At 39.4% G+C, this 144,179-nt stretch overlaps 4 protein-coding genes and 2 pseudogenes across 4 annotated transcripts in view; 2 read left to right on the plus strand and 4 right to left on the minus strand.

The window, feature by feature from the left end:
• Window positions 1-20,904: 20,904 nt before the first annotated feature.
• Window positions 20,905-24,360, minus strand: LOC132014539 (large ribosomal subunit protein eL42-like; annotated as a pseudogene).
• A 3,976-nt stretch (window positions 24,361-28,336) lies between these two features.
• On the minus strand, window positions 28,337-75,614 carry PLAG1 (PLAG1 zinc finger). Its single transcript, XM_059392856.1, has 4 exons — window positions 75,416-75,614; window positions 34,052-34,150; window positions 30,530-30,888; window positions 28,337-30,004 (listed from the first exon to the last, which is right to left on the minus strand). The coding sequence occupies exons 3-4, from the start codon at window positions 30,769-30,771 to the stop codon at window positions 28,747-28,749; spliced, it is 1,500 nt and encodes a 499-aa protein (XP_059248839.1). The 5' UTR covers window positions 30,772-30,888; window positions 34,052-34,150; window positions 75,416-75,614; the 3' UTR covers window positions 28,337-28,746.
• A 412-nt stretch (window positions 75,615-76,026) lies between these two features.
• CHCHD7 (coiled-coil-helix-coiled-coil-helix domain containing 7) lies at window positions 76,027-81,681 on the plus strand. Its single transcript, XM_059392857.1, has 4 exons — window positions 76,027-76,136; window positions 79,156-79,225; window positions 80,684-80,782; window positions 81,543-81,681. Exons 2-4 carry the CDS (start codon window positions 79,172-79,174, stop codon window positions 81,645-81,647), a joined length of 258 nt encoding a protein of 85 aa, XP_059248840.1. The 5' UTR covers window positions 76,027-76,136; window positions 79,156-79,171; the 3' UTR covers window positions 81,648-81,681.
• Window positions 81,682-108,875: 27,194 nt separating this feature from the next.
• On the minus strand, window positions 108,876-109,432 carry LOC132013113 (homeobox expressed in ES cells 1-like; annotated as a pseudogene).
• Window positions 109,433-121,034: 11,602 nt separating this feature from the next.
• Window positions 121,035-121,211, plus strand: LOC132013114 (ATP synthase subunit ATP5MJ, mitochondrial-like). Its single transcript, XM_059392858.1, has one exon. The coding sequence runs from the start codon at window positions 121,035-121,037 to the stop codon at window positions 121,209-121,211; it is 177 nt and encodes a 58-aa protein (XP_059248841.1).
• Window positions 121,212-131,573: 10,362 nt separating this feature from the next.
• SDR16C5 (short chain dehydrogenase/reductase family 16C member 5) overlaps window positions 131,574-144,179 on the minus strand; it is a 15,405-nt gene continuing 2,799 nt past the window's right edge. The window contains exons 2-7 of the mRNA XM_059392859.1: window positions 144,162-144,179; window positions 139,390-139,521; window positions 137,029-137,128; window positions 134,896-135,040; window positions 134,124-134,249; window positions 131,574-131,882 (exon numbers count right to left, since the gene is read on the minus strand). The exon at window positions 144,162-144,179 is cut by the window's right edge and continues 329 nt beyond it. Of these exons, the coding sequence (XP_059248842.1) occupies window positions 131,789-131,882; window positions 134,124-134,249; window positions 134,896-135,040; window positions 137,029-137,128; window positions 139,390-139,521; window positions 144,162-144,179 (615 nt within the window). The 3' untranslated portion in view covers window positions 131,574-131,788. The remainder of the gene's footprint in view (window positions 131,883-134,123; window positions 134,250-134,895; window positions 135,041-137,028; window positions 137,129-139,389; window positions 139,522-144,161) is intronic.

A 144,179-nucleotide genomic window follows, 5' to 3' on the forward strand; every position in this document is an offset into this window, starting at 1 on the left:
TGTTGCCAGTCACCCCAGTAACCCCTCTGTATGCCCCATCATAACCCTCTCTATCTAAAAGTAACCACTACCCTGACTTTTATAGTAATCACTTCTCTCTGTGTGTGTGTGTGTGTGTTTAATGGTTTTTATCACCCAGTGTCCATCCCTAGACACTATGGTTAATATCACACCTTATTTTTACTATGCTATGTATTTTAAGGTCTTTAATCTGCAGATTTCCTCTCTATCCCATTTTTTTTTCTTTACAAATTATCTGATGAAGCCTGTGACCCATTTTATCTGTAGACTTTCCCTGGTCTGGATTTTGCTGATTACATACTGATGGTACAGTTCAACATATTTTTTGTGCTCCAATTATTTCAAATTGACATTGATAGAATATTCCACTTAACAACAACAGCATACACATTCTCTTCAAGTGTCTGTGGAATATATCAAGGATACCAAATCCAGAAAATAAACTTCAACAAATGTAAAAAAATTTGAAACCAAACAGAGTATGTTCTCTGATCATAATATAATTAAACTAGAAAATTATAACAAAAAGATAACAGTAAAACCTCCAAGCACTTGGCAATCAAATTACACACTTGAAAATAATCCCTGTTTCAAAGGCAAAAGTCTCAAAGGGAATTAAAAAAACAAACAAGGATTGAACTGATATGCATACAGCATATTCAAAATTTGTGAGACACAGCTAACACAGTGCTAAGAAGGAATTTGTAACACTAAATGCTCACATTATAAAATAAGAAAAACCTCAGATCAATGGTCTACATCTTCCCCTCAAGAAGTTAGAAAAAGAAGAGCAAAATAAACCCAAAAGAAGCTTAAGAAATAAATAAAAGAGATAGGAAACATTGAAATTATAAGCAAAAAGGTAATATTGAAATCAACAGACAAAATCAAGCTCTCTGAGATCAAAAAGATTGACAAACTACAAGAAAGATTGACATATAAAAAAGAAGATACAGCTTATCAAGATTGAAACAAGGAATATTACTACAGATCCTACAAACATAAAAAAACATAATAAGACATACTACGAACAATCATGTATGTATAAATTTGGCAAATTAAATGAATAGACCAATTCCTCAAAAAAAAAATTACCATAATTTCACCCAATATGAAATGCATAATTTGCATTGCTCTGTAAGTATTAAGGAAATTGAATTCTTAATTTAAGGACTTTCCAAAAAGAAATCTTGAGTCACAGATGGCTTCTTTGGAGAATTCTCCTAAAGGTTTAATGAATAATTAGCACTAAAATCTGCATAATCTATACCAGAAAATACAAGAGGAGGGAACATTTTCCAATTCATTTATGAAGTCAGTATTACTTTGATACCAAAATCAAAGACAGTACAAGAAAAGCAAACTAAAGACCAATATTCCTCATGGACATCGATGCAAAAATCCTTAACAAAATATTAACAAGTAGAATTCAGCAACATATAAAATAATTGTACACCATGACCAAGTGATGTTTATTCAAGGAATGCAAGGCTAGTTCAATATTTGAAAGTTGAGCAATGTCATCCATCATATCAACAGGCTGAATAAGAAGTCAAATCAGCACATTAATTGATGCAGAAAAAATGGAAATATTCAAGATTTATTCATAATAAAACTCCTTACAAGTTAGGAATAGAGGGTAACTTCCTCAACTTAATAAAGTGCATTTACAAAAATCTACACTTAACAGTATACTTAATGGTGAAAGGCTGAATGTATTTCTCTTAAGATTGAGAACAAGGCAAGGAGGTCTGTTCTTCTACTCATATTAAAAAAATGCTGAAAGTTCCAGCCAGAATAATAAGGCAAGAAAAGAAAAGGAAAAGTCATAGAGATTAAAAAGAAATAAAATTGTTCCTATTTGCTGATATCATGTTTATTATCTATGCAAAAAAATCTCAAAAACTATAAAAACCTCCTAGAATTAGTGAGTTCAGCAAGTTTATAGGATACAAAATAAACATGTAAAAAACAATTGTATTTTTAGATACTAGCAATGAACACATGCACACCAAAATTAAAAATACAATCCCATTTACAGTCACTCAAAAAAAAAAAAGAGCAATATCTACATGTAAATCTAAAAAAACATGTACAAGATTTGTTTGTTGGAAAGTATAAAGCATTGACAAAAGAAATCAAGGTAATGCCAAGTGACAAGTATTTTTCCAGTACAACCGAAACCTTGACTCAGAGGTTTTGATATGACACATGCTCCTTTTCTGGACCTTTTTTAGGTAGGTTGCAAATTCAGTTTGGATTTCTTCATTAGTTGAAAGAATATTTAGGATGGTATTTCTTTCTTTCTTTCTTTCTTTCTTTCTTTTTTTTTTTTAAAGATTTTATTTATTTATTTGACAGAGATCACAAGTGGGAAGAGAGGCAGGCAGAGAGAGAGGAGGAAGCAGGCTCCCTGATCCCAGAACCCTGGGATCATGACCTGAGCCGAAGGCAGAGGCTTTAATCCACTGAGCCACCCAGGCGCCCCAGAATGATATTTCTTAGTTTTCAAGTAGTTATAGGTTTTCTAAAGTCATAATTTTATTATTTATTTCTAACTTTATTAAGAGTCTGTGCTCCTAACATTAATACTTTTAAAAATGTATTTATTTTTTTCTTTTTGAAAAAATGCATGAAAGATTTTGTGATACCTGGACATAAATACATGTGTGTATGTGTTCCTTTTTCAAATGATAAAGTTTCATTTAATATACACATCAAGTTTGATTATATTATTTGATGACTTTTCTTATTTTTGTCTTTTATTCTGAGAGAATTATTACTCTCATTATTTTAAAAGATTTTTATTTATTTATTTAACAGAGAGAGAGTACAAGCAGGGGGAGCAGCAAGCAGAGGGAGAGGGAGAAACAGACTCCCCACTGAGCAGCGACCCCCCCCCCCCCAAGGCAGGACTCAATCCCAGGCCCCTGAGATCATGACCTGAGCTGAAGGTAGCCACTTAACTGACTGAGACACCCAGGCACCCTATTACTCTCATTTTAATATAATTTTTAGAATGAAGCTCTTGCATTTCTAATTGCCATTTAGATATTTAGCTGCCATTTTTTTTTGAGCAACACCTTTATAACTACTATTATCTTGTTCTTAAAATTATATGTTATTACTGTATGTCCTTGTTTTTCCTTTCTGAAGATTTTAATGTTAAATCTATGTGTTCTGATAAAAATGATGCCACTTGTGATGACTTTTTTGCTTGTACTTAATATCAGGTTCTCATCCCAGTTTTTCTTTTTCCCAAGAGTTACAGCTCTAATCTGTAAAATGAAGATGATAAAACATGCCCTACTTTTGTGAGAAGGAAGGAAGGTAATGTTGTGGGAGTGTTTATAAACCATAAAGAACACCAGATATATGGGGTATCCTTTCCCCTACTGGTGGGCCTACTAATCCACCTAATTTGTTGTTGTCTGACTTTGAATGTACATTACTGGGAGGATCGGATCTGCTTTATCATTCATCATCTATCTATTTCTAGACCTACCCGCTTGTCATTTTATCTGTCCATCCTGATTATCTTTCTAACCAATTTAATCATTAAGCAGTGGGCTATACCACTCAATTGCCAATTTTCATTCCAGACACCAGGAAGAATATTTTTATCATTATTATTATTATGGAACCCATGAATAAAAAATACATGGACTTAATTTGTATTTTCCTACTATTAATGTCTAAAAACAGGTACAGAGGTTAAAAATAAAAAAACAAAAACCAGCTACTGTGAAACACCAAATAAAGAATACTCAGGTAGAGGATTAAATGTGGGAAATTACAATAAATTTACAAGCAGTCACATGATGAAACACTTTTGAGCACAACTTCCATTGGCACCCCCCTGCCTTCGAAAATGAGTAAATTACAGACTCAAAATTTGTCCTTTCTTTCTTGCTGTGTTTCTATCTTGTCGAGAGCCACTTCTTGCTACATCATCAGCCTAGGTCCTTCTTAGTTTCCTGTATCCTCCTGGATATTAATAAGGGAAAATCCTGGGGTGCCTGGATGGCACAGTTAGTTAAGCATCAGACTCTGATTTCAGCTCAGGTCATGATCTCCGGATCATGGGATTGAGCCCATGTTAAGCTCCACACTCAGCAGGGAATCTGCCTGAGATTCTTTCTCCACTTCCTCTGCTTCTCCCCCACTCCCTTCTGTAAAATAAATCAGTCTTAAAAAAAAAAGGGGAAAATCCGTTTATTTCTAATCCTGCCTTATCCCTTGGTTTTAAGTGTGTTTGTTTGTTTCTTTCTTTCTTTCTTTCTTAAGATTTTATTTATTTATTTGGCAGAGAGAGAGGGAACACAAGCAGAGGGAGTGGGCAAGGGAGAAGCAGGCTCCTGCAGAGCCTGCAGCACGGGGCTCAATTCCAGGAGCCTGGACTCATGACCTGAGCTGAAGGCAGACGTTTAACAACTGCACCACCCAGGCTCTCCTCAAGTGTGTTTCTTGTAAACAACATATATGTTTTAAAAGTTCCTTTGTGACAGTGTATGTATTCCTCATTTTTATAGGTTTTATGAACTTAAGATTAATTTCCTTCTTTTTCACTTATTAATTTTTCATTTCCATTAACTAGCTCCATTTAGCCAGTCCTTTCCCAATACTCAGAATCAAACTCCCATTTCACCATCGTTCTATGACAAGAAACTTTAGCTGTTTCTCTTAGGTTTTAATAGAAAATATATTCTTTTTTAAGAAGTCTTTTGTTTAGTAACTCATATAATTCACATTTAATGTCATAACTGGATAATGTAATTTTTCCAACTTATTTTAATATCAGCTATTTATCTCCCTTTTCTTTTTTCCCTTCCTTACTCTTACTTTATCAAGTTTCTCCCTCACTAATTTCAAAAGCTATTTTCCTTTCCAGTGCTCCTAACAGTTACCACCCTGATCTTGAAATCACGATCAAAATGTTTTCTCATTATAACAATAGAGCAAAATAATACATGTTACCCTAAGATACTTTCCTAACCCCCTCCCACCAACAAAACCTGTAGATGCCTTTCCAGTGCCTTCTCTCCCTGACTAACTTCTGGCCATGCTGAAACAGTTTAAAATATCTAGGCATGGGCTAAAATTATTCTTCCTTTTCAAGAATACTAACCTAACATATTATGAACTCTCAGTGATATTCTCATCACCCATAATAGGATCTTTTGCTCACCATGTTTTTCTCTGCTCCTTGTCTCATGCTCTGGTTTGAATTTAGAGTTAGAGGGCTTTTTCAAGTGTTTTCCTCAGATAGGTTACATGGCTTTTGTATTTTCTGAATCCTTGCACATTGGAACAAGGCTAGAGAATGTGCCAACCTAGTGAGGGAAGTGTCGGCATCTTCAGAAAGTGCCTTTCTGGCTGTTCCTTCTAAGCCAGAAATTCTAGTACAAGATGCTGCAGTTGAAATGGGCTCCCCAATGTCAATAATGGTAGGTTATCAAGGTCACAGCTGGTTATTTCCAATAACTCATGGCAGGGTAGAGAGAGTAATCAGAAATATTTGTCCCACAGATACATTGGGCTGTGTTAATTATTTATGTAGTTCTTAAGTATTAACTAGATGAGCCAAATAAGGCCTTCGTTGAATTTCTTTAACAACTAGGGTCTTCATGTGATGAACAAGTTCCTGACTTGAACCACCCAATGGCAAATGATCCAATTCCCAGACCCAGCTCTCCTTAAAGGAACAGTAAGGGAACCACCAGTCCCTCTGGGGCAATGATGTCATTGTTTGATGCACTCCGTCTGCCACAAACACATAATGATGATGGATAACACTATAGGAGAATAGATATGGTCTGGCTCAAAGACAAAATAAAGGTCTCTAGAAACCATACACAGTAAAGAAACACAAAGCGGTGAGTGGCGCTGAAACCACATGTTGTTTGGGTCTTGGATTCAGAGATTAGCAGTGTCTGTAAGCCATTTGAATCCCAGGTAAATTGGGGATGGACCTGAAAATTTAATACTTAGATTGGGGGATAAAAGTCAGGATCCTGCTTGAAGTCAGGAGCTAGAGGGGAGGTAACTCCTCCTCCATAAAGGCTGCTGCCTTGTAGGGCTATGGGTTTATGGAACTTGGGAGCCTAGAGGGATGGGCAAACACAACCATCTTTGGGACCAGGAACCAGATCATGTTCAAGAGATGAACCTGTGATGTTGCCAATTAAGCATCATGTGACAGTAGCTCAATAAGACTATATAAGAACTATTGTGGACCAGGGGTCAGATGGAAGGGAACTTAGATGGAGACAACTATAAAACTAGCAGTGGGGGTTAAAAAAGGGGGGGAAGTAGAGAAAAATGAACAAACCTCAAATATCTCACTCAAAATGAGACTGTTAGTCAAATCACAAAACACATGAAGAAATCGAATATGGAGAAAGAAATGATATTATTTTTATGGAACAATCTAGCAAAAACTTTAAATGTACTGGATGATCGGTAGTCAACATTTCCAGTTATTTCTTGCATCCTTAAATGTAGTGATTGAAAACAATAGCAGCAACGATGTATCTGTTTTCTTCATGAGTCTGCAATTGGGCCAGCTTGTGGTTGGAAAACTGAGGAATGGTCCCATCTAGAGGTCTACTCACTTTCATGTCAGGTATCTGGGTTGGGAACAAACGAGTGGGACTGGAACATCTGGCACTCTCTGTGCTCCAGTGTCATCCTGTGGTTTTTATGCAGGGCAACTTCTAGGCAGCTGGATTTCTACAAGCCAGCTCAGAACACCCAAGGTGTGTGTCCTAAGAGGGGGACTGAATCAAGGGAAGACTATATTTTTATGCCCTAGCCTTATAGATCTTCCAGCAACATTTATGCTGCGTTCTTAGTGACTCACTAATTGACTTAGTGAGTCACTAAGGTCATTACGGTTCAAATGAAGGGGAATTAGATCTCATCTTTTTTTTTTTTTTTTTTTTTTAGATCTCATCTTTTTGACAAAAGGAATGTCAAAGATTTTGTGGGCTTGTTTTAAATCTGCCACAGTCAACTCACTGGCCTCAGTTTATTTACTTTTTCCCCATGTGCAAATTGTATATCATCTTCCCAAATTCCCTAAAAGGTTTATCTGTTATAGAAGAGACTCAGGTTTGAGGTCTAGAGTCTTGTTTTCTAAATCTGGCTCAGGTGTGGTGGAGGCTTCTTGGGGATGGTGGCTCCAATGCTGCTCCTGACTCAGCACCTCAAGTACAGCTTCTATCAGTCTGAGATCTGGGAACTAAACACCCCACATATAATGGTGGGACAGGTATAGAATAACTGCTGCATGAGAAACTAATTCTCATTCGTAACAAGAAACAGTATGGAGCACACAGGACTCACTGTACAGTTTTGAAGCCCAGCTAGGCACATGTGCCTTGACTAGACTCAGCCCACCATGTGGCATGATTCACCATAGCTCTGGGTCGTGATTCTGCCTTCTGAATTGTACTTCCTTTTCCATAAACAGAGCCATATTGGCAGCCGAGGAATTTTGGCAGCCTGCTTCTTGCCCAAAGAGTCTCGAGAGTAAAAGTGTCTCTTCATTTTGTTCTCTGTTCCTTTCAGTCCATGTTGATACAGTTCTTCTAAAAACTTTTTTTTTTTATTAATGAATCAACTTTTAGAAATCCACCCCCAGAAATCTCATTGATGGGGCTTCAAATGAAGCTGCTGAGAGACAACAGACTCAATTCTTAGAAGTCCTACAATTTAATGGAGAGGATCTGTGAGACACATTTAAGATCCTTCTTCCTTTTGCACTACCCTCATACCCTTTCATTCCATGCTGATACAATTCTTTTAAAAACATTATGGATTTCCTGGGAATCAATCTACAAAACTCAGTCCATTAAAAATATTACATTCACAAGTGTCATTGAGTTGGCTTCCACTTGGGCTGCTGAGAGAAAACACTGAAGATTCTTAGAAACCCTATGGTTTAATGCAGAGGTTCTTTGGGGGCACACCCTCAAGATCCTTAGATGGCATTTAGTCTGGTTAAGTGTTTTTTCAGAGGCACTGTTGTCGATCTTTCTGAGGTATTAACAAGGGACTTGGAGTCCTACTTTGGATTTGATTCTCTCTCATTTTGTGGTAATTTGTTACAGCAACCATAGAAAACTAATCCAGTTATCCAGCGTCTTTAGTTTTTCTTAATCTGAAACAGTTTCTTGGTCTTTCTTGGCTTTGACATTTTGGGGGGGTATTTTGTTGAACATCCCTCAGGTTTGTCTGATATTTCCCCATGACTAACTTCAAGTTATAAAATTGTGGCAGGAATATCAGTGAAGGAAAATGCTCTTGTGTTCTTCTCATGTAGTCTATTGATTTGTCCCATTACTGATGAGCTTAAATTTGATCAATTACAGACTGTTGACTTGTTACATTACTAATGAGGTTAACTCTGATCAGTTGTTGAAATTGGTGTATACTTGATTTCTCTATTGTGAAAATATTCTTTTTTGTAATTAATAAGTATTTTGTGGAAAGATTTTAAACCTGTATAAATAAGCTGCTTCTCATCAATACTTAGCTTACTAGTTTATACCTGTTGATGTTTCTCTTGTGAAGTACTTATCACTATGGTAGTTGCCAGTTAATAGTTTTTGAATTTCATCATTCTTTTTCTCCAGTTATTAGGTAGAATCCCACTTCTCTACTTATTTATATTTATTTATTTAATTTTTACCATCATGACCTTTTATGTTCTCTTATTCCATGGGTTCCAAACTGTTACTCTCTGTGTGTTTATTTATTTACTTTTGCTCCAATTTTCCCAAATTAAACCAGTGGGTGCCACTTCAGGGTGGCTCCTAGGTCATTTTCATATGTTCCATATTATCCTTTGACCCTTTCCTTACTTTATGGTACAAGATGTTCTAGGACTATCTTGTAGTTTCCTTGCTTCAAGTCCTAGAAGCAGGCCAAAGAGCTTTGGACTGGTTAGTGGAGCATGGTACTTAGATACCAAGATCTGGTTATTAGTATGCTCACTGCTTCTAAACCTTCTCAGAGGCAGAGTTAGGAAATACATGTATGTGTGTGTGTGTGTATTTATATGCACATATATGTCTTTATATTACTCATGTACATGCACAATGCTGTTTTATGTCTTTTAGGAACAATATATACCCCTGAGAATATTAATTAAGGGATTAAAAATTATTTTCTGTTCCTCATTACCTTTGTTTTACCTGAGTTTTCTTTTTTTCTTTCCTTTTTTTTCCTTTTTATTTTCATTCATTCTTTCTTTTCTTTTCTTTTTTTTTGCCATTTTGGTCACTGTGTCTTCCATGTGGGGAGTTGCCTGAAATGTCCAATGGTCACTGACTGTCATGCCATATTTAAGAGTCATTCACAAGGGATTTCTTGTTTTCTATAATGATGAAATACTTCTTTCAGACCAACCTTTCTATGAAAACAACTATAGATATTGGAGAAAAGTATAAAAATATCTTCTTAGAAGCAACATAAATGGGAATACACATAGATACAACTGTTTTGGAGAGGAATTTACAGAATCAACAAAACTACACATGCACTTACATTTGGCCCATCAGCCCAGATTCTAGAATTTACTTTGACAGATATACCTCGACAACACGAAAATGTATATGAACAAGTCATTAACTTCATGATTATTTGTAATTGTAAAATATGGGAAACAATCTAAGTGCCCACATATAGGAGAGAGGTTAAATAAGCTACAGCACATCCGCACAAATACTATGTAGTAAAATAAGTAATAAGGGTGATTTCTATCAACTGATAGGGAGTGATATCCCGGATATATTGTTCATTGAAAAAGCAAAATGCAGATCAGTATATATCTATAATATACCATTTATGCGAAGAAAGGGAGATAGGGAAATATACATGTGTCTGTTTATTCATGAAAAAAAAGAGAGAGAGAGAAGGAAAAGAAACTTAGGGATAATAGACCAGAGACTAATGAGACTGTTTTCTAAGGCTAATGGGTGGAAATTGGGTGGAAAGCATGAGGGCACTGGAATAGAAGTGATGACAAAGGGGCATTTCTTTGATTTACTTTTTAATATGTTCTGAATTTTAGAACTATGTTAATGTTTCACATACTTAAAGAAAATATTAACAAGGGTGGGAAATAATAAAAAAATAGAACACAGAAAAAAGTGAACTTAAATATATTCTAAATGAACAACATGACCACACTGAAAGGGCACGAGGGATAACTTTGAACACAGTATTTTGAATATATGCCCACAGGCTAAAGACCACAAGAACTGTAAACAAATATTGTGCTCTAGTTAGTAAGTGTGGGTGAGCAATTATGAAACTATATGTATTCCAGAACTGGATAAGTAAATATATTGTGGATAATGAGAGCCTGGTTTCTCACTGTTGGAGAAAGCAGTTAATACATGAAAAATGCTAGACTGAATTCTGAGTTGCTGGGTTGAAATTTTTGGATGCATAACTGTAAGCTGATGGAAAATATCTATCTGTCTATCTACACACACACACACACACACACACAACACACACACACACACTTTCTCATATATCCAGAGGAAAGAAAACTTTAGGCCACTATCTCTCATGAACACAGACACAGAAATCCCTAATAAAATATTAGCAAATCAAATCCAGCAATATATAAAAAAGGATACCACCTCACAGTCAAGTATGGTTCATCCTAGGAATACAAGGCTGGTTTAACATTCAAGATCAATCACTATAACTCCCCATATTACTATACTAAATAAGTAAAAACATCATCTTATCAGTAAATGCAAAACAGGCATTCAACATAGCATCTATTCATGATTTTAAAAAAAATCATACAAACTGGAAATAGACACAGCTTCCTTAACCTAATAAAAGGTCTTCATGAAAACCCTACAACTAACATTATATTTGATGATGAGAGACTGAATGCTTTCTCCCTAAGATATAGAACAAGGCAAAGATGTTCTCAATTACTGCTTCTATTCAATACCATACTGGAAATCCTAGTTTGTACAAGAAAAAGAAAAGACACAGTGACTGGAAAGCAAGAAATAAAACTGTCTTTATTCAAGATGATTGTAGAAAATCCCCCCAAATCTACACACACACACACACACACACACACACACAAAATCCCCTGGAACTAATAAGTGAGTTTAGCAAGGTCACAGGAAAAAAAGTTAAAGTTTCGTGTATACTTATACATCACCAATGACTAACTGGATTTTGAAATTTTTAAAAATACCATTTATAATAATAGAAAAAAAGTAGTGACAAAAAATGTGCAGAATTTGTATGCAGAAAACTACAAAGTAGCAATAAAAAAAAAAACCCAAAAGATGATCTTGATGATTAGATCTATACCCTGGTTCATACATTATAAGACTCAGTATTTGAAAGATGTCTATTCCTGTTAATTTGATTTATATATTCAGTATAATCATAATCAAAATCCAAACAAGTTCTTTAGTAGATATTAATAAGCCAATTCTAAAATGTACACAATCTACACAATGTATACGAAAACAAAAGGAATAGCCAAGATAACACTGTAAAGGAAAAATACACTTGGAAGACTCACATTTCCTGATTTTGAGACTTTTAATGGAATTATAACACTATGATGCTGGTAAAAAGAGAACGGCACAGGTCAACAGAACAGAACAGAGAGGCCAGAAATAACCAAGTAATGCTGGTATAATTGGATGTCCATATGCCAAACAAAATAAAAGAGAAGAAAAGGATCTCGTACATACCTCACATCTTATACAAAAATTAAATAGAAATGGACCATAGACCTCCATGTAAAACATAACAATACACAACTTTTAAAAGAAATCTAGGAGAAAAATCTTCATGATGCAACAATCCACAAAGGAACAAATACATAATCTGGATTTTATAGAGGTTGAAAACTTTCTCTCTTTCAAAGACACACTTAAAATGATTAAAAGACAGTCACAGACTGAGAGAAAATATATGCAAAATACCTATCTGATAAAGGATTTCTATCCAAAATATAAATAGAACACTTAGGATTCAATAATAAGAAAATAATGAGTCTAGTAAAAACCAAAAGGTCTGGTTTAAAAATGGGCAAAGGCTCTGAACAGATATTTTATTAAAAATGATAGATGCCAATAAGCATATGGAAATGTTCCCAACATCGTTATCATTGGGAAATGCAAATCAAAACAACCATAAGATTCTAGTTAAAATCCAAACATCCTATAATACCAAAACACTGGGAAGATATGAGAAAACAGGACCTCTCATTCATTATTGAAGGAAATGAAAAATATGCTACAGCCATTTTGGAAGATGGTATAAAACTTTGTTACTATGTTAATCCTATACTTATCATATGATCTAGCAATCATAGAATATTTGCTATCCAGGCAGCTTACCCAGAAAAAAAAAAAAACACTTTATGTTGTAGGCAAAGGCCATACACAATAAACCAAGGAAACACACATAAAATTGAGGAAACTTTTCTAGGGTTTAACAGATTTCATAGATTCTTCACATGTAGTATTATAAACCAAGGCAAATAAAATTCACTTTCCAAGTTTATTACATTCCTAAGGGCAACTAGAACACTGCAGTCTTACTGACTTGATAAACCAGTCACAGAGTTTGAAGGGAAAACAGTAGCTGGAAAGGTGAAAGGGGGAGAATCCCAGAAAGAGTGGCATTGAGCAAAAGGCAGATTCTGTGTATAAACTGGTCAGGATTCCTAACCCTTGAAATAGCCATCTATTTACTGGGCAGACTCCAAACAGTCCCCACTTAAGCTAAAAGAAACTTTGTATCAGTTGCAGCCCACCATAGAGGAGCCAAATCTCAAACAAACCCAATACTCTTCAGAGAAACATACCAAAATCACAAAACTACTAGAAATACAAAGAAAAAAAAAAAACATGTGAGCCATACATAAGAAAAAAAAATGATTCCCGGAGGCTGACCCTAAGAAGGAGTCATGACTAGAATTAGCAGGAAAGACACTAAAATCGGTGTTGAAAGGAATAAGAGTAAATAGACACCTTAAACAAACAAGAAATCTCCACAGAAAAAGAGAAATTAGAGAAAAGAACCAAATGAAAATTATAGAACTTAAAAATACACTATTGGAACAAACCATTTCATTAGATGGTCATATAGAGCTACAGAAAATAATAAATGCTAAACTAGGTTGCAAAATACCAGGATATTATGCTGGGGGTTGTGCAGGTAGGGAGGTAAAAGGATCCTTTCTTGAGGGCTAGGATACAACAGGTGAGTAGGGAAGAATTAGTGTGTTGTGGGGTTTGTTTCAGGGAAGGAACATAGTTGGTATTTTTGTCTACAGATAAAAGGAGAGTTGTGTGTGACAGACTAATAAAGCAGGGAAAATAGGACACTAATGATTAATGGGATGAAAACATACCAAGGAAGATCAAAATTAACAAGAGGAAGAAGTGAAATATATAACAGCTCTATCAAACTCACAAAAATAAGGTAGAAGAAAAAGACAAATAGTCCTAAAATGATATAAATGATGATAACATAATATTATAATATTATACATTACAATGTACAATGTTTGTGATGATATCATAATATTATATAATATTATATATACTAAGTATAGAATAAGATAGAAGGGAATAAAATAAAACAGTCCAAAATATGAAGAACCAGACAAAGACTGAACCAGACAAAGACGGTTAGATTAAGCGAAAAATTAAGAGCCAACTGTGAAGCTGTTGCACACACACACACAAAATGAAAGCAGACAAAAAAAGTTTGACATCCCAAATGAACTGTGATGGTTTTTGATGGATCAGCTTGGTGGGGTAGAGGATGGAAGGGAGGATGGCAGACTTAAGGGACTTTCAGTGGAGATGAAAACATCATGAGAGAACCAAAGCAAGCAAGCCCAAACCTGAGGGAAATGCATGATTCTGTGGCAAGTCCAACTACCAGAACTCATCCAAGAATGCCTGGAGGATTTGAAGTGAGCAGTCGTCCCAGTGAAGATAAGAAGGTCAGTTGTAACTGATCAAGCAAGGCTTAGAGTTCTCCAAAACTATCAGCAAATGTTTTAAATTCCGAACACTAAAGCCATTGCAGGAGAAAGCAATGCCTGTCGTTATTATTATTGAATATCTTCTCAGAGGTTTTGGTAAATATGATCAGACGAGAACATGAAATGACTGGCATGAACATAGAAAATATATAAAAGTATCTTTTCTGTTGATGGTATGAATGTACACTTTAGGAAGTCCCAGAGAACAGTGGAGGGAAAAAAAACCCAACCAGTTAGAATAATTGTGCAAATATGGTTAAGTAGAGATGAAATAAATATTAAAATAAACCAACTACTTTTTAGTGTTCTAGTTGTTAAAATCTAGATGTGAAATGGGAAGACAAATTTTAAATTACATAGGAAAAATTTTAACAAGACAGACTGAGGGCCAACATTAAAAGCCTATTATATTAAAAGACATTAAACAAAATCTTAAAAAATGGAGATGTCTCCCATGTTCTGGATGTCTAATTTTCAATTAGAATCAACAGGTTGTGGTGCATAAACAATGAATTTTAGAGCACTGAAAAAAATTAAATTAAATTTTAAAAATGTTTAAAAAAGAATCAACAGGTTTTTTTTCATAATTGAAAAAAATTCTTAAACTTCTTATATTGAACACATGCCTATGAGGATAGTTAAGAGAAACAGGAAGGGTGACTGGGTGGTTAAGTTGGTTAAGTATCTGCCTTTGGCTCAGGTCATGATCCTGGGGATCGAGCCCTGGGTGGGGCTTCCTGTTCAGAGGGGAGCCTGCTTTTCCTTCTCTGTCTGTCTCTCTCACAGCTTGTTCTCTTTCTCTCTTTCTCTTAAATAAACTTTTTTTTTTTTAAAAAAAAGAACAATAGAGGGGAGATTTGCCATATTAGTTATCAGAACTTATGCTAAAGTCACCTTAAGCAAGTAGTCTTGGTGTACTAATGGACAAATAAATCAGTGGAATGGAGAATCTACACTTAGATCCCAATTTATATGAGAAATCAATATCTGACAAGTGTGGAAGTTCAGATGAGGACCGGCCAGTCAATGGTGATACCAGCACAGCCATCTCCTCTTCTGTGAGATAGTAAAATTATACCAGCATCTTATCCATGATATAAAAACAAACAGATTGAAATGTAAATATAAAAATCAAATCAGTAAAAAATCTTATAAGAAAATCTGGGAAGTAAGGGTGATACAGATACTCTTCAATCCAGTTATTCTATTCCTTAGAACCTATCCTGTATACTAAAGCCTGGAAAGCTAAAGCCACAGAAGAAAATTTAGTCATGTCTGACAATATAAAAATTTAAAACTTTAAAAATGGTATCTATGACATCATTTGGTACCAAAGGCATGAAAAAACAATATTGCTGGAAAAAGCTTATAATGCAGATGGAAAAATGATAATTTCTCTATTATACAAAGCAAACTTATGGATTGACCAACAACAAACATCTTGTGAAAATGAGCAAAGGATCTATGGATAGCAAGAGCAGAGGCAAAAACCCAAATGAATGAAAAGACGTTCAAATTTACTAGTAAGCCAGGGAAATGTAAATTAAAGTAACAATTAAAATATCTCTTTACTCCCATCAGACAGGAGAAACCGTAAGGAAACCTAATGCCTGTTACTTACTGGTTGGGAAAGAGAGCGATGGCGTTTTTAGGTATTGCTGTAGGAACACGAAGTGTTATAGCAACTGAAAAATAAAATGTTTTTGGAAAGCAATCTGGCAACATCCTTTAAAATTAAGATTTCAAATACTCTTCAACCCCTTCTGAGAGTTTGTCCATGGATCAATTAATAAGGAAATGTGATCATGAATGTTTACTAAAGCATGGTTCTTAAGTCTTCAAGACGAGGAAACAAAAAGATTGCCCATCATTCGCATTCTTATAAAATACCTAAGCAAATTCATTTAAATATATTGGTAAGCAATGCTTAATGTTAATGTATTAGATACAATTAATAAGTTTTGATGAGTTGCATTAGTAATGTTTGTTTGGAAAATTTTGTTAATTATACTTACAAAATTTTTTTTTTAAAGATTTTATTCATCCATTTGACAGACAGACACCACAAGTAGGCAGAGAGGCAGGCAGAGAGAGAGGAGGAAGCAGGCTCCCCGCCAACCAGAGAGCCCGATACGGGGCTCGATCCCAGAACCCCGAGACCACGACCCGAGCCGAAGGCAGAGGCCCAACCCATGAGCCACCAGGTGCCCCTATACTTACAAATTTTATAGCTAGGTGAGAACTTGCACCAATGCACCAATGCATTCCTCTTATGCCCCCAAATTCCTTGGGATATTACCAGATCCTAATAATGAAGAAAGTGACATTATGGTAGTAACATCCATCTGGAAAAATAAGCACATATAAACAGCAACTTAGAGAAGAATAAACACATATAAAAATGCTCACCTTCATCCAACAGTTAGAAAAAAGTAAACACACGTAAATTGGTGTTACTGTTTTGGAGAGCACTCTGGCAATATTTATCAGAATTTAAGAAGTTTGGGAGAACTCAAAATTCTGCAATGCCTGTTGAAATAGCCTACTGTGGGAGGGGTGGGGATGCATTGTTTGTTTTTAGTGATTCAATACGTGATCAATTTTGAAGTCCAATAAAAGTTTCAAAAATACACATTTGACATTCACAGGTTCCTAATTCCCTGACGTGCATGCTGCCTCCTTCCTTGAGGGTACCTCTGCCACTGTCCCTCCACACACGCTGCCTTGTTTGCTCCTGACATTGACATCCTGGGCTTGCTGGCCATGCTGGACGCATTAGTGGTGCACTTGCACCAAACAATTCAGGAGTTTGGAAGCTGGAACCCCATCAAGATCGTGTGCTTCAGGTTGGGTGGGCACCAGGGAAGGAGGGGTATGGAGCAGTGGGGTAGTCCAGGTCATCCCCCAGTATTCGTTCATCACGAGTGTTATCTCTTCTTCGCAATCACAGTGTCTCCTTTTCAAACATTCAAAGTGGGTATGCATACTCTGAAGCAGCATTGGTAGGGTGTTGGGGAACACTGAAGTATGCCTTGGTTGACACAACTGTCCACTTTTGAGACCCAGGACCACATACTGGATGCAAACAAAGAGGTAGTTTCTTAACAGGATCTGGAGTGTATTTGGGGAGCATTGTGACCAGGAGCAGGGAACCCTGGCTTTCACTCCTTGGGAACTAACTCCAATGAATGTGGGCTCCATGGGAATAGAACTTGGTCTTGTCCAATACTGTAGTCCCAGCACATGGAGCTTGGTGCATAGTAGATGCTTAATCAACATTTGAATGGATTCTGTTCGTCAGGAATCAAACTTGGGCAGGAGGTGCTGGCCATACTTAAAGCAAATCCAGTCCCCCCAAACTGAATTATTGTATGGGGTTCCAACCCTGAGATTTATTAAATTTTGATGCCCAAGGGGTAGTCATCATTGGTCCTTCTTCTTCCTAATAGTGATAATTTGGGAGTCTCTTTATGTTTCTTCATAAAGTTGAGTTTCTCCAGTATTCTTTTTGTGCTAAATTGCTTCCGTCCAAACTAGATTGCTCCAAATCTCACTCCATGTTATATGGTTTCATGTGGAAGTCTCCAGAGTTTTCATGTGTGATCACACCTTGGTATGTAAGCCCTAGCCACACACCCAGGTGAGGACATCTGCATTACAGTTGAATTTCTCTTTCAAAATGCTTACTCACTAGCAAATGATCATAACTTTAAATTTAACCAAATCATTATCATTATTGTTCACCACTTAAGTATCTTCTACTTTCTTGAGATGTCCATGTTGATTCCATTATTGCTTCTCTGGGTTATTTGCAGCTTTTTTTTTTTTTTTTAAATAACAATTGAGTAATTTACTTTCTAAATGCTTATGTGCATTTATGTGTCTGTTTGACAACTCATTTGGTTTTGCTGGCTTCTATCACTATTTCGGGTAAGTATGATGTCAGTTCTGATTTTCTTTCAAATTGTAGGTTATCTGGGACCAATATTTTTTGTTTTTGTTTTTCATTTATTCTCATAATTCCCCATATTTTCAGTAAGATTGTGGCTTGATCAAAGCCTCCTAGCGTTTCTAAAATATTGTTCCATATATTTTGTTGTTAGTTTGGTGTGAAAATACTCAGTCCAATTTTCTTGACTTGGTGAAACAGACCTTTTTTGGTAATCTTCTCCAGCACATGTTGATCTCACGTGTTGGATCTTCTTTCAGCTTGGTGCCAGTGGGTGGGTGGGTGGGATTCTCATCATATTTTTGGAGTACTGTCTCCCCAATACTCAATCCTCACCTTTCTCTCTCCTGGATGCCTGGATATTGGCTCTCCTGAAACTATAGTGGTTAAGGGGGCAGGCCCTGGGGTCAAATAACCTGGTTTAAACCTACCACTTCAGGTTACCAGCTCTCTGAGCCTTCGCTTCCTCATGTAAAATGAAGATAGTAAAAAGTACTGACAAGGGCAGCAGAGACACGTTTTCATTATCTTCCCAGAATTTGAATTTTAAAGGCAAAGCATGAGACTTTTAAGAGATTTCTGCTTGTAGCCTTGCACGTGGTAGTGGCGTATCTCCCAGCCAGGGCTGGCTCGGCTGGGGGAAAGTCAGCCACCTGAAATGAAAGCAGGAGGAGCTCTGGGCTGTGTGAGGAGACCCCCGGGCCCTGCCTGGTCTAGCTGCATGGCCCCAGGACTAGTCTATAAAGGCGAGGGGAGAACTTCCAAGGTCTGCTTTAGTTTGGGAGTTTGCTTTTTTTTTTTTTTTTTTTAAGGACAAATTGATTTTCACTATGTAGAGTAAGCAAACAAATGGGTTCCCCTTCAGTGGCTTCTTAGTCAGTGGTCTAATTGCGGAGGAGAAAGGGCAGATTAAAGTTTAGATAAGATCAAGGGAAATTTCAAAGGGAGAATTTCTGTTACGAGAACTTGATGAAATAAGATCTAAGAACCCTATCCACTGATACCTGTTAACTAGTCCCACTCCAGAAATTTTAAATAGAGCTAAAGACTCCATGGTCTGAGATTTTGAAGTCCAAATTGATAAGAATTAGAGCTCTCACAGGTTCTTAGTTTTGGTCCATCGTAGGGAAAGCATTTAGAGTGGTTTACTTCTGAAGAAATCATACGTTCTTATGGAATTTGCTTATTTTGGTGCAAAAGGGCAGAATAAAATAGAAGTTTTGACACAATCTTTGGTGTATCAGATAAACTTTTCTATAGAACAAAGGTAATCCAAGTGATAAAATTATTACTTGCAAAACTTTCTTTTAATGGTAAGATGGTTGATGATTGATTACACTTCAGCCAATAAATATGTGTTATTTGCTTGCCAGGTGCAGGGAACTGTGTGAACAGGGTTTTGCCCTCAAGTACTTACAAGAGTTAAAAATATACACATCCTTGAGAAGATCTCAAATGCTGTAATAAATATTCAGAGGGAAAGTAAGTTACCTTTCAGTGGGTGAGACAAGAAAAGGTATGGAATGGAAGAGCCATCATTTAAAAAGCGGGTGGAAGATGGTGAGATTTTGCTAAATGGATTCATAAGCAGGACCATAGAAAGGAAGCATTGCAGGGGCAAGTGTAGGCAAAGGGATAGATAAGCACAGGGAACAGTGAGTTAACGTCACATGAAAATCAGAGAAAGAGGAAGAGGAGGCAATGGGCAAACTGCTAAGAATAGATGAGAATTTTCAGGGTCCTTCAAATCATCGACGAGTACTGACTTCACACTCTCTTTATCAAGGTACAGTTTAGAAGCAAATATGGAAATAGCATATGAAAGAATTTACAACAGAAGATACAATAGTAGGTAGCACTTTACTCCTGCAAAAGGTAATTGAGTTTTGAAAATTGGATGAACTGAACTCATCTGTCCGAAGTCTTTAAAAAATATGGTCTTTGAGACCTTTAAAAGGGTGTGTATCTGTGACAGCCACTGAGCACCACAGATTCTGGGGTGGGAAAAACTGACATACCTTGAAATCTTAAATAGGGCATGGCTTGGGCTATTAACCTACTTGCACAATGAGAGTTCCCAGGGCATGAAAATCTGGTTACGGGAGCCTTCTTAGAAATGTCATCAGGGGTGTGTGAATGATAATAACAGATCAATTATGTATTTTTAGAAGCAGGACAGTTTACCAACATCATGCCTATAAGACTACCAAATGCACTAACAACACTTTGAAAGGTCTTCCCCATCCCCACCCCATAAAAAGATTAAAGTTCTCTAATAACAAATAGAATAAACCAAAAGTTAAATCTTTGCAACAATTCTAATATCATAAAATACAAAATTCTGCAGCTTATGTGAGGATCCATTATACTTCTGACTCTCATCCCCTCAGAACCCCAAGCCTTATTATAAGGGGTATTATAAATCGACTATCTATTTTCAAAAAAGATGCAATTTACATTTCCACGTGTGCATGTGTAATAAATACTGGTCTACGTTTCAAGTATGCTTCTACTGAGTAAAGGAAGGTTAGTCTGTTCTCATTTTTAAAAAAGATTTTATTTACTTATTTGACAGAGAGATACAGAGCGAGAAAGGGAACTCAGCACTGCGAGTGGGAAAGGAAAAAGCAGGTTTCCCGCTGAGCAAGGAGCCCAATGCAGGACTCAACCCCACAACCCTGGGATCATGACCTGAGCCAAAGGCAGACGCTTAGCAGCTGAGCCACCCAGGCACCTTCTGTTCTCATTTTTAAAAAACTTGTTCATTAGGAGAAAACCCTTCATCATCTGCAATAATGGAAGCCATTATTATTATTTTTTTTTATTGATGCCAGTACTTTATTTCCATCTTAAAAGACCAACTGCAACCAAATGAAGTGAACATAACCTCAAGATTTTACTGTCTTCATAATATAAAAATATGAAGTTTAGAACTGGATCACCTGGCCCTTTCTCTTCTTATCTCCTCCCAGTTCAAATGTTTGCATCTCTTAATAGCCAGCATTCTCTTAGATCTGCAATTGGGCTCAACACATTCAAGCCTCAGCACAATCTTCTTTGTAGTTTTAGCCTTTTTCCGGAAAATAGGCTTCGTCTGCCCACCATAGCCACTCTGCTTCCTATCATAACGCCGCTTTCCCTGGGCATAAAGAGAATCTTTTCCTTTCTTGTACTGTGTCACTTTATGGGGTTGGTGCTTGCCACACTTCTTGCAGAAAGTCCGGCGGGTTTTAGGACGTTCACCATGTTTGCGAGAGCACAAAGGAGAAAAGGAGATTCTGAGGACTCATTTATACACACAATCTCCACTAAGCACTGAGCTCGTGTGTATGTGTGTGTGTGTGTGTGTGTTTCTTTTCTAAAGCAGTCAGAATCTGGGAATATGTTCTCTGGCATAACAGCATTATCAGAGAAAATATTTCTACCAGCACAACTAAAGAATGAAAGTTGAATCTGGTCATATGAAACCAGTTTCTCCAGAGAAAACAATCAGATGTGTGTATAAATATATAAATGAATGAATGTGTGTGTGCATGTATATTATATGTGTGTGTGTGTGTGTGTATAAAAGAAATTAGCTAATGTAATCATGGAGGTTGACCAAGTCCAAAATCTGTCAGACAGGCCGGCAGGCTGGAGATCCAGAGAAGAGTTGATTTTGCATTCTGAGTTCAAAGACAGTCTGGGGGCAGACGTCCCTCTTGCTGGGGAACCCAAGTCTTTTCTTCTTAAGGCCTTCAACTGATTGCGTAAGACCCACCTGCACTATGGAGGGTAGTGTTCTGAAGATTTCTTTATTTATTTGGGAGGTGGGTAGGGGCAGAGGGCAAGAATCTTCAAACAGATCCCCCACTGAGCCTAGAGCCCCACCCTCGGCTCAATATCATGACCCGAGATCATGATCTGAGCCGAAACCAAGAGTCGGACACTTATCCGACTGAGCCATCCAGGCACCCCATAAAGTCAATAGATTACAAATGTTAAGCACGTCTAAAAAGAACACCTCCGCAGCAACATTTTGTCTGGGTACCCCAGCCTAGCCAAGTTGACGCACAAAATTAACCATCACACTAGCCAAGAGTCAAACATCTTCAGAGTAGAAAAATTTATTATTGACCTCTGTGTTGAATAGAATGCAGGTGAAGTCAAGACATTCTGGGTTTTATCGTTTGTTTTAGTTAGGCTGAAACTCCCAATATTTGACCATTTTTGATCTGCAAAAAAGGATAACTGGGTATGGCTCAATATGGTATTTAGGCTTTCCAGCAGTTGCAGTGACGCTGCCATTATCACTTAGATGCCTGATCAGAAAACCTTTTTTATAAAGCTGATTTCTTTGTAATACCCCTAGGACTTAGCACAAAGTGATGCCTTTTGCTGAAGAAATGCCTGATTAAGGAAGAGTGACAGCCAAAGTCAAGCTATGTATAGTCAGACTTGAAATTCCATCTTCCCTCAATGTAAACCATTGGTATGAACTTCTTAAGAGTGACACAAATGAAAAATGTGCAAACTACTTTTCAAATTACTTTTCCATAGGGAGATTATGCCTTAAGTGAATTAATCCTAAATGTACTTTTTCAAAGTATTTTAACTAAGAAAAGCATCATGTTTTGATAACTAGTCCTTGAAATATTTCAAATGCATGAATTTAAATAAAAATGTATTTAGTGTTAAGAATTAACAAAGCCATGCTTTTTGATTTTCCGGAAGCAAGCTGGTGAAAAGAGGGACTGCTGACACTGCAAATTGCTCTTCAGTCTTTTTCTCTCTGAAAGTGGGAGAGCCTTGAAACAGGAAAGCCAAAGGTAAAGAGGGAATTTTTCTATCCCTCTGAAAGAGGCTATCAGATACATAAAACATGTTTTCTACAGCTGATTCCTGCTCAGATTATTAACTGAATCGTCAGATAATGTAGCTCTCTGCATTCCTGTTTCACTGATGAGCCTTAGAAGTGGTGTGTGTGCTTTGGTCCAGAGAGCTGCCAAGGGAGGGTTTTCAGCAACATTTTAGACAAAGAGCCCAAAGGAAACCTCCAAAAGGATAATTGATAGTACCAGCAGACAGCAGGTGTTAAAGGAATGCATAATGCCAATCTTTTCTCACAAGAACAAGAGACCTTATTGATTTATACATTCTAATTCCTTTTGTGGAGTTCTTTTTTGGATGCTCATCTGGATTACACTTTTGACTTTTTTTATTTAGTTTCTATCCTTCCTTTAAAGTACATAAGTTTTAAAATAAAACAAAGACACCCTGGAATTTTACATTTCGTTTCAACAACAAAGTATTGTCCTCGAGTCAGCTATTAGAATTGTATATTTACCCAATGAGAAGATATTTAAAATTCAAAGTGAAAAGAAAAAGTTATACCCAATAGAAATGTATCATCTATTAAAATTTCAGGAAGATCTACATTATCTAAAGCCATTCTATAATTTTATTCATATATTTTGTGGAGTTCACATATCTTTTTCTTACAGCAAACATAACACTGTAGGCCACAAGAAGCTGCAGTACTATTGTTTCGTTAGCAGCAAATTAATATTTTATATCTGGGTAACTGGACAATAAATAGCCTGCTTCTTTGGATGTGGATGTTGAAAATGTAGAATCACTGCAGCTTCAGAATGTGATTGCTATTTTACAGAGCTTATACACACACAAAAAATACGATCTTTGTCTATATTTTATACAAATACAACAGTAGTTTGTGAATACATTTTAAGTACATGATATACATGATAAGCCACTTGATCTCCCAATATCACAGAAGAGCGATTTAAAATGCAATAAAAATATACAAAATTCAGCCTGGAATGCAGATTTTTCTTTTCTATTTTGACTCAAAACTTTATCATTCAAACGTTTTTTAGAGTACTAGTCCAAACACTTTTTCGTCAGCTAAAAATACAATTTCAGCAGTCCAGCTTATGTTCAGGCATGATGCAATCCATTTCCTAATGGATTCCCAGTTTTTGTTAAATTCAACGGGCTGTTAGTAACATATAGCATGTTCTTCACTCCACACCATATTACAAAGCCCACTTTTCATTCTGAGTTAGAGTCACCTTGTGGACAAAAGCTGGGTTTGTTCTGATAACATTTGCACGTCCAAGATTTCCTTTTGCAAGTGCACGTGAATACATTGTGGTGGGTGGTGTTAAAAGTCTGTTAATGACAGATTAAGTCACAGTATAAAAATATATTGTACACCTTTACGCCTAATGGAGTCCTTTTTTTCCTATGGCTAAAAAAATACGACTGAACAAGACAGAGACGTTTGTAGCACCATGAAGAGTTGTATCCCAAGTTACATTAGCAGCATGATCCAACATAATATTGAAGGAGTGTTTCTGAGAAGATAAACATTCATTCTGGTTCATCTGTACCACTGAAGCTTATACAAGGAAGTGTTTCAAACATTAGCAATAGTTCCGTCATTTCTAGAGCAAGATAAACTTATCAAAAGACACTGCCTTTCCATCCTCAAAGGGTTGGTAACGGAGAAGGGCCTAAGGGTGATGATCTGTGTGTGCCTTTACCAACGCAGGTGTTACCAGTTTATGTGATCCAAAAGGCACTCCGTATGGGTTTCTAGCACAGAACTACACAAGGCGACTTTCATGGATCTATGGAATCACAACAGACTATCTGTGCTGTAGACACGGCTGCTGACACAGTGTGAGAACAAATAAGACAAGGTCAACTTAGGCACTATTTGGCAGAGATAACAGTCCGCTATTGCTAATGAGGAATACTCGACATTTAAAAGACCTCCTCCAATGTCACATGGATCTCAGTAGGCTAGAAGCAACTTGGGTGAACTGGTATTTTTTAATTTACAAACTGGGAAGACAGTGTGTTTTGAAACACGTAAACCTTGTAAAAAAATAAACCATTGTAAAACCTTATGAAAAGACACACACTGATTCTGTGCAATATAGCAAATTGGTAAGAAAACACTGTAAAAATGTACCTGTTTAAAATACATCTACCATTTTTGAACACAAAGCATTATATATCAAAGGCCTACATATATATCATCTAATGGCACTTGAAACAAATTATAATAAGTCTTAAAATAAAAGGCATAACCTATAAGAAAGTTTCTGTAAAGGTTTAGATTCGTTTTGAAAGTGCTATATCTTGTAATATGTGTAGTATAGAGGTTGACCAAGCTCTATTTTTTAAAAAAATATTGGCCTATATATGTGTATTGCTTACTAGATGAATGATCCTGAAATATGTACTCTTTAACATTCATTATTAGCTTAATAAAGCAATCAGCTCTGGCTCATGTTTCAGTCAGTATATGGTTTTTAAAAACCGCTACTGTCCAAATTAACACAATATATCACTATATTCCACAAATGACTAAGAATAATAAAGCACAAGCAACAAATAGGCAAAAATACATAGCTTGGAAAAAACACTAAGTGAAATTAAAAAGTCGCACAAAGAGTGGTGTGTGATCAGCCAGGACAACTTAAGTTTCTGAAAACTGTACTTGGTAATAGCTTTTAAAATGTGAGTTTTAACAGTGACCAGTAACTATAAAGATGATATTTGCATACATCAGCGGATAATATTGCTTACAGTGCTGAGACCCTTCCACACTCATGCTTCTGTGTCTGGTGATTGGATTCGTACACACGTGTGGAAGTTCAAACTGAATGAGGTTCAATATCTTGTCTGAGGTCCAAATTCTAAACTGAAATATTTTTACTTAATGATAATCCCCCTTTTTTTTTTTTAAGCAAGTGAAGGCACTATTAGAAATTTCAAAGATGATGATTCTGGCCATGGGGAGAATGAAAACAGCATTGGCAGTAATTATTTTTAATCACATCCAGTTGATGTAAAAACAAATGTCAATTTTTTTTTCTAGAAAAAAAAGAGCCAGTTCTGAGTTATATCCTTGTTAAATCACTGCGCAATTAAAATAAATGAATCTGCCTCATGTTTAACAGAAATAATCTCAGAAAGGGTTTAGTGACCAGTATAGTCAATGTGAAAAACACAAGCTGAATTCCCTCTTCCTCGCATGTGTCTCAAGTCTATGAGGTGGCAACAGGCAAAGAGGTGTTCACATGAAAATTAAGACTACAATGTTCGCCCTGGTGCTCTAAAAGACATGCCTCCATGTATTTGAATTCCATGCAGGGCGAGAATTAGGTTAAAAATATACATATATATATATGGCGCCATTCCCCATTTCCAAAATGTCTTACTGAATAAATCCTGGTACTCCCTTTTTTAGTTGTTTATTAGCAGTGAAATACAGCCTGCTAAGGCCAACGTCTCAGGTCATTAATTTGACTTTTCCTTAAGCAAATTTTAGACAAAGTAGTGCTTCCACACTTGTATTTGTGACTTCTGTGTAAAAGTACATTTTCTATTTATTTGTGCTCTGTCACCAATTTCCTTTTTTTTAAAATGGTGATTAAAGCAATATTGAACACTAATCATTCAACTAATGATTTAAGTAAGCAATCTGTTTCATAGAAACTAAAGGAAGCAGTAATAAAGCAGAGCTAAAAGTCTACTTTCAGAGCAAATATTCTCCTAATCAAAAGCTTAGGAGCAGTTTGAAAAATTTTAAATGTATTTCCTTATTAAAACATATATAATTTTAATGCCTTTGGAACACACTTTTTTTAATAAAATGTATTTTTTATAATAAAATTTAAATACATAAGTATAAAAACTACTGCTCCTAGAATTAAAAAAAAAAATAGGAGCATGATAAAATATCAGGAGCCAAAGCTCCCTTAAGAGAGCAACTCTGATTCTATGAAGTGCGATATGTGTGTGTGTGTGTGTGTGTGTATAATATATATAGTGAAACCCCCATTTACATTATTACAATTTACATTTATCCACAAATTATACTACTCCCAAATATTTTAAATAATGTATTATATTCAGTAATCTGCACTCATTTTTAGAAATTCTTGGTAAACATCACAATCTGCAGTGATAATTGGCCCTACAAATGAAAAAAGAAGCTTCTGTATAGGGCTAATGAGTGCTCAAATATTTTTTCTTTTTTTTTTTTTTCCTTTTTTTTAAGAGATATATACTCTTTTATAAACCTTCCCCTTCCTACCCACCCCAAAAGACAGGGTCCCCAAATAAGTGCTTAATAGATATGTTTCGTAGGCTGATGTCCCAACCAATATTTAGAAAAGTATAATTTGACCTTCAAAAAGGTTATGGTGGTTGTCTAATATGAGGAAAGCCCACAATAACTACTTTATTCAGTGAACACAATATTCTTAATTGTTACTTTCACATTACCTAAGACAGTGCTTATTCTGCTTTAGTTTTCTCCCCCCTCTAGAAATTTAACGGATTCGCAGCTCTCCCCCAATTTCGCAGAGACGTGTAAAAGTAGGGTTTTACTGTATATATTTTTAGTTGCTTAAAACTTTGTGGTCATTCCTCCAATAGCTTTCTAATGCATTTAATTTTAAAGTCTCCATCTGAAAATAGCAAGGAAAGATAAATCAACACTGAATAAGAAAGATACCATGGGGGGTAGGGCTGTTTTGTTTTCTTCTTTTGGCTCTTATGGGAAAGAAAACTGTATTAAATTCAGCAAGAATTGATGTGAGCAATATGCTTTTCCTTTACTCCTCAAGAGTCTAGTTTCCAACCCTGGCAACAAGGGACAGGGTCCCTAGACAAGTTCCCAAGAACCAAGGGCTTCACATCTATCTTCGTAGGAGACTATCACACCACAGAAGAAGAGACAGTCTACTCTGGGATAAACACCCCTGACATCTGTGGTTCCACAATGGCTTTCGAATCTGAACTGTGGACTGACAACTAAAACAGAATTGCTGGCTGCACCTGACCCACCCTTTGGCCATGAAAGGCAGAAATGATTAAAGAGATCTAGCCATACACTGACTCTGAAGACTCGGATGCTCTAACACAATGAGCACTATTAAACTGGAAAGAGTGACTTTGCAATGTGGCAAAACATCCTGCATACAAGTTTAAGGCCAACTAAGAAGTAACATGGAATGCGTGTCACCTCACCAGGAGTCTCTTTTTTGCTATAAATACTGGTGCTTTGTGTTTAGGTTTTGTTTTCCTCATATGTGCATAATATAGACAGCAAATATTTGAGCCAGACAACAGCAAAGTCTTCAAAATATACTGACCTGAAATTCTGGTATATCTAAGAAACATCTATTATCTCCCCAGACTGGATTCTGAATTCATCTGAAAACATTTGCTTATGAATCCATTTAGAGAGCAGTAAAAATGTAAAAACTCTCAGGTTATTCATATACATTTTAGAAAATGTACATTCTGTTGCAAACTTCTTTAATGAGACAAATGTCAAAAGCTAGAGCCACTGTTATTGAACAGAACTGAAAATTTTAAGATCTCAAAGCAATTTGAATGTGGGACTCGTAAGACTTTACTGCTAATAATGGCTTTCCTAGAGGAAAAAGCATCTTAAAATATGACAATTGGCAGTGAGTGTGGACAAAATACCCAGGTAAACATAACTGAACGCAAATGGTTCCAAAGCTCATTTATAAAGCTTGTTTCTATTGCATACTGGCTTAATGAAAATTGGTACTGTACAAGAGCAGAAGTTTTTATGCGGTTTTAAAGTAGGCACTAAAATAAAAATGGTCCTCTAAGGCAGGGCTACACATAGGTTTCTGTGATCAGTCCACGTCTGGGACGCCTACTGAAAAGCTTGATGGAAACGTGGCAGTGTGGTGCTGGTGCTGAAACTACTGGTGAACGCTGCTGACAGGGAGTGCAGGGAGCCGAGACCTAGAGTGTTTGCAGGATCCTGAAGATCCTGTGTCTGCGGGGGCAGCTGAGACACAGAAGAATGTGCTTCCTCTTGGGAATAGCTCATTCCCAGGCTCCCCACTGAGATAGGATTATAGGGAGGGCCATTGAGGGGTATGAAATTAAACAACTGGGAAAAATCCAAGGCAGGCGTATTTAGGGGGTCACTGATAGAAATAGAGCTTTTTGACAGGGAGAGGTCCCCTGCACCATCATCCAGGGACCCGACTTGAGGATCCAACCCTAGTTTAGATGATGATGCTTGGGAATCCTGGGATGAGGAAGGCCCGCCACCTTGCAGCTCCATCAAATAACTCTCAATCTCCCCCTTTAGTGGCTGTTCTTTTTCAGGAATAGAAATGGCATATGAGGTAGAACTGAATGGGTATTTGAAAGAAAGGTGGTGAGAAGGATGGACAGTGTCCATCTCTATTGGGCACGTCATTCCCAAAGGTAAAGTCGTGATCATTTGGTGGGCAGGTCCCGAGCTCTGCATGGACTGAAATGGAGTGTTATAGAGGTTTAACTGCAGAGTGTTTGTGAATGGCTTTGACAACAGTTCGCTGGAAGGTAAGGACATCACCGGGAGGAGCTCATCTTTTATAGGCACAGAAACGTTGCAGGTGAATGGATCCAGAAAGTCCACTGGTTCGGTTTTGACTTTCAGAAGTTCTTGATTGTGACTCTTCTTCATGTGTCGAGTCAGGTGATCCTTCCGCCCAAATCTCTGTGCACAATACTGACAGAGGAAGTCCTTCCTTCCCGTGTGCACCACCATGTGTCTCCGGACATCCTTCCGGGTGTAGAAGCGGCGATCGCAATGCTCGCACTGGTGCTTTTTCTCTTTCACCCCGCCGGACGACTTGCCAGCGTGTGATTTAAGGTGCTCCAGCAGCACTCCCGTGCTCTCGAAAGTCTGCAGGCAGACCTTGCAGGTGAGGTCGCCGCTCGTCGCGGCATGCAAGGCCAGGTGACGCTTAAAGCCGAGCTTGGTGTTGTAGTTCTTGCCACACTCTTCACACTTAAACGTCTCTTTGTTGGGGTCATGCGTATGGAGGTGATTCTTCAGGTGATCTTTCCGGTGAAACATTTTCTCACAATAATTACACTTGTGGGTTTTCTCAGGAGAATGGGTAGCCATGTGCCTTGAAACACAGACATATTCTGTCAGTATCATGACACAAATGGCAGGGAGTCACTTTTCAAATGGAAGCTAAGCTGCTATGCTAAAACCGGCTGGCTCCCTGCTAACGGACACGCTTTAACTTAACATGTGCTACAAGGACAGTCAATACCCCTAAACACTGCAGAACTCGAGCCGCTGAAGTTGCCACTTCAGGATTCTCTGGTTCGTAGCTATTACTACAAAAGCCAGTGAGTGAGGCTGAACATACTCACGTAAACGTCCATACCCTCTCCTTGTAATCTCTTTGCACAAACGGAAATTCTACTCTTAATAAGCATTTCATTAAAAAAAAAAATCCAAAGACACTAACACATCAAAGTATGTGACTTAGCATACTAAAGCTAGCCAACATCTAATCTACGTTAACATTTCCTCTCTGCAAAGCAGCTCAAGAATGTGTATACACATATATATACGTTTACAACGGCTTCACATGGCCAACATAATAGAAAATATAATCTGAAAGACAAATAGAGTTTAATACCTTTGTAATTTGTACTTAGAAACAAAGGCCTTGGTGCAGTCTTGTTGTATGCACTTGTAGGGCCTCTCTCCTGTGTGAGAGTAGGAGTGAACCTTTAATTTCTCAACACTGTTAAAGGCCTTGTCACACAGTTGGCAAGGAAAGTTTTTTCTTGGTTTGGTTTCACCACGCTTACGTTTCCCTGAAGGGACTTTCTGGGTATCTCTTACTTCTGACAAATCACCAGGAATGACAGTGGCCATCGCAGCCTAAAGCAGGCCTTCTTGTTGGACACTTGGGAACTGCCCAACTCCACTAAATGATTTAGCTTTAGGTGGCTTCTCAAGTTTCATGTGGTCGTAAAAGAAAGCAAAAAGGGACTGGAAAAAAAAATAAGAAACAACTAGTTTGTAACTAAATTTAATTTTTAAAATTTTTATTTGTTATGTGATGCTTTTGAATTCAAAAAGAAACCATAAAATGGATTCAGCTGGTCTAATGTAATATCTGTAGGTCTCTTTACATTTGCCAAAATACATATTAACGCATTGCTCAGAATGAACAGTTCACAGAAATTCCACCTGACAAATGTCGTACTTAGGGAAGGCAGTAGTGATCGCAGGAACTCTCAGGAAGCATAAAACATGACACTCAAAGTGGCACTATGAAGCTTCAATTTCGACAAGGTAAGATTAGACAACAGCAATCTGACTAAAAACAGAAAAATGTTTCTGCAAATATTTTAAGGTTGAAAAACCATCTTAACTTGTGTAAGTAAACTCTAATTGGACTCTGTGTTATAGAGAAATACAGAGAAGCGACTAGAAACTCTTTTAGGCACCCTGTGAACCATTCAGTCCAAGGAAGAAGTGTTTAATGCAGCCACGGGAGGCCTGAAAGAGTTGAAGGCACCATCCAGAGTGGAAATTTGCTCTTGATACCAGTGTTAGCACACACAGAGGGATTTCTGAGTCAAGAGTGGAAATGACTTCTTTTCGTAACAATGCACATTCTTGAAATGGTAACACCTTGTGAAGTTATTTGAGGTGAGGATCATGGTTCCTTATCACTTGGGGGAAAAAGATTTGGTCAGGGTAAGTTTCTTCACCTTTTTGCACATCACAAAAAATGATTCTGTTCACTGGGCACACTGAGGTTAGTGCATGAGCCAGAGTCCTCAGGCCTCCGGAAGAGCTGAGGATATCAGTCTTGGGCACACCTGTAATCCAGTCACCAGTGTGGCTTTTGGCTTGGAGCCCAATACCTGTGCGAGGACGCAGCATTACGGAGGCATTTCAGGTAAAAAGGTGTATAAGAGCTTCAATGCACTATGGCTGCTCTGAGGAAGAAGGACATGTACGGATCACATGGCAAAGAGCATGTCTACTTACACAGAAATGTTTGACTTGATGGGAACCTTTGGAAATTCATAGACAAGAGATAATAAATATTATTAACTGTATTTCTAAGAGTGAGAAACCACCTCCCCAAAGATCCACCTGATACAAAAGAGTTAAAGAGACTCAAGTTTCATGACTGCCAATCTGGCAAAGTACTTCTAAGAGACACAGAAATGAGGAGACCTACAGCCTCTCTTGAAAAAGATGTTTTTTTTTTGGTTTTTTTTTTTTTAAGATTTTATTTATTTATTTGACAGAGAGAGATCACAAGTAGGCAGAGAGGCAGGCAGAGAGAGAGAGAGGAGGAAGCAGGCTCCCCACCGAGCAGAGAGCCTGATGCGGGACTCGATCCCAGGACCCTGAGATCATGACCAGAGCCGAAGGCAGTGGCTTAACCCACTGAGCCACCCAGGCGCCCCGAAAAAGATCTGCTTTTTGAAGTGAAAACTGCATGTGGCTAAATGATGTTTAATCAACCACTACTCAGTTGGACTTTTCCACCTATTATTTACTTAGAAACAAACAAAAACCAGTCTCTTTATAGCCCTTGTTTTGGCATCGGACTGACCCTAGTTTGCCTTTAACAGATAGATGTGTCTAAGTGACTCTTAATCTCACAAAACAAACTGAGGGTTGCTGGGGGGAGGGGTTTTGGGAGAAGGGGGTGGGATTATGGACATTGGGGAGGGTATGTGCTTTGGTGAGTGCTGTGAAGTGTGTAGACCTGGTGATTCACAGACCTGTACCCCTGGGGATAAAAATATATGTTTATAAAAAATAAAAAAAAAAAAGAGATAGATGTGTCCTGCTGAGTCCTGCCAATTCCAGTTACACTTTTTTTTTTTTTTTTTTAAGATTTTATTTATTTATCAGAGAGAGAGCAGGGGAGAGAGCGAGCACAGGCAGGCAGAATGGCAGGCAGAGGCAGAGGGAGAAGCAGGCTCCCTGCCCAGCAAGGAGCCCGATGCGGGACTCGATCCCAGAACGCTGGGATCATGACCTGAGCCGAAGGCAGCTGCTTAACCAACTGAGCCACCCAGGCGTCCCTCCAGTTACACTTTTGCAGGGGCTCTCTGTTTAACCTAACTTCTATAAAACTAAGTGTATATTACAGTGCATCCCTCTGTGTTTTAACGTAGAGGCTGTCACGAAACAGGCAAAATAGGGCTGTTATCCACTCACTTGATTGAAATGGAAGGCTTGTGGGTTAAGTTAACCAGTGTCTTCTTTGTGTACCCTTTCTTTATCAGTAGGGAGACACAGACAAGGCCTTCCCTTCAAGCTGTGCGAATTGTCTAAATCTCCTCTGCAGTTTAAAAGTGACATTAACACAGTTAACACAACTGACATTACTAATGCTAACACAATATGCTCCCCAGTTTTAGATTTCCTAACTCTCAGGGACTTGTTCTTTTCCTGTTACATTCTCTTCAAGAGACAGTTTCTCTAGCTCTCCCAGAACTATTCTGCTGTGACGAGCAATGGCACTGTAAATTGGCAGAAAGCACTCTGCCAAGACAGGAAAATACCCAGTAATTTTGACTTTTTGATTTCCTAACATGATGCTTTTATGCACCTATTTAGAACACTGTGGGAAATGAGCTGATAAACTTGTCAACTGTAAAATCAGCACGGAATGCAAAATATCTAAGTCCCTGTATATAACGAGTATCTGAAAATATTTCAAAGACTGGTCATATTTGTCATTGTTGTATTATGAGTTCCAAGCATAAGGGGCAGAGAATTCCAGTTGGGGAAAAAAATGTAACTTCTAAGTCAATGAAAAAAAGTATTTAAAGTACACCATGAAACAATATACAGACATTTGATTATATTAAAGTTGGTGATAATATGGAGTAACAAGTAAATTCTGTTATCTTTGGATGTACATACTGAGCAATGAAGAACTGCAGATTTCAAATATTACACTTTTCTAAGACCAGCTGAAATTTTTTCATGGCTAATAATAGCTTTTCATCTCAATATATTACAGAACTCAAATTAGTTACAGGTGCATTTAAAACTACAGGATAATATAAGGTTGTGAACTCAACATTGAATAAAAGTCCACATTCATAATATGCATATCAAATACTTTAAAGAAACATGCAGAGAACTGTAGTGATTCTTGTTCAATACATACCTGATGACAGATGGAAAAAGCCTCAGACCTTGATCTTAGCCAGTCCCATTGACTCTTCGTGGAAGAGAGCGGAATCCAGTCCTTCCCATTTTGGCCAATCTGTGAAACAAAGAATAAGAATGGACTACACTCTAAATGGAATCAGTATGTAAATGAAGGAAAATAAAGGATAAAGGAATTGCAATTTCATGGCACATGCTTACATTCCATACTCTGCTGATAAGTCATGCATTAATTTTCACCAGTTGCAAATTTTTATTAGTTCTAAGCACACTTACATGACCAAATGAATGCAGAAACAAAAAGTAAAGTAGTATTACCTATATAAATGGCATTTTGTGATGCTGAATGACTCCCGCTTCTTTCCCAAATTCAATTTTTAATTTTTTAAAATCTAACTTGCCTACTGAGAGAAATGGATATTAGGGTTACTATCTTTAAATGAAACTGATCAAAATTTCATTAAATTTAATAATATTATGGAACAGACAAAGTCAGTGCATCTGGAACCTTATCAAAAGAGCAGACTCCTGAAGTAAGCACCTCATCTGCCCACGGGACACATACTTGTACAAGGAGGGTATCTCTGAGCTGCACTTTTTGCTACCTGCAACACCTGCTGATCTATTTCCCAGAATGCTGCAAGGATTGCTAAAATGGAGCAATAACTCTGCACTCTTTAGATTTCAAAACCATGCAAGGGAAATTATATACCGGTTTGCTGCAGAGGTATCAGGAACAAAGCATCATTGGGTTTTAAAAGATCACTGTTGAAAAAATCTTAAAATATCTGTAAAAAATGCCTATTGGCATGATCTTCAGTTAACTAAGAACATGCATAGAGAAAAAAATCTGTTAATAATTCCTGATTGTACAAGTAAATGAGAAAAGAATGGTCAAAAGGCATAAAAAACAACTATAGTATTATCAATTGTAGAGACTACAGGGCACAAAGAAGTTAATAAGCTCTGAATATTTTAAAGTTGAATGTTCAGAACTCATGACTGTAAGAGCATGAGGGGGATAATATAAATCAAATGGTTAAAGGACAATAATAAAAGGATTCACCAATGACAAGCTAAGTGGAAACAATTTTACATAATGTTCCAAACACAAATCTAATTAATTTCTCCTAACATCAAATATTCACATACTTTTAAAAATTTGATGTGTAAATACAATATTTACTAGAGAACATTCAAGCATCATTACAAAAGTAATAGAGGTACATTTGAAAGCAGCATTATTCTCGTAGTTGAAAAAACAAGAAAAATACAAATTCAGACTCATAAAAGATATTTAAAAAGTTAAAGCAAAAGCTCCATTCGTTTGTAAAGCACAGGACATGCATAAATGGAAGAACTGAATTCCGCACATCAAAATTGTAAAATAATAAAATTAACTTTGTAAATACTTACTTGCCCAGGGCACATACTGAGGTTTTGGTAGGGTAGTTAAGAACATGAAAGCCTGCTTTGTGTATTGTGTTATTTTAATAATATAAATACCTTGCAAGTATAGAGTGTTTTCATCTCTATGGCCTCCCTGGAAAATTCAATGGACCTGAGAGGTGGGTGCATTTATCATCACTGCCATTTTAATGTGAGAGGCTCATAGAAGCTGACTATCCTGACAGCATGTATGTGGTCAAGAAGGGGCATAAGCCTTAAAAATTCCTTTTTCCACTCTTACAGGGCTGCATTCTAGGAGAAGGGTAGGTTGGCAAACCATTACGCAAGTGGATAAATCCCATATTACATTTAAAAGACAAGAACAGGGAACAGTGTCTATTTTCTCTGTTGGAACTGCCAATATGATCCGCAAAAGGAAACAAATATAAGACTTGGCTTCTTTTAATAAAGACAGTTTGCAAAGTAAATTTTAAGTAATTTATGTAACAGTTAAAAAACTAGCATATCTATCTGAGTGGACAGTGATTTGGGCAGAAACAAATATAGAAGCTGACTAGTAAACAATACATTTTTGTATTTTTCCTGACCAAATCAATTTTATTGCACCTCAAATAATTCATAAAAATTTCAGTGATGCTTATTCTTCAATGGCACTTATAATAAAAACTTTAGAGTTGAAGCATTTCAATATAGTTTAAAATTTCTATCTTGATTTGAAATACTAGTATAGTCTACAAAATTACCTATATTTTAGCCTGAAATAAAACAATAAATAAAGCCAAGATTTTCATTCATTTTATCGCAGAACATAATTCCAAAGTCACAGTTAATTTCCCTAACTTCAATCTAACTATTTTGAGTTTTTATGAGTGACCCAATAATTTCAAAGGGCTGCTAATTATTTCCCCAAACAAAGGAAACCAGGAGCCAGTTAGAGTTCATTATTATATGGCTTGATAAAATAAACATTGAAAAATATACCGTTTGCATTTATGTAATGCTAACTAAAATGTCAACTAAACTGATCTGTGTTCTTTTTTATAGAAGTAAGAAAGACTTCTAAAAAGTAACTACTATTTTCTGAAAAGTCTACAACAAAATGTCTTCTCCCACCTTTCTTTTTTATGTGTCAAAGAGCAGTTATTATGCTTTTCAAACGATTCAAATTCTTTGCCTCGATCTAATAATTGTGAAGCAATATACCCATATACCCATTTCAACTCACTCTGAGAAAGTCACAACCCTTCGGACGCCCTTCCAGTTTTTGCTGGTACGGAAACACACATTTATTTTCTAGGGCAACTTCGCATACATAAAAACAGGAAGTAAAGGGAACACTGTGTGTGTGTGCACGCACACATGTTCATCATCCTATGTTTTACATTCTAGAACCGTGACTCACACAGAAACATAACAAGCAAAAATGAATTATACATCAGAGGGTCTACTAAAACAAATTCCTATGACAATGTTGGCGTAAGAACAGCCCTGTACTGCTTCTATACTTGCAATTCCACAGCTCTGTCACTCATCTAACAGCTGTGAATTCTTAGGACACTTACCTGCATCAATAATTTGTTCGTATTTAGGTTAAAAGTCAAACACACACTTTGATAATTAAGGGCAAATGCCATCGATATTCAAAGCTTTATTTATGCTCCCATATGCTAATCATAAAACACCATGAGTAAACAATGCAGAAAATGTCAACATTTGCTTAAAACATGTTTTTCATATAAATAGGTAGCTTGCAAAAGGAAACTTACCAATAGTCAATACTTTAATTCACATGTACAAAACATAACAGAGCTTCAGATAAGAAGTGAAAGAAATTAACAAGGTAACAGCAGACCAATACTGAAGTAAGGGCAATGGCATAGTCAGCACACTTTTTTGATCAGGAATGTTATGTGGAAATTTTTACTGCATTCCATTTCTGTAGGTGTGTAGAATCCCTTATTAATGGAAAATAAGAGAAGTATATCTTGCAAGACTATTAAAAACAGACTGTAGGCGGCATTGGGGCAGGATCTCTGTCAGTTTTATTTATTCACTGCTCTTTCCCCTAAAAGTAAAGTTTTACTTATTTATTTATTTTGAATGAATGAAAGTAATTAAAGCAGGGCATGTGCTTTCCAGCATCAAAATGAACTATAGGCTTGCTCAATCACCATAACAGACACAGGACAGAATATACGTACCTATGTTCAAGTAAAACATAATAATGGTATGGATACAATTTGGTCCAACAAACTAAGCCACTAACAAGGTATTTTTGAAACTTACCAGCTATTTGTAAAGGCTTAGATAAAAACAGCAGCAACTGTTGTAAAGTCTAAAATTATTTGCTTCAGAGAACAAGCCTTCTCAGACTGGTCCGCTGCTAAGGAATCAGTACAAGTAGGTAATATCGACCCAGTCCCCATTCCTAATAAAAACTGCTCAAGTGAAAATATGCCTGGTACCTGCACCCATGCCTGACACACAGCAGGAAGGATACAGCAGGATGGTCAGATGGTGAGATGGGGCTGCTGATGCCTCAAGAGGACAGAAAGAAGCAGGAGACAGGGCAAAGAGCTGGGATTGTGCCTGACCCACCAAAGCTTTAAGTAGGTACCTGATTAACACATTTTGTACCCCAAATACTGACAACTACAGTACTTGTTTTCCTATAGAAGTCATAGTTAACTAAAACTAGTAAAAAGAACTCTGCCTGTTTTGAATGACTGTACTTGATGTTTACAACTTCTGAGCAGTTCATTAAAACGTAGTTCTAGCACACCCCTTTTGACACTTAGCATAAAATTTAGCCATACTCATATGTAGAAAGTATGCTTAATGTACAAATAATAAAACCCAACAGACAAGTGAAGGGAAAAAGCAGACCTGTTTGTTTTTAAGAACCAACAGGAAAAAAAACAATGGATTCCAAAGTGGAACCCACAAATCCCAACATCAGTTCTCTCTCTGTACAATTAGGATGTTCCTTGTGGGCCACCTTGAGCCTGGGTATGGCTGTTTTATTACATTCTCTAGAGTACCCAGAGAGAAGGAAGAGACAATCAAAGTTTGTTTTCCAATTCTGAAATATTTTCTTGGTTATTTATTTTATAGAACATAAATGTCATGTTAAGTAAAAATTTTTTTCTTCTCTTTTAAAACCTCTCTGATCCGTGACTTAGAAGTCAGCATTTCCTTTAAAAAAGTACATGGAGGATTCTTCCCCCTAAGATTAGTCTTGTCAAAATAAAAAGCTAAAAACATACACATGGGTGGCATATCAAGTATTTCCATTTTCATCACATAGGGTGATCTTAGTATTTGCAAACAGGATGTGTGAGGGGAACTATTTACAAGGGAAGCAATGGTGCTTGGGAGAGAGCAAAGAAATCAGTGATATGTGAATACCAAGTAAGATTGCTTTATCAAGACTTTAATGGCTTTTAGAGCTTTTCTTGGCTTTGTTTTTTGGTATGAAACATTTCCAAAATACTGGTGCTCTGGCTAGGTATAAAGTAAGTGATTCACAGGTCAGCCCAATTTGAAAATTGCTTATTTCCCAAATTGTGAGGGGCTGTTTTTATGACTACTGACTTCTTATATTCCTGGGGTGACAACAAAAATCCCAGACATCAACTCTAAAAATGTTCACACGGATGGACCACAAACACCTGGAGCACATGCCTCCATTCATTTAGGGTTAACTGACTGATACTACTAAAATGACGAACACAGCATCATCTAGGTTCCATGTTTGAACTCTCCAAGCACTCCTACTGTGTCTGTCTACAAATGCAAATGGGAAAGCAGAAACAGCACATGTTCAAACAAAAGTGATGAGGAGAGAAGGTTTTATGTAGTTACAAAAGCTCATGCAGAGAATTAGTTTTAAGCCATCTCAAAATAAAGTGCACTTGAAATACAGGCTAGCGCTGTGCTATACGAGAAGATATAAGTGTGTGTGTGTGTGTGTGTGTGTGTGTGTGTGTGTGTGTACATGCACACACACACAAAATCTTGAGCAGCATTAAGCTGTATCATGAAAAAGAGCCCAGTCCAGGGAAGGCTCTGTATTTGCCATTACTCTGTCCTTAAGCTATGCCCGTGTAACCCTGCAGGTCACAACCACCTCTGGAAACCACCACCTCTATGTATTCCTATAGTTGAGTAAATAGGATTAACTCTAGGCAAAAATGTCAAGTTGGGGTGGCCACTCCCTCCTCCACCTCCAGAGGATACATACACTGCCCAGGCCACCCCAGTCAGAAGAGATTTGGTAATTACATTCCTAGACCGATTTAACTTGAACGAGAAAGAACTTCACAATGTTATGCCTTGGGGTGCCTTTTACCTCTAATACAGACTGTGACACTCTCCCTGAGATGACCTGTCTCCCCCACCCCCGGGGATTCTAAATTCAGCTGCAGGGAGACGATTATTCATCTTTCCACCCCCCAGCACCTGGTCAGCATCCTGGCATGTAGCAGACACTTGATAAATATTTGTTGACCATAACTATAGTCTTGATAAGGGATTTCAGAAATCAGAACAGCAGGTAAACATGTTTTGGTGTTTCTGCAATTTCACATCAGCATAAAGCAGGCTCAGAAGACAAACCCTGTAGGAGGAGGCTGTTTGTTTGCTCAGATGGCAGAGGAGAAACGTGGGGAGCATCACAACCACCTGGGTGGGGGTCCCTCCAGTTTCTGTCAGGGGGTGCTGAAAGCTAGGAACATGTGGACACATACTAGCAGGGGCCTGCAGGTGGCCCGATAGGCAGGGAGACATAGCTGGGGTGCGCTCCATCGGCCCAGATTTTCAGAACATATCTGCTTTCACATGTTCTGTCCCACAGCTCCTTGTGCGCACGCAGCCTGCATCCCTTCCGACTTATCGTTTGGAAATAGCCAATGAAGTTTTACAGGAAAGAAAAAGGAATATTCAAAATCTTGGAAGAGGATGTTCTTTATGGGAAATTAAAATGTAAGGATGATGTTGAAAATGTCAGAAAAAATGTCTGAGGGATTACTGATAAAAGAAAAATAAAAAAGGACAAAATCTACATAAATGTAGTTGGCTCCATCAAAGGACTGAAAAACTTTTTTCTTTTTTTGAGCTGCTAAACCAGTTTCATAAAAAAGTGGTTCAAAAATGACAATGAAGGGCGCCTGGGTGGCTCAGTGGGTTAAGCCGCTGCCTTCAGCTCAGGTCATGATCTCAGGGTCCTGGGATCGAGTCCCGCATCGGGCTCTCTGCTCAGGAGAGCCTGCTTCCCTCTCTCTCTGCCTGCCTCTCCATCTACTTGTGATTTCTCTCTGTCAAATGAATAAATAAAATCTTTAAAAAAAAAAAAAATGACAATGAAGTAAAAAAGGAAAAAAAAAAAAAACCATAATCTGCAACACTGAAAAACTGTTAACATCTTTAAAAAACTGACTATATAAATATGCAAATGACTAAAAATTTATGCTAACTAGATTTTAATGCTTAATTTTCAGAGAATACTGTGTTAGGAATTTTAGCCAGATTAGTTTATGTACATTTTGTTTGACTGTAAAACTCTGTTCATGCACAGTGGGGGACCCTGCCTGGCTCTCAGGCTGTGTCCTCTTTTCCCCAGGGCCCGCCCCTTGCCTGGGCTCAGTGGAGTTTATGACCTTGAGCCTATCCTCTGGCACTTGGCCTAGCCATCTTTATTCATACCATTCTTACTTCCCTAGGGCTGAGGGTCCTGGCCTCTAAACCTTGATCCTGTGTGTGAGGTCCTGCTGACAGACTTACCTGGTCCCGCATCCACAGGCGCCTGGACTTCCAAGTATCACTATCAATTCTGTGCCACTGAGCTGCACCTACAGGCTGGAAAGCCCAGATGCTAGGGTGTGTCCCCTTCCCAACCAGGCTAGCAAACTGCTCTTGCCCCACGAAGTTCCTTACTGTAGCATCTGCCCCATCCCAGCAAGCAGAGCGAGCAGCCTTCCCCACCTGCCCGGAGTTCATCAGATCCCTCTCAGTAGACAGGAAGAAGACATAGTGGTAACATGGGATAGTCTATCACTCTGAGCAAGAGGAGAAAGAGGAGCTTAAAAGTTCATCTGCGGGCTATTTGGGGAACATGAACAAATAAGCTTTTACGGCAGCTATGCATTTTGTGCACAAAGTAAGGAAGACTGCTCACTGCCAGTATTTCAATCCTTCCATTAGACTATAACTATTAATAAAGTCCTGCTGAACACAATCCATATTGATAGACCTTAAAATAGTAAGTGGCATGCTTATTATGTGGCATGCTTTTCAAAGCTTTTAATACGGTATCTTAAATTATTCTGAAACTGAAATAATGGATCACTTTGAAAGCCATGCCATATAATGATAAAAGCCACCTACCTGAGGCCCTGCTCCAAACTCTACAAGGTAACCTTATTAATAGACCATCACAGAATGAAGCATTCTGGGTGCCAAATACGGCCAATGCAGCACCAAGAGGCAACCTAAAAAGAAAAGAAGAGTTAGTTTGAAATTACAAAAGTGCGAGCCAATCTGGTTAATGGCATATGAGCCAAACTGGTTTTTATTCATTATCATATTTTTATACTTTATCGGAAAATCTAGCTCAGTTCCTGTTAGAAACAAATGTGAAACACATAAAATATTTACAGTACACTGAAAAGTGAAAAGTAAATAAATCAGTACCCCTAGATTTAAATATCTCCCCACCGAATCACAAGTTATCTAGATTGTTCATATTTTTATTCAAATATTACTCCCAGTTTACGGTCATTCCTCAAAATTGCTGCTTATTTCCCTCATTTACATTTGAAACACATCTCTAACAGTTTCTATGTAACAGTTTCTGGAAAAACTTTTGAGGTGTAGATCTTGTTCTAAACAACAGCTTGGAGAAACCCTCTCAGATTCCCTCAGGTCATGTGTTCGCAGGCAAGGGTGCAAACCAGAAATGTCCCAGAGTAGAGGCAGAGTAAGGAGAAAGACAATTACTCAGCTCCTGAGTGTGTCTTTACAATGAGACTACCATTCATTTTAAAGTGCATTCATAGGTGGCAAGACCATCTTCAGCAACACTCAAAGAAACACAAACATGTACCCCCAAAGTACTCAAGTTTTCGGATTACTCACAGCTTCGTTCTGTTGATACAAGTAAGGAAGGCCTAACACCAGGGGTAGTAGAGCAAGAGAGAAAAGGGATTGCTGGGAGGTCTGTACAGAAGTCGTCTACTTCATTTCTCCAGACCAGAGTCAACGCTCCATCGTATGTGGCTCCTGCTCCATTAAGATAAGTAGCTGACACCAATGTAATAAATATTACCAGCACCTATTACGTACGGCACCAATCTGAACTTATTGGGATGCAAACAGGCATAACCCCTGTTCTCAAGGAGTCTCCAAGACAGCTGTAGCCATGGCATAGACACCTTATGCCAAGTGAAGCAATATGCCTGTTAATTAAAATAAAAGTTGCCCTTATAAGGCAGTATTAGAAGGACAAAGCAACAATAAAAAACAATATTATGGTATAAACAAGTACCTCAGAAGGTCAGAAAAGGAAAAGAATACAATGGAGTTCTGGTGATTTTTACCTTGAAGAAAGTACATTAAAGGAAAGGGGACATGAGAGTGTGGGGGGGGGCATGCCAGAAGAACTCTGAGACAAGCACCACAGATTATTACAGATTCAAAGATGATGCTCTGGCTAGAGTGCAGTGTGGTTTATAGACATCGTAAAGATTCAAATGAGAAAAGTGCACTGAATCCCACATACACTCACATACTAATGACAAGAAGTGGGGCAATTCTGAAGCACTGACAACAAGCACTCAGGGCAGTGACGGGAGTTGGGGGGTGGGGGGGAGGGAAAAAGGTATAGGGTATGCTTATTCAAATGAGATACAGAAGTTGGGTGCTGGAGTATCTAAAGCAGAGAGCCAAAAAGCAGCACAAACGGGCACTTCCTAGAGGAAACCGGACAGGTCCTTAAGTGCCTGACCACAGTGACTAAGGAGATGCAAAGAAGTAGACAGGGCTGTACAACTCACTCCTACACAGACAGACTCAAACCAAGTTAATGGTTAAGTCATGGTGGTATCTAGTGACAGCCACTCTAATTTAAAGAGGTGATGGGCAGAGACAGAGCTTCAAAGAGAAGGAAGAAAAAGATGGCGAGCCCCACAAAAAGATAAAACTACAATGAGTTCTAGAACCACCCTGAAATTCTTGCCTAGAGCTCACCACTTAGGCATGAAGACACCACACTTCAGCAAAAAAGACTATGGGGTGGGGTGGGAGGGAGGGCAAGAATGGGGAAGGAGGAGGAGGGAGCAACACTCCCCTGTGAATTGCCAGTTGAGCAAGAAGGAAGTGACTTCCAACAAAAGGATGCTTTCTTCCAAAGAGCTTTGCACTGGAAGAGAAGAAAAAGACAGGCTAGTAGTTGAGGGGCAACTCGGGATGCCAGGTGGGGAAGACCTGGGACAGCTTCTGTGCTTAGTGAGGGTAAAGAGGCAGGGAAGAGAAATGGAGCATTCTGGGAGACGGGACACAATGGGAGCCTGAGAAAAGGGAGAACTTTTCATCTCAGATGTGAAGAGGGCCTTCTTTACTGAGCTGGGAGAAATGTAAATTCAACCCCATAAACGTTTTCATAAAAGAGGCAAGAGATGCAAGGAGTTTGCTTAACCCTGCCAGTGCCAAGTAGAAGGGTCATATGAGGAGAATGACGGGGAGCAAGGCACTTGGCCAGAGTGAATGTTAGAAAGACGCTGAGGAGAACAAGAGAGGGTGTCCCGGAGCATCCCTGATGCTTTCAAAGAAACAAACAAAATTTGCCATAAGAATTAAATTTTGTTAGTAGTTGTTGGTGGGAATGTAAACTGTTAAAATGTTCTGGACTACATTGTGGAAATATGTAATCAAAGCCCTTTAAATGTTCATGTATGCTGATATGTTGACCTGGTAAATTTCTAAATGTAAGCCAAAGGAAAAAAAAAAGAAAACGAAAAAGAAAGAAAGAAAGGTGGGAAACAAAGATTTAAGTATAAGCATGTTCAAAGTATGTTTTAAGAATAAAAATTGGTAATGTCTAATAAAAGGGGTAAAGTATATGTTTAAGACAGAATAACTACTTAGCATTAAAAACCTTGCATTTAAAGAATATTAAATAACAACAACAACAAAAAAAACTTGAATTCCTGTCTCACAAAATAAACAATACTTAACTTCAAATGGATCGGAGACACAAATGTAAAACCTGAAACTAAAAAATTCTAGAAGAAAACAGACAAAAATCTTGTGACATTCAGTTAGTCAAAAATTCCCTGGGTACAACACTGAAAGCACAACCCATAAAACAACAAACTGATAAAATGGATTTCATCAAAATCCAAAACTGCTGTACAAAGGACCACATTTAAAAAAATGAAAAGACAAGCCACTGGAAGGAAATCTTTGCAAAGCACAGATTTGATAAAGAACTTATACCTACAATAGACTTCCAAAACTCAACAGTAAGAAAACAAAACAACCCAACTGAAAAATGGGAAAATATCTGAACAGACATTTTGGCAATGAAGGTACACAGATGGCAAACAAGCACATTAAAAGATGCTCAACATCACAGTTCATTACAGAAATGCAAATGAATACCACAGTGAGATACCGCCATCTACCTCCTAGAAAGACTAAAATGAAAAATACTGACTATCTGACTGGATCAAATACTGGTGAGGATGTAAAACAAATGGAACTCCTACCACTGGCAAGAAAGGTAACAATAATTACATCACTTTTTAGAAGTTGGGCAGTTTCTTAAAATGTTAAACATGTGTCTACCATATGACACAGCCATTTCACACCTATGTGTTTACCCAGGAGATATGAACACACATATCTACACAGAGGCTTGTACATGAACATTCATGCCAGCTTCATTTGTGATAGTAAAAAAACCAGACACAACTCAAATGCCAATCCATATGTGAATGGGTGAACAAGTTGTAGTAGATTCATGTAGTGGACTTGGCTAACTTGCAGTAAAAAGCAATGAACTACTCACACACACAGCAACATGGAGGGACCTCGAAATAATTACGCTGAAAGAAGTTACACAGAAAAAGTAAATATTAAATGATTCCATTTATATAGAATTCTAGGAAATGCAAACTGATCTACAGTGACAGGAAGCAGCTCAGTGGTTATCTGGGAACAGGAGGGCGGATTGGGAAGGAAAGCTCACCAAAGGACATGAGTAAACTTCTGGGAATGATGGTTATGTTCAGTATGTTGGTGGTGGTGAAGGTTTTAGGGATGTGGACATATGTCACAACTTTGCAAATTGTAACCTTTAATTGTGTGCAGTTTATTAAGTATCAATTGTACCTAAATAAGGCTAGAAAAAAAGCCCATGTTTTCATATTGAAAGAAGCAAAATTAATGAGGATGACAAAAATATCTTCAAATGAATTTACTGAAGTATGCCAAAAAACAAAAGACAAAAAACAAAAAAGCCAAAGCCAAAAACCCAAACCACTTTCTGTAAACTGATAAACTAAAATCCTTTATAAGGGCAATGACTCAAAATGACGAAAATCTTTCTTTCCCAATCCGGGGGGGGGTGGGGGTGGGGGTGGGTAGTGGAGAAAAAGGGGAATCTTGGTTTAATTGTAAGAGTCACATTCAGTCCTTACTAGAAAGGCTACGTCTTGGCAGTGCTTAGAGTCACATTCTCAGCTGTTGCCCGTGGAGGAAGCCAGTGCAGTTCACCTGTCGCTTTATAGACTGGCGCATCGTACTAGATGATTTAAAGGCTCCAGGAATACACTCTCGCTGGAACTGAGACCCACAAATAATACATAGTACTGGGATAAGTTCCATTTATCAAATACCAAAGGAAGCACCCACTGAAGCAACTCAATGCAGCCTCTGTACAGACCTTTTAAATATGTTAATTAACGGTAGCCTTAAAAAGAAAGAAGTGCCTTGCTAATTGGTAGGCCCGCCTTTGATTAATTAAAAAAAAAAATAAACGAAGTTACACTCCAGCCAAGATAACACAGGAACAAGTACTAGCCAACCTTGGACAGGTATTCAGGTAGAGGGAGTCAGAAACTGGAGTGGGTCTGGGTAACTTGAGGTGATTTGTTATTTTTGGAGCCACACACAGCAAAAGACAGACTGGAGCTAAGAGACTTGCAATGGGTGGAGGGGCCTTATATAAGTCCTTTTACCAAGGGCTACTGTACTGATAATTTACAAATTATCTTAAATGTAGGTACCTGTACAATTTGCTCCATCCACTCCCATTCCCAGCATGTTTTGAGATAATTCAGAAAACAACCAATCTTTGTGTGCTTTCGTTGCTTTCTGAAACAGAATTAAGTGGGGATTCTTCCAGTTTTTATTTAGGGTAACATTTTTTTCAATGAAATCTGACCTGGAACTATAAACTCACTTAGGCCTTTGCAGTGTTTGCTGACAGGTAATTAACAAAAGGGGGTTTAAGTCTGTCACTGTGAGGCTTCAGGGTCCTCTTTCTTGAAGCTCAACCTGGACCTGGTGCAGCCCATTCTCCACTACAGGACTCACGCCCGCTTGCTCCCCTGGCCCACTCTGAGAGGAACATGTATTGCAGAAAGGCTGCCCGTCCATAATCCGAATGGGTACAGTTCTGGCAATTGTCTTTACACTGCTCCTTTGTGACTCGGACTTGGGAGAGGGCCTCACCCCACAAACACTTTTACCAAATCAGAGCCTCGAGCACTACAGGGAACAGTGTGTAGAGGCAACAGGCTTGCCTTTTGGGAATCAGAAAAGTGTCTGAATCCTGCCTGAGCCTTACTGTAAGCACAGCTTTGGACAACTTAATCTCTCTGCAAGACAGGAAAAGAGACTTACCTTGTGGTGAAAAGCGAACGGGGGTCATGTATGTCCAGTCTCTGGCATCGTTCTGAGGGCTCAAAATGCAAAGCTATTATACTCAGTGTGTTACTCAGAAGTAAGTGCCAGCCCTAAATGGCCTGATGTGCACTTAAAAGTAAGGGGCTTGGATTTTTTTTTTTTTTTTCCTGGCACAGGCTCCTATTGAATCACAGCCAATAGAATCTTTGAAGGACAAACAATGGCAATACTCCATGTAAGAAGACTGCACGCATGTGTGATGCTACATGAGTATTAAGAGTGATGCTTGGTGAGTAGTGTACCTTTATCTTCTCATCTCTGTGACACAGGTGGTGTGTGTAACGTAAATTTTATGGTGGTCAGAGTGGCAGATAAGGCCAAATCACAGCTAAAACAAAACACATCCATGTGGAGCCAACAGTCATTTTGCATGTTGAACTGAACGGTAATTTGGTATTATGTGATTATGACCACCCAGGGATGGACTGACCCCTGCCTGTGGCTAACTGCGGGAAAAGATTATATTGCGTCTCCAAAAATATTAAGATTACTAAAAATCAGAGAAAACAGCTATGTATTAGGGAAAAAACGCACTCCATCGAAGTACTCGACAAGTACACCTCAAATTCCACACTGACTTCTACAACATGGGAATGTCTCTTTCACATACCATCTCAGATTAATCCCCTACCCTCATCCTCCTAAAACTGAAGCAAGGGGTGGCAAGAAGAGTGTGAAAATGAATCCCATCTTGCAGAGCCAGGCTGGCGGAGGGATTAGGTACAGAGGGAAGGCACCGGGAGGCGATGGAGATCCAATACTAGGGAAAAAATCAGTGCTCAACTACAACACACCACAAAGGAGGTTGCTCTAATAGATAGCACTTCTCTCAGTTTTAAAACAAGCAGTGTGTGATTTCTGAGATTTCCAAATGATCAACTTGTGTTACTTTCACACTCTTGCTTTCCCTTTGCAGAAGAAATGCTTCTACACACTAGATGCAATTTCAACTAAATAAATTTACACTGAGTCCACCTTGGCAAACTTCACCTTTGGCAACACAGTTTATGTCAAATTTACCTATAGGTAGGTACCTGCCATGATATGGACACTTGCTTGTCTTCTTTTGTTTTGAAGAAACTGACTGGCATTGATCCTGATCATGAGGTAATGAATGATACAGAGACCTGAGTATGTATTTTTCCACATATTTACCTACGTGATATGCATGTTTTGACCTTCCTGAGCCTCAGTTCTCTAACTGCAAAGAGAACACAGTCAATTCTTGATTAACTGGGATACCTTAATAAGATAGAAGGCCACAGAAAATCATGGCTAAAACAAAATTGGTCATAATAATACACTGACTGGTGCTTCTTCTGCATTTTAAACTGAAACTCATTTGAATAACACAAAGCTACAGATCAATCTGTGCTGGGCATGAAGGGGAAAAGTGACCTCAGGAGTAACAGAAAAACCAAAAACTCAAAACCAAAAAAACAGGAAGGAAACTCGGATCGGTCTTTAATATCGTCCACTAAATCTCAGCAAAGGCTCTAGAATCAGTTCCAGCACAGCAGAGATCTTGCTTTTTACTGTCCATTTCTAGGACCCTAATATCTAGAGCAGACGGAGGCCCTCAAATGGTTTTTGAAGCAACAGGACGAGGAAGAGAAGAGAGGAGGGCGGGAGGGAAGGTTTTCCTTCTATCGGCCCGACGGATCTGGGGAAGGAAACAGCTGCCCAACCTACTTGACTATCTTTGTGAATGATTAGGAGTTGACTGAATACTTTAAATTTGAAAATTCTCTTGGATTTCCCTTGAGTGCCCAGCAATCAAGAACACCTTGTTCTCTTTCTTCTCTTGGCCCAACCTCAACAGATACTATGACACTGCAGTCACTGTGCCATCTTGTGGTCATGTCTAGCAAGTTCGTCTTCCTCAATATACCAATTAGGGTCTCCCTACCTGCACAGAGGCTCTTGGAATGAATGGGCTCTAAGAGTAAAGTTTTGGATGAATAGCTCTCCAATATTTAATTCAACTATCATGGAAAACAAAAAGATGAATCAGTTACCGGTCCCACCACCAAGAAGCGTGTAGTTTAGAAGGGAAGATACAGCAAAAGAATATTTATAATTACTGGTAACAAAACAGAAGGTAGAAAATGCCCCCAAATAGTGTGGATTAAGAATAATGGGAATTCTTAGAGATAAAAGATTCATTCAAGCTTTGAGGGTGAAAGTTTGGGAAGGAAGAGCAAAGTAAATGGTGAGTGGAGAGAGAGAAGCCATGAACCTGTGGCGGGGGGCTGGGAATGGTGTGCAGCACCAGTTTGTGGAGCAGGGACCAGGGCAGGTGCAGTTATTTCTTCCTTGCCTAGAGCCGATGGTATTTAGTGCTGAGTAAAGGCTGAGAGGGACCAGGAGGGTGAAGGAAGCTGAACACCAAGGAAAAAAGCACTTTTATGGGCGATGTCAGACTCACTTGTGCCTGTGGAGGCAATCTTGTGTGGGGGTAACGGAGGTCAAATGGACCAGCTGCGATGCTGTGGATAAAAAATCATTTACCTTTTTGCAGACTGAGTTTCTTCAGCTCAAAAGGGAGATCATTAAACCCCAGAATTTGCTACGAGGGATAGATGGCATCTGCTATCATCACATGCAAAGCACAAGCCACAGCCAGTGGCACTCGAGAGTTTTACTGAAATGCTGAGGAACCAGTAACACAAAGACCCTGGCAGTGTCTTTCACAGATAAGGGAGAACTGGCACAGGCTTTGAAGCAGGGGAAGGATGAGAGGGGACAGTGGCCGTGACATAGGACCAAGACTGCTCATGACACACAGGTGTTTAGGGAAAGGAGTATGGAGGTGGGCAAAAGGAGGAACCCTACCACTTGCAGAATGGACAAAACAGATGGGCCAGTGTACGGGGAGAAGGCAGGCCATGGAACAGGGGGAAAACCATGTCACTGTACTGTCAGAAAAGCAAAAGAAGAGAATTTCATGGAGACAGTGATCACTGTAAGAACTAAATTCTACTCCCTTTTGCTTTGGAGACTTGCAAAGCAAAATGTCTGGAAAGCAAAAAATTGTAATCCTGGAAAGAACTATGTCAGGGGACAGAAGAACCAGCATGGAATGCTGGGGATGAGGAAGGAGTGCCATGGGAGAAATCTGAGGCTTGAAGCTCTTTGGAGAAATGGTATCTGCTGAAGGGGAAGGTACAGAAAGAGTTTTCTGTCCCTGTGTTTGTTCTTAAGACAGCAGAGGCTTGGCATGTTTACATGCTGACAGGTCAGGTGGAGAAAGGATAATGGATTAGCAGGGACGAGACCCAGCACACAAGAGCAGGTACAGGAGGACAGGCTGTGTGAGGATGCGGACCAAAGACCATAAACACACAGAGGACAGAGAAGACAAAAATGAACATGGCCTCACACAGGAGGGGACACCCGAGCACAATTTTCAAGGGTGAACTGGCACTGGTCAAGTGGGCAAAGGAGGTGAACATTTCACCAGAGGAAATGGCATAAGTCAGGGCAGGCATATGAACCCCAGACTGATGAGCCTATGGAACTTCAGGTTGGTGCTGTGGGGGTGTAAATGGGAAGGGAGCCAGAGGGTGTGACCTGGGACCAAATCACAACAGGCCGTGGACTCAAGCTATCCTTTCAGGACCACTTTACACATGTTGTTTGTTTGTTTGTTTCTTTCTTTCTTTTGAAAACGTTATTTACTCATTTGAGAGACAGAGAGAGCGAGAGAGCACAAGCAGGGGGAGCACCAGAGGGAGAGGGAGAAGCAGACTCCTTGCTGAGCTGGAAGCCTGACATGGGGCTCGATCCCAGAACCTGGAGATGATGACCTAAGCCGAAGGCAGACGTTTAATGATCTGAGCCACCCAGGTGTCCCTACACATGCTGTTTCTAAAGCATCTGGTGATGTGGCTGTCCCAGGCACTTGGAATCCCAAGGAAAGAAAAAGCAAGGATTCTTCCAGGGTGGGGAGTAGTGACGTGGGAAAGAGAGCAGCTGATGCAATGGAATATTTTGGAGCACAAGCAAGCTGGGGAGGCAGAGAGCACGTGAAGACACGCCAAGGGAAAAGGAGAGGCTGAGAGTGTTAATAGAGTGAGACCACCAGGTCCAGCAGAGCATGGCAAAGTGGATGGAAGGACACAAGCTGTGGCTGGCAGGGCTCACTCTGGGGTTCAGATGCACAGAGGTGAGCAGGCTGAAGTGACGACAACACTCTGGAAAGCTGAATGCAAACATGAGGTACTTTTAGTTTGTATGATAGTGTCAGAATCTTGATTGTAACAGTTGACCCTTCCTAATTTTTAGATTTCTCAACTGACATCCACCTGTTTAATACTCAAGGGTACCAAAAGAGGTGCCAATTTGAATCCTTTTTTTTTTTAAAGGAATTAGGCAATGTGAATAACCACTTCCTTAGTTGATTTGCTTTGAAAATTCTGAGTAGTTCAGAACGTGCGTGGCAGGTGAGTGTTTTCCCGTCACCATAGCATGAACTTGGGAGTGTGACTCTACAGCCATCTTTTACTTGTCCTGTAACATTAATGATCTGACACAGGGAGAAGAAAACCAGAGAGGAGGAACAAGGGTCTGAAGAGCTGAACCAGAGGTTATAAACCCACACACTTCCTGCACTTTCTGACAGAGGCAGCGCTGTGTGCCCTCCTTCACTTAGTGCCAATCTCTCAGGCAGAAGGAGGCTGAGAGTTCTGGCGCAGCGAAATGAGCAGCCTCAGGTGTCAAGGGCAAACGTAATGATGGCAGCAGGAGGGACAACTCAGAAGGGAAAACATGAAAGAGAAAGATGTTCAGGAAAAATCAAAAAGCACAGACAGCAGCAAGGGTTCTTTAAGTGGTCGTGGCCCACATCGGGGAGGGTTAAGGAAATGGGTGGGCATGCCCACGTAAGCCTAGTGACACAAGTCCTCCCAAGGGTCAAAGTGGCCAAACAACTACCAAGCCAGAGGAAGCATTTATCATTTTCTCCACCCACTTCATACCTAAAAATTTATCTGCAAAGATGCAAAGAAGCCAAGATGTACATAAAGATTTATGCACCAGGCCATTCATCTCTGCTTATGTAAAGACCACGAATAAGCTACATAGCCAATGACGGGAGAAGGCTAAATACATCGTGGCGGTCATTCACAAGTAGTCTAGCTTTTAAAGAACAAGTAGAAGTAACATAAAAGTACAGGGGAGGGGTGCCTGGGTGGCTCAGTGGTTAAGCGTCTACCTTCAGCTCAGATCATGGTCCCAGGGTCCTGGGATTGAGTCCCACATCGTGCTCTCTGCTCAGCAGGAAGCCTGCTGCTCCCTCTCCCACTCCCCCTGCTTGTGTTCCCTCTCTTGCTGTCTCTCTCTCCATTAAATAAATAAAATCTTAAGAAAAAAAAAAAAGTACATGGGAAACAACATTAACACAATGTTAGTTTTTCAAAAAGTAGGACAAAAAACAAAGATCTCAATTCGGCTTACCAAAGTATTACCTAGGTAGTTTATTTCTAAAAATTTAATCTTTAAATTCTATTAATATATAGTGTATTATTAGTTTCAGAGGTAGAGGTCAGTAATTCATCTGCTGCATCCAACACCCAGTGCTCACTACTTCATGGGCCCTCCTTAATGCCCATCACCCAGCCCCCCACTCATCTCCCCTCCAGCAACCCTGTTTGTTCCCTACAGTTAAGAGTGTCTTATGATTTGTCTCCCTCTCTGATTTTGTCTCATTTTATTTTTCCCTCCCCTCCCCTATGACCCTTTGTTTTGTTTCTTAAATTCCACGTATGAGTGAAATCATATAACTGTCTTTGTCTGACTTATTTCACTTGGCATGATGGTCTCTAGGTTCTTTTCCTAAGCACTTTAAAGAAAAAAAAATGCTATTTGTATTTAACGTAGTTTTGATTATATGAACTTTAATATTATAGCAGAAATATAATATCATATATCTATATTTACTACATGTGTAATGATGTAATTCTTCTTGCTAATGGTACATAACTCAGTATTTATTTTTCCAAAGATTCAGTCTTTCTTTCCAACTTTTCTTTACAGGAGACTCCAAAAAGTTTGGAGGTAAGAGCAGAATGTGAATCTCCCATCAAATGAGGGGCCACAGATGCCTGTCAAACAATTTTCCAGAATGCAACCAGGAAGAAACAGACTTAAGAAACTCTAAACCAAACCAAAAAGACCCCACTTCTTGCTTAGCCGACTGAGCCACCCAGGCACCCCAAAAGACCCCACATCTTAAACAAATTTTAAGGGGGAACAAAGAGAAGGGGTAACCAGTAGATCAGAAAAGATTTAAGAGATATTATGAACTACCTGTAGATACAGCCTTACAGGTCCTGCAAACTGTTACAAACACTGAGACATTTGTAGATATTTGAACATTAACTAAATATTTGGTGATACTAAGACATTCTTGTTTTTGAGATGTGATGATCATATTTCATATTGTGATTATATCTCTAGAAAGGATCTGTATGTTTTAGAAATACACACCAAAAATATGTAATGATAAGAAATAATCTTGCATCAAAACAGTGTGCAGAAAAGATGCACATGGGTAGGGGAACAGCCAAAATACAAATGGCTACTAAGGTGGTAACTACTGAAACTGGTTACAGGTATATGAAAATCCTTCAAGGACTCTCTGTGCTTTCGTGCTTCTCTGAAATATTCTAAAATAAAAAGTCCCTTAAAAATCTCTCAAGGCAGAACTACACGTAACCGCTATATGTGGCATATTCCAAACCATGGGTGCTCAATAAAAACTGGTGAACAGTGACAAAGTCAGAAATTATTTACACGTAGTTTATGACACAACTTGTGTGTACTAAGGAATGCACATGACCATTTCTAAAGCCCGAACCCCGCCACAAAGGTTACAGGCCAATCCACTGATGGATACTACTCTACTGAAGCCAAGTAGTTCTCTGTACTTGCATGCGAAAGGCACAGGGAAACAACTATCTTCAGTAGTCACCGCCTTTCAATCAAATAAATTAATTTTTTAGAAATAAGTATTCTGGGAGAGGATTTTTAACATTTAGGCTTTCAAGTACTCATCATACAATGAGTGGGTAACTTCAACTCTCACAAGGGTGGAGAACAGGTTAGTCTAGCAGGATCAGAGAACTACGTCAGGCTGGGGGGTGGATGAATATGGGGACTCATGGAGGCAATGGCACACCACTGGGGAAGGGTCATGGAGCAGACAGACCAGGCACCAGGGGAAGGCATCTGTTGGCCAGGTGTGTGTGTGTGCATGTGCACGGAAACCAGGTTGGCAAAGTCTGGGAAAGGAGGCAAAGATGTGATGGTCTGAGGAAGAAAAAGGAAGTCCAGACACAGTGGTAGAGTCAAGTGAGGGCTTCAAGCTGCTTTGGTCAGGACAGCCTTGAACATGTCTATTGGCTGAAGAAAAAGAGTCAGTGCAGCATACACATTTCCATATTCCGTGGGACAAGAAAAAAAGGAATAGGTTTGTGGTAAGGGAACAGATAGTAGGTAGGGCATATCTGATAGACCCAATTTCCTCAGTGAACTTGAGTACTTACCTAATGTCTACTATAGATTCTAATTAGAATCTCAGACTGTTAACTATTAATAGATCAGTATTAATCATTAGAACATAAAATATTATTTTTATTTTGTTAAATACTAGAATATAAAAGGAAAATATTAATTACTTAATAGATTTATATTAGTTTATTAATGATTATTAGATTATTAAGATCCTAGTTCTATAAGAACTATTATCATTGTCATCATTATTAGCTTGAAATTCATAGAAGAGAGTGGAAAAGGTTGCTTAGACAACAAAAGCCATTTGAGCACTTACTTACATGAACCAGGTATTATGCTGAGAATTTTGTTCATGCATCATCTCATTTAATACTTACTTCACTTCTCTGAGCCTCACTATCTTCCTCTGTGTATGAGGGAAGAGAGGCCAGTACATATCTTATGGAGTTGTTATGGGCTTTAAAAAAAAAAAAAAAGTCCCTAGGTACAAGTGTGCTGGACATCAAGCACAGAGTAAGCACTTCCTAGTGTCAGGGGTTACTGTTGCTCCAAGTGAGCTACCTTCCCAATTCACCAGGTCTGTAGCAGGGCCGCCTGGCTGCCACTGCATTCCCCATGTAACCAGCCTGCCGGGGGACTCCTGCCATGAGGCCAGAGCAGTCCAGGGGTGAGCATATACAGGGAGAGAGGTGCCTGGGGGTGGGGGTGGCTGGTAGTAGGGCGGTGGCACAGCCATGATGAGGTCCAGCTTCAAAGTCTAGGGATGGGTGAAGGGAGTGACAGTCTCGAGGAGGCCCAGAGTCATTGCCAGTAGCCAGGGAAAGCAGATACAGGCTTCCTTGTCCCTAGCCCGCTCAGGCTGATTCCAAGGAAGCAAGACGTCCTGAAGTTTGGAGTGCCTGATTTCCTATGGGGGGACAAGGAACAGTGTAAACAGGTCGGTGGGGGGGTGGCAACTCCCAAGAGCTCTGGGTTAGGTGAGAACACAGGACCCAAGACTCCACTTCTAAATGTTACAACAGCTCAAGCCTCACAAAATTTGCCAAGTGCTTGCTGTATAAACCTTTCTGGAAAAAGTAAGACTTAGCTTTATGAGTAGGGGAAGGATATCCCTGACTGGAAGTCAGAGCAAGCTGTGTGCTAGGGACTAGAACACAAGCACTAACTCAGGACTCTCGGGGCACAGAAGAACCACTGAGTCAGGTCTGAAAGGACACTGTCTAATGAGAAGTGGGAAAAGAGAATCCCAAGCTGAAGGACTTGAAGGAGCCAAGGGCATGGTGGATTCCAGGTGGTGCTTCAGGTAGCCACCTACGGTACAGGCTGAACCAAATGATCCTGAAGTCTACTGAAGATGGCGGGACTCTTTTTTTTTTTTTTTTTTTTTTTTTAAAGATTTTATTTATTTACTTGAGAGAGAGACAGCGAGAGAGAGCATGAACGAGGAGAAGGTCAGAGAGATGGCGGGACTCTTAAAAAGGAGTCCTACAATGGCTGTGATTAATAGGTGTGTTACACTCTGAAAAAAAAAAAAATCTCTAAGAATGTCCAGTACCTTTTTAGTATTTTAATTGGAGTGAAAGGAATAAGGTGTGACCTTTCTGGAGATGCGTGACAGCCTGGAGTTTAGGGTACCCTCAGCAGTCAAGTGATTATGCTCATTTACAGATTCACCCTCCAGGAAAACCCAATGCAGATTTCAGAACACATTACTCCCCAGGACTGAGAGACACAGTGAGTACTTCCCTATCCTGAGTCTTTGGTGTGGTCATGTAAACACCAATAGTGTGGGTGAGCTGTGTGTCTCCCTAGTCGTGTCTCCTCACACTGCCCTGTGTACCACCCATGTGAGACCCCCCTCCCTCCTTCTGTATGTTGGCCTCTCTTCCCTCCTGTTACGTGTCTATGTGGCTTCCTCTATGGGTACCTGTGGGTGTGTGAGCACACATGCATGTGTGTGCACAAGTGTGTCAACTCTCTTCTGAATTTCTCTGTTGTTCTCCTTTCCCAGTTCGGGATATATAGATCTCTCTCCTCTCCCTCACTCTGGTATATGTATTTGTGCATCCCTAAGGGTGTGTGTGTGTATGTGTCCGTGCGCGCGTGTCTCCTCCTCTGGCCTCTGGGAGTCTGTTTCTCTCTCCTACTGAAGGTATGTGTATGTGGTGTTTCTCCTCTGATTCTGGGGGATTTCCCTCCTACTCTCTGGATGCCTGTTGTGTGCCTAGCTCCTTCTGGGCACGAGGGTACCTTCCCCTCCCCATCCCAGTATGAGTGTACCTAGTGGGAGTGTGCCTCTCACAACCTTCTGGGTATGTGTGTACAAATGATCTCCCTTCACATACTGGTAGGAGTGTAACTCTCTCTCCCACCTTCTGGAAGTGTGTGTATTTTTCCTGTCCCCCCAAGGCCAGTGTCCACATCCCATGCTTGTATGAGTATGTCTCCCCCTTCCCACCCATCCTGGAATCTGTCTCTCTGGCTCCACCCCTTCCACCTTCTTTTACCTTCTGGATGTGTGCACTCTCTCCCCTTCATCCAGTTATCGGTGTCCCCAAGTCTGGGGCAAGACAGACACAGAGTTTCTGTATCTCTCCCCAGTCTGGGTATGAGGTGAGTGTGCGTCTTTCTCTCTCTTCTCTCCCTTAAGTGTGAACAATAACTCACACATTTATTCATAGACATAGCATCCCTGGGCATACAGGTCTCTTCTTCCCACTCTGTGTTCAGTCTGTGCATCTCTGAGTCTCTCTCTGGGACTCTGGGTATGTTGTGTCCTCTCCCACCATAAGCATGTCTGTCTGTCTGTCTTTCTTTGGGATGTGTGTACTTGGCTCCATACCCCACTGCAAGGCTTGTCGAGGACAAGGAATGGCCTTCTACCTGTTGTGGGGAGGGCTCAGGTTGAGCAGAGAGGGGTATCAAGGGTGGGTGGGGGGCAGCAGAGACGAAATAAGCTACCTCCTTGCCTCCCAAACTCACTGCCCTGCACTTCACAGTTAGCAAGACACTGGCTGCCACTCTTGAGGTCAACACCCAGGTGTTTTCCTGCTGACTTTTCTATGGGCCCAGTGCTGCTGCCATTCTTCTCCTTGATGCTGTACTGGGACACCCACTGGGAGGATTCTCATCACACAGCAGCTAGCCACTGCTCCAAGCTTCCTCAGCTTCCCTTCACCATAGCCAATCCTTTAGTCTGGCCCTGTGGCCAGAGCGTACATCCCCAGTTATTTACTGTGTGCCTGGTTCCAGAGGGAGAAAGAGGGAGGGCGTCGGGGCTCAGTCTAGAGAGGAAGCTGGACCAGCGCGGGATGGGAGGATGCTAAGAGCAGGGAATGGAATCGGCTGTGCCAGCACAGAGATGTCATCCCAACTGCAAGACAGGCAGGTTGGGGACACACCCAGCAACCAAGTTACAATGGAGGAGGGAAGGGAGGAGGTGAGGAAGGTGTGAGCTGGGGTGGGGTGGGGTGTCACTGGTCCCAGGGAGCTGCACTCTCAAGGACACGAGGGAGGGGGGTGCCACCATACCCCAGGCCCTCTGGCTACAAGGAAAGGGCAGTCGTGAATGAAGATGAGGTCCAAGGTGGGAGCCAGCTGGTAAAGGGCAACCCATGTGCTGCTCCGGAGTTCTAAGCAGAGTGTGGGCCAACTGTCCCCAAAGAGGGTATGTAATGGTACTGCAGAGTGGCTCTCTAGCCTCATCCCCTACCTTGCTGCCTCTGCCTGGCAGGGGTCCCCCTCCATCAGGATCCTCTCTGGAACTGCCCCTCCCAGGCTCTTCCTGGTTTGTTTGTTCTCATCAGTTAGGCCTCTACACAAAGGTTCCCTCATCAACATGTCCTTTCTAATCACTGTCTCTAAGGGTCCCTTCTCCCCCAGGTCTCCAACTCTTCATCCCTATATTCCTTATTTCCTTCATACCACCTGCCATAAGTTGAGGGGATTCTGTTCACTGTCTCCTTCACTCAGTCTGGCTTAGTGTCTGGCCCAGGGGAGGCCCTCTGTCATGTCTTCTCATGGAGTAAGAGATGTGAGATAAAGTGACCTGTACACAGACATGGAAATGTTTGTGGAAACAGAAAAACAGGCCCAGAGGCCCAGGAGGAGGGTAGAGACTGAGGCTTTCTTAGCGCAAAGCTGCCAGGCACCGGTATGGTAGAGAGTGGAAGCTGGTGCTCAGGAAGGGTATATACTGAGGGACGAGGAGGACCCAGGAACCCTAGGAAATGGCCAAATGTTGGAGGAACGGGCACCCTCAAAGGGAAGTCCCTAAGAGGTGTCAGAGCAGGAGCAGCGGGGCCAGAAGAGTGGGAGTGGAGGGGGATTTCAGAAGCCTATCAAGTCGTGCAGAAAACCCCAGAGGGAATACAACTGAAAGATGCTACTACTGATGGATAGATGTTCTCTTTGAAGACAGACTGCAAAGAGTGGGGCAGGACCAGGTAAACAGAAAGGGATGAAGGAAACAGACTGGACTGAGACCACCCTTTCAGGAAGCTTGGCACTGACAGGAAGAAAGAGAAGATACACAGTTGGGGGGGGGGGTGGAAGGCAAAGGTCTACAGTATTTTGTTTCTGACAGAGGAAGACTGAAGCATATTTGCAGGTGGACAGGAAGAGATGGAGAATACCAGAATGGGAGGGGTGAGGAGTAACCCGGTTGGCTCCAACCAACTGAAGCATGCCTCCCAAGGCCATGAGGCCCAGCCTCCCCTAGACAGACTCCATAGGCTCCTCTGAAGCTTGTCCAACCCACAGGAGGTAGGCCACTATTCTGGAAGAGCAAGAGGAAAAGAGGAGCCGGGCAGGGGGCTGTGTTGATGGCTCCTGTCTTCTCTGTGGACTGACAGGCCACTGGGTACGAGGGTGGGGGAACAAGGTGAGGGCTGCAAATCAGTGAGGAGAGGACTGACCAAAGGAAGGAAGAAGAGATACACTAAAGACTAGCTCTGTATCACTAAAGACCCAACTGTGAATCTCAGGGGTCACGGGTGAGGGTGGTTCTCATTCCCAATAGCATGAAAATCCTTCATGATCTGATACATCCTGGTCCCAGTCCCCCTTTCCAATCTCACCTGCCATCATTCTGTTCACCCCTGACACCCTAGACTCCAGTTCCAGGTGAGGGCCCAGCATGTGCCACATGCCCAGAAGGGTCACCCCTCCCAAATGCTGCTCTAGGACCACCTCCTCTGTGGAGAGAATAACCTACTGCTATCAAACTACTTCTTCCTCTATATGTCTCCTCTGTTTCATGTCTCTAGAATGGAAGTACTAGACCCACATCAGAAATTCCAAGTGAATGTAGACAGGCTGGCTTTGTGCCTAGGGGCTTGAAGGAATGGTAGGGTCATTAATAAAATTTCTGAAGTCTGAACTGCTAGTTTTAGGGATGCTGAGAGTTTGAGAAGCCAGCCTTCTGTTCAGACAACCATGTCAAAAGAGGCCCTTGAAAATGTACATCAAGAACTTGCCAGTGAGGAAGGGACTAGCAGTGATAAGGACTGGAGTTACATGCACGACAGTGGGCCGCTACTTCAGATCTGGATTATAGTAACATTTCTGTAACTCTCATCTCATACCCATGGGCTCCACTTATTCTGGATTCTGAGTCGACTTTACTTTCCTAACTCATCCTCCTGTATTCAAAAAGCTAGAGTGCCTTCTACAGTGTGGAATGCAAACTCCCTGGGCTGGCAATCAAGACTGTTCAGAATCAGGCCTCAGCATACCTTTCTATTCTCACCTTGTGCTGCCCTCAACAAACCCTCCCTTTGGGTCAGACTGGTATTCCTGGTGGCTGAGGACAATAAGCACATTTCTGCCTGCTCACCTCTGCTACAACCATTCATGTGACCTGAAGGCCCTCCCTTCTTTCTGCCCATTCTTAACTCAGACATGTTCAAAGCCCACCTCAAGTTCCCCCTCTCCCTCCCTGGAACACCTGTCATGTTTACCGTACCACTCATTTTACATTTTAAAATCTGCTGCTTTGTGTTCTCTTTCATATACCAACCTATCATCCACAAGGCATAGAGAAAGACAAGGAAGAGGTAGAAGGCAAATATAAGTACCCCATGAGGGGCAGGCTGTACTCTTCCTACTTCAGGCTCCCATCTGGAGAATAAGGCAACTTCAAAAAGATGGTTTGCGACGGTACTCACTGGACAAGATGCAGACAGGTATGAGAGGAAAGCTTTGCAGGAGCTGGCCAAAGTAAAAAACATGCACAGTCAATGTGGGGTATGTCTCTAAATCCTCTAAATCTGGATCTGGAACTTAACTTGGAATTTTGGAGAACTTGGGATGATACCATATACTGCATTAAATTCTTTGAATTCTCCTGAATGTTAAGATCGTCAGTGACATTTCCATCTCAGAAGCCTAATATCTGAAATTAACTAAACACTATTTTCTTTTGTCATAAAAAGAATTATATTGTTTGCTGAATGAAAACCATTCAAAAAGAGACATGCATTCTGAGGGGAAATGGTTTTGCTGTAAATGTATTTTGAAGTAAAAACTGATGAAACTATTCTTACTGATACCATTAAATCCTATAAAACAAAGTTTAGGTTTATATTTTTAAAAATCTCCTTAAACTTAGCAAATTTATAATTTTCCCCCAATTCCTAAGACATGGCTTAAAAATAAATAGACAGGGATGCCTGGGTGGCTGAGTTGGTTGGTTAAGCATCTGCCTTCGGCTCCGGTCATGATCCCAGAGTCCTGGAATCGAGTCCTGAATTAGGCACCCTGCTCAGAAGGAAGTCTGCTTCTCCCTCTGCGTCTGCTGGCTGATCCCCCTGCTTGTCCTCTCAATATCTCTCCCTGAGAAATAAAATCTTAAAAAAAAATAAGTGGACATGTAACATGTTCTAACTTGAGTTAGTGTCAACTTTATGACCGAAAATTTTATTTTTACTTACTTTTTTAAATAAATACAAAAATTCCGATCTGGATATAATTTAGGCTTACGCTAGCAAATTAATGTCTCAATAACTAGCTTACATGGCCTGCCCATCCTAAAGACTTACTTACACAAAGTCACAGAATTCCAGTTTCTAAAATAAGGATTGCTCCTTGAATACACATAATGCCTGCACTTTCTATCTCACAAGACTGTGGTAAGAATGAAATGAGAGAATACAGGTAAGAGCAAAGACTGCTATCCAGCCAAAGTCCTTTATAACAGATGCATGGCAGTAATACTCAAAATATTTTGGGTGATATAATTTAAAAGTCATGTTGGCTAATGATTCGGGGAATACTTTAACCAATCCAGTTAAGTTTCTTTTTCTTTTAAACAGAAACAGTCTCTTTTTGTGCTCATTTTGGTTTTGCTTTTACCGGGAAGAACTTTTCACTAAAACTCGGCTAAAAAAAAACCAAAAACAAAAATAAAAAAAACTTCTACTAGCTCTCATCTTTAAAGGATCAAAACCTCTGCTTTCGTACTTGATCAGTTTCAAGCTCTCTGAAAAATACTCGTACAATTCCACCTTATTTTAGTGAAGTAACTGATTAAGCCGATGATAAAGGTGTTTACCTTTAAAAACTCCCAAATTTCATTTTTTGGCAGCTGAACACCATCCTTCTGAACCGTTTAACTTCAAAAATCTAGATTTAGTACAGCCTCAGACACAGAAGCAGGGTATACGAAAACATCTTTAAAATCTATAGTAATATGTGTGCTTATTTTTCAGAAGTGGTTTTGGACGTCATGGCTTGACACAAAGCAAGGAAAAGGAGTGCATACAGTACAGAGGCACTGCCATACACAGGGTGGCAGCACTGAGAAGGAAATCCAGACTGACGGCAGAACGCCTGAATGGCCAATGCAGCCTCCCAAGTGTGCCTGGAATCTGATTATGAAAACACTTCTTAGACACACGGGGATTTTGGTTTTAATTAAGAAATTCCTTTTAATTCTGGCAGAGGTATTCTGCATTTTAGAAAAGCTCTCATGAGTCAGCCTCTGAAAGTGATCAATTGCACTTTTCTGAAAACAAACTACTTTCTCTTCCTCCTCCTGCACTGATAAAAGGTAAACTGAGTAGGATTAAATTTAAGCACCATATCATACTCAGTGTTTAAGCAGAGCAACTGTATCTCAAGTGTGTGTGTATACATACATACACCCATTTTGTTGTTGTTGTTGTTTTATGGGTTTTCTTCCCCCCAATTTATTTAAACTAAAAACAAAAACAGTTCACCTATTTCTCCCCACCCTCACCCCACCCTCTGCCCCTGGGAACTACCAATCTGTTCTCTGTATGTATGAGCTTGGTTTTATTTTTGCTTAAAGGTATTTAAATTAATTTAACATATAAAAAAGATCATAGAGTATTTGTCCTTCTCAGTCTTACTTCACTTAGCATAATAGCATCAAAGTCCATCCACACTGTCACAAATGGTGAGATTTCATTCTTTTCTATAGCTGAATAATATTCCATTATATATAATATAAAATTTTATAATACTATACTTTAGATTATATACAATATTATATATAAGTGCCACATTTTATCTATGCATCCATCCATGGGCACTTAGGTTTTTCGCATATGCTGGTTATTACAAATAATGCTGTGCTGAATATGGGGGTGTACATATCCTTTCAAAGTTAGTGTTTTCATTTCCTTTGGATAAATACCCAGAAGTGAAATAGCTGGATCATATCATAGTTCTATTTTTAATTTTTTGAGGAACCTCCACACTATTTCCCACAGCATCTGTACCAATTTATATTTGTACCAACAGTGCACAGGGTTCTCTTTTCTCCACAGCCTTGCCAACACTTGTGATTTCTAGGCTTTTTGAAATAGCCACCCAACAGGTGTGAGGTGATTATCTCATGGTAGTTTTGATTTGCATTTCTCTGATGATAAATGATGTTGAGCATCTTTTCATGTGTCTGTTGGCCATTTGTAGGTCTTCTTTGAAAAAAACGTCTATTCAGATCTTTTACCCATTTTTACTTGATTTGTTTGTTTTTTGCAACTGAGTTGTATGAATTTATATATTTTGGACATTAGACCCTTACCAGATAAATCATTCGTAAATATTTCCTCCCATTCAGGAGCCTGTTTTTTCATTTTGTTGATGGTTTTCTTGCTGTGCATAAGCTTTTTAGTTTGATGTAGTCCCACTTGTTCATTTATTTGTGTGTGTGCATGGCTTTTGGTGTCAGATTTAAAAAAATCATCAACAAAGACCTGTGTCAAGGAACTTACTGCCTATGTTTTCTTTTAAACCTGGTTTCAGGTCTTACATTCAATTCTACAATGAGTGTGTTTTCCTCATTGTATATTCTTGGCTCCTCCACCATAAATTAATTGGCTATATATGTGTGGATTTATTTCACGGCTCTCTATTCTGTTCCACTGATCTATGTGTCTGTTTTTATGCCAACACCATACTGCTTTTATTATTACAGCTTTGTAATATAGCTTGAAATCAGGGAATGTGATGCCTCCAGCTTTGTTCTTCTCAAAACTGTTTCAGCTATCTCATGTCTTTTGTGGTTCCAGACAACTTTTAGGACTGTTTGTTCCATTTGTGAGAAATGCCACGGAAATTTTCAAAGGGACTGTACTGAATATGTAGATTACTTGGGCAGTATGGACATTTGAATATTAATTTTTCTAATCCATGAACATGGAGTATCTTTCTATTTATGTATATCTTCTTCAATTTCTTTCACGTTTTCTAGCTTTCAATATACATGTCTTTCACTTCCCTGGTTAAATTTATTCCTAGGTATTCTTTTTGATGCAATTGCAAATGGTAATGTTTTTTTCTTTTTGATAGTTCATTATTAGCCTATAGAAATGCAACAGATTTCTGTATATTGATTTTGTATCCTACAACTTCACTGAATTAGGTTATTAAATTTAACAGCTTTTTGACAGAGTCTTTAAGGGTTTCCACATATATAATATCATATCAATAGCAAATAGTGGGCAGTTTCATTTCTTCCTTTCCAATTTAGATGCCTTTGATTTCTCTCTTTTTTTGCCTAATTTCTCTGGCGAAAACTTCCAATACTATATTGTATAAAAGCAGCAAGAACAGGAATCCTTGTCTTGTTCCTGATGTTAGAGGTAAAGTTTTCAACTTTTCACCATTAAGTATGATGTTAGCTATGGGCTTGTCCTATATAGCTTTTATTAAATTGAAGCACGGTACCTCTATGCCCTCTGCACTGAGAGTTTTTATCATAAATGGATATTGAATTTTTTCAAATGCTCTTTCTGCATCTACTGAGATGATCATATGACTTTTATACCTCATTTTGTTAATGTGGTTATTATTTTGACTGATGTGTGGATATTGAGCCATTCTTACATCCCTGGAATAAATCCCACTTGATCACAGTATGATTTCTTTAATGTATTACTGAATTCAGTTTGCTAACATTTTGTTGGAGATTTTTATACCATGTTCATCAAAGATATTAACCTGAATTTTCTTTTCTTGTGACAACCTATTTGGTTTTGGTAGCAGGGTAATGCTGGCTTCATATGGTGAATTTGGAAGAATTCTCTCCTCTTCTATTTTCTGGAAGAGTTTGAGAAAGATTAGTATTAATTCTTCTTTTAATGTTTGGTAGAATTCACCAGTGGAGCCATCTGGTCCTGGACTTTTGTTCACTGGAAAATTTTTGATTAGTGACTCAATCCCCACACGAGTAATTGGTCTGTTAGTAATGGGTCTGTTCAGATTTTCTATTTCATCATGAAACAGTTTTGGTAGATTGTATGTTTCTAGGAATTTATCTGTTTTTTTCTCGGTTATTCAACTTGTTGGTATATTATTGTTCATGGTAGTCTCTCATGATCCTTTCTATTTCTGTAGTATCAGTTTTAACATCTCCTTTTTTCACTTCTCATTCTGAGTCCTCTTTCTTTTTTTCTTAGTGAGTCTAGCTAATGGTTTGTCAATTTTATCTTTTCAAAGAATCAGTTCTTAGTTTCACTGATCTTTCCTATTGTCTTTTTAATTTCTACTTATTTCTGCTTTAATATATGTTATTTCCTTCCTTCTACTAGCTATGGGCTCTATTTGTTCTTTTTCTAGCTCCTGGAGGTGTAAAGTTAGGTTGTTCATTTGAACAAGAAGATACAGCATTTGTAAATATTTATGCACCCAAAATAGGAGCACCTAAATATATAAAACAAATATTAACAGACATAAAGGAAGAAATAGACAGCCACAACAATAAGGGACTTTACTACCTTACTAACATCAATGGAGAGATAATCCAGACAGAAAACCAGTAAGTTAACATTGGCCTTAAATGATATATTAGACCAGACAGACTTAACAGACATTCACAGAACATTCCACCAAAAGGAACAGAATACACGTTCTTCTCAAGTGCACATGGAACGTTTTCCAAGATAGATCATACGCTAGACCACAAAAAAGTCTTCAGAGGATTAAAATCCTATCAGGCATCTTTCCCAACCACAGTGGTATGAAATTAAAAATTAATTACATGAAGACAACTGGAAAATTCACAGACATGTGGTGATTAAGCAGCATGCTACTGAACAACCAACTGGTCAAAGAAGAAATCAAAAGAGAAATAAAAAAGACAAATGAAAATGGAAGTGTAACCTACCAAAGTTTATGGGATGCAGCAAAAGCAGTTCTAAGAGGGAAGTTCATAGCGATAAATGCCTACCTCAAAAAACAAGAGAAGACTAGTGCATATTTAAAAAGATTACCTGAGCTATGATTAGGAGTGCTCCAAAGTAGAAACTTCTTTTAAGAATATGATCTTGGGAACAAAACTGCTGTTATTAAATACAAGCAGCTCAAGTTTTAAAGTAATTGTCTTTATTATGTTATAACGTTCAAGAAGAGAGACTTTTAAGGAAAACTATAATGATGTAATGCTACTGTAAATGCTGTATTAATGTATGTGCTGTAATGTAATGTAAATGTAATATAATGTAAATGCTGTATTAATCTGTAATGCTACTTAAAACGAACTAAGATACCCCTAAGAGTCTAAAATGCTTAATGATTAAAAATTTCAAATGCAGTGGATATTCAAGTGACATAGATAAAAACAGTTCTAACACATTATCACATTCTTCCTTCAAAAATAACTACAATAACCAAATATTATTTGATTCTCTAAGTAATTTTGTGCCTCTATTTGAAAAACATATTCTCATTGTGTGAAAAGATAGATGTTTATGAAATTCTACAAACTGTCAGATAACGATATGTATTCACTTTGTTTACAAACTTCTAGGCATATAAAAATAAATTCAGGTACAGAACAGCTTTCAAATTAAGATTCCCTAATTTCAGTAGTACATCAAGTTATCCAAATATTTAAAACCTTTATTCTATATCTAATTAGATCTGTTACATGATAGTTATTTCCATTTTGATTTATAATTAAATATTTTACATGCATTACCTTTTAAAATATACTGTATGTGAAATTATTGCTAAGGAATATTTGTCTTAAACTTTGTTCTTAAAAAGAAACTGAAGCAAATTACCTTAAAAGTTAAGCCTGATATATACACTTTACACTGGGCATAGTAAAATCAGTTATTTGTTTATATGACAGGAGCTCTGAGGATGCTCAAATTTTATGAAGCATTCAAAGAAAAACATAAAATATCACCAACTGCTGTTAGAAGAGTACCCTGTATTTGTAGGCATTTTCCTTCTTTGAAACATTTTAAACTCTTCCAAATAAGAACTACTAGAGCTGCTTCCACAACCCCTGGTATAATTTACCTACCTATTTTCTTATATGTCTAATTCTATTTTAGAGCTGAAACTATTAGCATTTGAATAGTGATTTGCAAACAAAATACTAATATTAGAAAAGTAACATAACCAAGGTTGAAATTTTATCCAATTAAATGACCTCAGACAATAACAAATTAGAAAAACACATGAAAAACATTTTCTCAGATTTACTTAGAAAACAAGTTTAGAAATACAAGGAAAGTAAATTCATGTTTGAGATATAGTCCCTAATCAGATATGTTGGTCATATTAATTTTAAGGTTAAAATAGATCTTACTCAGCTATATAAAGACACAACTCTCATAAACTGCAAATTTAAAACAAATTCAATTTTAAAGTAAGGGAGCTAATTTCTCTTCTTTGGAACAGAGCAGTTATAGGAATTATATTTAGGAAATACAAAAAGCTTAAGAAAGGTAATATATTCTTAAATAAAACCGTATTTTCATTTCATTTGCTAAAGTTGATTTAAAAAAACAACAACCCTGATATTCTAGCTCTTTTAGGGTATGATGAAAAGTGATGTGGGCACTATGTAATTCCAGCTTTAAGACAATACAAGAAAATAAAATCAAATTACTTAGAAAATGTAGCAGACTAAAATTCAGCTGGTGTCATTTTTAACCCGAACGTTTGAACAACCTTAATCTGTCAGGTTCAGTTTCTTAAAATTCTCCTGATGGAGAACAATTCAATCAACTTTTTATCAATACACCTTCAAGTGAACAAAACCGATTAAAACATTTTCTCAGCTTGCCTTCTAGCCAAAAGGCTAAATCCCTCATTCTCTGATCGATTTCTAGTTTAACAGTCTCCAAAAATGTATCTCAAAATTAAAGGCTCTAATATCTAATTATTGATTAAAATCATAGAAATTAAAAAAAAACTGATGGCAGCCGTTTAGCTGTAGCATTTACTCTGAGAATTAATATTTCCATATTCAGAAACCAAAAGATAGGCTATCATAAGTAATCAATATGCACACATGCAATTTCAATATAGGTTTGAGACAATAATTCAAGTGTTTGATAACTCCAAGTCTAAAATGAGCCTCTTATTCTCAAGAAAGGTAGAGTTCAAGACTCTGCAAGGGCACATCATCATTCACAATCTGTAGGGGATTCATTTGCCTTTTAGGAAAAGATGCCACCTCTAACCTCAAAATATTTTCTTATACTAAAGGAAACTTCCACACCAGAACATAAGAAGTCTAGATCCTCCTTCAGAAAGTCAATTGCTAATTAATAAATAGGAAAGAAAAATTTCCTTTAACTGTCAGCATATACCGAAAAACAATCCAGAAATTTAGAATTTTGTTGACTGTTCTTATCTTTACCTTTTGAAAAGCTTTTTAAATGTTATTAAGTGTGTAGGAAATGATACAAATTGCCCTAAAAAAGCCCACAAAGTACCTTGTTCTTAGGTTAAGTTTTTAAAATCCATTTCATTAACCTAACAAAGCTTTAAACTTTCTGATGAAAAATGGATAAGATAATTTTCAATATTTTCTAAGATTTTTCAGAACATTTCCCTTAGGTACACATTTAAAATAATCTTTAAAATATTTTTAAAATATGAAAAAAATATTTTTCCTTACTTAAAAATAAAGAATTGAAAATAACCACTAAAAATTATTCTTAGAATTTAATTTAGTTTAATTCAAACCTAAGAAGATACAGAAGAAAGGCTTTGGGGGAATGTATTTTTAAAAGTTTATTATAAAGTCAGCAATTTGTACTGAAAATACTCTCTTATAGATTCCCCCAATTATCTCTCCACTTTCAGAGGGTAAATTTATTATTTTTGCTTTGTATGTAGTTATTCTTTACTCAAGTCAATTTTTAAATTTGCCATGATTTTTATTTTATTCTGAAATTCTCATCTCCCTATTTCTTTCCTATTAATTTTGGACATTTTAGTCCATTCTTATATTCTCATTACACACTTTCATTCTTTAAACTCTTATTTTTAAAAGGCATCAAATAAACTTTCTAACACCTTTGTAGTTCTAGGTTTTCTGTTTTTAGATTAGGAAAAAAAATTCCACTTTAAAAAAAATGCAAGGAAACATTTCAAGCAAACTGTTTATCCTATTAATCTAGGACCTAATTGCCTAAATTCACTCACTTTACATATGCACACACATTTCTTAGGTAGTCATCTCAAATTCCCAACACACACTGTGGTTAGTTTTAATACCATGATCCTGCAGTAACTCTGTTTACAAGACATCCAGGGACTTTTAAACACTAACAATTTTAATGCAGTATCACACCACTTCACTTTTTCAAAATGAGAAATTATTTGTTTTATAAAAATGGATTTGTTTTCTTATAAGCATTAAAAAAAAAAAAAAAAAGGCAAAAGCCTTAACACCCTAAGGACTACAAACGACAATACATACAGAAAACAAAAATACCAAACATACAGAAAATAAAAATACCAAACCACCCTTGGTAGTTCCCCAGCACCCTAACCTTGTCAATACCACTCTGGAAAGAGAAGGCAGGGACAGGTGTACAAACTGAGTAGAATGCAAACCACTGGACAGGAGGCCAAGTGATTTAGAAGTAAAAATCAACTTCTGCCTCTGTCATAATTTCTAGAAGGCTTTCGTACATGTATATTTCTTACAACATCAAATGTTAATAACTATACACTAACACTTTTATAAAATATTATGACCTACACTTTTTCATTAATTTCTCTTAATTAAGCTTGAAAATTAAATTTGCTAATGAAATATAAAACTTGTCCTATTATAAATGAAAAGCAGTAACAGAGTAGATGTCAGGTTCAGGCATTTCAATAAAAATTAGACACTGAAATACATGCAAAAAGTAAAAATGAGCTACCTCCAAAGTGATCTTATCATAAAATGGGAAAGAATTCCCACCCATGAATCCTAAAATCATAGTTAACTTTACAGCTTATCAATCTGACATACCCTGCCCTCATATTTAACTTATTTGTAAATACTTTCACATGGCTACCTAAACATTTACTAATTGGTTAAATATGCTGCCTACATTAATTCCTGTAAAAATTAAAGAAATTAAAGGTCCACTTTTGTTTTTTCACAGTGGCTGATATATATCTAAGTATTTGATGTTTCAGAAAAGGTGTTTATCAGGTCCTTTAAACATTTAAAACATGGCTCAAGGGACAATTTATAGCCCTTTTACCTTTAACATATTCACTATCTTGGATTTTGTTGAACACATTCAGTTGTTTTTTCCTTCTTCTGAAACTCTTCCCTTACTCAAATAACTAAAGAATCTAAGATATTATCAACACAAAGAGAAAAAATTTATATTTATTCCTTATGCATTTGGAAACACATAAAAAAGAACGAGTATTCCATGCCGTTTGAGTAAACTTTCAGCAGAACCTTTTCCTGGGGGTGTGTGTGTGTGTGTGTACGTAAATGTGTGGGTAACAGGTAATTTTTTGTACATCTTAATTTCCCAAAGAACAGAGTTCTAAATAAAAATATTAAAACATTCCTAGAAGGAACCAATATTTTGATTACACAACTCAAGGGGCAAATGATTATTGAAACAAAACTTTAAAGATGGTTACAGATACAGCTTAAAGTTATCTGGCTTTTCAAATACCCAAGACAGGAGCATTACATTTCATTTAGCAAATAACAATTTAATCCTTAGAAAGGAAAATTTCCAGAATACCAACCAAAATGTGTATGGCAACAACCAGCATTATGTTAAAAATGAAGGAAAAAAAATTCCACCTTTGTAGGATATTAAAATACAAAGAGTACCCTTAAAAATTTAAAATTATATTGATAAAGGCAAATTCACTAATTTATTTAGCTCTAGATATCTGTTTATTAAAATATTTTGGTTATAATAAACATACAGACATGGGATTTTTTCAGTACTAGCCCATATCTATAAACTATCTTCCACAACAGCTAAATTCCTTATAGAATTTCAAATGGCAGAATTAGACATATAAATTTCAAGTAATAATCTCAAAGTAGGAAGTTTTGCTAACTGTAACTGGAATGAAGATTTTGAATATACAATATCCTTGGATTATTTATCCATAAATTATCTTCCATAACAGCTAAACTCCTTATAGAATTTCAAATAGCAGAATAAGGCATATAAATTTCAAGTAAGAATCTCAAAGTAGGAGCTTTCTCTAACTCTAATTGAAATAAAGATTTTGAGTACACAATATCCTTGGATTATTTCTTTAAATAGGTGTAATTCAGTGGTAGCTTCAGAAAAAGTATGTTCAACAGACATTATATCTGAGATATTAAAAAAGCCCAATACAACCAATTCAAATTAGATATTATGCTATGCTCTACCTAAATAATACTCTCCAACAAATTAAAGTTTTTATACTTTGCGCACTCTCAATGCATTTTCTAATTCAGATAAGCAGCCACTTGTGTAAAACCCAAACACGAAGAAACTTTTATACTACCCTTTGTGAGAGAGGAAAAAAATCACAATGACAGCACTTTTACTTAGGTTGACAATAAACTAATCATAACTTGAAGTTATGAAGTCCAAACAAACTGAATAACTCAATGGTCTAATGTAATTGGAAGAAATATTTTTCCTTCACTTTTACAGAAACTGAATTTATTTGTTAGTAGTATATAGTCTGTCGAAGTGGCAACAATTAAGATCCAAAAATCTCATTTATTTTAAACAGAGAGCCTAATTCTGACTACTTATAATTAATGTAACTTTCATCAGCCAAAGTACAATAAAAATGTAAGAGAAATTTCAAAGGTTGTATAAATAATAATGGCATTCTGAAACCTCTGGACAGATGATTATTTGGGGGAAGGGGAAGTTTCCCTTTCCCATTGATAATTTAATCACTTTTCAATCAGTTTTGATTTAACAGTGGTTCATGGGAATAATTTTTAATGAGTTCTTAGAAAGGTGTAATTGCTTCCAAAATCAGAAACCACAAGATGATGTACTCAAACACTGTGCCGATGTAATGCTGATCGGGAGGTATTTACTGAAAGGTGCAGATAGGAGTTCAGTTGTGAACACATGTTAACATACAATGGGCTTCAAAACAATAATCTGTTTGTACAGTAGGGAAAGAAAAAATAGTCTGTATAAAATGTACAAAAACCCAGCTCTAATTTTAATCTATTTCTATAACTCATAAAAAAAACAAAGGAAAATAGGCATTTATTTCAAAACTCCATATACCTGTGGAAAACGGAGCACAAGTCAATTCTATTTGAGATGAACCTTAATCTCAAACAGAATTCAGCTAACAATTAACATATTTTAAATTTTGAAAATATTGTGAAAATGTCAACCATTAAAGTCAACATTAGTATATGATCAGTAAACATTTCCTGTTAAATAACACAAATAAATTCAACTTAAAAGATGCAAACTGATAGGTCTCAGGATTTTAAAACCTTTTAATTTCAAAGTAGCACAGTTACAGCACATGTATAGGATGGGCTTTAAAAATGGGTATGTGTAAACTTTTCCATGTTGTTGGTGTATGTGCTTTTTTCTCCCCTTAAAGAAATGCCTACTGCTTACAGTGTTAAAGAATCTCCACCACTCTGTCTGCAGTTTTCAACCAGAAGTCTTCAATGTACCTTAAGCCAAATTGAATATTAGGTATTTTACAGCTTTTATAAAATGGCTGTAAAATCACATTATGGGCATACACAGCTCTTTGATCTTACTGCACAGAATTCATAACTGTTCAATAATGCTATACCATTACACCACACACCTTAAACTATTTCCATTTTTCCACAAATCCTTCCAAAATCAGCTTCCAAAGCAAAGAAAGGTAACATGAAAAGTTCCTGGGAGGCTTGTTACACAAAAGAACAGCTTGGATACAAACTAATCTACACAATATCCATCTTCTGTTGAGCCTGTTTATCTCTCCTTTCCTTCCATCACTCCTAAAGGTGGGTGCATTTGAGTAATGGAAAGAGATGGCTCTTCCACCACCACACCCTCCCAGCACCTCTGCCTTTGGTCTTCAGACAGTGATTGTGTGCAGGTGATGAAAATCATAAGAAAAGAGAAGCTGTCCCTTTAAAATGCCCTGCTCTGTCCCATATCCCACGTGGAACCAACATCAGCAGCACTTTCCCATTAACTTCAATGTGATGCAAGAGGCACCATCCTTTTATATACGTAAAACCAGAAAACTTCAGCTTAATACTCTTTACAGAGAATGAACAGGTGACAAACGGGTCAGGAAGGGAGAAACCAAGCAACGCCCCACCCCTCCCCAAAAGGTGCTCCAGTCCTGCACTCCAGTCTCTCTGTGCAACATCACCTCTCTACCCCTCCTCTGTAGAGCCCAGTTTAAAGAAAGGAGGGAGCCACTAACAAAACCTGAAACATAAATGCGACGAAAATGCAATCTAAAGCCGGAAAGGTTTATTCTTCCAATCACACACATTAACTCTATTAAGAAAATGGCATCACTTTTTTTTCCACCAAAAAAAAAAAAAAAAAAAAAAAAACACCCCGCAAAGATCATTAAAAGAGAGTTATAAAATAGTAAATATAGTGTTTATCTTATCTCAGATCAATCCACATTACCAATAAGTTTAGCAGTTTCTGCACTACCACTTCCCCCCTCCCTCCCCCTCCTTCTCTTGCATCGGATTTTCACGTTTTCTCATTGTCGGTTGAGTTATAAAAGGCTTTTGCCCTTCGAAAGTTTTAAAAAATAAATAAATATTAACTCCTTGGTCCCTGCAAAGTCAAAATGGACTTCAGGGGTAAGGCGGTTCATACTTCTACCTTTAGCGAGAAAAGGGGGAGCATCCCGGATTTTTAGGGATTTTTTGCGATTTTTAAAAAAATTTTATTTGGTTATATGCCTGAGTTCTCCCTCCATTTTGGTTGTTTATGATACTGACAACAAGCTGTCCCTGCTCTGTGCAGATCTCCTGCTTTCATTTAGCACCCCCTCCCCCTACCCCCGCCCTCGCAGCCACACATCCAGGGCTCACACCTCCCCGCAGACCCCGCACCCCGACCCCGACTCGCCCACCTGAGGAAAGGGCAAAAACAAATTCATTTCTCCAAAAAAGAAAAACCTCTTTTGAAAAAGGGGCAAAGTTACCCCAAGTCACTCAAAGTGCCCCCCAAATATTGCCGACTGCGGGTTTCCGCCAGGCCCTTTGGGAAGCGACCTTCCCCCGGGATGTTTTGGTGGAAAATGCGGAGAGTTTACTCTCAAAACTGAATTTATATTAATTTTTCCCTTATTTTTCGGGTCTCTAATGTCTTCCGCTCTCGCTGCTGCCGCTGCCGCTGTCACAATATTCACAGCACCAGAGAGGAGGAGGAGGAGGAGGAGGAAAACTTTTCAAACTTTCCAGACCCTGAATAAAGGGTTTTTTTTTTTTCCCACCGACCTCACCTTTGGGTCTCCAGCCGCATCGCCCCCTGCCCTGTCAGAAGCGACTTCGGGAGTCCCCACACCCCCGCTTAATTATTTTATTTTATTTTTTATTATTATTTTTCTCTCTGGGGTCCTGAGCAGGGGCTGAGAGTAGCACAAACTTTTCCTCCTCCTGCCGCCGCTGTTGCTCCTCTGCCCCCTCGGCTAGTCCCATAATTTAAATAACCCTGATATTTCTCCCGCTAAACGCCTCTCCGCCGCCCCGGACCCCGGGAGAACTCACCGCGGGGCTTTAACATCCTCCCTCCGGCCCGTCCGCCGCCTTTACACCGCCCGCGGAATTTCTAATAATTTTTTTCTCATATTTCGGGCTGGACGCGGCGGGCCTGGAAATTGTTTCCTTACGCCTCTTTCCAGCAGCCATTGTAGTGTATGCGCTGCCCCTGCAGCCCAACTTGCAGCTGCCGCTGCCGCCGCCGCCGCCGCCGCCGCCGACGTCGCGCCCACCGCCGCCTCCCCCTGCCTCCTCGGCCACCGCCCCCGCCTCCCGCCGGCCCGCCCCCGGTCCCCGCCCGCCGCTGTGCCCGCCCCCCAGGCGGGCTCCGCCCCGGGGCCGGCCACTAGGCGTCGCCGCCGCCAGGGATGGGCTCGCCGATTGGGTTTTGGTGCTGCCCATCAAACCAAAGTGTTAAGAGGCGGGCCGCGGCGTGGGGGGCGCGGCGGGGCGGGGGGGTAGGGGCGTGGCCGGGCGCCCCGCCCCGCCCACTCCTCCCACCTCGGCCCTCCTCCCGCCAGCTGGGGGCGGGGTGAGACCCGCCCGCCCCCCGCCCAGCAGGGCCCGGGAGGGCTGTCAGTCTGGCGGCGGCGCGCGTTGATTGGGCCGGCGGCCGCCGGGGAGCGGGGGCAGCACGTTGGGATGCGCGCTACTTAAGGTCCTGCTGCGTGAGCCATTGACGTGTTTGGAGCTGGAGACGGCCTGGGCGCTGGCAGGGTGGCCGTCCGAGGTGAGTGGTTCCCCCGCCCCATCTTCCGCGGCGACTGCGGGGATGCGAGAAGAGGAGTGTGCACCTGGGTCACCGCGGGCCCGAATCCTTTCTTTCGGCGTGAAGCCGCTGCCACTAGGCCTTGCCTCAGCGCAGGCCCTTTCCTGTCGCTTCTCCTTTCCACGACACCGGTTTGTTCGGGCTGGAGACGAGGAAAGTGACCCTCACTCTGCCTGGGCACCCCAGCTCTCCTTTACCCTGCTTCTCAACCTTTGGGGCGTAATTGCCACCCCCCCCCCCCCCCCCCCCCCCAGTTTCCTGCGTTTTCCTTCCCCCTGCCCCACTCGGCTCCATCGAAGGTCACAGCAAGGTGTGTTCTGTGCCCGTCGTCCACTGTTAGACCGACAGGCAGCATCGCGGAAGGTCGCGAGACTGCGGACCCGCACCTCCAGTTTCTTCATTCGACTTCCCCACCCCTCCCCGCCTTGCTATGCCGACTTCCTGACCCTGCCTTTCTGCGCTCAGCAGTGGGGTAAGGGTTTTAGGTTCTCACATAACGTATTTCAGTTTCCTGCTAGTTGCATCTGCGTTTTATCAGAGCCACAGACCCCTGCCTTGGCTCTGACCAGCATGTGAGCATGGACATGTTCAGTAACGTTTTCTTCCTCTGGGGATGTGAACTGGATGGAAAATCAACACATACTTTTTAAAGCAATTTGCCTTTTGGAGAAGGTGTTAGAGTTACTCCTCAACTGTGCTGTGCTTTTGCGGCCCCTCCCTCAAATCTTTGGTTTTCTTTCCGGCTGTCCTTTGCATGTAGAGCTCTGTAATATTTGTTGAGTGCCTTCAGAAAGTAAGCAGGCAAGTGTTCTCTATCAGAACACTCGATCTTCCCTTTAGCCCTTCTTCTTGTAAACAGGCATTTCCTCTTCATTTTCAGTCGATACGTGAGGATTCAGGCAAAGAAGGTGACATTTAGAAATCCAAACTTAACATTGACTCGTATGTAGAATCCGGAAAGGAAAGGAAAGGAAATCTGAATAAATTAATGCTTCAAACTTGATTTGTGTACATATGATGTTACCTAGATGTTATTTTAAAAGAATTCTTGACTGATAATGATAATAAAATGCAGTGAAAGTGCATCTTCATATAAGGCACGCAACCAGAGTTTTGTGTATGTCTCATTATTGTTGAGATTATATATAGGGAATATAAACAGCTAAGTAGAATTCTGTGTTCTTACATCATAGGATGGATGTAAAAAAGAAGGGTGTGGATTTACTTAGTACTGTGTTCTCTTAGTGAGAAGTCAAGCGAGCAAAAGAATTGTGTTCAGGAGAGGAAGAAGCTTCTAGATAAAATTGAATAGCCACTTGAATTTCTTTTTTTACCTAGATGCTTTTGTTAGCTAGGTATATATTCATGTATTGTTCAGGGAAAATCATGAAATATAAGGATTACTTGGAAGATTCCTAAAAGTGAAAGGATACTGGAATGACTAAACTTTTTTCTCTTTTAGCCTGGACACCCTGGTCTCTGAACTGGGTGACTCTTGATTACAAATACCTCCACTTTTTAGGAGCTTACGAGGTTTGATTGATTTTCCTGAATGTACCTTATTTCTTTTACCATGACTGATACTTTTTAACTGTGTCATCTAGGGCAAGAAAAGTAGAAACCATTTCATACCAAAATTCTGACCTTTGTCTGGTTATACTGACTGATGCAGTTTTTTATTGGGTGGTGTTGTGTAGGTCATATTGCGTTACCGCTTCCATTTTTAGGTGGAAGATGGTTAAGCTAGAAGAGAATTCGAGAGTACATATTAGCTCAGGCCCTTAAACTTAGTGCAGAGCATTTAAAAATGCTTGTGGGTAGCTCATCAATAGTATACCCATATAGTGGAATGAAAAAATCACTTTGAAATATTAAATAGTTTGTTGATTATTGTTTTTTTAAATTTTCTTTTAGTTCCTTTCTATGACATGTCTTCCAAGATAATAGGCATACCAATTTCAGATGAACTCCATTATAGAGATCAGTTTTCCTGGAACATAGTTGACATATATGAGTACTGTGTGACTTGACTTGGAATCACTAGTTGGCTCTTAGGGAACTGTGATCATCTTTAATTGGTGAGGACTTCTGCAGAGTTCTCCATGTGTAAGGCTTGAGTTGGAAGGTTAATGGACCACAGTAGCATTTTATGACTTCCTTTAACCCAGGGAAGTATCAGTTAAATAGAAGATACCACTGGGAGTAAAGTTTCAGTTTTTCTTTTTTAGCTTTTCAAAATGCCAACTAAGCAATAACTGTGTTTTTTTTTTAGTATATTGACCACCCTAGTGCTGGCTACAGAGTATGCAGTTAGGTTTAGTAAACAAATGTTTTTGCTAATGTTGGGTTGTACTATTTGTTCCACACTTATTTTGTATAATGATCAAGGGTATAATAAGGAAGTAATCATTAGAATGTATGCTATATTTGGGAGGTCTAGGTGGCTCAGTCAGTTAGGGATTGGACTCTTGATTTCAGCTCTGATCATGATCTCAGGGGCCTGGGATTAAGCCTGGAAGGGAAGCACACTCCTCACTCAGCAGAGAGTCGGCTTGTCTCCTTCTGCACTTCCTGCCTCCCCACACTTGTGCATATTGGCTTGCTCTCTCTCTCTCTCTCATAAATGAATAAATATCTTTTGAAAAAGAATGCATGCTGTATTCTTAGGGTTTTTTTTTTTAATGTGTTTATAGCTTAACCTTTAGAAGTAAAGATAAACTATAACTGAACTTTCTTCCTGGACATTATAATCAAATTTCAGTGGATGAATTTAAATATGGCCTTTGTGCTGAGGCACCATAGCAATGCAAAGGAAAAACCCAACCAAATATTTATTGTCATAATCGAGAGGGCATACAAAGTTCCTTACTGGATAAGCATCCCAAAATTAATTTTTCAAGTACTCAGGGGTGTAATGAGATGTACTGATTTATTTTCTGTCATTCACTGTGTAACTCTCTTCTCTAACATCTCCCTGCAGTAAGGAAAGTATTAGGATGCCCATGGTAGCGCGGAGGCTGAGAGATCCTGACCTAAACCCTTGCTTGTCGGTAAGGTGATTTACTTTTAATTTTCACGAGTATTAACTTGGAAAAACAGACTTGTTGTGTTCTTATGGGCATCCATTTTCTGAAGTTCTTGAATAAAGTTATTTCTGTACAAAAGTATTCCTGGCCAGCGTATCCTCCTTTCAGCAGAGCAGTTTTAGGTAACAAAGATCCATCCCCTCAAAGTTTCCATCTGTATAATGTGCAAGCATATATTTGCCACTGTAACACCAGACGGAATACGTAACACCAGGGAAAGTCTGTAGTCCAAAAGTGGAAAGTGGCAAAGTATATTTTTCAACTGCCACTAAAATTTGTTTTAATAGCAATAATTTCATCCTGTCCTTAAGACAGCCTGGCGATGAATAGGGCCTATAATGGAATTTGCCTGTTTAAAGCCTAAAGCTTCCCACAAGGGTATCATGTACACAAAATGTTTTGTTGTAATAATAAAGTCTTATTGGCATCTATTTGGTATGACTAGCAATACTGACTTGTAGCTTTGTCTCCCTGGAATAATGCAGTCATCAGACTGGTGCCATTCCCTGAACCAAATGCATTTTTCAAATGCACACATTCATTAAATATTTGGCATAGAATTTTAGCTTTGTTTTGTATATTTGATCTGTTTTGAACAGCTTTATTAAGTTTCTTTAGATAGACCGTGTTTCTTAGATCCATGAAGCAAATTACCTATCCCTGGAGTTAAAGCTTTCCTTTAGATGACCTCTCAGAATCATACTTTTCACTTTGAAGTTTGTTATCCAATCTACTTCCAGTTTAGACAGCTTAATTTTAATTCCCAAATAGCTCCTACCTTTGAACTCACAGCCCTGTGTTGTTCACTTAGGTTTTGAAGTGATATTAATGATATCTATTAAAACTGCATGCATAATGGTATATGTAGTTGCATAATGGAGGGAATGATAGCCAAAAATACATTGAGATGAGTGGTGTTAATATACGTTGCCTTGATGTAGACCAGTTACTAGCGACTTGCTTAGGATCTTGAAACCTGCTTTACATGAAACAGTCACGTCAAAGTGAGAACTTGGAAAAGCAGGACAGCTGCAATCTGCGTTGGGAGATTGGGTTTTGATTCTCACTGTGCAGTAGTGATTTTCAGCACCTTGCACCCTGCCTCCGCTTCTTTGTTAAACGGTAACTGGGATAAATGATCTCAGTCTGCACCCTGGCTCAAGTTCCCATAATCAGATATTCAGAAAACTGACCCAGACTATGAAAAGGAAGATGTCTGCCCTGAGCAGAATGAGTGCTGGGATGCTTGGGAAGATAATTTAGTTTCTGTTCATTACATGCTCATTAAAAGAGCAGAAGGGAATGAGTTCATATTATCTGTTCTGGAGGGAAGTGGCTTCAGAAGTTTGGGGGTTTTTTGTTGTTTTTTTTTTTTAAGATCCCATTCACCCTCTTAAATGACGCCTTTCTTACATATTTAAGGAATCCGATGCTTCTACCCGATGTATGGATGAAAATAACTACAACAGGGAACAGTGCTCCACTTACTTCTTGAAGTATAAAAACTGCCGGAAATTCTGGGTAAGCCTGGCTTGGTTAGCTTTGTGTCGAAACTCTTCTCTTAGGCATGAAACTGAAGCCCCAAATCAGTGCATACCCACAGTCCCTTCTTGGTGATGCCTGGGGAAACTTAAGTTTTTCACTCTCCTCAGTGTTTCCTGAAGGATCCTTGCGAGCTTTTAGTGGCTGCCTCCTCCTTCTTCAGGCTGAAAGAATGCAGGTCTCCTGTGGGTCGGTCTTCCTATGAGTGTTTAAGAGCTGCAGCCCTAACACAATAACCTTGTTTTAATTTTAGTTCTGGGGATGAACAGAATGGAGAGCTTGCTTTGTCATCATGCATTTTATGCTTCCATTTCTGCCTTCTACTTTCCCACCACCTCTCATGGTTGTTAAAATGGTCTCATTTTTCTTGAGACTTTGGTCTGTGATTTCTGTATCTCTGAGCACTAGATCCAGCTACTTCCTTTCCAGATCTTCTAAATTAACTATTGCTTTCATGTGGCAATTATATAGTAGATCCTCTTGATAGACTGGACTCTTGTGCTCTTGTACTCGAATAATATACATTCCCATCCCAATTACCATCAGCGTAGTTGGAATGATCACTTCTATTTAATTAGTTTGAAAACATAATCTGAAGTCCTAGAATAAGTTTTTTGGTTCCTCTTTACACTTGGTTTTTAGAATTTCCTGTTTGAGGAAGTAGTGGCCAATAACTGGCAAATGAGTAGCATTTGATATATGACTGATTTGGATTTCTTCTTTTTATACTTACGTGCAGAATTCTGTCATGGTCCAGAGAAGACAGAATGGAGTGACACCATCTATGCCTACAGCAGCAGAAAGAGATGAGATCCTGGGGGCAATGGGAAAGATGCCTTACTGACTGTTTGCATTAAAATTGTTTATTTAATTTAGAAGCAGATGAATACTTTCAACAAAGATAACTGTAATCTTTTAACCCCTTTTAGGCCTTACCCAGACAAGATCTTAAATTCTACAAGGGCAGATAGAGTTAATTTAGCCTTGCGTCCTATGTGTTTGCCCTCAGTGCCGTGAGATAGTCTGCCAGTGCTGACTGTGCCATGCCGCTGAGTTCACATGACTTGCCAAAGGTAAGGGAGCATTAGGAAAGGTGATGGGAGGAGTGGAGCTTTTCAGCTGGCTAACAAGCAAAGGTAACAAAGTAAACACTTACTGGCAATGAAAGGAAGGTGGTTTCCAAGGATGGGAAATGACACGAGCAACAGCATGGTGGAAAGAAAGCTCAAGCTAGCTTTGGAGAGTGGTCTATAGGCTGTTTCACCTAGAGTTTAAGGTGGTTGGTGGAGAGGCAGAACAGAGACTGGGAAGGTAAGTTCATGGTGGATGAGCAGTGGGCCTCAGATCTCAGGCTCAGCAAAGGAAGACCTCCATGCTCATTTCACTCCCTTGTCTTTGTTTAAATCAGAGTAGTACATTAACTGGGCAGGGAAGAAGTGGTCTGGGAGGATTGTCGAATAAATGGCCTTTTTCTTTTTTCTTTTTCTTTTTTTTTTTTTTTCTTTGTTTAGGGAAAGGCTTTAGTTAAAAGGTTCTGTGACTAAAATCCATACATACTGGATAACCTGAAGGCCTATACTCTTGAAGCACAGTAATGGGAAAAAAAAATTTTTCTTAGAAGGGGGATTTCTATTCGCAGGAGGAGGTGGGCAAGAAGTATGAACACACTGGGATGAGACTAGAGCTCCACTTCATTTGTGCTGTAAACACACAAATATTCAGTATGGTGATTGGGGTAGGTTGTGTGGCAGCTCTCATATCTACCATGTTTTTAAATCCAGTTTATTTCATTTACAGGCCAGTTTTAGAACCTATTATTTATTAATATTTAATGCATACTAAAAAAATCAATGAAAGCAAATAGCTTGTGTCCCTTCTCTTTATCTGGTGCTGGATCAAGAGTGTTATTTTAAAGGCTGCTGACCACAAACTATCCATCTCATTGGTATAGTCCAAAACCCAGGTCAGATGTTTTTAAGCCATATGACCCTGATTGTTAAATGTGATTCTATTTGAATAAAAGTTGGATTGTATGAGAAACGCCTTGATTTGTATTGATTGCTCTAAAAATGATGGATTAAAATAGGACCTGACAAGAAACTAATACTTGTGTGACAAGTATTTCGGTATTTTAAGCGTGCTGTTCAAGGGTTTGGAATTTTACTGTCACCTCTTTAAATGTACCTACCAATATCAACATTTATCCAGGAGCTATTTGTCTTAGCCTAGCCTTTTTTTTTTTTTTAAATAGCAAGTTTATTGAGATACAATTCAGATACCATATAAATCATCCACTTAAAGTGTACAATACAGTGATTTTTAGTATATTGACAAAGTTGTGCGGCCACCAGCGCAATTGATTCTAGAACCCTTCACTTCAGAAAGAAACCGTAAGCACACATTAATTTCTTCTTAACACCTCCCTTTCTCTTCAGCTCTCCAACACTTAGGCAACTATTTTCTGTCTCTAGAATGGGCTATTCTGGTCATTTATAGGAACGGAATCATAAAGTATGTGGTCTTTTGTGACTGGCTTCTTTTACTTGGTCTGATGTTTTCAAGACCCATTCATGTTACGTGTGTCAGCCCTTCATTGTTTTTTGTTGCTGAATGGCATTCCATTGTATGGATCTACCATATTTTTTGTATCCATTCATCAGTAGATGGGCATTTTGGTTGTTTCTACTTGGAAGCTATTATGAGTCATGCTGTTTCTTGAATATTTGTGTACAAGTGTTTGTGTGGTTATTCATTTCTTTTTGAATATATCCCTAGGAGTTGAATTGCTTGGTCATATGGTAACTATGTTTAAACTTTGAGAGCACTGAGAAACTATTTTCCGAAGTGGCAGCACCATTTTAAGAGTTCCAGTTTTTTCACATTCTCATTGTATAAGAGTTCCAGTTTTTTCACATTCTCATTGACACTTATTATCTGCCTTTGATTACAGTCATCCAAATGGGTGTGAGCTGGTGTCTCAGTGTGGTTATGATTTGTGTTTTCCTGAAGGCTACTGATGTTGAGCATCTTTTTATGTGCTTATTGACCAGTCATATGTCTTCTTCCTTGGAGAAATGTTCATTTAGATCCTTTGCCTATTTTTAAGTTGAGTAATGTATCTTTATTACTTAATTGTGAGAGTTCTTTATATATATTAAATACAAGTCCCTGATCAGATAGAGGTATACAGATGTTTTCTTCCCTTCTGTGGGTTGTATTTTCACTTTATGTTATCCTTTGAAACACAAAAGTTTTCAATTTTGATGAAGTCCAATTTCTTTTTTCTTTTGTTACTTTCGGTGACCCTTCTAAGAAAGCATTGCTTAATTCCAAGTCAAAAAGACTTTATCTTCTAAGAGTTTTGTAGTTTTAGTTCTTGTATTTAGGTCTTTGATCCATTGAGTTAATTTTTGTATGTGGTATGAGGTAGGAATCCAACTTCTTTTTCTTCTTCTTCTTCTTTTTTTTTTTTTTGCATGTGGCTGTCCAGGTCCTAGCACCTTTGGTTGAAAAGGCTGTGCTTTCTCCTATTGGATTGTCTTGACACTCCTACTGCAAATCAATTATGTATGTCAGAGTTTATTTCTGGATTTTGAATTCTATTCCATTGATCTATATGTCTGTCTTAAGTCACACTGTCTTGATTATTGTAGCTTTGTAGTAATGGCATAGCTCTTTGATGAATGGTTTCTGTAAGTGTGTTTTCTATGAAGTACTCTTGGTGACAAACTAATTGGGGACATTTGACCAGCAAATCATTAATGTGTGTAATCATAATATGGCTTCACTTAGGCAAGGATGTTCAGTTCTATATTTGTCTTCACTAACTCCCCAATTCCTTCTTTGCCTCTTTACACCATACCCTGATAACTCCAGCATACTCGTCTTATACCCAGATTATGTAAGACTTTGCTGTACCACTTGGGAGAGGCAGAGACCCATCCCCACTGTCACATTTGCCAGTATTGTCCTTCTCTTTCCAAGACAGTACAGGAAAAGTGAAGCTAATTAACCTGATAAATCATTTGTATCAGGATGTGTATTGGTGCAGTGAGAAAATTTTCAGACAAGCCTTTGATATCAACTATCAAATATTTTACTGTGTTCACCCACATCTCTCAGAGAAGGTGTCTCATTGCAGATTCTCCATGCCGTGGGAGAGAGTGGCATGCTGTGAGGTAGTATGTAGAAGCAATCCTTTTGAGGATCATTACCTACTTGAAAGCTCCCTGTGGATATAAGCTATATCATGCATAGTTATATCCCTAATACCAGATAAGCATCTAGTGTGTGTAATTGATCAACAAATGTGTATGTGTGGGGGATGAGGGGTGGCTTTTAAAATTGAACACATTGAAGAACATGCTCAAACACCACAAAAGGGTACACAATGTTCAAAGGTCCAAATAATGCAAAAGAAGATAAATCCGCCCAGAAGCAGCCCATGTCAAGTTTTCAAGGTTCTTAATGCATATAAAGGATATCCATATGTTTGTTTTACACAAAAGGAACAACCTATTGTATAAGCCGGAGGTACCTTGCTTTTTTCTGTTATTGATACATTTGGGAATAATTCTCCACCATTTCTTTCAATGACTGCAGTTTTCCCTTATGTAGTTATATTGTCACTGAACCAGCCTCCTTTCTGATGGGTTCACTGTTAGAGACAAGGTTGCAACATGCATTATTGTGTGTGGTTCTTTGCCTGTTCTGTTTTCATCTCTATAATACATTGCTAAGAATAGAATTTCTAGGTTGAAGGCTCTTGCATTTTAAATATTGTGGGTATTGACAAGCCACCCTCCCTGAAGGAACACACTGGTTTCTACTCCAGTGAACAAAGCCTGTGACTGTTTTTTCCTTACACCTTCAGTCTTACTGGTACAATATTTTTTTTAAAGATCTATTTATTTATTTGTTTATTTGAGAGAGAGAGAGAGAGACGGGGGCGGGCAGAGGGAGAGCAGGAGAGAAACTTAAAGCAGACTCCACGCTGAGGGAGTGCAGAGGCCAGCACAGGGCTGGATCTCAAGACTCTGAGCCAAAACCAAGAGTCTGACTCTTAACAGACTACGCCACCCATGTGCCCCCCAAATGGGTACCTGAAAACCCTTTCATCCTTACAACTGTCAAATGAAAACTGGAATGGGTGTACTTACTTCCTTTGTCCATTTTTTTTCTTTTTTCTTTTTTTTTTAGATTATCAGTGAATGATTTGGGGAACTCTTGATTTTTTAAGGAAACTACCTCTTTGTCATTTATATTCTGTATCTTTCGTCTCTTATAATCTCTGTGAAGTGATTTACATTTTAATGTATTTAGATGGACTGATGTTTATGTTTTCTGGTGCTCAATAAATATGAAATGAATCCAACTACAAGTACTGCTATTACAGTTCAATTCTGCTCAACAAATATTTGCCAAGTGTCTATAATGTGCAAAGTGCTAGGCTAACGGGGGTGGAGGAGTATGCATGAGTAAGTCACCATCTGGCCCTCAAAACACTTCACTGTGCTGTGTGGGAGGAAGAAGTGAGCACCTCAGTAAGAGCAAGAGGAAACTTCTAAGAGGGTAAATACCTTAATAAAAAAGGGACACATGCTTTTGGGGTATCGGGGATTAGTCTCTACTGACTGAGACCAGAGTATGTGAAGGAAGAAATGTAGAACAGGTAGAGTAGGTTTACATTACAAGGGGCCTTGAATTCTATGCTTGAGACTTTAAACCTTGTTCAGTATCTAAATGAAAGCTGCTGAAGTGTGATGGAGAGGGTCAAATCAGTTTGTGTTTGGAAGAAAAATTCAGGAGGTGCTGAGATAGGATTTTACAATGATCCTAGATCACTGCAACCGTCTCACTGTTTTCCTCCATACATTCTTGCCTGACTCCAGTTCCTTTGCTATGCAGCTGGCCAGAGAGTCTTTCCAAAATGCAAATACAGGTCTGAAAATTCCAAGACCATTGCCTCAGGACACATGTCTAAATTCCTTCCCTTGGTTCACAGGGTCCTCTAAGATCTGGGGACATTTGTGAAAGGGTGCAGACTTGAGGAAGTGGGGAATGGGTCTGCTTTTGGAAACACAAGACCAAACCTGTGTCTTCAAGCACCTTCCATCTCAGCGAGGGAGGCAGACACGGAAATATCAGACTGTATCCTTTCCCTGTGGGGTGTCTTGCTGCCACCTTCTCCATTGCCCATACACACCCAATTTTCTCAACTTGAATGTCCATCTCTCAAATGCTGTGGTTAAGTCCTGCTTTCACGTTCCACTTACATGGATTGTCTCTAGTACCCCTTGCCAGCACACCAGTCAGAATGAATGCCCCCTCTTCATTCCCCTCCCATCTCTAGGGTGACACTCACCCTGTATTCCCTGGCTAGCTGCGGATGTCATCGGATGTGGTTACATTAGGCAAACAAAGTCACCTATGTGTTCTTTTAATTTCTCACTCTCTGTTTTTATTTTGCAGAATAAGAAAATGAGAAATGTGACCCAAGTGTCCAATGTTTTATTCTGAAAAGGAGCTACAAAGACGTGGGCTTGGTTTGCTTTTCAGCTGCGAACACAGGAACAATTTCCCTTGACAGGTTGAAGATGATGAGTGGTTTCTGTTGTGGGTGGTTGAGCGTGCAGTGGTCAGTGTGAGGTCCACCTCCCACCTGCCTTTAGACTCCGCGGGCCCGCTGGACCTCTTGGAGGGTGCTGGGCTTTGCCTCTGTCAACTGGGTGAAGCTCTTGCACACTGACGCAACATCTGCTTCACAGCACCTGCTTTCTTCCAGGGAAGCCTGTAAATTTACATTTAAAAATCTGTCTACAAAAACTGTCACCGGGCTACACAGCAACATCACCCAGGTGCAGGGGCTTGATTTTTTGGTTTCTCATCACTGCATTTAGAGTCCACAAATAAATCGGCTTGGGACCAACTCCAGTTCCTCCAGCGATATTGATAGCCCCCCAGAGAAAGGAAAAGAAAGCAAAAATCATTTCACAGCATCATATTCTGGTGTCGGCAGGAGGAGGGGAAGAAGGCAGGTTGGAGGGACGTTTTGGCAGGGGGAGGAGATGACCTGACAGAGCTGATGAGGAGCTGAGAGAAGTTGGGAGTGCTTGCATGGGTGCAGGGAGCTGGCACTGGCAATGAACACCGAAGAATAAGAAATAAAAGATTAGTAATGATGAAAATAAAGCTTCCAATGCCAGAATCTGTAACAAAAAGTCCCCCTTAATACACGGAAGTAAAACATGATACGATTGAAAGCAGCATTGTGTCTAGAGTCAAAATATTTGGGTTTGAGTTCTGGCTCTGCCACTTACAGCCTGTACAGTAAATTGCTTCAGCTTTTAGTGTCTTTCCTATTGTGAATATGTATTTTTTTAAGATTTTACTTATTTATTTGATAGAGAGCACAAGCTGGGGGAGTGGCAGGCAGAGGGAGAAGCAGTCTTGCCGCTGAGCAGGGAGCCCTATTCGGCTCCATCCCAGGACCTTGGGATCACAACCTGAGTGGAAGGCACATGCTTAACTGACTGAGCCTCCTAGGCACCCCACAAATATGTATTTTTTAATGCTCTGTCTTACAGGTCACTGTGAAGCCCAAAGAAGATTTCACATGTGTTGTGCAAGTAGATATTAATATTTGAAACACATTTATAAGAAATAGGCTGAATTTATTTATAAGAAGTGAAAGCCTAGCTAATTCTTGGTCTACTTCGGTAAAGCTATATAACCTCAATTACTATGATCTTCTCAACTTGATCCCCTCTTTCAGAAGCCCCCCCAGAATAATGCCCCAAGTTTGGCGAGTATGAAAAGCCAAATTGATTGCTGTTTTATTTCACTCCTTCACTTTAATAGTTTCACAATGTAATTTAGCTCAAAATGTTATCTCCTTATAATTTTTTTTTCTCACTCACGCCCATAACACTACCCTAGATGCTTCATATACACCTGAAGCCTCCAGAAAGCAAGAACAAGAAAATTCATTTTGGAAGAGGGAGATGATAAAAAGAACTGGAAACATTTACTACATCACTCAGAAGAAAATCTTTTCCATCAATGTTCAGGGCATGACAGACATGTATGAATAAAACTGATTACCGGCTAGATTGTCCCTCAACCTGGCAACAAGAGCCCTCTCCTTTCCTTTCCCTTCAAAAACTGTCCTCCGTTCCCTTTAGGGACCTCCTCTTGTTCTTCTGACATCCTGAAATCTTCATGTATGTCAGCTTTGTGCCACACTCCTATTCCCCAGGTAACTCTCCAACCTCACACGCAGCTTCCCCTCTTTGCACCTTCCCTGTGCCTTGACACCCTGTGAGACTCTGACTTTGTCCCAGATTATATGTTGGTGCCTGTCATTTTGTCCCTGCATTGTACACATAGGTGGTATCAGTCATTTTCTGCACTGAATTGCAAAAGCAGAGACCGTTATGGTCCTTCACACTTTGCACAGCACCCTGCGGTTCACAAGATATTGTCAGAAACAAGATCGGATTTAAAACCCACCCCAGTGCTGTGAAATCAGCATTCTCCTTGGCTTGCAGACAGGAGACTGAGACCCTTGTGGCTTAAGGAACCTGCGACTGAACGCGGTTGTCATGTCGCCTGCTCCCCACGTGCACTCCCGTCCCCCCCCCCAACCCGCCCCCGCGGTGGACTCTGCATCCCCAGTCCTTTCAGTTTCTTTGCGGCTCCTGACCGAGGCCATTATTCAGATTACTGTTCATTTTGCCATTTAGCACTTACTGAGTCTGCACACAGATAAAAGGCTTCTGTAGGGGATGTAAAAGTGAATGAGAAAATTTATACTCTAGGAGGAAATTTACAAATTAATCAGCATCATTGACTGTAGAGAGGTTCTCTCCCAAACCTTTTATTGACTCTAAGGAATTCTTTCAAAATGTTTGATTCTGTGTGCGCTGTCAACCCTGTCTCCGTTTCTGCTCTTGAAGTGATAGTGAGATGTGACATTAGTGAGAGGACAGTGCTCTTTGTTTTGAAATAGCAAGGGAGAAGAACACAAAAGGTCCGGGTGGTATGCAGAGGGGATTTCCAACCTCCTCCCGCCCAAGATAAAAAGGCTGGTTTTGTCATTTTATTGTACTGAAGAGCTTCCTGACACATACATAGGCTCCTTAAAGACTCAGAGAATTGTGGATTGGGGCGGGGGTGTTTTCAATTTATAGTTCCTATACTTGGCAACTGGAGTGTCATCTTGTCTCTCTGTTTCTTTCATTTCAGATGTATATGTCATCTTGTAGAACAGCATTCCAAACCCTTGACAGCTTCTGTATATAATTCCCACTTTTGAAGAATGTCTTGCACAACCTCAATAGACTACATTTCTTTACCTCTTGGGAAAACAAAACCGAACAATGACAATAGGAAAACAAAACCCAGACTGGTTAATTTCTTCTGCTTCCTGTCAACCATAGGGTCCACGGTCCCAGCCCTTCACAGCCTTTGACCCCTCAGATCTAGCACAAGATGGTTTAGAGTACTGTGGGGGTCACTTCTATCTCTTTTAAAAAATCCTTTATTTTTAATTTTGGTATGGAGAAGTGGAGAGAAGATGTGAAAAGCTGCAGAAACGAGGTACAGTAATAGGACATGTGCAGCTGGTGGTTAAAGTTATCTGCTTGGCTTTGCACTGGCTAGATGTATACCCCCACTTCTTTCTAACTATCCTGACCTATCCTAAGCCCTGAGCCTTGGACAAAGTGCTCACTCTAGAAATATCTAATTCTGTGACTGCAAAATACCAACCTCAGAGGGTGGTTGAATTGAATAAGATGATATCTGTAAAAAGCTTTCGCACAGTGACTGAAACATAGAAAGCCCCAGTAAATATTATTTATTTTTATTCTTTATTCCTACCTTTTCAGGAGAAGAAAAAGTAAAGAAACAAACAAAAAACTTATGAAATCTCCATCGAATAAGGGGGTTTACATTTTGAAAATCAGGGATCTTATACTTTGTCTTTCCTTTGCTGGAATAGTAGGTCAATACTGTCTGCTTCCATGTAGTTGAACTCTTCATATTCTCAAATAGAACTCTTGAGTAAGAGGTTTTTAGCGCTGAGTGATTACCAAACTAATTATAGTAATTTTACTATCTGGATATCTCTAAGGGAGAGAGTCAGATGCATAAAATTGTATGGTTTGGCACCTTAATAATCTTCAAGAAGACAATAGCAGATTTACAAAAATAGAGCATTATGTTAATCTGAATAGAGATTTTTTCCTGAAATGCTTATGACTCTAGGGTTCTGAATATCTCCCTAAACAAGAAAACAAAGGATGGGATGGATTTACTTAGAAGGGGTGAATAACCATGGGTGAATGAATTATATATCGAAACACAAGGCCCTTTGAAGAATATGGGTCAAAATGGATCAAAGAAATGGGTGTGTTTAGATTAGATTAAAGTTCTAGGCCACAGGGGGTTGTAGAAGAAAGACATGAACAGAGTTTAAAATTTTGCTAGAGTTCAGCACCCAGAGAGGAGGAAAGTAAGCAAGGAAAAGCTCGAGCGGTCAGTAGGAAAGTTTCATGACCTGAACGTTAGGGAAGTACCTGTCTCTTGGCATTTGCTCATTTGTACAGCAAATATTTATTGAGTTTCTACTATAGCTTCTACACTGTCCTTAGAGATTTGAAGCAAATGATATTTATTACTGCACAATATAGGCAAAGACCTCTCCTGGGACTGATCTGATTAGAGAGAGAGAAGGAGATTTAGCAATAAACACAATAAATAAATGAAAAAGATAGCATATTAGGAAGTTGTAAGTGCTGTGACAAAGGCAAGAGAGGGGGAGGAGCAATGGGATGTCAGGGGGAGGATGTATTGGGTATGGCAAGGGGTCCGGACAACACAGCTTAGTCCTCCCTGATGGTGGTTCAGGCCACCACCCAAATGGGTGACTTTACTTTTCTAATAAACGTCTGCTGGGTTTTAGGATGTGGAAGTAAAAGAGGTCATATGAATGTCCTGGTGAGGGCAGGAATAGTCATATAAAGAACTTGAAAATCCTATTGATGGAGGAAATGAAAATGCACCAGTGAAAAGTAGTGTCAACGCTTTCCAGGATTCAGGCATCAAAGGACAACAGTGGGAGCAGGACCATGGGTTAGTGGAGTGAATCCTAAACCTATGAGCAGCAAGGGGTGAGTGGGTGCTGTTGTCATACATAAAATGAGCAAAGACATATCAACTCAATGTCCCGTTATAATCTTTTTGGATACTCATATTGATTAATGTATAGTATTGTTCTTGTTTAGAGTCAAATTCTGGAAAATGGATTTTTGTTTCATAATATCAAAAAAAAAAAAAAAAAAGCACATGAAGTTCAAAAAATAAAATAAGCTAAGACCGTGCATGAAGTTTTTGAATTCAAAAACACTTTCAATTTTGAATCTAGAGAATGCTAAATAACTCTGAAAAAACTCTTCCCATAGGGGATCCTAAGATCCAAGGTGAAAAATTCAGTTAGTTGTCCTTGGCTATCTTGTCAAGTACCTAGATGGCTGACCCAGTTTCTCACTTTTCTTCATGACATTGCATGGGTGTATTTAGAGTCAAGCTTGGAACTGTGATCAGAAGGTGAGTATAAAATAATGAAGATACTAATTTGAGCTTGGAGTCATATAACCTCAGGTAGGAGGAAGAAACACTTTTCCCTCTTTTTGGAAACATGCTGTCCATTGTCCTGGCTTCCATGGGCCCTACTAGGCTTAACACATTGTGTGTTTGACCTGTGTCTCTGACAAAGTGAGAAAACCAATAAATCCACATCTCAGTATGTGGACGGTCCCTGTAAGTCACAGGGAGAATTTGACAACTTCTGATCTGCTGCTGTATATTCAGGCGATATTCAGGAGTACTTCTCTTCAGTTCCCAGCCCTAGACCAGAAAACCAGTTCAGAAGAAGTGGAAAAGCCAGGGCCCTTGTAGCAAATTCTGAGACCTTCTTGGGGTAACCTGCAATGTGAATGTCTTTGAACTGGGGGATATGATGGGAGCAAGAGTTTTCTGAACTACTTATCCACTTAAACAAAGTTTCTCTCCTCTGATCCTTCATGCTCGTGCTTGAAATCTTGCAAAATAATACAATAATTTATTGCTTCTTAGACTAGGCTGGAGGCAGAGTTGTTTCCCCGAATGAACTGAATGAATGCGACAAAAATCACCTATACCCTTCAGAACACCCAAGATACCCCACCCACACAAGAAGTTGCTCAGGTCAAAATCTTTTGCAATATTACAGCCAAATTAAAACAATGGAGACAATTATCATATGATCTCCGTGATACGTGGAATCTGAGAAACAAGGCAGGAGATCATAGGGGAAGAGAGGAAGAGAGGATACCAGAGGAAACCAGAGAGGGAGACAAACCATAATAGACTCTTAATCTCAGGAAACTGAGTGCTGGAGTGGAGGGGGATGGGAGGGGTGGGGTGTCTGGGCAATGGATATTGGGAAGGGTATGTGCTACGGTGAGTGCTGTGAATTGTGTAAGACTGATGATTCATAGACTTGTACCCCTGAAACAAACAATACATTATATGTTTATAAAAAATTTAAAAAATTTTTAAAATTAAAAAAAAAACAACCCCCTCCAAACTCCCATTGCACAAATGAGGAAACTGAGGCATAGAGAGGCGAAATAATGGGTCCAAAACTCAAAGCAGGCAGACTTCTAGCCCCAACTCCACCCCCCAAAAAATTATAAAAAAATAAATGAAACAATAGAGACAACTAGAACGTATAATATGCACTGTATATAACAGAAGGAAAAAAAAGAGTCTGGATGACTCCATTCTTAACACCAACAGGCAAACGCAGAACACAGAGGTGAAAAATAGGCACCTGGCATTTACACCATTTTTTTTTTTTTCCAAGTTTGGAGGATTCTTTGTAGCAGATATTCTGGATGTCAGAAAGAGGAGAACAGGAAGCATCAGGGACAAGTGTGAGACAGAAGTAAGCAGACAGAGCCAGGGGCACGGGAAGCATATTTAATTTTAATTTGAACCTAAACATTTTCACAGAGATGTCAGAGTTTATTGGCTTAGCTGTGTTACTCTGCTATGAGTTGCGATTGTTCCATAATGTAGCAATGAGGAAAAGGTTCACGGATTGTGTTTTTCACCTTCGGTTTTCCCTGCTTCCATGCAAAATGTCGAGAAAAAGTTTACTCTGTGGTTTATGCTAAACAAATTCAATTCGGCATCCAGGTATGATTGCTCCATCAGCTAACTAAAGTACTTATTTTTAACAGTGTATTTTTGACTTTAAACACTTAAGTCCATTGTGGTTTATCATGTCAATATATGTTTTGGCATGTGCACAGCTCTGAGAAGGCCTGGTAAAATTCCTTAAAGGAGTCTTTGAAAAGCTCTTGGGGCAGGAGCAGGCCTCCCTGTTCCCAGAGAAGATAGATCTGCCTCTGAATACCGAAAAGCGTATTCCTCAGCTGCCTGTCCCTCCTTTTCCAGAGCCAAATCCAGGCGCTGATGATGGGGCAAATGTACCAACCAAAGAAGTTGTTTTTCAGTGAGTACAAACAAAATCCAAGAACTCGTGTTTCTGTGGGTGAGTGAGCTCACATTTTGAAATAAGAACAAATTAAATTTGTACCAGAACTTCAATTGCAATTCAATCCAAGTTTTCCCTCATCTGATATCCAATAACAACCTTAGAAGACAGGCAGGGCAGCTCCTAAGGTTCCTATTTTCATAGCAGAGGAACTAGATTAAAAAATATATATATTTAGCAATAGTCCAGAGCTGCAGCATTCTGTCCAAGATGGTAGATGGAGGTGCAGTTTATATACAATGTGCCTGGTTTTGTTTCTGCTTCAAATCCCGTGCACATCTATTATATAATAGTGCTCCTTGAGAATCAGTTGACTGCAGGTAAATACTTAAAATACTAATAATATTAGAGCAGTGAAAACTGTTATTATTAGAAATACTGGCAGGAATTTTTATTGCTTTTATCAGTGTCCTATTAAAGTGGCACAAGAAGGATTTTTAGTAAAATCAGAACACACAGATCGGCTCAGGAGGGAAAAATGTTTCCTTGTCTAGAATATTACTGGATAACATGTTCTTTTGGTTCCTCTAGAATGTTCTTTCAAAGGTCCTTATACCATTTAGAGAAGATGAGTATTTGTAATGAGCTTTAGTCAAAGACGGAAACATTCATTCTGCCAAAAACATTTTTGGGGGACATATTCCACTGCTCAAATAACTACAAGTTGTCTCCATAATAAAGCAGTATTGTTACCATTGCTGCTGCTGTTGCTGATGCTGCATTTCCATTAGTAATCACAATAAGTGATATTTTTAAATGCTTACTATGCATGAAGCACTGCACCATGCAATTTCTGTGGATACATGGCTTTTCTTTCTCACTTATTCTTCATGACAGCCTTCAACTTTACATTATAGAAGAAACACCTAGACTTGGAGTTAAAATGACTTGCACATAGTCATCTAATTACTATGGGATAGAGGCAGGATTTTAACATAGGAAATGTGATTTCAGAGGTCACAAGCCTAAATGCTATGCGACATTGCTTTCTCCGCAGCTGCTAAAAACCATAATAATAATAACTGAAGTGTGTCATTATCCAGCTTGTCATCAGACTTGTTTTTACCAAAGATCTAAATGAGATTTGAAGAGGTGAAGTGATTTGCCCACGTTCCCATGGCTAATAAGTTAAGGAATATGTTTTTGGATTCAAATCTGTTTTCCAACAAAGAGAAATTCAGTCTCCTGATTGTACCACTCCCCCTTCCATGAACAATCTCACAAATTAAATTGTGCATCTAGATTCTCTAGAACAAGGACCTCAGACCTTCTGTCCTAAATCCAAATTCCTAAGTTAGGAATTCTCAAAGTTTTGAACTGACAAAGAATCGCTTTCATTCTTCTGGAATGCAATGGATTACAAAAGAGCTTTAGAGACCTGCCAGGTGTAGAGTCACAATTAAAAAATAACAAAAACAAAACAAAACCCCCAAACTTCTAGATGATTGGGGAGGTTTTTATTAAGTGTCAAGACCTGAGACCTTGAGGTTCAAGGAATTACATTCTTGTTTGTTTTGAAGATGCTTCCTACCTGATTAAAAAAATGTTTTATTTGTTTTCCTGAGAAAATATTACAAGAGGATATGTGATAGCAGGATCTGCTGGATCCTAGGGTTTTGGATGAAGTGGTCCCTGCACAGAGCAGGAGAAGATACAAAGGCATAGCTCTCATCAAGCCTTGGCAGGGTCTAGGGATTAACTCAAGAGGTGCTGGAGAAGCCTCACTGCAGAGCCAACACAGGCATGATAGCTATCTGTTTTGATCTCTCACATGATAAAATGGAAGTGACCATCACTCCATCAGGTGACGAAGGCTATCTTTATTACCACCAATAGCTGAAATGAAGGGAATTATCTTCTCTCATGGAGTTCTCCTTAACTTGATCTTCTCTTTCCAGACAAACCCAGGGAAGAGATGTTGTTGAGGATTCCTCCTAGGGAATTGGCTTTTCTACTTTGACAGGTGTGTGTGTGAACTCAGCATATGCACAGTGTGCTATAGTGCAATGGCTTTCCAACATTCCAAATTTCTAGAGGCACTCTGATGGAGAGATAAGCTCCTGGGGCAATAAGTAACCCTAGTGTCTTACTGCCATTGCAAAAAAAAGAAAACGCCTGGGTGGTTGCAGATGAAGAGTTGCCTGTGATTGTATTCACTGGGTCCACTTTAGATAGGGACCCACAGCAGGGAAGCAGGGGGGTGCATGTTCAACCCCATCCCAGAGGGGTGACATAACTCCAACACCACAAAAGATGGTCTTGTACACGATGTAACCAGGCTGACATGCAGTCCCAGAGGCTTGGACAGGGCTGAAATGTGTGAATCAATGCCTGAAGTCAAGCATGGCCTTGGCTTCGGTAAAATCATCGAGACCAGCCTAATAGTGACCGATTAGAGGTGTTTCACAGATGAGGACATATGACAGTGAGACAACCAGTCAGACATTCTGGGAGTGAGCCATCACTCTGTGTGACCTTTGACAAGTCATTCAACGAGTCTTGTCTTTATGTTCCTCATCTACTTAGTAAAAGGTTAGACTTGCTGTTCATCAACCCTTCCCTCCTCACGTAAATGCTCTGATCTCTAGTCTAGACTCGCTGACTATGCTTTGAGAACCTAATCTAAAAACTGACTGTACTTCTCAAGCTGTTCAAAGTATAAAGGAAGAAAAGCTTAGTAACTGCTAGAATTTGGTTTCAGAGAGATTTAATTACAACATTTGGAGATGTATCATTCATCCATCGCTGGTCAGAGTGATGGTCAGCCATTTTTACTAAGTCATTTATTATCTCATTCTGTAATGACTAGTCTCTAATCACCTAATTCTGTTCTACCAGCTTGTGAGATGGGAGTCTTACTCTTCTATCCTCTGCCTCAAAGCCCTAAAATAAACCCATCAGCTTGTGATCATCTTTCATTCTGCTGCATTTCAAAATTTTTCTGCTTCTGATTTTCTGATGATTTCTGTTTTTCCTGGCTGTAGAATCATAGAAATATAGTCTTTCAGAACTAAAAGTGATTTTCGGAATTATTTAATTCTGTTTTACTTAATTGAAATTTGAGAACAGGAAAGATCATACAGTTTGCCAGAGGCCTTTAGCTGGTTAGTGACAGAGTTACACTCAATATTGGGTGCCTAACCCATGACCTGCAAATTTCAGGGAGACCCAGGAGGCTCTGGCTCCACCAGACGGCAGAGCCCAGTCTGACCTGATTGGAGAGATGAAGACACAGCTGCCTGGCTTCAGAAACGCCCAAGCAGAGCAAGTCACAACATAAGGTAGAATTTGGTCAGCCCACTGAAGACAGGGTGGAGACAGGAGGATGAAATTAGAGTCAAGGGCATTTGGCAGAAGGTGAACTTCAGAAATGAGCGAGAGTAGAAGGGAGCTTACTGATCATAAATGGAAGTTGGATGTCTTCAAATGCCAAAATGCTTATCCAGACACTTGATTACATATTTTGCCAAAATCTCTACTTCAGTGAGTTTTGTTTGTTTTTGGCAAATGTGTCCAACTTCGCTGAAAGTGCTGAACACAAAAGGACACACGTGGGCTGCTCTGGTGAGAATAGATGGGAGGGGACAGGTGGAGGCAGGGAGCCCAATCTTAAGAGTCAAGAGATGATGGAGGCTTGGGTGGAGGCTTGGAGCAACCACACAGAGGGTACAAAAGGTGCATGGCAGCAAAAAAGGAGGGAGAACCCTGGAGACAGGGGAGCACCTGCAGGATAGGAACGTGGGTTGTGGGTGATCTTATTTTCTTTTAAAATTTTCCTTTTTTCCTGCCTTGGTACATGTTGTTTTATTAAGAAAAGAATAATGTCAAAATTGCTTTATTAGGTCTGAGTCTAGAATGACATTGTGGCTACTTTAAAAAATGGATTACCTTTTATTTGAGACAGTTTCAGAAAAATTGAAAAAATTGCAGAAATAGTACAAAGGACTTTGATATACTCTTCACTTAGATCCACCAATTGTTAACATTTGCAATGTTTGCACTTTCTTTCTCTTATGTGTTTTATACCCATAAAATTATATATTCTTTCTGAGTTATTGGAGAGTTCATAGCCTTTTACTCCTAAATGCTCTAAGTGTCTATTTCCCAAGAACAGGAGATCCACTATACAGCCATGTCCAGTTCTCCAAATCAGGAAACTTTATATCGATACATGATCAACATCCAATTCATAGACCTTGTGCGAATTTCACATTATGGTCCCAGGAGTGTCCTAGCCTGCAATTTTTTTCTTCTAGTTTGAGATCCAATCCAGAATCATATGTTGCATTTCGTTTTCATATCTCTTTGGTTTTCCTTGAGCTGGATCAGTTTTTCCTCCTTCTTTTGCCTTTCATGGGTTATATTTTTAAAGGGTACTGCCTGATTATTTGTAAAATATTTCTCAGCTGGGGTTTACCCATGATTTTTCTCATGACAGGATTCAGGTCATTTTTTTTGCAAGAAGTCCCACCTGAGATCAAGTGCAGCCTACTTCAGGCATCGTATTAGGGGAAACATTTTGTGGCTTGTTATTATTGCTAAAAAAGTTAATTACTGGTGATATTAACTTTATATATTAACTTTAGGGTAAGAAGACGTATTTCAAATAGTGGATTTCTTTTTAAATTGACAAAAACTCACATCTAATCCATATTCAGGTTGGGTATACCTACAGAAATGGGAATATAACACAGTACTAAGATAGTACTATCATGGGGGCGCCTGGGTGGCTCAGTGGGTTAAGATAGTACTATCATGGTGAAAATTCAGATGAGGGGAATGTTTCAAGTCTAAGGGAGTGTTAACCTAAGCAGGAATAATGTTTTCAGCTTCTGTATGTGACAGTTTCTAGGGAATTATTTGGATACATATATTTTTCACATCTGTTGACTAAATCTAAGCACCAAATGTAAATTATAGCATTCAGGGTATATTATGTATATCTGTGAACTTCTCCTTGAATGACCTCCTTGGTCCCAATTAAAAATAAACAGATTTAGTATGATGGCCCTACAATATATATTTTTAAAGATTTTATTTATTTATTTGACAGACAGAGATCACAAATAGGCAGAGAGGCAGGCAGAGAGAGGGGTCGGGAAGCAGGTTCCCCGCTGAGCAGAGAGCCCGATGCGGGGCTCGAGTCCAGGACCTTGGGATCATGACCTGAGCCAAAGGTAGAGGCTTTAACACACTGAGCCACCCAGGCGCCCCGGCCCTACAATATTTTGATAGACTCTCTACAGGTGCATAGATCACAGTGTTATTCCTAATTGTGGCTAGAAAGGAAAAGGACCTGTTTTTCTGGATCAACAACAAAAATTCATAAAGATTTTGGTTTTGGGGATGAAATATACTTTATCTGTAGGGATCCATTTAGAAGCTACTTGGTATAAGAAAATTGGTCTTAAAAGATGTTGATGGAATAATGCTTGAGTTTTCTACAAAAAAGCAATTGGGTTTCTGCGGCATCTTTGTTTTTGAACTGCTCTTGTTGGAATGTGAGTTGCCTGTCACTGGGGGTGCATTATGCATGGCAAAGGGAGGTTTGTTTATTTATTTATTTATTTGTTTGACAGAGAGAGACAGCGAAAGAGGGAACACAAGCAAGGGGAGTGGGAGAGGCAGAAGCAGGCCTTCCGCTGAGCATGGACCCCAACACAGGGCTTGATCCCAGGACCCTAGGATCATGACCTGAGCCATAGGGCAGACACTTAATGACTGAGCCACCTAGGTACCCCAAGGGTGATTTGTTTTAATAAAAGTTTTAGCCATAGCTGAAGTATATGAGTTTAGAAAGAATAGCTAAAATGCTTACTGCAGAGTGGACCCTACAATTCTTTACTTTGGGTGTAGATTGATTCTTGTTTGAATAAATCAGATTTACTAGCCATTCTGTTTTCCCAAGAACAGCAAAAAGAAAAGGTGGAGGAAGGGAAAGTGGCTGGAAATAGGATTTCAGGAACACTAGCACTCAGGGCTTAGGTGGTGCATTAGGGAGTCTGGCTGGGATAATTCTGATTTGCACTGCTATGAACCCAATTTTTTGGAACGTCATATACAGCTCAGCAGGATGAAATTGCAATGCTACCGGAGGGTGAAAACGGTAGTGGTTCTATGCTGCCATCTGGTGGTAGATTGCTGCACTGCCTTCTCTAGTGAGTCCCACTCCACTGCCCATGAGCCCTTGACCGGCCTACTGACTGAAGTGTAAAAATTGGCAAGTTTGGCCTGTTTTCTGTTATGTGCCACAGGAACTTCTCTGTTCTTCTGGTGTTCTATTCTCCATTGTGGAATAAATGTATTCTCCCCTTAGATACCTTGGTGGCCTTTGTACTGTCTCTCCATTCCCCATCAGTTCAAGAATAAGAACAAGAACACTAAGCATTTATAGAGTCCTTCCTAGCTCACTAAGTGATTTATAAATATTATTTCATTTAATCGTGGAAAAAGAACTCATGAGATACAGAGAATTATCATCCCATTTTATAGATGAGAAAGCATAAAAATGGTTGTTCATGTTGGATCATTGGCCTGTCTAGAGCCTGAACCCTTCATCTGTGCTTAGTCTTCACAGCTTGTGTGAAATTGAATAGAATATTACCCATTCTGTGTGCATTTTGCTGGTCTTCTTTCTAATTGTGTAATGAAAGATTTATCTCTTTTGAAAATATGTCAAGTATTAGTGAGTAGGTTGCAGTATTGCGGGGAGGTAGGGAGCCGTTAACTAGTGCCCCTTAAATTTGGAGCCATGTTTCTGAGATCAGCCATGATGTAGTCTGGAGAAAATGGAGTGACTTAATAATTGTGAAAGTCAAATGAGATAAGGCATGTGAATTGAATTTGAATAGTCTATACCTAAATTTATTATTATGTTATAATATTAGATTCCTAGTTAGTGTCACATGTGACCAAAACAATGTATTTAGTAAAGGTGTAAATGTTTATTTTGTGATGCTTTTGAGTTGAGTACAACTTCTTTAATTTAAAGAATAAAAACTCTATCTTATTGATTTGAAACAGATTATTTTTGTAGAATATGCAATAAATAGTACATATTTTGTATTTTTTTTAGTATAGACTTTAACCAAACATATTGGTCAACCAACCAACCAACCATTCATGCACCCTCAAAGCACAGATTCTTATTAAATTTAAGAACATGACATTGTATTAGTCACCATGTTTCCAAGAATTTCTGTTTGGTCTGGTTTTTAAAAAGATGAAATATCTATAATTAAAATACAGACTTCCGATATTTTACTTTATATTAAATATTCAACATTTTATCATTAAAATGTAGGTCTTAAAATCGTGCAAATGGTAGGCATTTAATAAATACTTGCTTCCATAGCCTCACCTAAGTTCTGAGTACTGGTTAATTCATCAGTACTATTAATACATCCAGTTTTGATTTATGAGGATCACAGGGGGAGATCCCAAGCTGTAAACGACCAGTAGATTCAGCCTTGTTTTGGAGATATTTGGAAGACCTTCCAGAGATAAACTAACACGAGATAGTAGGGAGGATGTCAGAAAGAGTTTTCTTGAAGAGACCTGGTACACATATGAGATCCTTTCAAGCTTTAGAATGAGAAAGGAAGGGAGATAATGGCAAAGTCAAGGCCAATGGCAAACACAAGCCCACAGCCCCTACATCTCTGTAAGCTGCTGAGTATGACTCACAGAACTCTGTGGGGCCCACATCGATGTGGGGGCACCAACAGAAGTGGGAGACACTGTCTTCTCTTGGACCAACAATAGTGAGAAGTGTTGAAAACTGGAACAAAGCAAAGGCACTGAGCCAGATGTTGTAGTTTGGGAACTCCCAAAGCCATTCTCAGTGTCCTTTCCCTTCCTCTACTATATGGATTGGAAAGTTTACACACTCATCTTTACAGATTCCCTTGCAGGAAGAGGTTCCCATGTGAGCTACTTCTGAGCATGAGGTGTTAGTGGAAGCCATTAGGTTGGGCTACCAGAAAAGTCCTTGCAAAGACAATTTGGTCTGGAATGCTCCCTCAGTCCTTTACCATTCTTCCTCCTTTCTTTTTCCTCTTTGGAACCAGCCCTGGATGCTTATGGCTAGATTGATTTTTTTTTTTTTTTTGACACCTTTGTATAGAAGGAATCTCCTATTTGCTGCTGAATGCATTCCTAACTGATGGAGGCTCCAGGAAGCACTGAGGTGATGTCTGTTAGTAGCTACCTGGGCCAGCCTGCTAGGGGGAGTGGGAACCAGGGATGTGGGGAGCAATGGCAGGAATGGTGGTGGGGAAGCTGGCAAATACCAATTGTGGATAAGCCTTGGTAGGTGTGTGCTCCTGAGTTTCTGCAAGCAGGGCGGGAAGTTGGACCAGAGAGCTTCACTTTGGATTTCTTCGTACTCATCAGCTGGTGTAACCTGAGGAAATAGGCTGCAAATGTATTGGTGTTTCTACTCTTGGATTTCAATATGTCGGTTTGCTGGGTTTTTGTTTGTTTGTTTGTTTGTTTACAAATATCTCTAATGTGCTTCACAGTTGCCTGTCTCAAGGTTTCATAAACTTTTCTGTGAAGGGGCATAGTAAGTGTTTTAAATGCTGCAGCTCATTCAGTCTCTGTGACACCTACTCAGTGCTCCCACTGGTGCATGAAAGTGGCCACTGACACTATATAAATAGAGGAGTACAGCTATGTTCCAATAAAACTTTATTTACAAAATAGGCGTTGGTCTGGATTTGACCCGAGAGCTCTAGTTTACGGACCCTTTGCTCTAGATCTCAGAGTGGCAGAAAAGATGATCATTTTTCTGTTCAGTTAGATTTACATGTCGCTTTAAATTATTTTTGCACTATTAACTTATACTGCAAAATTTGTTTGTTTCAACAAGATTTTTCTCAGGATTTCCTTTGCAAAATTTGGATGATGTCAAGGAGATTTTCTGGCCCAGTTGCCTTTCTGAGGCATAAACCTCCCCCAACAGTGCTTCTTTTTTGTTTTTGTTTTTGTTTTTATTCATTTAACAGAGAGAGATCACAAGTAAGCAGAGAGGCAGGCAGAGAGAGAGGAAAGGAAGTAGGCTCCCTGCTGAGCAGAGAGCCCAATGTGGGGCTGATCCCAGGACCCCAGGATCATGACCTGAGCTGAAGGCAGAGGGTTTAACCCACTGAGCAACCCAGGTGTCCCCTAGCGGTGCTTCTGAAAGTGTGTTTGTTAGGACATCAGTTCCATTGAATACCCAAAAAATGGTGATGATGATGATGATAACAAAAAGGCTAGATTTAAACACATTTGGAAAGCACTGAATTTAAAACTTAGACCAATTTCTCTACAACATCCACTCAGTCCCCCAAGCTAGAAATCTGCAGATTATTTCATTATTTATTACTTTCCCATATCAAATCTTTCTCCAAGTCCTATTGATTTTACTTCCTAATTATTTTTCCATTTTTTTCCTCTCTCTGTCTATCCATATTCCCCCAGATATTTTATTTCAGGTTGTGACTGCTCTTCATAATCAGTCCCTCCCAGTCCCAAACCCACCCGCCAGAGTCCTTGTGTCAGGATGCGAATAAGACCACGTCAATGTCCTGCTTAAAACCCAGTAATGATACCTCACAATGATACCTCCTTTCACTGCGTGTTAGATGTGCTACAAGAAAAAAATCTGCACAAAGGCCTTAGACACATCAATTTAAAGATTTTTTTTATTTATTTGACAGACAGAAATCACAAGCAGGCAGAGAGGCAGGCAGAGAGAGGAAGGGAAGCAGGCTCCCGCTGATCCGAGAGCCCGAGCCCAATGTGAGTCTCGATCCCAGGATGCTGGGATCATGGCCTAAGCTAAAGGCAGAGGCTTTAACCCATTGAGCCACCCAGATACCCTAGATACATCAATTTAAACAGAGTTCTTTACCTCTTAGATCTCTTACTATAAAATGAACATTTTGACTCTTCAAGGGAGGATATAGGTTGCAACAGTTCCCAAATTCAATTGAACTCACAGCGTCCTTTTTCCCTGGAGACTCTGAGAATGATGAATTTTCCCATCAAACCTTTTGAGAAACACTTCCTCACAGATACGACAAACAATTCAAATTAATGGGGGTTCGCTCAACTCTGTATCCCCAGGCTAAGAATTAGTTTCTCTTTGATGCTGCCCAACAGCTATTTTTTCTTGGGGACACTGTCTCCTCTCCCCTTGCAATGCAGGCTCAGCATGTGGGGAAAAGTTAGGTCTGAGGGTCAAAGAGACTGGCCTTGGAATTTCGGCAACTAGGTTACTTACTGGATGAGACCAGGAAGGCCGCAAAACTGACTCTGTTCGGTTCAGTCTCCTGTCTGAATAATAACCAAGTCTCCTGTGAACAAGGAAGGATTCTGAGAAAACCTTTTGCAACTAAAAAAAAGTTGCAGCTAAACTTAGTTTAGTTTTTGCAACTAAAAAAAGTTTTGGTTCCTTCTGCCCCTCGGAACCAAAAATCCTAGTTTCACATGGCCCTTCCTTCCAGTGTGATCCAGGTGACTCCCTCTGCTAGTATCCTTGCACTGTACAATGTCCCAGATACCCTCTTGCAAAGACTCCAATGATGCATTTAGTTGAGCATCATTTGCCTTTTGTATTAAATAAATGGGAATATACCTGGTCCTTGCCTTGTGTCAAAAATGCTTCCCCTCCCCTGAATTTATTCACAGAACAGGTGGCAGTGTTTTTTATTTGTTAATGAATAACCCCCTGGACATTAGAGGTGTGCTAGCTGCTAATTTTTATTCTTCAAAAGCTTAATTAAAGGTATTTAGGAAAAAAACACTATGTTTTAAGGAAAACATGAACAAAGTGTGGTGTATTTTTTAAAAAGATTTTATTTCTTTATTTGAGAGAGAGAGAGCAGGAGCAGAGAGAGGGGCAGAAGGAGAGAGAGAAGCAGACTCCTTGCTGAGCAGGGACCCCCCAATAAGGGACTTTAGCCCAGGACTCCAGGATCATGACTTGAACTGAAGGCAGATGCTTAACCTACTGAGCCTCCGAGGCTCCCCTCCATACCCATTTTTAAATACATCACACTTTGGGTGCCTCGGTGGCTGAGTTCATTAAGCATCTGCCTTTGGGTCAGGTCATGATCCCAGGGTCCTGGGTTTGAGCCCCACCTCTGCACACTCTGCTCAGTGGGGAGTGTGATTTTCCCTCTGCCCCTCTCCTCCACTCCTGCTCTCTCTTTCTCTCAAATAAAGAAATAACAAATCTTTTTTAAAAAATGGGTATGGGGGCGCCTGGGTGGCTCAGTGGGTTAAGCCGCTGCCTTCGGCTCAGGTCATGATCCCAGGGTCCTTGGATAGAGCCCCGCATCGGGCTCTCTGCTCAGCGGGAAGCCTGCTTCCTCCTCTCTCTCTGCCTGCCTCTCTGCCTGCTTGTCATCTCTCTCTGTCAAATAAATACATTTTAAAAAATCTTAAAAAAAATGGGTATGGAATATTTATTGAGGACATATGAAGTTTTCCTAAATATGAATCTGTTTAAAATGACCTAGAAAAATTCTTGATAAAATATGTGATGGACAGAGCAAGGATTTACATAAGACAATTTCTAGGAACAATTTATAAATGAGAAATCTCTGAAGCTTTTGCTTCTCTGTTATGCTCCATTTTCTCAGTAGATGGCACCCTTCTCCCTTTAAAGCTTTCATTTACACTAAGGTGTAAAGGGCTGACAACCCATTACAACAACTAAATCCTCTTTGCGTCTTTCCTAATTATATTCATACAGCTGTATGGCACCTGAAGTACCTTACACATAGAGAGCATTGCATGGTTAAGCCAATACTTTAAACACAATAAAGAAATTGATTCCCACGCTTTAATATATTCACAAAATTCAATTCTTCCACTCATCTCCTGGTAATTCACAGCTACACTCTTAAATATTGTCTTCTTTCCAATATTCTAACTTCATGCTACTCCAACTATAATTCAAGGAGAGTAAGCCATTCCTTTTTTCATTCACTCATTTATTCAGTCAACAATTATTTATTCAGTACCAACACACTCCAGACACCACTAACCTCAAAGGAGGCAGAGATACATGAATTAAGGTCTTTACCTTTAAAGAGCTCAACCTTACTTGGAAGAGATAAAGAGAAACAATTATATTGTGTACACAATGATACTTATTACAATGTTAGAAAAATGTATTTGGTGTTACAGGATCCCAGAGAAAGTAGACCAAGCCTAGTCTGCAGAAGGGAGTGTGGGAGAGCCCCTGGGTTATCAACATTAGCTAAGCCAAGTCTTAAGAGGTATTAGCTCAGCAAATATCACAGCAGAGCTACATTCTAGATAGGGAATATTATGGAATGGAGGTAAGGTGCATCATACTTGTATAGTTACTTCTCAGAGCAGCTCAACCTTAAATACTGTCAGTAAGTCGTCATCCTGGCTGCATATTAGATAAACTTGGGGCTTTAAAAATACCAGTTTCAGGGCATCTGGGTGGCTCAGTCGGTTAAGCATCTGCCTTCAGCTCAGGTCATGATCCTGGGGTCCTGGGATTGAGTCCAGCATTGGGATCCTTGCTCAGTGGGGAGCCTGCTTCTCCCTCTCCCTCTGCCTGTAACCCCTCCCTCCTTGTGCTCTCTCCCTCTCTCTATGTGTCAAATAGTAAATAAAATCTTTAAAAAAGTTTTTAAAAAAGGGCTCAATTTCCTAAGATGGCAGAGGAGTAGCAGGTTGAAATGACATCAGGTAGCAGGTGTTCATCTAGATAGTTATCAAACCACTCTGAACACCTACAAAACCAACAGGAGGTCAAAGAGAAAAAGAGCAGCAATTCTAGAAATAGAAAATCAACCACTTTCTGAAAGGTAGGACATGCAGAGAAGTGAATCCAAAGCAACAGGAAAATAGACTGCGGTGGGGAGGGGCCAGCTCCCAGCAAGCAGAGGAGAAATGGAGCACAAAATCAGAACTTTTAAAAGTCGGCACCACTGTGGGACATCACTCCAGATGCTAAGCAGGGGTGGAGCCCTTGCAGGAACAGCCTGGTTTCAGGTCCCACAGGGTCACAGAAGTATTGGGGTGTCTGAGTGTAGCATAGCTTGCAGCTATTAGAGTGGGGAAGCTGGCTACAGAGATGAAGCACAGGCGTGAGCTCTCAGCTTGGGGTTACCTTAAACTGTGATCCGTGGCACAGTCAGACCACTGCTCTTTGAGCAGGGACCTCACAAGTGGTAGATCTGGGGATACCCCCCTGGAAGAGTGGCAGGGATCTGGTGGCTTTGGAGACTCCAGGTGGGACTCTGTGGGTGAGACAGAGATGCTCAGTCATAGGCCAGGTGAGCTCAGAGCACGGCCAGAGGCCAGGGAGATGGGAGTGATTGAGTGCTTTTCTCCAAGGGCACACTGAGGAGGGGGGGCCCTAACTCTTGGCTCCTCTGGGCTGGAGATTGGGAGGCCACCATTTTCATTCCCATCCTCCAGAGCTCTACAGAAAGCGTTCAGGGAAGCAAAGCTTCTGAGAGCAAACCACAGCAGATTACCTAGCTGGGACCCTGGCAAGGGTGGTGCAATTCCTCCTCACACAAAGACACTTGAGAATCACTACAACAGGCCCCTCCCCCGGAAGATCAACAAGAACATCTAGCCAAGACCAAGTTCACTGATCAAGGAGAACAGTGGAATTCCAGAGTAGGGGAGAGCAAAGCCTGGGATTCATGGCTTTCTCCCCATGATTCTTTAGTCTTGCAAAGTTAATTAAATTGTTTTAATTTTATATTTTTTCTTATTCTAATTTTTTTAAACTTTTATTTTTTCCTCTATTAACGTTTTTTTTTTATTTTATTTTAAATTTTTGCATTTATTTCCAGGTAGAATCTTTTTACAATGTATGTATGAATAGGAAACTGATACCTTTCTATCTCTACCTCCCCATAATGATTTTGCTTAGAAAAACAAAAAAACTTGAAACTGGCATGCTAGAAGGATTTGTATTGATAGATGGTGAAAAATTTTTGCTGCTTTATGCCAGAAATTAAGAGAAACTAATAATCCCGTTTCAAAATGCACTTAAAGAAGAGTAATTGAAACAGATCATATCTTTGTGCCATTCTTCAGATTATTTTACTTGAATTGTTTTGTAAATTGAATCCAGCTTGTGGAATCACCTAGTCATGAGTTTGCTGATTTTACTGAACTAATTTATTAGATTAAATTTGCTTAACATTTATTAGATTAAATTCACTTAAAAAATAGCTGGCTTTTTCTGAAAATTTTATTAAAATATATAGGAAAGGGCTTTATTGTAACTAAAAGTGCCCAAGTATAATAGGTACCATGTTATAACAGTAAATATTTACAATATATTTTAGGGAAAAAATGACAACACTCAGATTAAATGCAGAAAAGAAAACATCACATTTTTATCACTTGATATTTCCATTGATTTTTCATGGTCTGCAATTGTAAGAGAATCTCAAATGTTTAGATTTCTATCTATTCCAGGAGATTCGTGTTGAAATTTTTTTCCCCATTAGAAACTGTGATTCTCTATGGGACCTTTTTAGCTTTGCATGCCGATTTTGGAACCAGATCTGGATTCTGTCTTCCTCTAGATTCAATTTTTGAGCTAAGTCTTCTCTGATGTCAATGCCAGGATAGCAGTTAACTCTAAAGACATTTTCTAACACTTCAATCTGGTTTTGAGTAAAAGCAGTTCTGGGTCTCTGGCCTCGATACCAACTCAGCTCTCTTTTCAATGAAAGTCTTTCTGAGGTTGAAAAGTAATTTTTGTATTTCAAAAATCTTTCTTCTGGCACTGGGTGATCCACAGTACAAGGGAAGGATATCCCATTGGGAAGGCTTGGGATATGCACACATAGGTTAACATCTTTCCCTGAGGAGCCGCAGGTGTCGGCCCAGGGCCTGTGGGGTTTCATTGAGGGAACACAGTCTTTCTTCTGGTACAGTCCTAAAATGCTCTCAATGGAAAAGGAGCAGGGCGAGGGTTTGCTTTCCCCAAGCCGAGCACCTTCCGGAAGACTGGGAGCCATCCTCGAGTGGGTTGCCCGGAACAACAGCTCTGGCCTCTCCCTGCCTCTTGGCTGGCTCTGCCCCATGTGTACAGGGCTGGGATCTTCCTGCAGTTCACCTTATGGCTCCGCAGACCCCCTATTAATGTTTTATAACTAGTTTATGTTAACAATAACTTTCTTAAAAAATCTTTTTGAGCCTTTATTATTATAGTCATATTTTGTCCTTCATTGTATCTAACTTTATCTTTTGTATACATATAGGGTTTTTTCTTCTAAAAAATTTTGGGACACAACTTCTTTTAATAGATCGAACTATACCCTAAATCTAGCTCAGGGTTTGTTCTAGTCTCCGCCCTGAGCAAATTCTCTCCACTTTCTTTTTCTTTCTTTTTCCAACCAACCTATATTATCAACTCCTTTTTTAGAATTAAAAAAAAAATTATATTTACAGTCATATTCCATCCCTTCATCGTGTTTACCCTTATTTGTGTGTGTGTGTATATATATATATATTTTTTTTCTTTTCTTTTCTTACTTAAAATTTTGGGACATAGCTTCTTCTAAGAGACTGAAATACTCCCAAAATCAAGTGGGTGGCTCTGTTCTATTCACCAGATAATACATTTTATCTTTTTCTTATTTATTTATTTATTTATTTATTTATTTATTGGAACTTCTTTTTACCCTCTATCTTCTCCCCATGATTTGGGTTCTCTTTTGATTTAGTTAATGCACATTATACTGGGGTCTTTGCATCCTTTTAGTATTTTATTCTCTCATTTATATATTCTTATCTGGATAAACTGACCAGGTAGAAAAAGTCTCCACAAAAAAACCCAGCCAACCAAAGAAACAAAAAAACAAGAGGCAGTACCAAAGGCTAGGGACCTAATCAATATGGATGTTGGTAATATGTCAGACCTAGAGTTCAGAATGACAATTCTCAAGGTACTAGCTGGGTTTGAAAAAGGCATGGGAGATATTAGAGAAACCCTGTCTGGGGAAATAAAAGCCCTTTCTGGAGAAATAAAAGAACTAAAATCTAACCAAGTTGAAATTTTAAAAAGCTATTAATGAGGTGCAAAAAAAAAAAATGGAGACTCTTACTGCTAGGATAAATGAGACAGAAGAGAGAATTAGTGATATAGAAGACCAAATGACAGAGAATAAAGAAGCTGAGCGAAAGAGAGACAAACGACTCCTGGACCACGAGGGGAGAATTGGAGAAATAAGTGATACCATAAGACAAAACAATATTAGAATAATTGGGATTCCAGAAGAAGAAAGAGAGAGGGGGCAGAATGTATATTAGAGCAAATTATTGTAGAGAATTTCCCTAATATGGCAAAGGGAACAAACATCAAAATCCAGGAGGTGCAAAGAACCCCTACAAAATGAATAAGAATAGGTTCACACCTTACAAGTCTTAGTGACAAAGAGAAAATCCTGAAAACAGCCCAGAACTGTAACATACAATGGTAAAAATATTAGATTGGTAGCAGTCTTATCCACAGAGACCTGGCAGGTCAGAAAGAACTGGCATGATATATTCAGAGCACTAAATGAGGAAAAACATGCAGTCACGAATACTATATCCAGCTAGGTTATCACTGAAAATAGGAGAAATAAAAAAAACTTCTAGGACAAATAAAATCTAAAAGAGTTTGTAAACACCAAACCAGCTCTACAGGAAATGTTGAAAGGGATCCTCTAAGTAAGCAAAGAGAGAGCCTAAAAGTAGTAGACAGGAAAGGAACAGAGACAATATACAGTAACGGTCACCTTACAGGCAATACAATGGCACTAACTTCATATCTCTCAATAGTTACCCTGAATGTAAATGGGCTAAATGCCCCCATCAAAAGACACGCGGTATCAGAATGGATAAAAAACCAAAGCCCATCAATATGCTGTCTACAAGAAACTCATTTTAGACCCAAAGACACCTCCAGATTTAAAGTGTGGGGATGGAAAATAATTTACCATGCTAATAATGGACATCAAAAGAAAGCTGGGGTGGCAATCCTTATATCAGATACATCAGATGTTAAGCCAAAGACTATAATAAGAGATGAGGAAGGACACTATATCATATTTAAAGGGTCTGTCCAACAAGAAGATTGGACAATTTTAAATATCTATGCCCCTAACATGGAAGCAGCCAACTACATAAACCAATTAATAACAAAATCAAAGAAACACGTTGACTATAATACAATAATAGTAGGGGACTTTAATACCCCCTACACACTGAAATGGACAGATCATCTAAGCAAAAGATCAACAAACACACTGGACCAGATGGACATCACATATATATTCCGAACATTCCATCTCAAAACAACAGAATACACATTCTTCTCTAGTGCACATGGACCATTCTCCAGAATAGATCACATCTTGGGTCACAAATCAGGTCTCAACTGGTACCAAAAGATTGGGATCATTCCCTGCGTATTTTCAGACCACAATGCTCTGAAGCTAGAACTCAATCACAAGACAAAATTTGGAAAGAACCCAAATACCTGGAGGCTAAAGAGCATCCTTCTAAAGAATGAAGAAGTCAACCAGGAAATTAAAGAAGAATTGAAAAAATTCATGGAAACAAATGATAATGAAAACACAACTGTTCAAAATCTGTGGACACAGTAAAGGTAGTCCTGAGAGGAAAATATATAGTGATACAAGCCTTTCTTAAGAAACAAGAAAGGTCTCAAATACATAACCTAACCCTGCACCTAAAGGAGCTGGAGAAAGAACATCAAAGAAAGCCTAAACCCAGCAGGAGAAGAGAAATAATAAAGATCAGAGCAGAAATCAATGAAATAGAAACAAACAAACAAAAAAAACCGATAGAGCAAATCAATTAACCTAGGAGCTGGTTCTTTGAAAGAATTAATAAGATTGATAATTCCCTGGCCAGACTTATCAAAAAGAAAAAAGAAAGAACCCAAAGAAATAAAATCATGAATGAAAGAGGAGAGATCATAACAAATACCAAAGAAATACAAACAATTATAAGAACATATTATGAGCAACTATATGCCAGAAAATTTGACAATCTGGAAGAAATGGATGCATTCCTAGAGACATATAAACTACCAAAACTGAACCAGGATGAAATAGGAAACCTGAACAGACTCATAACCAGTAAGGAGATTGAAGCAGTCATCAAAAATCTCCCAACAAAGAAGAGTCCAGGGCCAGATGGCTTCCCAGGGGAATTCTACCAAACATTTAAAGCAGAATTAATTCCTATTCTCCTGAAACTGTTCCAAAGAATAGAAATGGAAGAAAAACTTCCAAACTCATTTTTTGAGGCCAGCATTACTTCAATCCCAAAACCACACAAAGACCCCATCAACTAAGAGAATTACAGACCAATATCCTTGATGAACATAGAAGTGAAAATTCTCACCAAATTACTAGGATCCAACCAAGAGGATCCAACAGTACATTAAAAGGATTATTCACCACAACAAAGCGGAATTTATTTCAGGGCTGAAAGGTGGTTCAATATCCACAAATCAATCAATGTGTTACAACACATTAATAAAAGAAAGAACAAGAACCATGTGATACTCTCAATAAATGCTGAAATAGCATTTGACAAAGTACAGCATCCTTTCTTGATCAAAATTCTTTACAGTGTAGGGATAGAGGGTACATACCTCAATGTCATCAAAGTCATCTATGAAAATCCCACCACGAATATCATTATCAATGGAGAAAAACTGAGAGCTTTTCCGCTAAAGTCAGGAACATGGTAGGGATGTCCATTATCACCACTGCTATTCAACATAGTACTAGAAGTCCTAGCCTCAGGAATCAGACAACATAAAGAAATTAAAGGCATCCAAATTGGCAAAGAAGTCAAATTATCATTCTTTGCAGATATGATACTTTATGTGGAAAACCCAAAAGACTCCACTCCAAATATGCTAGAACTCATACAGGAATTCAGTAAAGTGTCAGGATATAAAATCAACACACAGAAATCAGTGCCTTTATATATACCAACAACAAGACAGAAGAAAGAGAAATTAAGGAGTCAATCCCAATTACAATTGCACCCAAAACCATAGATACTTAGAAATAAACCAAACTAATGAGGCAAAGAATCTTTACTCAGAAAACTATAAAGTACTCATGAAAGAAATTGAGGAAGACACAAAGAAATGGCAAAATGTTCCATGCTCATGGATTAGAAGAACAAATATTTTGAAAATATCTATGCTACCTAAAGCAATCTACACATTTAATGCAGTCCCTATCAAAATACCATCCACTTTTTCCAAAGAAATGGAACAAATAATCCTAAAATTTATATGGAACCAGAAAAGACCTCAAATAGCCAGAGGAATGTTGGAAAAAGAAAGTCAAAGTTGGTGGTATCACAATTCCAGACTTCGAGCTCTATTAGAAAGCTGTCATCATCAAGACAGTATGGTACTGGCACAAAAGCAGACATATAGATCAATGGAACAGAATAGAGAGTCCAGAAATAGACCCTCAACTCTATGGTCAACTAATCTTTGACAAAGCAGGAAAGAATGTCCAATGGAAAAAAGACCATCTCTTCAACAAATGGTGTCTGGAGAGAAGGTCACAGGTTCAACCTGTTAGTAATGACTTGCGGCAGTTGCGATGGTGTACAGGGGGTAAGGGAGATCTGAGCCGTCACCCACAGCAAGTGTGACATTCTTATTATAATTTGAAAGATACAGGAAAAAGAAGTAACAAGCAACAGCCACCAAAAAAATCACCCTCAGTCATATTACCCATGGAGGCAATGCCAAAGATATTTTTGGTACATGTCTACCTCTAAGGTCTTCTCCAAATGATTTTAAATTTTATATCGTTTGGATTATACACAATTTGTTATCCTATTTTTTATAGCCTTGGATCAGTTGTTAGGAGCACTTTTCACTTATAAGAGTTTTAGAAACATATTTTTTAATGCAATAATTTTAGACATTTCTCATCACAATGAAAAGTTAAATGTAAGAGCAAGTAGCAAGCTCTGATTTCATAGGATATTTTCAAATTTCAGGGTTTGGCTATGGCTTGTTATAGGTTGATAACTATTGCTGGTCAGGTGTGAGGAGAGAAGATGGATACTGCACTGGTAGGTGCATAAAGGGCAGGACCTGGCGGGTCTGTGCCCAGAAAACCTTCTATTCTCAGGTGACAAGTCTGTAATGATTGTAAAGGGACCATATTCACAGACCTATTATACTAGGATCCAATAATTCAAATGTTTACTTCGGATGGCAGATAACACAAATACATAAGCATTGGGCCAAGATAAAGTGTACATGCACAAGGGAGAATATTGCCAAAACACATTACACAACACCTTCTGATTAATTTAGCTAAAATCCAGAATTGGGGTGTGTGTGTGTGTGTGTGTGTGTGTGTGTGTGTGTGTAAACTTTGGGTTCTAAAGAGGGCCCGTTTTTTTCAGACAAAATTTAGGGAAAAATCAGTAATGAGTGATGACTTTCCTTTGTAATGTTCATACTAACTTTTGTGTTGCTTGGGTAAAGGCCGAGACAGAATGAGGTTCTCATACTCGGAGAATGGCCTCAGGTGACATACTACATATCTGACACATGAAGTAATAAAATTGTATAGTAACAACCTCTAGCTGCCTGATCTTTTAATCTCACTCCTCCTTTCTGAATTTCAAATTGTTCTCACTCCAGTTTCTACCCTCAGCCCACCTTCAAACAAGCCTCGTGGCTTGGCTGTGGAACTTGCCTTGGAAACCTCCACAAGGAACACTTCTATTGAAGGTATCCTCTTTGGCCAATCCCAAACTCTACTGATATTTTTCTTAAAAAAAAATTGTGTAGATGGTAAATAGAAAAGCATCAACTCCTCATAAAGATGAGTGTAGAAGAAAGAGCTGGATTCAGTATCACTTATAATATAGAAGAAGGAACAACAATTGTAGACATGAAGAGATTTAGAATTAATATAAGTATTACCAATGATATACGTTTTATGAGCATGGAAAATTGAATGAAATGACCGCATTCCTAGAAAGAAATACAAAGACAAAATTGATCCAAGCGGAAATAGGGAGGGGCTCCTGGGTGGCTCAATCTTTAAGTGTCTGCCTTTCGCTCAGGTCATGATTGGGGTCCTGGGATGAGCCCCACATCAGGCTCCCTGCTCAGTGGGGAGCCTGCTTCTCCCTCTCCCACTCCCCCTGCTTGTGTTCCTTCACTTGCTGTGTCTCTCTCGCAAATAAATAAGATCTTAAAAAAAAAATAAAAAGAGGAAATAGGGAACTTGGATCAACCGGTAAGAACTAAATATATGGAAATGACGCCAATATCCTCCCTCTCAAAACCCACCAGCCCATTCAGTTTTATACGTACAGTTTATAGAATTTTCAAGGAAGAGCTAATTCTGGTTTAATGCAAGTTATTTCAGAAAACTGAAAAAACACACTTATTTATGATCTTAGTAAAAGAAACTTCTGATAAATTAGGAATGTAAGGAAACTTTATTCACTCGATAAATTTTATATGCCAAAAGATTTCACATTCACTGAATGGTAAATATTGAAGTATATGAACTATTTACTTATTCAAGAAGCTTTATATACATTCCTTTTAAAATGAATATAAAACTTTTTTCACTATAAAGAAGTTTTATATATTTATCTACTTGGACTCACTAGCCTTTTAGTCTTAATCAGATTTTAATCTTTTTAGAATGGCTTGCCCTGCTCTAAGACTCTCTTTGGATTTTCTCATGTTTTTCTTCTAGTACCTTTATGTATTTTTAGTTAAATTTTCTCATCTTTTTCTTAATAAATTGAATTTTCTCATATTTTTATTCTAGTACATTTAAATCTTTTATTTATTTGCAGTTTGTTCTACTATAGTGTAAGGTATCTTATTTGTTTTCCTGTTGTTCCAATGCCATTAATTAAGAAACCCATCTTTCTACCACTCTGCTGGAGAGCCCTTTCTTACTCTGCACCACTTAAAACTCCTAGCCTTCACACCACTCAATAAAGGGGTTGTTTGCTCAATATAAAAATAAAATCCAGTTAGATTTTTAAATGAACTTTTATATACTGCCTCTAAAACTTTAATGGGGGAATTAAGGTCTAAGTTCCACGAGAATCTGCCAACCTTTAAAAAAAAAAATGCATCTGGGACTTTTCTATCAGATATGAGGACAACTACAAACTTCTCAATTTTGCTGATTTCTTTTACTTTCTTTTCTCATTTCAAGAATTTTATGATTCCATTTTATCTTCTTTAACTTTTAGGTTTAAGATTTTCTTCTCTTTTTTTTGGATTCCTAAGGTGGAAGCTCAGATTATTGACTTGAAAATATTTTATTTTTTCTTAATGGATACATGTAATGATGTAAATTTCCCCGTAAGCACGACTTTTGCTGCATTCCATCCATTTTGGTAATTTGTATTTTCATTTTCATTTAGTTAAAAATATTTTCAAGTTTATTTTCAGACTTCTTTGACTCATGGCTTATTTAGAAGTATATTGTTTAATTTTCAAACATTTGGAAACATTGCAGATATATTTTTGTTATTGAGTTCTAGCTTAATTCCATTTGGTCAGGGTACCTACTTTAATGTTTTTAATTCTTGTAAATTTATTATGATGTGTGTGAGAGTCTAGGATGTGGTCTATCTTGGTGGATGTTCCAAGATAGAGATGAACTTAAGAAGAAAATATATTTTCCTGTTGTTGGATGGTTTATTTTATAATGCCAATTAGATCAATTGATAGTGCTCTCCAGGTGATCTGTATCTGTACTGATTTACCATTTACTTTATCTATACACTTACTGATGAAAGGCTATTGAAGTCCTAACTATAATAGTGGATTTGTCTATTTTTCCATTCAGTTCTATCAGTTTTTGCGTTCTGTATTTTGGTTCTCTGTTGTTAGATGCATACATATTTAAGACTGTTACATCTTCAAAGAGAATTGACCCCTTTATCGTTAAGTAGTGCTTCTTTTTATCCCTGATAAACCTCCTTGTTCTGAGGTTTGCTTTGTCAGAAATTAATATATCTGCTCCAGCTTTCTTTTGATTAGTGTTAGTATAATATATCTTTCTCTAAACCTTTATTTTATCCTGAGTCTTTATAGTTGAAGTATATTTATAGTAATATATAGTTGAATCCTGTGCTGTGTTTTTTTAATCCACCTTGAAAATCGCTGTCTTTTAATTGGTGCATTTATCTATTCACATCTGAAGTGATTATTTATGTAGATGAATAAAGCATTTTCTATTTGTTGATTTGTCATTTGTTTTTGTTTCCTTCCATCCTTTTCTGCCATTTTTGATTTAATTGAGCATTTTATATAATTCTATTTTATCACCTCTTAGTGTGCCAGTTATACTTCTTAAAAAATTTTAATGGTTGCTCTAGAGTTCACAATACATAGTTTTGATTAATCTGAATCCACTCTTAAATAACACTACTCAGTTTTATGTGGCATGCAACCCTTCCTTTCTCACCTCTTTTTTGATCTTCAGACTTGTCTCTGGTTTGCCATAGCTTGCATGTCCTGGATTGCAATTCCTTTGTTATTCCCAAAGAAACCCATTTGGCTGGTAAAATCATGGGCTGTTCTACTTTTAAGGTTGACATTACTTGGTGTCAGAGAAATAAGATTCACAAAAGACCTCAACAGCTCCAAGGCTGGTGATCAAACACTTGCCAGTACCCACTGAGGTCATTGAACTCCCTGCTTTGTCCCTGACCCTGGAATTTGAGGGTATGTTTTCTCCTGCATTCAAGCTGTAGTCTCTTTGTGTTTTGAGCTCTGCAGACTGTATTTAGGGATCTATTCAAAAGCTTTGTCCTCTTTGTTTTCATGAGGGCTTTGTCCTTTCTGGGGAGTACTTGTTTGTTTTTGTGAACCTCTGGTTTTGAGTAATGGGATCTCAATCCTCTAAATACTTTGTGGAGAGTCCCCCACATCCACTTCAAGGGTTCCTGTTGGTTTTATGTTTAAAAACTGTGGTCCTTTCTCAGGTGCATTTTTAACCAAATGGTCCAATTTAACTAGAAATAATTTAAAATTTCAATGGTCATTATGGGGGACTTTCTTTCTTTCTTTTAAAAAAGATTTCATGTATTTGAGAGAGAGCATGTGAGAGAAAGCGAAGCGAGAGCATAGGGGAGGAGCAGAGGGAGAAGAAGGCTCCCTGCTGACATAGGACGCAATTCCCAGACCCTGGGATCATGACCTGAGTCATGATCAACTAAGCCACCCAAGCACCCTGGGAAATTTCTATTTTGCCAAACTTGTTTTTCTCAAAAGTAAATTGGAAAGCTGCATCTCCAAAATTGAAAGACAAAGAGAATGAGATACCTATTTTAATTGGCATACAGAAGCCTCCAAAAGATTTCAGAATATCAGAATAATTTCATTGAAAAATTCATGGCAAAAGGCCCATGAAAAAGTAAAGAGATAAAAGGTATCTCCCACAAAAGATTATAAGACTGACCTATAAGACTGATGTAATTCCCCTTTACTTTCTTTACCTGAGTACTCAGTCTAGTACTAAGTATTGTCTAGGATTGCCTTTCTATTCTGAAGAGATAATTAAATGGTTACCTTTTGAAATAAGACCACCCAACGCTACGGGTGATTCTCTTCAGGTATTTTGCAATCCTTGGTCAAATGCCAAACTAGGAGTCATAGTTAAAGAATTTCTTAAACCAGGGAGGATTCTTGAAAGATTTTGTGAATTGATTACCTATTGCACCTCGTCTTGAGAGGAAAATAAAATCTCACATTCTTCCTTCCTTTCCAAATCCAGAAAAATTCATTATTGATACTCTTTCTCCCAGGCAGGGATGACTATGGCCTCCTTGCTTGCCTCAGTTTACAAACTTGGCTTGGCTTTCTGCCTGACTGGGATGTGCAGGTTGTCAGTCCTTTTGGTAATCTTTGGGAGTGACTATCAATCTTGTGATGATAATATCTTTATATTCTCCTTGAGGATGTTTCCTGGGTCCATAGAGTTGTTTAATGTTGTCAGAAATATGCACTGTTTGTCCCAGGTACAACCTGGCAAGACATTTGGAAGGATTTACTAACTTTGTGATCAGAAATTTGGTCAGATTGGAAGCTGGTATTCAGAGCCTGATAGAATTTTGTTTTTAGATTTTCTCCTCTAAGGTAAATGTACTCAGAGGGAAAGAAAAGCATGCTAACAGGTGAATGGTGGATGGATGTGCCAATCCTTTTGTATCACTTAGATGGCAACTGAATTCTTCCATGAATTAAAAAGGCTGTGCTTGTACAAATTTAGTCTTTGCATGACCAGAGGTGTGGCTCCAAAAACAACTTGAAGCCCACCAATCCCATTTATCAATCCCCAAACCTCTACCATTCATCCCAAAAAGCTTGTACATATTGTCCCAAGGAAATAAAATTCTTGCATTTTTTTCCCCAAATGCTTTTGAGGTGTCAAGATTCTACTCAGGGTCTTCTCCAGAGCTCTTATCTGGACAATGTCTTTGATATGCAAACTTCAAGGAGGCAATTTTTATCAGAAGGCTAAGGAAAGGAGGAAAGGTTATTTGAATAGACTTGATTTCTTTTATAACTAGTGAGCTTTGTATTATTTTAATTAATTCATGATAGTAATTTTAACATGGGAACTTTAAGGTCTCTGTTTGCATCTCTCTTGTATGTTCGTGTGTGTCTACATATGTAGATGCGTAGTTGTATGGTATTTTTTACCTCCAGATGATATTGCTAAAATTAATATTTAAAAGAGATCTATTTAATTAACATAAGGAAAACTAAGCAATTAAATAAATTAGGTTCTTAGAAATATAATAGAAACTTAATCCAAATGAATTACGGGTTCATGTGATTTAGGAAAAAATTCAGTATTTAAGCTACTTTAAGTTTGTTGCTTTAATTAAAATAGGCACTTTTTAGACTTTTCAGTAGTAAATAAAATACTTTTAATTATCTGAGGCTTACTAAAGATTAAATGTATTCATGTTAGGTATTAAAATTTGTCAGCGAAAAAGATAATTTAAGATGATGGTTAGCTGTTTAATATCTCATGAGATTTTCATGACAAATCTTAATGTAATATTAAGAATATTTATTATTAAAATGATGCAAGAAGAAGTTTACAAATGAACTTTTCAGCAATACTCATGTCTACTTAAATGGATTATCCAAGTCTTTTTGGTAACTTAAAACCTTAGAATTTTGCTAAGTTAAATTAGATGATGGATAGTCACTAAATATCTAGATCATTTCCAAACAAAATAAAATACTGATACATTAATTATGAATGGAGTTTTATCTACTTTTGGTTTCTTATGACTAAGAAACTAAAAGATATTTAGATGTGTTAGTGCTGTGTTATGAAATTTAAAAAACATATACTTTAAGAAATTATAAAATGTGCTAATAAATTTGCCAGTCTAAAGAAGGCTGATGTAACTTTGCTTACTTCTTAGCTTTCACTAGAAGTTAAGCTTTCAGAGGGTTAAGAATTCTAATAAATGATAGGCACTTGGTGACCTTTTCAAGTCATTGGCAATGCAGGTTGGGGCAGCCTGACCTGGGGGTTCTGGGTTAAGATGCTCCAAAGCCTTGTTAAAAAAGTTTGGATTCCCATGAAGCCCTACTATACTCAAATTTACCAGATTTGTGTAGGAATGGGGTTGATGGGTGTCATTTATAACATCAGAAGTGCTGATAAAATAAGTAAAGCTTTGAAAGCTTTGAGTCCTGCACCTGCTTGTAGTCATCATTAACCATCTTTACTTGGAGTACACATCAGATGGACCATCAGCCTGGTTATAAATCTCAGTAAGCTCTGTTAGATGGCAACACAGAGCATTGCTGTGTGCTTGTAGACATGTTGTTTTCTTTCTGGTGTGAATAAATGCAACTGTGAGGTACAAATTCTAATAAATGTAATTAAGTCTACTGGGAATAATAGGGGAAACATCTTATGCAAGGAAAGCAGGATGTGTGTTTTCAGTAAGAGAAGGTATGAAGAATAGAGATGCATTATTGTTGAAGGAAAAGGAAGTATTTTTGTCCTAATGTGAGACTATTTAGAGCAGAAAAACATAGAACAAAATCTGAATGTAAAAAACAAAACAAAACAAAAGATGGAAAAACTTGTAGAAGGTTTGTGGAAAGGAATCTTGGGAAAGAAATTTCATGCATGGTCAAGATAAATGAACTTCAAGGTTTAAAAAAAGAAAAAACCTTTTATATCGATAATTGTACTTATATAAAACCAACCCTTAATTTTCTTTCATCTACTGAAAGGACAAGTTTTCTTGAATTGCTGGTCACTTTTTAAAAAAAAATTATTTATTTGAGAGAGAGAGAGAGAGGGAACAAGTTGGGGCAGGGGGAGAGGGAGAGGGAGGAGCAAGCTTCCTGATGAGCAGGGAGCCCAGTGCGGGGCTCCATCCCAGGACCCTGGGATCATGACCTGAGCCGAAGGCAGAGGGTTAACTGATTGAACCTCCCAGGTGATCCTGTTGGTCAACTTTTTTTTTTTTTTAAAGATTTTATTTATTTATTTGACAGAGAGAAATCACAAGTACACTGAGAGGCAGGCAGAGAGAGAGAGAAGGAAGCAGGCTCCCTGCTGAGCAGAGAGCCTGATGCGGGACTCAATCCCAGCACCCTGAGATCATGACCTGAGCCGAAGGCAGCGGCTTAACCCACTGAGCCACCCAAGCACCCCTGTTGGTCAAATTTTAATAAGAAATTGTAAACAGGGGTTTCCTTACCTTTTGAGTGATCTTTATATCAAAATAGTTTTCTGTATTTGTTGTCTGAATCAGGTCTTTAATTGTCTTAAATCTGGTAGAACTCACTATATTAAAAGAGCTAAGTTCTGCTCATAGCTATGTAATCTTCTATATTTGTTCATGAAGTCTTTAGTTGTCCCTGTGGTTAAATGTGTAACTAAGTATTGTTTCACAGTGACCTATGATGCTATTTGATCAAATGTTTTAAACCTTTTTGATATTTTTTAATAACTTCCTTCAAATAAAATTCTAAATACTGTCTTTTGTAGTCAAACTGACATTTGGATTTTCCAGAGAGTCCATGGAGCTTCTCAAAAGATTTGTTGTCTCTTCTTATAAAAAGGAAGATGTTAAACTAATTACACTAATTTGTTATGTTAAATTATGTAGGAAGTGCTGTTGAATGAGAAGTAATACTAAGCCTTCTTTATGTTTTATTTGTGTAGGTATACATTATAAGCATTCCTGAAATTGTGTGAAATGTTGGAAATCTCTTATGTTCCAGTATAATGTTATCAGTCATAAATTCTAATTGTTATCTTCAAATGTTGCATGTTACAGAAATAAGCAAATTTACTTGTCAATTCCATTATAATGAACTCTCATCAGATGTTTAAAAATAAGCATCTTTAAGTCTTTTTACAGATAGTTACTGCTTTTCGCTGAAGCTTTTACATGTTTTCCTGAAAAAGTACCTGATCTTTAAGGAGATTCATGGAGAGGACTTTTTTTTTTTTTTTTTTTTTTTTTTTTGTGACAAATACAGGTTTCTGATAACTTTAAGATGATAAAACTGGACTTAAGAATTTCCAGAACTAGTGGACAAACTAGATTCAGGCAGAACAAGTACAAATTATAGGGGACTAAATGAACTAAGGAGGGTGATTATAATTACTATGACTCTTTGAAATACTGCTCCTTCCTTGATGCTTTGGTTTTTTCAGATTAAGGAGCACTTTTTCTTAAGTTATCTATGATTTACAGCAATTCGTTAAAGTATACCTTTGTAAAGAAAGATGAAAACATTTATTTTTTCTCCCTCCCTGGTCCTTCTGGAATTTGGAAACTCTTGAGTATTTTTTTTCATGACATTATTGTTACTTGCGTAAGTTCAATAAAAATATGTTCTCCTTATAACAGGACACAATCAGAGACACTGGCTATATTGCCAAGGCCTTGACTGGAATGCAGTTATAGGTAAATCTAATGGCCAGTCTTGGTGTGACTTCCTGGCCTCAGTGCCTGATAGTTCAGTCTGAGACTCCTTATGAAAAGTTCCAGCAAAAACAGTCTTAAAAAGAACTTACATGGTCAGTCATTATTTTCAGCACAGCTATGTGAATAACCTGGGCAAATTTAATGCAAACACGTGAGTTTTACTGTGATTATCTTTGGCAAAATATGGGCATACTTACAGAGAGAAAAATTGTGTTTGCACCTTTGTCTCTATTTGATTCTGGTCCTGTTACTTGTCTTTGAGGTTTTGTTAAATACCAGTAAACTGGACTGGATCCTGAACTCTTCCAGTTTCCTCATATATCTGGCTACAACTCTCCAAACTAATGTTTCCAGGTTTGTCGCACTCTTCTGACTTGGAATCAGTAAGAACAAAGACTGCTCCTAGGTCTTGGAGGGCACTATAGCAGGTCTTGTTCATTACTGAAATGGCAGCCGAACTTCAGGGACTTGAGCCTTGACTACACATCTCACACCGGAAGAAGATTCTGCCTGATATCCCCTCCCTCCTGTGCAAATGCCAGTGACCTCCAAATCAAATCGACGAGGAAGACAATAACCCGACATCAGGTAGACTGCTTCCTCCCAATTCAAAGGATCAGGACTTCCTACTTTAACTAAACACAAAATCTTTTATTCTTTTCTTTACATCTTTTACTCTTAGATTGGCCTGGGAAGAGAACATCATTATTTGTATCTCCCTGGTTACTGTTAAGGGGGGGTGACTTTTCTATTAGACTTGTCACCAGAAATCCTGTTCTGTTCATGCCAAAGATTCCTTAGACTTACTTGTAACCAATTTTTCCTATGATCTGTCCCCTGTACCAAAGGGAAATACAAACGGGCTAACTTCTCATTGTAAGATTTTCCAAAGAGACCCCTTTTGGATGGGATGGTACCTCACAGAATATCATCCAAATTTCTCTAATCTGTGGCTTGAAAAAATCAATCAGGAAATTCCAGCTAACAGATATAGCAATAACCGACCTTAGTTGGATTTCTCTGCACTCTACCTGCTTTAAGTTGTGAGCATATGAATATTTAGATAGCTGGTGAGATAAAGGTTAATATTTACTGGGATGTTCAACTGTCCTTGTCAACATCCATAATAAATCAGAGGCCTCCAGTTGGTTTCCCTCATTAACCCTTCATAGATGTCTTAAACAGGAAGTTCCAGGAAGTATACATGGCTGTGGGTTTGCTTCCACCAGGAGAGACTTTCTCCCCTATATTGAAGTAAGTGCCAATGAAAGAGGATCAGAAATCTCTCCCTAACATTAAGTGTGCTAGCTGATTCCACAGCCAAAGCAGTAGCAGCCGAAAATAGATCACTTGACTCATTGGCTAAAGTAGTCTTAGCTGTATTGCCCTTGCGTACCTACTTGCTAAATAAGGTGTTTGTGTAAAGCAAATCCCACCTGTTGCACCTGGATAAATGCCTCTGGAGAGGTAGAAATTCAATTACACAGAATCAAGGAATAAGTCCATTGGGTACAACAAATTTCACCTAATGACACCTTCTTTTTTTAAATCCATTTAGCTAGTTACCTTCAGGTTTGGACTCCTGGCTAGAATCATCATACAGGCTGCATTTGTCATAGTACTTTTGATTCTGTTTTACATTATTATTTTAAAGTCTTGTACCTGTGCCTGTCAAACCTTTGTAGAAATGACATACCCAATAGGGTGATGTTAGGCTCAGTGCTTCTAGATGAGCTCTAACATTTATGACCTTGATTAGATACAGACTTTAGATAAGAAGTACCTGAAAGTGCTCTTCCCTAACCTTCCTTGCTACTCAAATGTGGTCTTACATGTTTTCCAACTGTTACCTACTTTCCCTCCAACATAGGACATCACAAGGAAATGTTCTTCCAGGCACAAGGAGCAAAACTGCTAAATGTGGAAAACCTGACTCTTATTTCAAGGATGCTTTCAGAGAAAGATCTTGAACAAAAGGGGGAAATGTGAAACCCAGTAAAGGAAACTTCATCTAAAATGGAGTCAGGGGGCGCCTGGGTGGCTCAGTGGGTTAAGCCGCTGCCTTCGGCTCGGGTCATGATCTCAGGGTCCTGGGATCGAGTCCCGCATCGGGTTCTCTGCTCAGCAGGGAGCCTGCTTCCCTCTCTCTCTCTCTCTCTCTGCCTGCCTCTCTGCCTCCTTGTGATCTCTGCCTGTCAAATAAATAAATAAATAAAGTCTTAAAAAGTAAATAAATAAATAAATAAATAAATAAATAAAATGGAGTCAGGAGGCCAGAAATGGGAGCTCTCATGCCCTATCACTTGTAGTCACAACCCCGATGGGAAAAGATGTACCTTTCACTACTAGCAGAAGGAGCCTACTCTACTATTCCAGTCTGAGGACTCCTGACACAGCAATAAGCTCAGCCAATAAGAAAACACGACAACTTAGCCAATGAGAAACCATCAGAGCCTAGAACTCTCACTTGCCTCCAACGGATTTCATTCAAAGCAGCCCCTCCCACCTTCTTCTTTCTCTCTGGAAAGTAACCTTCCTCTCCTTGATCTCTAGACTTTATGGTTTGCCATGGCATGTCCTGAATTGCATTTTCTGTTATTCCTGAATAGACCCATTTTGCGGTAAAATAACTGGCTGTTTTACTTTAAAGTCGACAGGCCTTAGTCCCACAAGTCTTCCCCCATTTAGAAGGCAATTTTAAGTCCAGGTTGTTATCTGTGCTTCTGAGCCACTGGCTATAAATTGGAGGTTCCCATTCCTTTCCTCCAGTTTGATTAATATGCTAGAAAGGCTCAACTAATTCAGAGAATCATTTACTTGTGTCTACCATTTTATGATAAAGGATATTATAAAGGATGTCGGTGAATAGCTAGGGGAAGAGGTACACAAATCCCAGAAAGTTCCCAAGTGCAGGAACTTCTGTCCCCATGGAATGGAGTGCACCATCTTCCAGGCAGGTAGAAGCATACACCAACATGGAAATATTTCCAAGGCCTGCCTTCTTGTGTTTTAAAGGAGGCTTCATTACTTAAGCATGATAGATTACATCATTGGCCACTGGCAATTGATTAAACCTCTAGCCCCTCTTCATTCCTTGGAGGCTGGGGTGTGGGTCTGAAAATTCCAACCCTTTAGTCATGGTTGGTTCCCCTGGCAATCAGCCCCCATTCCTAAGGGCTTTCCAAAATTCCCTGTATTAACATGACTCAGGTGTTGTGGAAAGAGGAAAAAGGCCTGTTAGCTGGATAACATCTACTTTATCTACTTATCTACTTTTCCATCAGAGCCCTTAATACAGGAATCATAGTTATTTTAAATTCTTTTCTTGATAATTTGAACATCTCTGTTATATCTGAGTGTGGGTCAAATGGTACTCTGTCTCCTCAAACTGTGTTCTTTCTTGATTTTTGGCACATTCTGTGAGTTTTTGTTGAAAGCTGAGCATATTTTATTGGGTCATAGAAACTGGGGTAAGTAGGCTTTTGGTGTGAGCGTTGATGTTATCTGGCTAGGAGCTTGTTCAATGTTCTCTGTGGCCATAAGTGCCAAAGACTTCAAATTCCCTTAGCATCCTTGTTTTTGTCTCCTCTGTAATCTTTGGGTTTCCCTAAGTATTTCTTTTCAGAGAGAGAGCATGTGACTTATAGCAATGTAATCTGCTGCTATGCTGGGTGTCTGTTGGTGTATAGTATGGAGTGGGGAGAAAGGGAGCTTTCTATTAGCTTCTGATTAGACATCAGCCTTCCAGTGGACTTGTTTCTCAATGCTGTAACCTTCACAAATGTTCATCCAGAGGTAATAATTCCACTTCTCACCATGAAATACTAAAATACCTTTCATATACAGGTTAGAAAGTGTCAATATAATTGTAAGATAAAGAGATTTCAAGTAGTACCACACATATTTTCACAAACTGGAAGTTCAAGGTCAGAATTTAGTTAGGGGACATAGTAGAGACAGGTGTTTATTGAGTATATAACCAACCTTACATTAGGCATTTTATAATTGTCACCTCAATCCCTACAACAATCATATGAGGAATTACAGTCATTGGCAGAATTGGAAAAGGGTTTCTGAAAGTTCACCTCACTTGACCCAAGTTGCATAGCTAAACTTATTTGAATCCCCAGCTGTGACTTGGGAGAGTCTGTGACCAAGATGACTTGAATGCCCTTTTCCCCACTCTTCTAGTTATTAGATGGAGTCATGGCTACTGTAGGAAAAACTACAATCCCCAGTCTCACTAGCATCTGGCCCAAATGTTTGAAGAATGTTGTGTGGCTGCTTTTAGAAATATTCTTAAAAGACAAATTGATGCCTTTATTTCTTTAGTCTTTGTCCCTTCCTACATCTGCTGCCTGGAAAGCAGCCATGATGGTGGCCATCTTGCTGATAATAATGGACAGAGCCCAGAAGGAGGAACAGTGGACATGGTTAGAAGTCCTGGGGGTGGGGCATGATCTACACATTGAGGAATCCAAGGACAAAAACCTGACAAACATTAATAATTTGAGGAGGGGACAGCAGAACAGGCCCGTAGGCAGATGATACCAAGAACAAGGGCAGAGAGGTTAATATCAGTCCTAAGAAGAAAATAAGATGTGGAGTGAAATCCCCATTTTTCAGAGAAATCGCTGTGACCCATTGGAGGTGGAAGCAGGGTGGCTTAGGAACCAATGTGAGGAGAGGAGATGGACAAATTCCTCTAGGCTGTATTTTAGATGATGTTACCAATGAAGAGAGATTTGCTGGGATGGAGTGGGATGGAGGTTTTTGTAAAGTTAATTTATTTTTGCTAGTTTTCAGCTTCACACAGTGGTTAGTACACTGACAGGATGCAGGGAAAGCTTGGAGGTGGAGATACTGAGGTGTGGGAGAAAAGCCCTGGAAAGTACTGGAAGGAAAGTGCAAGCCACAGGGTCAACCAGAGCAGGGAGGTGAAGGCAGAAGGAAGTGCCTGTGAAGATATCAGTTTGGGTTGCTGAAGGAATTTGTCCTTATCAACTTCCATTTTCTTGGTGAGGCAAGAGAAGTTACCCTTGGGAAAGAGTGGGTGATGGGATGGGTTGTGGTGGACTTGAGAAGAAGGAAGCACAGAAAGGCCAACAGGGGGAAGAGAAGGAGCGAAGGGGGACAGATCTGCCTGGCTCTGAGTTGAGGCCCCATGGGAGATCAAGGCTAGCCTTTGGAAACTGCTAGGAGGAAGACAATGTGAGGCCAACCAATGAAGCTCAAGCCCTGCAGCAGGAACTGAGGACACGGAGCTGAGGGACCTTACCTCTGCCATCACTGCTTTACTTAGTACTGGTCCAGAGGAAGGGGGTCCAGGTGCAAGGACACTCACATTACCATCACAAGGGCTGAGCACCAATGACTGGTGCACTTGTTACTGGTTTGGTCCCCAAGTTGATAGCAAACTTATGAGGGGAAAAAAAAAAAAAGGAATCCAGGCCACGAATGGCAATCTCAGTGGCTCAGCTGTGGCATGTTCATAGCAGAAGGAAACTGTTCAGTAGCTTGGGAGGGAAGTGAGCTGGGATGTTTGAATAAATCCCAAACAGGCCACTATCCCAGAAATGAAGGTGGAGACCACCATAAGAGCTCTTCACAAACTAGTTCTGCATGGGACATTTTGCCTCATGTCAGCTCTTGTTTGCTGGCCCAAATTCTTGGTCATGTTTCTCTCAAGTGCTAACTCTTGGAGGTTGCTATTCGGGTTTTTTGTTTTTGTTTATTTCCAAACATCTGAGTCACTCTACCTCTAAGATTCTAAATGACTTCATTTGACAAATCATGACTACCTCAGTCTTAGAACACTGAGGAGTGTAAAGATCATGTATAGCCTGGATTTCCTTTTCTATCATGGACTGTTTATATCTCCCCAAATTCATATAGTGAAGCCCTAAACCCGCAGTGTGGTGGTGTTTGGAGATGAGGCTTCAGGGAGATAATTAAGGATAGATCCGGTCATGGGAGTGGGGCCCTCATGATGGGATTAGCGGCCTTACAGGAAGAGGAAGAGGGAGATCTCCCTCTCTGCACCCACACACAAAGGAAGGGCTGTGTGAGGACACAGAAGGATGTTCTCTGCAAGCCAGGGAGAGAGTTCTCACAGAAACAAATCACCTGACACCTTGATTTTGGACTTCCAGGCTCCAAAGCTGTAAGGCAATAAATTGTTGTTGTCTCAGCTCCCCAGCCCACAGTACTTTGTTGTGGTCTAATACTGCATCACAGTGTAAAACCCAAAGGAACAGAACAAGGGCATGGTTGCACATTTGTATCCAGCCAAACTCCTTCTAATGTCAAGAATTCTTCTCAGTTCTTGAGCAGCAGCTGACTCCTGGATGCCAAATCATGTCATTCTGGATGATCTTTGAGGCTTCCACGTCTCAAGACTTGCTTAGGCATCAGGCTTTTGATCATGGCTTCATTAGGGCAAAACTTCAAGTGGAAACTGCTGGGAAACCAATGCGGAGAGCACTTGCTCCCCTTGGATGAAGTCACCTTGTTGTAGATTACCCTCTAGAACGCTGTAATTTACATGTGGTCTCTTCTCATAGAAGCTCTTCAAGTAAATCCAAATTTGTTTAGACAATTTCATGGGTACTGTAAAACCACAATTGAATTTCAGGCCTTTGTAGCAGTTCAGCCAAGATGCACTCCAATTAGAAAAAATTGCTGTTAATGTTGTGACGACGTGGTGGCTGCCCACTGTGCCCCAGACCTTTGTTCTTGGAAATCCCTTGAGTCTCTTCTTTATTCTTCAGCTAAATAGACAGGCCCCTGGAATGTACGCTTTTGGAATTGTAATAGGGGAGCAATATTGTGCCTCTCTCTTAATTAACCTTGTTAACCAAGGATTTGGAACATTAGCTGGTTAGGCTAAGAGGGCCTTTTGAGCTGCTTGGTACATGTCTGCAGTTGAGTAGGATGTCACTCTTGTGAAATAAAATGCCTTTTATTCTTCAGCATACACCAAATACCTTTATTATTCTTCGAGTAGTGGTGTGATATGCTTGTTTAGAGAACTAATATGTGTAAGGGGCATAGATTTGTGCCAGGCACAATAAAACCTCAGCTATTACTTTTATAATTATAAAACAAGTTGTTGTCCCCCCCGCTTTTTGGAGGCTTTCTGCACAGACAAGAAATATAGGGGCAGAGTTGTCAGAATCACTCAGGCAGCTCAAGATAAATCAGTCCACAGTGGATTCCAGATTCTACATTCCCTGAGGCCACTGCCTTTCTAAGAGCATCTTACCCCCAAGATATTCATGACTTGTTTCTTTTGAATCTCACAGAGTCTTCTGAGGCACTTCTCATCCTTTTCTGCTCCCCACACAAAAGAAGGTGAGAGACAAAGGCTCCTGTTTTTCTCGCAAGGCAGATGCCCCTCCCAGCCTGGGAAGGAGTTTCAGGGATATGGTAATTAACATATTTTTCTTAATCTTCCTTTTATAGTTAATCTCCAATCTCCAGTTGGCCAGTTCATTAAACTGTAAGCATACAATAGATCTGAAATGAAGGCATCACAGATGAATGCCAATTCATAGACCTGTCCATTCTGTGGAAAAATATAACATGAATCCCACTCTGAAATACTAAATTAAACATTTGAAAGTAATCACATGAATATGTTTTCCAGTCCACTAGGCAGCAGTTCATCTAACTCAGTGGAACATCATTTTCCGAATAAGAAGCAACCATTCTTTAATCTCTTCTAGGGAAAAAAAAAATGCTCCAACACAGAATTTGGTTGAAAATCACTGTCTACTAAGTTCATTCAGGGAATGTGCAGGGCACAGTGGCCCCTGAAATACCCTGAGTGGGACTGGTATGTAGTCTGAGTACCTGGGACATGTAGAACAGAGCATTTGTATGGCTGGCTTTGGAAAGAAGGACATGGGACTCAAGGTGACAGGGAACCCTGAACTCTGTGTCCTCTGTTTAGAGGGCATTCAAGCAAAGTACTCATCCATCCTCTTCACTCCTCACCGTACCCTGCTGCAGGTTCAAGCAAAGCCACCTCTTCTGCTTGGGCCTCGTCCCCAATGACCAAAGTGAAGGGCAGTTCATGAGAGACAGGATTCATTTTCTTAACAAATCAGTTGCAAGCAGAAATGACAAAAATAGGCTCTTCCTTTTTTTAACTAAAACAACAACAGCAACAACAACCAGAAAGCAGATAGGAACATTATTTTCAAAGGTATTGGTTGAAAATAGTCCAGAGAGCAGAGAAAGAATGGTACTTGTAGTTTCCAGATACACTGTTGGACAAAAATGCTTTTCTTGAAATAGGATTATGGAATGCCAGGTATCAGCCATGGAGTTGGTCTTTAGTTTTTCTTGTTCTTGCCAACAAAGCTGTCCATCACATTAAAAGCGCCCATATAGTCAGCCGTAAGCACTGCCATCTTGACAGGCAAGATACTAAAGAGAACACAAGAGAAGTTTTCTTGGTTACTATCATGGAAGCGCCTCGACCAACTCGGCCGAGATGCAGGGTCACTGACTTTGCTGCAGATGAGAGTCACTGGCATGTGCACACATCAGTGTGCGTGATTTAGGACCACTTGGGGCTTGTCCACTATATGGGGGGAACTGGCTCAGGGCCTTTCTAACTCTTCTGGCTTTATTTACGTTTACTCAACTCACTTCTCACATCGGTTTCCAAAGCTTCACTGCACTACATCATGATTGACAGGAAGCAGTGAAGCCTTGTGGAGTCGGATAAGCCTAGCTTGGATCCTAGCCCTGTCACTCACAAACCATCCCAGGTCCATTACTTAACTCTTGAGCCTGTTTCTTCTGGAATCAAATGAAGTCCTCGGTCTCTGTTTCTGGCACTCCTGTGGGATTAGATAGGTCCCAGAACCTTTGGCAAGACCTAACTAGGACTGCTCATCTCCATGCCTACTCACCGTTCCCAAGACAGCACAGACCCCACCCCTCTGACAGTCACAATGCAGAGCAAGGGGAGGCACATTAAACCTAAGACCTGTCCTCAGAGTAGAGGAAAGGAAAGGACACTCAGCTCACTGTCCATCTGTGGGCTCTCTAGGATGTCACATTTTACCTCGTCCATGATCCCTCTCCTAAGCAACACACTGAATGGCCAAACTCAACTTGCATCACCGCCTGCCTCCTACTCTTAGATTTCTCTTTCTTGCTTGCTTGTTTCTTCCTAGAACTTATGACTACCCAGCATGCCTTTTCTTTTACTTAACTTTTTTGTCTGTTCCCTGCCACCCACCCCATAAGAAGAAAATTTCAGTGAAGGCAAGGACTCTTTTCTCTCTCCTTCTTTGCTGTAACCCCGGGTCCTAGGACGATCAGCAATTTGTGGCACACATTAGGCACTCTTTAATGCTTACTGAATGAATATTTGAGGGAATGTGTGATGTCATCCCCTTTACTGAACTTCTTGTTTCCAAGTACTTCTCAGGAACTATGTAGATCTTTCATATCTTATAAAAGTAAATATAACCTCTATGATTATTCAAAAACATTAGAAAAACTAACTCCTCTGTTCTTTACACTTGGCATTACTATACCACATACTTCTATCGATTAAGCAACAGATAGCCACTCTCCTGTGAACGCCCACACTGTCCTAAAAATTGCGTGACGCTCACTAATCTACAAGCTCGAACAAGCATTGACTTCTAAATCGTAAACAAGAAACTGGCTGGGAGAATAAAGGGCATGCTCAGAGTCACAAATTTAGTAAACCGCAGGATCATAATCCCAGATTTCAAAGTGCTTGTCCAAGGTCCTTTGCCCCGCCTCCCAGAGCCTGTCGGCTCTATCTCTCTTGTGAAACCTGGTCCGTGAAAGGACATAGGAATGATTTTGGTGCGTTGTGCAAAGTAGATACAATTAACAGGAAAGAAAAAGGCATTTCCTTATGTAAGAAGGACAGTGGCTGCCAGCCATACTATCTATGTTCAAATAACTCAAGAACTGCTGTCAAGAGGGAAGGAATTAGTCATAACGCTAAGGGCAAAGCTAGAGTCAGTGAACGTTAAAACGAGACACATTTCAGTGCCATGGAGGAAAGTGGTTCAATCACGGAATATGTTTCCTTGCAAAGCAGAAACTTTGATGGGGTGGGGGGTGCTGTATAATTAGAATGTGAATCCAAATGGGACTAGAGAGGGTAAGCAAATATGCCCTTGGGTGTTTTCAAGAGGTGGTTATCTTTTTAGTCCCTACCGCCAATGCTTTTAACCCTCTTATACTTCAAGTTTATCCTTTATTGCCAATTATATCCATACTATAACTTCCTGAAATGTTTGGCTTACTGTCTGCCCTTGATTCTGGGGATCTGTACTCAAGAAGTGTGGACACAATATCTGTTCCAATGCAATTACTCTGTGATACCCACAAGAAGACCATCTATCCTAAAAAAAAAAAAAAAAAGACTTCGATCTGTCCACAGGTCATTCAGTAAATGCACTTCTCTCTGACAATCATGCAATACTAAGGTGGCTGGCAGGATCCAATTCCATCTTCTAGGCTCTGCGAATTTGAGGTCATGTTGGCAGACAGGCACAAGGAAGGGATCCAAGGGCATTCACTTAACAGATATTTTTAAAGTGGCTCCTCCTGGTAGGAGAATGAGTTGTTGACTGGCTCGTTAGAGAAGTAATAGGAAGCTGATACGGTTACCTTTTTAAGAACAACACGAAGGATATAAACTTTGGCACATTTAAGTATACTTTGTCTGTCAGGATGCCATCTACTATCTTGTCAGCTACATACTCTGGTTCCAGAAGGGGTAACAGGAAAGGACGGCTAAGGAGTTAAGAAAAAAAAATTATAAATTACTAAAAAAAATCTTATAGATTAGGGATAAAAAAAGGCTGCAAACATTAGCACTTATTTACTTCTTTCCCTTCTAGATCTGATCGATTTCTCTCTTTACTCCTTTATTATCAACATGCTAGTGACAACTTAACTTTAAAATGGCAAATGATGCTCTAATTAACACACTGATGATACAATATATGTATCTGCATGAAACCATATTAAACAACTTCCTGACATCTCCACAAGATGCAGAATTAGGTATCTGTGCCCCCCACCCCCATGATTTTCAGTCTTGCTGTGGAATCATGGAAGAGTGCAGAATGGAGTTTGGTGGCAGAAAGAAACTATGGCCAAGAACGCTGCAGGGGTGCTTAGCAGATCTGGCTATGGCGTGGGGTGAGCTGGACCCAGCCTTCATAAACCATCCCATTAAACCATCCCAAACCATTAATAAACTCAATGGCTTAATCACAAACACATTTGAAGAAAGAAACAATTCTGAAATCACTTATAAATCCAGCTGAATCCTACAAAATACCTTTTTAAAACAACATTAATGAATAGAACAATATAAAATAGTCAATCATTTTTAAAAAAATGTCATTTCTTTGAAATCAAAGGACATACTTACGCAGTAGAACAACCTTCGAACATTCCAGTTTTTATAAAAAATGGGCACACAATAGTGGTTTTGATCCCCTTTAGTTTCTGGACTATTGTTTCCATAAATACAGATTCAGCAAATCCAAAGGCTGCAAATTTACTTGCACAGTAATCTGAAAAAGGCAAACAATGCCAATGTATATTCCAGTGTTTTTAAGCGCCATTACATTAAGCTTTCCTCATAAACACGAACACACACGGAGAATAAGACAGTCATGTCAGAGTTCTTATTTTGTATGATCTTGGTCTGGCCCACCGGAGGAAGTAAGGAATGGGTGGGGAGGAGCAGCATCACCTAAAGGTCTGTTGACAAGGACCAAGTGTCCTCCGGGAGATGCAGGGCTTCGGGGAGTCCCCTGCGGGTCACCCTGCTAGACTTTACTTCCACACTGACGAGAGGTCAGACACTGGGTGAACTGTTCTGTGGAGCATGACATGTGTGTCCAGTCCCTGACCCAAAGAGTTTCAAGAGCATCAGGGCAGGGAGACACACAGAAGAAGAAATGAAATAATAAGGGATGCAGGAGTCCAGGCAAGAGAGATCACCATGGGTCATGATACTCAGATCAAATTTTCTTCTAAGTATTCTAACTATATTCTAACTAAACCTCTAACTTTCCCTTTGTTGGAGAAAAACAGACTGGCAAACGTCAACGTCTACTTCTTACCCATCTTGAGAATGCAGCGGGAGTGGGAAGTGGCATCAATGTCAGTTTTGAGTTTTCTGTCTACAATCATACTCACGCCAAGTGAACACCTGAATCTTGAACTCACAGAACACTTGGAGAAGAACCGGCATTTAAGTGGACTCTGACTCTCCTTTTCCTCACAAAGTCAGAAGAGGCAAATGAGCCATCCTTCCTCTGGGGAGAGGCAGCCACTACAACCAACAAGAGTCACGTTCCTAGACTGTGGCGGGTTAGACAGTAGAGGAAGGGAAGGGGAGAGGGGAGTCCCGAGCAGCTTCTAGGATCACCTGAGTCGTGGGGCATGAATGCACCTCATTGAGCCCTTGCATCTCTGAAATTCAGATGAGCAGAAACAACCCGGACTCAGGCAATCTGCATTCTACATAGCACTCCCACTGATTATGAAGCAGGGAGCCAAGACCCACACCATGGGAATTACAAAAGTCTTACACATGCTTCTAGGGTGAGCAGGGCGTGGAAGAGTCTTGTATCCTAAGACAGAGATACTGTGCCAGGAAAAGGATTCATAGGCACTACAAATAGACCAGCAGGAGTTCAGAGACCCACAAGGTCACAATAAAACCTAGTGAACTCTAAGAAGGATGGAGGAAGGGGAGGACCGCTTATGGGGAGATGTGTACAGATGCATAACATTTGGGGTGACTGATGGTTCTGGGAACTCTATTCCCATAATGGAGCTGAACTGTGCTTACCATCTTGAGCTGAGAGTCTGCAACCAGTGGGAGAGCAGAGAGGTTAATTTTAGATTTCTTGGACTGGAGAAACTTTCTTCACATGCCCAGCAGAAGGAGACCACTTAATGAAAATTTCAGAAGCCAGAGTGCTTCTCCTTACCATCCCATTAACAGGGCCAGGGGTCCCCCAGATAGTGACTATGCTAATCACTTGCATAAATAGAATTTATCAGTAAGGTCTCTCTTTTCCTCTTTAATTTTTATTTGTTTGTTTGTTTATTTATTTGACAGAGAGCTAGAGAAAGAGAGAGGGAGAGTACATAAGCCAGTGGGGAGAGGCAGAGGGAGAAGGTAACTCCTGGCTGAGCAGGGAGCAGGGAGCCTGATGCAGGACTGGATCCCAGGACTCTGGAATCACAATCTGAGCAGAAGGCAAACCCTTAACTGACTGAACCCCCTGGGGCCCCTCTTTGTTTTTTGAAAGCCCAGGAGATTGCGCTGACTTAATCATTCTAAAGTGCAGAGTTCACCTGCATGTAAGCAAATCTGATAGGCAAATTCTGCTGTACCATGTTCTCAACCACTTACCTTATTGAATATGTTTCTTAATTTATAACCCTTTATCATTGGTACATCAAATGAGTGCTGATTGTTCAGAGCTAAGTAAGATAAAGTTATAAAACTTTTTGCAACTGCTAAATAATACATTTCTCTTACCTGCCAGTTTATTTATTCCAACTAATCCAGCTGAACTTGAAATGCAAACCAAATGTCCATGCTCATTAGCGATCATAGCAGGAAGAAAGGATTTATAAGTCTAAGAAGAGCAAGAAAGAACTGTTAACATTTTACACTTTTTTCAGATGTTTATATGATCGTTGTTATGAAAAGAGTCTTTTAAGCTCATCAAACTACCTGAAGGCACTAGGGTATAAAAATGTAAACATCTGGCAAGCAAGCCTCTTAGTTTGTTCAACCTGGCAAATCAGTATTTAATGACGGCAGTTCCAATATTGTTCAAAACAACTTATTTAGACTTATATTTCATGTATATGTGACTTTAAAAAACAATATTCTGACAATAATTCAAGAAGTATGGGAGAATCTTAACTGTGGCAGGCACAACCCACACACCAGTGAGAGTACTGGAGATATGATAATTTAGATTTATATTGCCTTTTTTCACCTCTTGGATCATATTTGGATTTCAAATTTTTCTGAACGTTGTGCACAGGACATGCCACTATTGGCTTTGGTTTAAAAAATCATTTTGTTTTAAAGTTCGTCTCTACTTCTTTGAATAATGGTTTCTAATTTCGATTCCATGTCAGCAGAGAGGATATGTTAGAAAGAATGGGTGTGTGCTGTGTCTCAGTAATATAGAGCACCTTCACCTTTGATGTGGGACCTGTGGGAAAAAGAAGGTAAAGGAGAGAGAAATGAGCTTTGACAGAAGATATGTTCTACAACACAGAAATAACTCATTACACAGGAATACTTGCATATTTCAATGAATTTCTATTTCATATTTATTTTCACACTTGAATCATATGAGTAAATACGAGAAAAGGGATCTCTTATAGAAGTCAAATGACCTTTGCGTGCATCACAATGACTTTCCACGTGATAACTAACACTTAGAGGCGGAAAATCAAAGCGAGTCTACAGCAAAGCATAATGAAAAGCTCCCTGAGTTCTGATGGTCTGAGGTGAGTCTCTTTACTTCTCCCTGGGGACGCATCCCTTGGGAGCATGGCCACCAGGAGCCCTCTGACCCACTAGCAATTAAGTGCCTACTCCATGCAGGGCTCAAAGAACGTATGCAGACTTGCCTAGAAAGAGTGTCCAGAGTGAGAATGACTGGGGTCAGGGACACCAGGACTCTGGGGACAATTAGAGGAAGAGAGAGAAAGCAGGGAAAGAAGAGACCCAGGAAGAAAAAGAACACAACAGTAGTGGAGACTATGAATGAGATGATGGTTTTGTTTTCATTCTGGCCTAAGAATCTAACTTCATTCTAACAAAGGAGAGGGATATTTGGGACAAGAACACATAAGTCACTTGCAGTAGCTCCCAAAGGAACACGGTGCTCACTTAGTTCAGAGTCTTTCCGTCTTTCTCCTGAAAACAACACAGAACACCAACAATACCACCAGCGCCAGGACACTTTTGGTGAAACGAGGTGACAGAAACCGACAAAGTCCAAATAACATTTGAAGGCTGCCAATGATGGCAGGGCGGGGAGTCTGCCGGGGAGGTGTAAGGAGGGTGGAGGGAGCTCAGAAGTCTCCGGCAAATACACCCTCCCAGCAGACAGCCACCCAGGGCAGTGGGGCAAAGAGGCAATGGGGGGCATGCCTGTGGGTGGGGACGTGTGGCAAGACTAGGTTCAGCAAAAGCTAGGAAAAGCCAAATTCTGCAAGGGGCACATCATATTAGAAGTCAGGGGCTATGATCCTTCATGTCCGCGGCACCTGTCCTGTGCCCTTTAATGTCACCCAGGCTACGGTAGAAACTCTCTTTTCCTTGATTAGATACTGAGTGAGGTGACTGCACATCTTGGTTTGCCCAGAATAGACCTGATTAATGCTTGTTTATTAATAATGTTCTCTTTCACCTTCTCTTTTCAATCATCATCATTATTATTTTTTATTATCTTTTCCACTTTCAAAAGGGTTCCAGTTTTGGGAAATTAAAAGGTCACCTTTGTCAAGTTTATGTGATGTCATTTCTGTGTAGCCTTGAGCAAATCTTTTAACTCCTCTGATCCCTTATTTCACTGAGCCATTTCAAGGGTTATACAGGAAGTGCCTAGGACAGAACCTGATATAATCAATAAATGACAGTAAAACCATAGGACAGTTGTCTTTGCAGGATTTCCGAGCAAAGGCTCACACAGGTGTAGGTTAAGTTGGATCCAGGGCAGGGGAGGGGGAGCATCGGGGTCAAGCAGGAAAAATCTGAAATTGAGAAGTCCCTGCTTTAGTTAGAGGTGAATAAAATTGTAAGAAAACAAGAGGAAGGTACTTCTAAATTCAGAGTAACTTTAGATTTATTATGAGAAGAAAAAATAATTACCCATAAATGTGCTTTAAAATTCACATCTAAAGCCTTTTCTATCAACTCGTCTGGGCAGTCGAGGAAATTTTTGCCTGTCACGACTCCGGCATTGTTGATTAGGATGGAGACATCGCCAACTTCTTTTTTAACCTGCATTGAATAACAAGAGCAACACACCACCCATGGAGTAATTCTTTCCATGATCTAAGCGTAAATTTCCATAGTTTTACAGGCTTCTTATCCTAGTTAACTCAGATGGAGGTTACGTACTCTGCAAAGTATGCTTTATTTCCTCTGCTGAGTGTACAGTGCGTCAGAGATCCACGTCTGATGCTTTTCTTCTCAGTTCTTCCCCCCTCCCTAGGATGGTTCCAACACTGCAGGGCTACTTTCCTTAACAGAGCAGTTAGAGCCATTCTAGTCCCTCTTTCAGGCTCCAGGTAAGTAGAGGTTATTTCAATCACTGAGGAGGGCATTACAGTCATGTTATATAAATCCAGACCCAGCACACACCGAGATGGGGCAGAGTAGGAAGGCACAGAGGAAGCATGACATTTCTAAACAGGTTTTATGCACACGCCACAGCTCAGAACCTGTCTGTCCTGCTTATACCAACTAGCTGGCTTTCTTCCCCCTACCACAGCTTCTAGGTATTAAGATATGTGAAGGGAGGATTAGAGTAAGCCCCATTTGCTGCTGTAATGCTGGCCAAAGTAGGTACTCCATAACTTGTATTTAAGAAATATAATTTCTGCGTGGGACCTTGGAGCCTTTCATTTATAGTAAATCTTTAGCTTGTAATCTTGGCTATTATGGCAGAAGTGAGTGCAGGATTTTTCAGGATTGGTGCCATGAGATGGTGGTATCTATCCCTTTGTTCCTTTCTGTGCTTAGAATTCCATTCCTGTAATTTGTATCCTAAGCAGGCGCTCTGCCCCCCCCCCCCCAATCAGAGAGAACCCCTGGTTGCAGTTGCCCTGTGCTGAACAGGAAGCTCACAGCAGTACCCCTTACAATGCTAGCTGTGTGTGTGTGTGCATGCATGTGTGTGCCTATGTGTGTGTGTGTGTACAGCTCTCTACATGGATGGCACATTCTGGCACAGAGCAGGAGGTATTACTGAAGCCAGGTGGAAGCTACCACCTCATCCACTGCTCTGGAAGGCCTGAGCCCCAGCAATGAGGGTGGCATGGTAAGGATTTCTGAGCCAACCAGAGTGGCAGTCTAGGGAAAAACTGAGGATGAAATAAATAGGACCAAGGAAACCTCACCTTATGGTAGCATTTTCAGATAAAAGCACTGGAAATAGATCAGTTTTATTTGGAGAGTGGGTAAAATATTTAGTCAAATTCAAGCTGAACAAAAGTCAAGGCTAGAAACAACTAGCCCCACCTAAGGCAAAATTGGATACAGGCTTCTGGTTACAGGATGAATAAATCACAGGAATAAAATCACAGCAAGAGGAACATAGTCAGTGGTACCCTTGTGGGATGGCAGAGAGCAGCTGCACCTGTGGTGAGAATACCCTAGCACGTAGAGCTGTTAAATCACCACGATGTATGCCTGAAGCTAATATAATATTGTGTGTCAACTATACTCAAATGGAAAAAAAAAAAAAAAAAAAAAGCTGGACAGGGCTGTGGACTGGAAGCCAGTAGGATAGTAGCATCAGAAGCTCATAGCCTTGCTCAGAGTCAGGGATGGCAAAGCCAGAAATGACATCTCAGAGAAATAAACAGATGTGTGTGTCCACTGCCCCCTCTCACCTGAATAAAGCATGTTATCATATACTTGACAAAATTAACATCAGACTTTAATTTCAAAATGGCACCTGATTTCATTATCTGTGGCTTGTGTCTTTGCAGCATATGAATACTGTATCTTTATGAATCATACCTTAAATGTACTAGGCTAAGCACTTGTGATAAGATTTTTCATGTGAATAATCTTTCTTCCTATTGCCTTATCTGTTTTGTATATAGGTTTATATTGCTTTATCTGTTTTGTATATAGGTTTATCTTTTCCCTTTTTTTTTTTTTTAAAGGATTATCTTGCTCCAAAGTCTGCTTTGCTCTTTAAATTAGCTTGGAAAGACATCACGAGTATTCAGCCTCTACCACATTAGGGGAAAAAAAAGGTTTAATTGTATGAGACATATATTTAAGTATTACTGACCAATGATAACCCAATAAAATGCTCGTCCATGCAATCAGAGTAAGCTTGTTTGCACTGTGTTGTTTTATAAGAGACATAGGGTAGCAGCTAAGGGAAAATGCAACAGACTAGTTTTCTTTCTTTCTTTCTTTTTTTTTTTTTTGCATTCATTATTCTCCTCATTGTAAGAATGTGGCAACAGTGTGTTCAACCCTGAATGACAAGTCTAGTGAGACTCCCACATAAGCTGGGCCTGCCTGCTGGTGGAGATTTCTCAACAAACAACCCAGCTATAATAAAAGCCAGAAGATTGGGCACCTGCGTGGCCCAGTCGATTCAAGTGTCTGCCTTCAGCTAAGATCATGATCTCAGGGTCCTGGATCAAGTCCTACATGAGGCTCTCTGCTCAGCAGGAATCTGTTTCTCCCTCTCCCTCTGCCTGCTACTCTCCCTGCTTGTGCTTTCCCCTGCTCTCTCTGATAAATATATAAATAAAATCTTAAAAAAAAAAAAAAAAGAAAAGAAGGAAAAGCCAGAAGATCGTGCAAGTCAGCATCTCACTTTAAACTGTCCAAGATGGCTGATATGAACTTCCCAACCAGTACTCATTAGTGGTGGTGGGCAATAAAGAAAGGTCTGCTTCTACTAGTGATGACATGGTTTAAAAGATGAAATGATCCTGAAACTTGACCTTGAACATCAGGAAGCAAAAATAAACCTTAAAGAATTCTCATAGATGTCACAAATAAGCCCCCTCCTCCCCTCCGCCACTGTTGAACCAATGCAGTCAATTGATTCTGATTTGACTTGTCTAAGGGATCAGTCATTAAATGTAGTCAGGACACTTCTACATGCCTCAGCAAAGGTAAACAACCATGACACAGCCCCACTCTCATGTGTTTATTGTTTTGCTTATTGTTTAAAATAATTGCTTACCTTGGTTGCCAAGTAGCAAACCTTCCTGAACTTAGTGTCAAACTATGATCTGAGGACACTAGCTTTCAAAGTTCTTGGGGTCTGTGGAGATGACACAATGTCCTACTAATCTGAAACCTTTCATCATGATCACTGCTCTCTGGAATACTTTTAGAAAATCGTTTGGTATCTTTCCTCTCTCCAGAGGAAGAAGTGCAAATGGCCAGTTTATGAGTGAAGAGTAGTTTGCTTCCCCTGAATTCCGAAGAGCACCTAATCAACTCTTCTTAAGACCCATAAGTAAGAAAAGCTGAATAATGAACTGGTAATATGTACCATTTGACCATTTCTGAACCAAGCATGTTGGTCAGATGTAAGCCACAGATATGGGGAAGAGGTGGTTATTTATAGAGTGCCTCATATTAGCTTGCTAATATTAGTTAGCTTGGATGGTCTTCAGTATGTGAATATGAACCGAAGATTGCTTAAGAGTGGCTACAGAAGTTGTTTGCAGTCAGCATGAGGGGACAGGCCAGGTGATCATCGCTGTAAGCGCACAGACATTCATCTGTGAGGTTGGCACTTTGAGGGAGGCACTAGCTTGTCAGGTTGGGGTCTCCAGACTGTATGGGGCTCCGTGGGACTGGAGATGGTAGTCACAGATGTATAGAATTTAAAGACAAATTTCAACAGAAGCTGCACACTCACCTGCCAATGACTTGCCAATCTTACCACTAGGAAGTAAGGTGGGAAACAGCAAGGGTATTTGAGGTAGGGGCTAGAAGCTGTGTAAGAACTTTCCAATAGGGCTGGGCTGCTCTTTGCAGGCCAGTCTGGTTCCTTCTTTCTCACTAAATTGGGGAATTCTGGGGGCCGCCAAAAAGGTGGCTCAGGAGAGTGATGAGCGGAGTACTCATGCCGATGGGGGTATAGAGAAAAACCTTATGAGGGAAAAGAGGCAGCAAGTAAGTACCTGCCTCGATGAACAACAATAACAACAAAAAACCTCTTACCACTGCTTACTGGGGTTTTGATTTCCTTAAAGTCTTCTTTAAATGTGCAGCTGTATCATCACCAAAGGAGCAACTGTGGTTAAGCATCTTTAGGATGAATGAAATATTCTGATTTTCTTATGATTACTTAAGAGAAATACACATTCAAATGAAAGGCACTGTGGTGTGGTAGAAATAGGGAGTTTCAGCTCAGACCGGATATGGGTTCAAGCCCTGGCTTAGTCAAGGGCTAGCTCTGGGACCACTGAGAGGTTATTCATTATCTGTATGTCTCCTTCCTCCTTCAAGAAGAGGGCCACCCTCTACCTCCTATACTGTAACACAGTCTGTACCACCTGGTTGGCAGGGCCAAGTGTGTACTATGGAGTCAACAGACTCAAGGCTGAGCTGGATCTTTGCTACTTAGTACCTGTTCCTTAGGGGAGCTACTTACCTCCCTAAGCCTTGGTTTTCTTATTTGTGAAACGGAGATAGTCATGGACCTCACTTTATAGGATTAGGATACAATACAGCTGGGGTGTTTCATGTGGTGTATGGTATACAATGACAATTCACAAATCCTAATTCTCACTCCCCAAAACTTTTTCAATTAAAGGGAAGTTGGAGACAGGTAAAGCTGCACTGAGCAAGGCAAAGGGACAGTACACGCGAGTGTATCCGTGTACAGGGCTTACTACCCCCAGGGAACAGCAAGACACAAGATCTACCTGCTCGGCCACTCTGTA

Source organism: Mustela nigripes, chromosome 3 (assembly GCF_022355385.1).
Source record: "Mustela nigripes isolate SB6536 chromosome 3, MUSNIG.SB6536, whole genome shotgun sequence".
NCBI lineage: Eukaryota > Metazoa > Chordata > Mammalia > Carnivora > Mustelidae > Mustela > Mustela nigripes.

Excerpts from the sequence above, each read along its gene's own strand:
- PLAG1 (XM_059392856.1), bottom strand. The coding sequence starts at position 30,771 with ATGGCCACTGTCATTCCTGGTGATTTGTCAGAAGTAAGAGATACCCAG. Across the intron at positions 30,005-30,529 it reads TCTAAGTACAAATTACAAAG|GCACATGGCTACCCATTCTC; the intron begins GTATTAAACTCT and ends CTGTGTTTCAAG.
- CHCHD7 (XM_059392857.1), top strand. The coding sequence starts at position 79,172 with ATGCCCATGGTAGCGCGGAGGCTGAGAGATCCTGACCTAAACCCTTGC. Across the intron at positions 79,226-80,683 it reads ACCTAAACCCTTGCTTGTCG|GAATCCGATGCTTCTACCCG; the intron begins GTAAGGTGATTT and ends TACATATTTAAG. Across the intron at positions 80,783-81,542 it reads AAAACTGCCGGAAATTCTGG|AATTCTGTCATGGTCCAGAG; the intron begins GTAAGCCTGGCT and ends ACTTACGTGCAG.
- LOC132013114 (XM_059392858.1), top strand. The coding sequence starts at position 121,035 with ATGCTCCAAAGCCTTGTTAAAAAAGTTTGGATTCCCATGAAGCCCTAC.